General features: G+C 39.1%; 8 protein-coding genes across 8 annotated transcripts; 2 read left to right on the top strand and 6 right to left on the bottom strand.

Annotated features, from left to right (window-relative positions):
- Positions 1-10,773: 10,773 nt before the first annotated feature.
- Positions 10,774-14,320, bottom strand: LOC127500310 (extracellular calcium-sensing receptor-like). Its single transcript, XM_051871410.1, has 6 exons — positions 14,024-14,320; positions 13,621-13,909; positions 12,764-13,519; positions 12,430-12,657; positions 11,854-11,977; positions 10,774-11,693 (listed from the first exon to the last, which is right to left on the bottom strand). The coding sequence occupies exons 1-6, from the start codon at positions 14,230-14,232 to the stop codon at positions 10,774-10,776; spliced, it is 2,526 nt and encodes an 841-aa protein (XP_051727370.1). The 5' UTR covers positions 14,233-14,320.
- A 7,469-nt stretch (positions 14,321-21,789) lies between these two features.
- LOC127500301 (extracellular calcium-sensing receptor-like) lies at positions 21,790-26,483 on the bottom strand. The gene is made up of 6 exons (XM_051871393.1): positions 26,275-26,483; positions 25,827-26,115; positions 24,973-25,728; positions 24,625-24,852; positions 23,422-23,545; positions 21,790-23,263 (listed from the first exon to the last, which is right to left on the bottom strand). The coding sequence occupies exons 1-6, from the start codon at positions 26,481-26,483 to the stop codon at positions 22,350-22,352; spliced, it is 2,520 nt and encodes an 839-aa protein (XP_051727353.1). The 3' UTR covers positions 21,790-22,349.
- Positions 26,484-30,346: 3,863 nt separating this feature from the next.
- Positions 30,347-34,036, bottom strand: LOC127500303 (extracellular calcium-sensing receptor-like). The gene is made up of 6 exons (XM_051871395.1): positions 33,828-34,036; positions 33,299-33,587; positions 32,462-33,217; positions 32,078-32,305; positions 31,431-31,554; positions 30,347-31,245 (listed from the first exon to the last, which is right to left on the bottom strand). The coding sequence occupies exons 1-6, from the start codon at positions 34,034-34,036 to the stop codon at positions 30,347-30,349; spliced, it is 2,505 nt and encodes an 834-aa protein (XP_051727355.1).
- Positions 34,037-40,118: 6,082 nt separating this feature from the next.
- Positions 40,119-45,291, bottom strand: LOC127500317 (extracellular calcium-sensing receptor-like). The gene is made up of 7 exons (XM_051871418.1): positions 45,276-45,291; positions 43,747-43,963; positions 43,270-43,558; positions 42,440-43,177; positions 42,093-42,320; positions 41,183-41,306; positions 40,119-41,029 (listed from the first exon to the last, which is right to left on the bottom strand). Exons 2-7 carry the CDS (start codon positions 43,953-43,955, stop codon positions 40,119-40,121), a joined length of 2,499 nt encoding a protein of 832 aa, XP_051727378.1. The 5' UTR covers positions 43,956-43,963; positions 45,276-45,291.
- A 13,001-nt stretch (positions 45,292-58,292) lies between these two features.
- LOC127500312 (extracellular calcium-sensing receptor-like) lies at positions 58,293-62,228 on the bottom strand. The gene is made up of 6 exons (XM_051871412.1): positions 61,935-62,228; positions 61,463-61,751; positions 60,629-61,384; positions 60,305-60,532; positions 59,338-59,461; positions 58,293-59,197 (listed from the first exon to the last, which is right to left on the bottom strand). The coding sequence occupies exons 1-6, from the start codon at positions 62,210-62,212 to the stop codon at positions 58,293-58,295; spliced, it is 2,580 nt and encodes an 859-aa protein (XP_051727372.1). The 5' UTR covers positions 62,213-62,228.
- Positions 62,229-75,718: 13,490 nt separating this feature from the next.
- Positions 75,719-79,628, bottom strand: LOC127500311 (extracellular calcium-sensing receptor-like). Its single transcript, XM_051871411.1, has 6 exons — positions 79,405-79,628; positions 78,938-79,226; positions 78,093-78,848; positions 77,749-77,976; positions 76,763-76,886; positions 75,719-76,632 (listed from the first exon to the last, which is right to left on the bottom strand). The coding sequence occupies exons 1-6, from the start codon at positions 79,611-79,613 to the stop codon at positions 75,719-75,721; spliced, it is 2,520 nt and encodes an 839-aa protein (XP_051727371.1). The 5' UTR covers positions 79,614-79,628.
- Positions 79,629-110,985: 31,357 nt separating this feature from the next.
- Positions 110,986-114,922, top strand: LOC127500313 (extracellular calcium-sensing receptor-like). Its single transcript, XM_051871413.1, has 6 exons — positions 110,986-111,209; positions 111,316-111,604; positions 111,691-112,446; positions 112,552-112,779; positions 113,732-113,855; positions 114,018-114,922. The coding sequence occupies exons 1-6, from the start codon at positions 111,001-111,003 to the stop codon at positions 114,920-114,922; spliced, it is 2,511 nt and encodes an 836-aa protein (XP_051727373.1). The 5' UTR covers positions 110,986-111,000.
- Positions 114,923-136,037: 21,115 nt separating this feature from the next.
- LOC127500309 (extracellular calcium-sensing receptor-like) lies at positions 136,038-139,910 on the top strand. The gene is made up of 6 exons (XM_051871408.1): positions 136,038-136,261; positions 136,508-136,796; positions 136,880-137,635; positions 137,717-137,944; positions 138,736-138,859; positions 138,997-139,910. The coding sequence occupies exons 1-6, from the start codon at positions 136,053-136,055 to the stop codon at positions 139,908-139,910; spliced, it is 2,520 nt and encodes an 839-aa protein (XP_051727368.1). The 5' UTR covers positions 136,038-136,052.
- Positions 139,911-144,179: the final 4,269 nt, after the last annotated feature.

Consider the following 144,179-nt stretch of genomic DNA (forward strand, 5'->3'; position numbering starts at 1 on the left):
TGTGCTGAGATCGAGCTTCTATGAACGGAGCCACTCTGAGAAGGAAGAAACTCGTAACCTGCATGCATGTAAATATTAAAGCTATTGACAAAAAGCTAAAGTTATTGACAACAGTGTATTGTATATTTATAATATATAATGATCTAAACGCCTAACATTAGTCATTGTATTGAAAATATATTTGGAAGTACACAGCAATTTTAAAATGCTATCACAGAGGACTTCAACCTGCTCCTGGAGGCCCACTGTCCTGCAGAGTTTCGCTCCAACCCTAATCAAACACACCTGAAACAGCTCTTCAGGATTGCTTGAAAATCAGAAGCTGAAGCAGATTGGATATACATTTTGCAGGGCAGTGGGCCTCCAGGAGCAGGGTTGAAGACTTCTGTGCTATCATATCATCTGTGGTCAATTATTCAAGTCTGCTTAATATTTTTGCTTAAGACTTGCTTTACAGTGCCCTCTGCTGTTGCTTTTTCTGCTTTATTTGTTTGTGCTCATGTGTATGTCAATATAGCTTACTTTCAAGCCACCAGGGAGGCATATCATTTACTAATTTAAATGGTTTTTAAATTACTCTACTTGGTGGAACCACATTTTCTGTCTTGAACTTTGAAAATAAGAAGCAGTGAAGGGCACTGTTCCATTTTTCCTCTAGTAAATCTTCTCTTATAATGTAATATCCTCATGTCCTAGATATCAGTGCTAACATTTTAGATTAACATTTAACATTTGCCTGTTTTTAGATGACATTATGTTAACCCAGTTTAAACTTGAGCAACAAATTATTAACGTTTACATTCAGCTTCCCTCCTGCCCAAATTTTGTTTTCATAGTTCACTGATCACCTTCTTGTTGTCTGCCCTGAATGTGCATGGGCAATCATTGAGACACCAAACTTGTCAGGATGTGCCAAATGTGCAGATCAACACAGGGCCGCAGACACGCATCTCTCCAACATCAGGTGGCACTGTGTTATGCAGATTTGCATTTTGGATCATAACTCTGGAAAAAAAATTATTATGCCATTTTTTTTTTTATGGCAGTTATTAACAGCCTGGCATTGCATGTTTTTCATAATTTGACCTACATCTACTGAATGCAATGTCCAAACTTAACAAAGCTTGATACAAATAGACCAAAGGGCATTCTAAACACACATACCACATCATCAAAAAATAAAAATAAATAAAATAAAAATAATAATAATAATAGAAATAATATGTTTGTGTCACGATCACTGTCTGTTCCTGTCAGTTCCTGGACTCCATTTCCCATAATCCTCCTTGCCAATCACATGCACACTCCACACCAATCACCAGCTGCCACATACAGCTTAGCACACTACCTGGACTATAAAGGACTCACACACACACCACCTCATGGCGAAGTCTTGATTTGCCCCGGTGATCACTACTGAGCGTTTTCTTGTGGATTATATTTCTGTTGCCGTTGGACTGTTTATTGGACTGTGTTTGTTTGCCGCCTGCCCTGACCATTGCCTGTGACTTTACTCTGCTTGTCTGCCGCCTGCCTCGACCATTGCCTGTCCCTGTTTGTGTCTCTGCCTTTGCCCCTGTCTGCTTTGGTGTTTATCGTAATAAAGCTGCAAATGGATCCTCACGCTTTCGACCCTTCATTACAGTTTGTTTGTTTATTTAACAGGGAGAAAACACTAGGCATCGTTACACACAGATGCCCTGTACATAGCATAAAGCTAGTCACTGGTTAGGCTTTTACGTAACATAAAAAAAAAACACACTCATCACAAGAAACAAAACTTTTACAAAGACACAAACATAAAATGTAAGTTATCCTACACAGAGAAAAAAAATGTAAACTTAACCAACATGAAAAAGCCTAAGTTACTCAATGTTCACATCGCTGTAAAGATTCCAGCCATTGTTTTAGCTTTGTAGAAAAAACTGTGAGTTCTGATTACAACTTTAAATCTACAGGCATGGTGTTCCATAGATGTGAACCTTTTACTGAAAAGGATGACTGACCCACAGTAGTTCTGCATCTCCGAACTCTACAATTCCCACTTACTGGCCCTCTGGTCTTTGCCCCATCACTACTATATTTTTTATCAGCTGACAGATTACATCAGGGGCAAGGCCATATGCAGACTTAAATACTTTTTTATATTAATGAAAACTTAAAAAAAAAAAATATCAAAACTAAACAAATCGTACTTTTAAATAATTTGACAATGATGCCATTTCATTGGTTTCTGATCCATTACTTTTAAAGTTTGTTTGTATAATGACATTAAAGGCTTAACAACTGATTGAGAAGCCTGACCCCACATTATCACACAATAGGTCATATGTGATAATATCATAGTATGCATAAACATTTGAGCTGCTTTAAGAGATATGCATGATCTTATATGAAAACAATTCAAATTTGTCTTAATAGTTTATGACAGTTTCTTAATATGGGCATCTACAATGACACCTAAATATTTAAATTCACTCACTTCATTGATTTCCTTTTGGTCGATTTTGATTTTAAATGCATCCGGCACTTTGTTCTTTAATGAAAAACACATTGATACTGTTTTGTTGTAATTTAAAGTTAAACAGTTACATTGCAGCCACTGGGAAACACTGACCAGTTGCCTGTTAACATTTCTGCAGCCAAATGAGAAGTTTCTGCTGTTACATAAATAATTGTGTCATCTGCATACATTTGACAACCGACCTCCTTGCAACTTTCAGGTAAATCATTTATATATAAACAGAAAAGCAAAGGACCCAATATTGATCCTTGTGGTACACCTAATTTGCATTTTTGAAATGATGACTTCACACCACTAATTTTAACACATTGCTGTCTACAACCCAGGTATGATTTAAACCAGTTTAGAGCTTGTGGAGAAAAGTTAATTTGTTTGTTTATTTATGAGTACTTCATGGTTCACAGTATTAAAAGCCTTTCTAAAGTCTAAAAATACTGCTCCCACTACTTTTCCTTGATCCATACTACTTTGTATGGCATCTATAAAATGACATACAGCCATTTCTGTTGAATACTTTGGCCAGAATCCAAATTGCTCAGAATTTAAAAGATGATTTTTTTCAATTACTGAAATTAATTGAGATGGGTCTATAATTATACACCTCATCAGTCTCTCCAGAGTTAAAGACTGGGGTCACCACAGCTGTTTTAAGATTTTGTGGAAACTCACCAGTTTTAATAGATAAATGTACCAAATGTGCCATTGGCCTTACCAGTATCTATTTGGGTCAATTTCAAACCCTGCTTCATGAAGCTTCCAAGTTTCATGAATCTTTTGATTCGAATTATGATTTGGATCTCCTATCAAACGGCTAAACTGCTGAAATCACGTGACTTTGGCGCTCCGATTCACTGATTCGATTCGTAAAGCTCTGAAGCAGTGTTTTTAAATCGGCCCATATAGATATTGTTAAAAAGTCTTTATTTTGTTTTTTTTTTGGCGCACAAAAAGTATTCTTGTTGCTTTATAACATGATGATAGAACCACTGAACTCACATGAATTGTTTCAAATATGTTTTTAGTACCTTTATGGACCTTGAGAGTTTGAATGGCTTTGCTCTCAATAGAGGCCTCACTAAGCCATCAGATTTCATCAACAATATCTTAATTTGTGTTCCGAAGATGAATGAAGGTCTTACGGCTGTAGAACGACATGAGGGTGAGTAAAAAATTGCATTATTTTCATTTTTGGGTGAACTAACCCTTTAAGGTAATCCTAGACTAAAATGCAGGTTTGAGCTGTTTTAACATAAAGCAACTTGTACTGACATTTGAAAATAATGTCAGTGCCATTGTTTTGTCTCAAGATGCACACCAGTTATGTTTTTTTACTAGGGTACGTTTATAAAAGCTACTTAAATGTCCTAATTGAACAAAGGCCTAATCCTGGCTTAGTCTAAGTCCTGTCTGTGAAACTGGGCCTAAGAGTTAGTTGACAAGTAGGTGCAATGTTACTTATAGTCAACATAATGTTTGAAAGGGACCATCATGGTTTTATAACATTGCAAACCCTTCAATATTGCTATTTGTTTTTGTTTGTTTGTTTGTTTGTTTTGAGTGATAAATCTTTATAGTTATCCATCCCACCACACTGATCATTTGGAGGCCTAAATACTTAACTAACTGCTCAATAAGTAAGCCCATCTTTTTTCTCTCTGTCAGGCTCTGTTTGATATAATTTCACAGAGTACTCAATACAAATCCCATCCTTCTCTCCTGTATTCAGAAATATGGCCGACAGGTTGTCAAGTGCCCCGTGGTAGTTACCAAATGCCCAAAAAAATAAATAAATAAATGCTACACAGTTAAGAATATATCGTAGGTGTCAGGCGGAAACCTTGTATCTCTATATTTCCTCATTTTTGTTATATTTTATTTAAAAAAAAAAAAGCTATTGGTCACCCTTTACGCCTGTATATGGGTTTTACAAATATTTAACGAATGAAAAGGATTTTAAAAAGCTTTTTTGTGACAAAACCTCATAACTCCATTGGATCCTTAAACTGTCAGTCAAACCTCATAAGTCCGCCCTACCTCTATCGTGAATGAAGTGCTGCACGCAGTTTTGAGATCTCTGTTCCTTTGCGGTCACCGTGATTTTGCCAAGTAAGACATGTTCCTGGATCAACATCTTTTGTTGATCCTGTAACAACATTCCAGTCTGAAAATTTAGTCTTAACCCTATTCCTACCCCTAAACCTAATCCTACCCATAACTTATCTCTAAAATCAGAGGGGAAAGATAGGTGAATAACATTGATGTAGAAACACCTAACCCTGGTTGCAAGCCTGAACTTGACATAAACGGTAAACTTGTCCCTCAAATCTGGTTGGTTGATTGGAATGTTGTTCCAGGATCAACAAAGATGTTGATCCAGGAACATGTCTTACTTGGCAAAATCATGGTGACCCTTCTTTGCAATGCAAAGGTAAATAAAAATCTGATGTTTGAAAGAAAAAAAAAAAAAAAAAAAAGTAAAGCGTTTTCTTTGCTCAAGAAACACTGTCTATAAAGGCTAATGTCTTATGTATTTGAAGAGCGAAGAAAAGTCTTCATCTGATATTTCCCATCTAGTTGTAGCCAATATGGTATGCTATAGAGGATGTAATTAAATATAGCCTTAATATTAAATGATCAAATTTAACATAGCACAATTTGACTTGCTCTGGAACAAGTAGGAGATTAATAAGACCAAAGATTGCCTGTTTTATGTACTCAAAATGAATTATGTCTCATGTTTAACCACTATAAGAGCCAGCGGCAATTCCCCGAAGCACTGGCTGAGATGATGCTGTTCTTGGCGCGTACATGACCCCTGAATGGCCGCCTGGAGCTTGTATCTCCGAAAACTTCAAAACAGATTGTAAAATAGGCGCTATGATTAAATATAAGTCACATATTTCAGGTCTAAACAACTACATTCTTGCCTAAAAAACTCTTAAAACTACAGTTTGTGGTACAACAAGTGTAGTATTCACAAAAATTACGGTGGATTTGCTCGGCCGCCATGACAGTCACTTCAAGCCGAGTGATACAAATGGTGAAAAGGTAAGAGTGCTGTTATCACTAGGATATCGCACGGCTATCAGCCAATCAGATTCGAGAACCAGAAAGAACTGTTGTATAAATATAATTTTTATATAATTTTAAGTTCATCATATTTGAACTATGAAGGCAATAGATATACATTTAAAACCATAGACATGACAGTCTTCTCAAGTAATTGTAAAAACTTCGGGTTAAAGCTCCTTCACTTCCAGTTTTATCTGAATACAAAAAGAAATAATTTTGAGATTGTTACAGATACAGGCTCTGCTGCACTCCCCTAATATAAATGCTGTTAATTCATGATACCTAAAATAATAACAAAAGGTAATTAATAGAAACTTATTGTGAAGTGCTATTCCCCGCTAGAAATTTTACATTCCCAGAACATTCTCAGGTGTGTGTAATAAGCAGAGTGTATGCGTGCCTATAGGTGCATATTACTAACGTGCTCTTTAAATAACAAACATATATATATATATATATATATATGTATATGTATATATATATATTGCGCCATTGACTTTAGACCAGGTTTCAGTTGGTCAATGGCGGTCTATTTCAGTTGCCTCAAAATGGCAACACGCCAACAATGTGCCTGAACACACCTCGTTTTCAGAATTTCGTTTTCGTTTTCAAATGCATTTGCTATTTAAACAACGTGGCGCAGGATGTGAAAATGATATCTGTGTCAGGCTGAAACTAGAAAAAAACACTTGCATTGCGCTAGGTTTATGATAGGACCCATAATTTTGACTGTCATAATTTCATCTTTTTGTTATAATTTTGACCATAATATTTTTGTTATAATAATGTGCCAATGGAGCACATTAATATTTTTCTTCTAAATGTATTAATTATCTGTGTCATCAATTAAGCCCCAGCAACACAAGCTGGGAATCCTTTAAAACAATCTGTTAAGATAATTGGGTTACATATTGACTTCAAATACATTTTGAATTACTTTCAATTTCATTTCAAATTGTCACATTGTAAATTAAAATATTTTACATTAAATTATGAATAGTTAATAGTCCATATTATCACAAACATACCAATACACTGTAAAAAAAAATCTAAACTCTATTTAAGTGCTGATCAAATCAGCCCAAAAGTTGTGCAGCGTTATCTAGCCTTATTAGCTAGATTTGCTAGACCATAGCACAATACTCACCCTAAAGTTGTCGATGTAAATTGAAACGTTTAACCTTCTCCATTTAGGTGTGACAGCTGACAGACGCGCAATGTAATGAACATCATTTATAGTAATCCAGGGAAGTTCTTGGAAGCTGAATAGTCATCTTCTCCTCTGTCATTTTGAAAGCTCTGTGTAAGAATCAATGGCTTCCTTCTTCTTCTTTTTTAGTTTTTTTTGACAGACTGCAATCATGACTTATCAGGTGCATAGCACCACCTACTGTACAGGAGTATGTAGCATGGATTATGGTTCGATAAAACTACTTTACATTTAAAAAAAAAAAAAAAAAAACAATGACTTCCGGTGCCGCACCAGATGTAAATAGGCTGCCTTGGGAAAAATGTGGGAGTGACCATGTCCATTGGGGTGTATACGCTGCCCAGGACCTTTGTGACTGGTTTAAAGAAACGCCAGGTGTCCAATGGTCCACAAATATAGGGAAATGACAGATATTAAAAAATTACTATTTGACTGCAATTAAATTTTTATTATTACTGTTATGAGAGCTTTGCATTTCACCTGTAGGTGAAATGGGAGCTTCTTAAACAACGTTTCCAAATGGGTAAGGTGGAGTGCAGTTCCGAATGAAATGTCCCCATCTGACTAACAGGGAACCATATGGGAACATTCTGTTAACATCCCAAATGTCCTTTGTATCGTTTTAATGTGACCATAGAATAACCAATATGGAACGTCCTGCTAAAGTCATCATTGGGAATGTTATTATATGACCAACAGAAGACCATGCGGAAACATTCTGTTAATGTCCCAAATGTCCTGTTTGTAACATTCTTATGTGACCATAGATCAACCAATATGGATGAACCTTGTACTACAGCACTTTCATAACCAAAAGAGGACATTTTAGGAACGTCCCTAATGTTCTTTAAATGTTCGGGATTTCGTCACCATTAGAGAACTTTTAGAGAACGTTGTGCAAGGTCGCGAGAACATCTCCTCCTATGTGAGATTATTATTCTTTTTCTGAGCTACAAAAGATTTACAGCAGACATTAAGATTATAGTATCAAATAAGGTTGGGCCAATCGTGTGATGTGATAAACTTCTGATCAGTTATCCACTGCTCAGTTTTTCCTTTTTTTTCCTTCTTTTTTTTGCCTTTCACAATTGGAGAGATGCAGAAGTGTTACTGAAAACAGAAAGCTGGGGGTCTGAGTTCTTATGAAGTTGTGGTGTGAACAAGAAAGGGTCTGAGATCACTTTAATGCTGGGTTCTCTTTCGAGTCCACTAGATTGTGAACACCAAAAGGACAGAGATCAATTTCGGCTGGTTCCTTTTCTGGTTCACTTTAAGTGAACTGGGATTGGTTATTTTAAAATGAACTAAATGTGAAAAAAGTTTTCCCTGAATACTTGAGTTAGAAGAGTTTGCAAGAGCGTGATTATTAACACAACGAAGCTGTAAAAGCAAACTAGGGAGTAGAAGATTTTTCTGTTCAGCGTGATGACGTTTAATGTCCCTCACAACCTCTGTAGTCCCATTTAGCCACTTGTTAGCAACCTGCTTCTTCAAGACAAGTAAAAGCTTTTAAAATTCACAAGGGGGTATTACTGATCTATGTGGAATAAAATGTGAAAATATTGTGTTAACCACAGACATTTTTTTTCAGGCATTTAACCAAAAACCCATTCTAAAAACCCACTGACTAAAGCCCGGGATACACTGCACGATTTTTGGCTGTCCCAGACGAAAGATTGCTATCATGAAACAATTGTGGCGATTTCTGTGATCGTGGCTCTTTATTGGTGGTCCTATGTCGTACAGTGAAAAAGGTTTAAAGACAGCCGTTTTCCCGGTCTTGTGACCAAAGATAGCCTACGATAATTCTCTGACAGTGTCAGAAATTCAGCATGATCATCGCACAGTTTGTTTGCTGCTACGATCTACATCTACTGACCAGCCAATACAAATGTGATATGAAATCAACACGACATGGCACTAAAACTTAAAACTGCTTACCTCAAGCTCTTTTCCCTTCTTCTTTCACCGCTTCCTTTTTTTTCAAAAACTACAACTGCCAAAGTGTGATTCAACATGGGGTGAATCCCAAATGGCACACTTCTATGCACTTTCGGTCTTGTGGACTTGCAATGGCTGCCACGTGCGCATGTCCGTTCAGAATCAACATCCACGAGACCACAGGGTGTTCCATTCATCATTTTCGGTTTCAGAAGGGTGCTCACAAGCGCCCCCTTTGCGGCCGCTATGCGCCCTCGATGTGCACTTCAGCTGAGCCCGCAAGTTTGCGAGCTACGCAGAGGACTTTACCCAGCAGTCAAAGTGGCATTACGTCACGAAAGTGCGGACTCAGAGGAAGACCGTGCCATTTGGGATTCAGCCGAAGTCTTTTTGTTTACCAATAGCGCATTCTGATGACGTTTTATTCTTCTATAGAAACTTGCATCGTAGCCTACGAGTCAATAGGTGTCATCATCGTACAGTCTACATGCATGTTGTACCCAAGTTTAATAGATCCATGTCGCACAGTGTGATTTGTAATGATCTTATAGGATTGCTAAAATCGTGCAGTGTATCCCGGGCTTTAGACACAGTGGAACCCGTAAGTGCTAAAATGCACTTCTGGGTTTTGGCCTACAAAAATGTGTCATCCCTGCAGCACTCTATATAGGTCTTTCTACACTCTCAAACAACATATACTGTATTTGTATATATTTTAATATTTTGTATTAAACTTCACATGTATTGTGTACAATATAAAATACCTCAATATAACAATTTAGAAATGTCCTACACTTATTTATTAATTATTTTCAGTGAATTTGGCAAAAATATCTCTTTCTAAAAACTAAATTTTACGAAGCCTGATCAGGGCCACACACCTTCCACCAACAATCAGCCCTGATGTTGTCTGCCATCACTCATGCTATGTCATCATTGCCACACATGGCCCAGTTTTGGCCAACAGGATGCATGCCGCTGCCAACAGGAGACCAGCAGCGCCAGCTTTAGGCCACATTCAGGCCAAGATTGTCTATTATGTGGACAGATTTGATAGCCAATAGAAATTAGTTAATTTCCTCAATGCAAAGATGATTCGAGCCAACCAAAACTCACGTATATTTAAACAGTGAAAACATTAAACCAGAAGGATAAATAGCAACTAAGTAACTAAACCAATTAATAAGGTGGATAAATAAAGAATACTATACCTGTTTGCATTAAAATTATGCAAATTTACATGCTGTACAGTCCTACAGTTTGATAAATACATTTTTAAATAATGTACAGTACTATCTTGGTAATATGAGTTATTAAAACTGCATGTATAGTAATTACAAAAGAAAACGTTGTTCAAAATAGTTTTATATTAATTTTATTATTTTATTATAATATTATATTACTTTATTATTGCAGCCCAAATCACAGCAGAGAAATTCTGTCATTGCTTGACATGTCGTGTCAACACATATCTGAAGGTAGAAACTTTGGAAGATATATGTGATTTAAAATCTCACTTATATATTTCTCTCTATTCTCATCTTTCATAATATAACTGAATAGAATCTTTTACATTTTCATACTTTATTTTTTATATCGTTTTACACCTCATTCAGAATTTGTATTTGACATTTCAAAAACCCACCATAAACAATTAGATAATTACACCTCATTTAACAGTCAGTTGCATCATGTTTTTTTCATTGTCTTTGTTGTTGAAAACAATTTCGCTCCCTTGATGTTTGTGACAACAATATGGTGCATTTTCCAGCTGGGCTTTAAGGGTATATTTGCATCATTCTGTGTTTGTAGAGACATCTATGAACTTTTCTCTCAGAGGAGTAGAAATGATAGGAGCCTTTGCATCAGCCTGTTTTTCAGGTTGCATCACATCACAGTTCAATGTTACAGACCTGAGACCCCCCCCCATTACATTCTTACAAACAATAAAAACAATATATATATACATATATATATATATATATATATATATATATATCTTGCAAAATAATATAAATATGTTGTTCTATTTGTCAATTGAACTTAGATGTTGTTTTCCCATCATATGTTGCTTTGTATTTTGTTCAGGCTTAAGCAAGATGATATAACATTTAGGGGCAAAAATGCAGAATAGTAAACCAACACTTGAGAATAAAATAGCAAATATCTCCACAGCTACTGTGAATTTTCCAGGAGAACTGACATAAGCTGGAATAAATGTGATCCATACGGCACAGAATATTAGCATACTGAATGTGATGAATTTTGCTTCATTGAAGTTATCAGGCAGCGTGCGAGCCAGAAAAGCTAGAATGAAACACAAAACAGCCAGTAGGCCAATATAACCCAGAACAGCCCAGAAACCTAGAGTAGAACCTAGACTGCACTCGAGAATGATCTTTTCCTTATAATATTTCGTATTTTTCTGGGGAAACGGAGGAGAAATTGTCAGCCATAGCACACAGATTAGAAGTTGTATAAGTGTAAAGGCAAGAACACTGAGTCGTTGTTGTGAAGGCCCAAACCATTTCATGATATTACTTCCTGGAACTGTGGCCTTGAAGGCCATTAACACCACTATTGTTTTCCCCAGAACACAGGAGATACAGAGGACAAAAGTGATCCCAAATGCTGTGTGACGCAACATACAGGACCACTCAGTGGGCTGACCAATGAAAGTAATAGAACAGAGGAAACACAGAGTCAATGAAAAGAGCAGCAGGAAACTCAGCTCTGAGTTGTTGGCTTTGACTATGGGGGTGTCCTTCTTGCTGTAAAACAGGATGGCCACCAGCACAGTTAATCCTACTCCAAACAGTGAGAAAAAGACTAGCACTACACCCATAACTTCTGTGAATGACAGAAACTCTACAGCCTTTAACACACATTTATTTTTCTCAGCATTAGACCAGTATTCCCCTGGACACTGCTTGCAGTTATTTGAATCTGGAAAGGAAGTTGTGTTTACTATAGTTAGAGTTACAATGAAAATTATTTTATTTATGAACTCCTTTCATAAAAAACTGCACCCTGAACAGTAAAAGAAAAACACAAAAAGAGCAGCTAACCAGTTTTCTTTGGACCTTTGAGATTGGCTGAAGATTACCTGTCTCATTGCTGATTTCTCCTTCTGCACATGGAATACAGTCATAACAGCAGACAGGTCTTCCTTTCAGCGCAGCCTTTCTAGTGCCTGGAGGACAGCTCTCACTGCACACAGAACTTGGCTTCTACTTAGAAACATACAATAAGTTGTACAAAGTTATTTATATGTTGATTCTGAAGAATAGAGATACAAATACAAATGCTAAAAAGTTCTTCAATGCCCTCTGCAGTTGTGTTTCTGCTTTATCAAAGGTTATTATCACTTGCACATTCAAATCACATTAATTTGTTTTAAAACACCAATTAGGCATATAGTTTGCTAAGGCAAATGGTTTAAATTATTATTTTAATTAATAATTGTTGTTTTGTTTTGTTTCTTTTTCTACATTTTCTGTCCTGAACTCTGAATAGAATGTAGAGCTTTAAAAAGCATTTGGCGATTAATAAATCTGCCATTATAATGTCCTCCTTTACTGAATTATAAAGTCCTTGTGTCTTAGATGTCAGTGCTAGCAGTTGCCTTTTTTAGATTTTGACATTATGGTAACCATTTAAAACTTTAAAAAGGGCTGCTTGCCTTCAGCTTTCCTCCAGCCCAGATTATGTTTTCAGTGTTAACCACAAAGTGCTGGTCAGGGGGTAGTGAGGCATCATAGTATCCCACTGGTTTAAACTGAATTGATCCACCAGAGTCCTGCTGCCAGTTCACAACTTCATATTGGGCTATTGTGGCACCAGTGCTGTCAAACCACACACGATCTCCCATCTTTACGGTGAAGTTCACCTTTTTCAGAGCCTCAACCACCTAGTAAAAAGACAAATTAGCTTTTATTGAGAAATTGTGAGTCATTGTCACCCTGAAATAAATATCTCTTTGATATCAGTTTTTGTTTAGATCTATTCCATTTTACCTGTTGTGGTTGTATTATCAGGTCTTTCTCACAACCTTCTGGTTCTTTGCACTTCAGTAGACTGTGTAGTGAATTAGCCACAGCATAAACTGCTTTATAGACATTGCTTGAAAATCTATGTTCAGGCACATCTTCATTGTAATTTTTCAATGAAAGTAGATCTTGATATTTGCTGCATTTTAATTTAACCTGAGAATCATTCCCCTGACTCTGTGAGCATGGAAAAGCTGTGTCCCAGAATGCTTTTAGAACATAATCTGCAAAACCTTCAATATAGATTTTTCTCACTGCAAATCCCAGTGACCCTCCCAGCACACGAAAAGTTTTTGGAGTGATTAAACTCTTTGAAGTTATCCACCCCTCCACACCGACCATTTGGAGGCCAGTAATGTTCTGAATACTTAGCTGATCGATAAGTAAGCCCATCTCAAGAAATGAAATAAATGCAACAATCACTTTTGCAGTGCTTTTTTTAATTGTGTCTACGACTTTTTTGAGTTTTTCTGCCTCTGTTCGATAGAATTTCACAGAGTACTCCACACAAATCCCCTCCTTCTGTGCTGTATTCAGAAATATTGCCATTCCATTGTTTCCATAGTCATTGTCACTGTTCACAGCTCCCACCCAGGTCCAGCCAAAGTGTTTGACAATGTAAGCAAGTGCTCTGCCTTGATGGTAATCACTAGCAATAGTCCTGAAGAATGAGGGGTAATCTTTCCTATTACTAAGACATTCACAAGAGGCTGCATGACTTATCTGAAAGAAAGAAAGAAAGAAAGAAAGAAAGAAAGAAAAAAGACAATGGAATGAGTTCACTGTATGGTGATCTTGTCAGACCTTTTTTAATTTCCACTTACCACTGGAATTTTAAAAGGTCCTGTAGTTCTGGACAGAATCACTGTGGCAGAAGACTCTGTTTCTCCAATAATGGCATGTATAGGAGACTGTCCATTGCATACGTCCCCTGCTACAAACTCTGGACCATTCATCAGTCCCATAGTTGCACTCATAGATGACATTCTTGAACTACAGGTATCATAAATTTTGTAGCCAATAGAAACATTTGGGAGTAAACTTTTACTTCTGTTAATCTCCTCAATGGCAAAGATCATGATTTGAGCCAGACGAAAATCTCTCAGATTCACACTGTGAAAACATTAAACCAGTAAGTATCAACTAAATTAACAAACAGATAAAGACAGTGGTAAAGTAATGGACATACATGTGTACACTGTCTAAATTTCACATGATATAACAAACCTGGAGCATGATAGAAGCTGAGGTTTTTGTGTAAACTCAAATGAAGGTAATGTCTCTATGCTGTGGATTGGAAAAAGTGCCCCAATATTAACATCTCCATTCCTGAAAAGTAGTGGGTACTTCGGGTCTCCAAACATTCGGCAAGGAACGTTGCCTGCCTTTGCATGAAGCAGACTGAAAAGCAAGAGTGTGTAAAGAAAGAGAAGCATCCCAAAGATTGAGCTCAACTACAGCTGCCAAATGTATTTGACCTGATACAGTATTTGCACTTTTAAAGACATTATTATGGATGAATGATTGTGAACATGGCCAATTACCTCATAGGTCACATGAGGCAGGTCAATCACAGGTCAAAATGGTCATACTAATTTTACAGTGTCTAATTTTCTTACACTGTTAAAATGCAGTAGATTTAAAACTGGATATTGGATTGTTAGTTTATGCTGTGCACTCAGTTTTACCTAGTTTTAAAAACAAACTCTAAATGCCTTCCACATGTAAAAGCTCTAACATATTCTCTGTTATTTATTTATTTATTTTTTTGGTCTTGTTATATATATATATATATATATATATATATTTATTTATTTATTAGGGGTGTGACGGTACACAATACCTCGGTATTGAAGACACGGTTCAGTACGAATTCAATACAGGAGGAGGGAGAAAACTAAACATAAAATTGCTATGTTTTTATTATTAAACAGTGGTTTACTGAACAAACTGTGTCTCTGTCTGTAAATAAATTCAATTATAGTTAACATTTTCTTAAGGATAAAAAAAAATCTATCTCTGCTAATGCTGTAAACTATATACGAGGAGCCCTTTCTTGCACATTACTATAATATTAAAGGTTACAATTAACAACAGAGCCCAATTTATTAAATTATCGCTATTTATTTTTAGATAATAATCAACACTCACATAAAAATTATGCAAACATTTAAATTGCATATAAGGCAGTTTTTGCATTAATTTCTAAATCTGTTTCTACTCCAATTGGATGTTAAAATAGGCTATATTCATTTACACAGTGGCTGTCATAACTTGTTTTAATTACAGATTTATTTAAACATACATCAAACATATACATTAAATAATTAAGACTGGTTAAGTAAAATATAATAAATATATAGGCTAATATAGTGCATATATGCAGCGAAAGAGTTTCTCTAGCAAACTAACAAGCTATGGACACTGAATGGCATTTCTGAGGTAAATGCTACATGACACATTGTTTACAAGCTGTTTCATTGATGTCTTTCAGATGTTGAAGCACCGACTGAGCGATTACACAAGATACATTTCAGTAAGTTGCACTGTATCTTTCAACAGAGCTGTTATCTTAGGAAAAGCACGTTGCAAAAATTGGGTGTCAATAATTGTGGCCAACGCGAACTAGAGAAAAACATTTATTTAGTCCTCAAACCATTTCTGAACCATTTTTGCTTTGTGGCAGGACACATTATCCTGCTGAAAGAGGCCACATCCACCAGGGAATTCCTTTTCCATGAAAGTGTACATTGTCTGCAACAAATCTTAGGTAGGTGGTACATGTCAAAGTGACATCCACATGGATGGCAGAACCCAAAGTTTTCCAGCAGAACACTGTCTAAAGCATCACAATGCCTCCACTGGCTTGCCTTCTGCCCATCCTGGTGCCATGTGTTCCCCAGGTAAGTGAAGACATGAAGAAAACATGATTCATCAGACCAGGCCACCTTCTTCCATTTCTCTGTGGTCTAGTTCTGATGCTCACGTGCCCACTGTTGGTGCTTTCGGCGGTGGACAGAGGTCAGCATGGGCACCCTGACTGGTCTGCGGCTATGCAGCCCCATACACAACAAACTGTGATGCACTGTGTATTCTGACATCTTTTTATCAGAACCAGCATTAACATTTTGAGCAATTTGAGCTACAGTAGCTCGTCTGTTGGATTGGGCAAGCCTTCGCTCCCCACATGCAACAATGAGCCTTAGCCGCCCATGACCCTGTCGCCGGTTTACCACTGTTTATACTTTGGACCACTTTTGATAGATTCTGACCACTGCAGGCCGGGAACACCCCACAAGAGCTACAGTTTTGGAGATGCTCTGACCCATCTAGCCATCAATTTGGCCCTTGTCAAACTCGCTCAAATCCTTACGCTTTCCCATTTTTCCTGCTTCTAACACATCAACTTTGAGAACAAAATGTTCACTTGCTGCCTAATATATCCCACCCACTAACAGGTGCCGTGATGAAGAGATAATCAGTGTTATTCACTGTCATTGGTCATAATGTTATGCCTGATCAGCGTATATAAATAAGGTACGAGTACAGTGCACATTTTAGGACTTCTTCACACCTCAGTCATACAATGAAGAGGCGTCATGCCTCAGACTAAAAGGCTTCAGTCACTGGACAAAACGGCATCGCGCCTCAGACTGAAAGGCTTCAGGTCTCAGGAAAAACAACGTCAGGTGTCAGGTCTCGTACAATTAGGCATCGGACAAAACAGCCTCAGACCAAAAGGCTTCAGACCAAAAGGCATTGGATGAAACAGACTCAGACAAAAAGGCATCAGACTAAAAGGCATCGTTAAAATAGGGCCCCTTGTCTGGAGACCCTTAGCCCGAAACATATTGACCCGAGGCAGGAATTTGGGTCTTGCTGAGCCTTTGATTTTGATGGACCTGAGCACTCAGAAACTGTATAATCTCCCTAAGTTTTACCATGGACTGTTCACTGTGTGGGGGATGTTCCATAAAAAGAGAATGACAAGCTTTAAGTCCCCTGTCATGGCTGTTGAAAGAGCCAGTAGTGCATGGAACTCGCTTCAATGTAGAACATATAGCAGGACCATTCATGATGCAGTTGTTCTGTTCAGCTGGGATTGTCATACTGAGACATGTGGTTGATCTATGTGGACCTAATTTGATCGATGCTGCAGGTCTAACCTCTCATGTGGGAGTTAGACCTATCAGGTTCATTAATCAAGTGCTCAGCACTTGGAAGTGTGAACTTACAAAAACTTAACTATATTTACTAAACAACTAATGGATGGTTAACTACTGTCAACCAGTTGTTGATGATTCTTTTCCTGCATTGACTCTTTTTCCTGATTTTAAAGACTGCACTGGTCAACTGTTTAATGTCATGTGTGGAAACTGGTCAACTGTTTAATGTCACAAATGAGTTTAATGTCATGGGTGGAAAAATCATGAATAAATGTTTGTTAAAGTTTTAAATAAAGGCAGACTAAATGGTCAGGCTGACACTCCTTGGAGAGCTCATCTAGGGCTTGACAATGAGGTCAGACCTGTGTGGAGAGCAATATACAAACCACCGTTGACAAAAAGTGTAGGAGATTTACAGTGGAGAATCCAACATGTCATTGTGGCTGTCAGTGCTTTAATTTCTGTTATTAATCCCAATGTAAGTGAAAATTGTCCTTTTTGTTTGCAGATGGAAATGGTTTATCATTGCTTTTTGGATTGTAGCAGAATGTTTTTTTTTTTTTTGTTTGTTTTTTTTCCAGTTGCTACAACAAATGTTTATCATGTTTGGAGAAAGGTTTTTAAACATTTGTTTATTCTTGGTTCCCATTCAGTCAGTCACGTTCGATGTTACGTTGATACTGACGTAATGGGCTCTGGCTTCGGAGACCAATCACCTCCAAGTGGTACAAAACAAGTCAATGGGAATTGGCCAGTGAGATTTACATGTTGGCCCACAATGGGACTGGCCTACTCACTTCCACTCATACTTTTGCTTCGGAGCCGAACGGTTGTGTTGATCGTTTCTCTCTCGCCTCAAGTGCAAATTTCCAAAGGAAACTACTAGAGCAAAACACCAATTTTAATCGCTTGGAGTCATCTCCATCAACAGCAATTTTCATTGCTTATTTGTTTTGTTCAAATGGCTCACGGACCTCTCTCTGGCTGGTGGGAAGGCGCATTCAGCGGTGTGTGTGTGTGACAGCGTGCTAGCACAGGATGGTGCGGCACTCAATCCTGCGCACTTCAGCTGAAAGAGCAGTTCCTACAAGAGCAAGCACGGGCATTCAGTGTCTTTTTCAAGATGTTATTTCGCCTGTGTGTTTCTGGATGTGGTCGTTTCCTGACCTCATCTGATGGCCACGATTGCTTTCTCACATGCCTGGACAAACAGCATGGCCTCCACCGTGTCCCGAAATTGGTTTCTGGGTGCGGGCCGTGCCGCCCCAATGCCATTCTATCCGGAGGTGCATGAGGAGGTTTAAAAGGCGTGGAAGGCACCTTTTACTGTCAGAAACTGTTCTACTGCCTCCTGCACTCTCACTACCCTCGAGGGTTATGTAGACATTCCACAGGTGGAGCGTGCAATTGCTGTGCACTTGTGCCCCCAATCTGCTGCCACCTGGCGGAATCGTGCACGCCTCCCTTCCAATGCGAGTAAGACAACGGCAGCCCTGGCTGCTAAGGCTTACTCTGCTGCACGAGGGTAGTTCTGAGCCAGGGATACTGCAAGAGCAGCGCACGGCAACTGACCTCACCCTCCGGGCAGTACAGAAGCAGATGGAGACAATTAATCACATCTTGCCCCGGCGTGATGTTGCCACCGTTCCGCCGTGGGCTGGCCCCCAACCTGCTCATCGCAGAGGCAACAGCCGACACCCCTACACAAAACATTAACTGGAGGAGGACAGATGCACTCCCATTCACCAGCCGAGCAGAGCAGTCGCGGCAAAACTCCAAACACGGAAGCGACTGTACACACAGCCGCTATCCTTTATTGACCCACAGTCATGTTCAGTCGAAACAACGGAAGCCAAACCACATCCGGGAAATGACGCCTGCCCAGGTACGTAAGCAAATAGCTTTTATAGACAGATACCAATCAGTGACGCAAAAATACCTGCCGTAACCACTCAACTCTGGAAATCATACCTATCTTACCTGTTATGCCACATATAGTAACCTTGTTTAAGTCTTTACGGAGTCACGAGTTGTGATTGAATATACATATTATCAACATACTAATAATGTCCCTTATTTTGAATGGAGATGGGATGTTGGAGGCGCATTGGTGACTGTATGTGATTCAGGGAATTTGGTGTTTAATTGATAATAAAAAATTTAAAAATCCTGTTTTTTGGTGTGTTTTTTTATGTTTATAACTTAAAGTGTTTTGAAAAAAAGTCTATCTCTTTCAATAGTTAATTCAAATAAATGCTATATTTCATTAATTCATTCAAATAAATGTAATCTTGCGCACTACTTTATCTCTGTGTCTGATTCAAAGTGGGCAGAATGCAAGATCTAACAAGCCTTAACCAGTCAAATATTGCACTGCAAACATCAGTATGCTGGCAAATGCCCATGGTATAAGCGGGATAATCCATGTCTAGCTGTGCATTAAACTTAATTTTTCATTCTCACTTAATTTGATGACATTTCTTCCCAGAATAGATTTACAGCTCAAATTGGCTTGCAGCATTATAGCTTTATTAACATTTCAACAGTGGTGGATAAAGTACTTGAAAGCCATACTTGAGTAAAGTATAGATATCTTACCAGAAAATTACTCTGGTAGAAGTTAAAGTCACTGTTTAGAATATTACTTGAGTAAAAGTTTTAAAGTATGTGATATTTTTTGTATGAAAAGTATTTTATTGATATTAAACGTACTTATGTATTGAAAGTAAAAGGGCAAGTAAATGTAAAATACAAAAGGCGCAAAAAATTATTATTAAAAATTGTTCTATACACAGTTTGAGCAGCAAGATTGTGTTCAGTTTTAATTCTTTCTTGCATTTTGTTTTCTTTGAATTAAAAAAAAATGGCAAAATGTAAGTTTTAAATATAAAAAATACTAATATATATTAATTATACATTGATCATTCATGTTAATTCATAGTGCATTATAACTAATGTAAGAGACAAATATAAAATGTTAAAATGTAAATGTTGAAATTAACAATGAACAATACTTTTATTAACCTTATTTAATGTTACAAATGGACTCTTATTGTAAAGTGTTACCATTTTATATAAATCCAAACAGTCGTGTTTAAAAAATTTTCATCTTTACACACAAAGGCATAGCATAGGCAGTGGTGTATAAAGTACTCGAAAACCATACTTGAGTAAAAGTATAGATATCTTACCAGAAAATGACTTTGGTAGAAGTTAAAGTCACTGTTTAGAATATTACTTGAGTAAAAGTTTTAAAGTATGTGATATTTTTTTGTACTTAACTACGAAAAGTATTTTTTTTATATATTAAACGTACTTAAGTATTGAAAGTAAAAGTACAAGTAAATGTAAAATACTAAAGGAGCAAAAAATATTATTAAAAATTGTTCTATACACAATTTGAGCAGCAAGATTGTGTTCAGTTTTAACTCTCTTACATTTTGTTTCTTTGAATTAAAAAAAAAATGGCTAAATGTTTATTGTAATTTTTAAATATAAAAAAATTCTAATATATTAATTATACATTCATCGTTCATGTTAATTAATTGTGCATTATAATGTAAGAGACAACTTTAAAATGTAAATATTGAAATTAACAATGAACAATACTTTTATTTAATGTTACAAATGGACATTATTGTAAAGTGTTACCATTTCATATAAATCCAAACAGTCATGCTTAAAAATAACCATCTTTACACACAAAGGCATAGCATGGGTCTATTATATGTATACTTTCACACATTATTTGCCTCTATTTTAGAAAACTTGATGATTATCTAGTCAAAATGTGTTACAGTGGCGATAAAAAAAAGAAAGAACTGAAATCGAATACATTTCTGATTTGATATGTTTCTGTCGCTGCATGATGAGGACACAGTTTAAATATGCAACTTCGCTGGATAACGAATGCATAACAGCGAACAAATGGATATAAACTAATGCAAATAGATGGTAACAATCGTGACATTAAACAGTTGGTGTTTCTGTCACATTGTTTTAACTGCTTGAGGTACTACTAATGTTAGCATCCTCTCAGCCTCGACGGCAAACATACTACTGTTCTCCACTAATGCAGCATCTAGTCAACAAACTAATTACTTTATAATTATTTGAAAACATGTACTGTAGTGTAAACTGTATAACATACCGTTTTGTTGTCTATGATTTAAATCCGTTTTTGAAGTGTCCCGCTCTGTGCAGCGCGCAGCCTCACGTCACGTGTCAAAACAAACTCTACGAAGCATCAGTGATAGTTTTTATTTCGCCTCTAGAGGCCGCTCTCGTACTGTTTAATGACCGCGCACTCTTCTCAGCCGCTCCAGCAACGGACGCAACCCGGAAAATGAAATCAACCGCGGTTGTGCAGCACTTGTTTGCAAATGCTTGCTTGCAGTCTGTGTTATTCCGACTTTATTTTGTAGTAAGTAACGAAAATGCTTTGGGAAAATGTATCGGAGTAAAAGTATACATTTTATTTTTGGAAATGTAGTGGAGTCAAAGTAAAAGTTGACAGAAATATTAAAACTTAAGTAAATTATAGATTCTCCCAAAAAATACTTAAGTACTGTAATTAAGTATTATTTCTTCGTTACATTACACCACTGCATTTCAACAAAGATGTATAACCTCTAAATGTATAATTATTAAATTTGATGTGAAAGAGAATGTTGTCTCCATTGTTTGACAGCAGAATTTGTACTGTACTGGGAAAATATCCTCTTTTTTTTTTTACACAGGATTGTCATACTACAGGTGTCTGTTTCATGTTTTCTTTAAAGTCACCATGAAATCAAAATAGACATTTTTTTTTTTTTTTTTTTTTTTACAATGTTTATTATAAATGATTTATCCATGCACATCATTATAAGAAGAAAAAACAAAACAAAAACTAAACAACAACAAAAAAAAAAACCACATGTGTGCCCTAACATTAACTTCCCCTTCCCCTATGATGTGTGCACCAGTTTTAAAGCTGGACAATAATCCATCCCCTCCAGCAATTAGCAAACAACAATCCTATCAATTTCCGATGGACAAAATCTTGTCTTGTCACATTTTTTTTCTTTCTTTTTTTTTCTAGATCAAGAATATGTTTCATTTCATAAAAGGGAAATAAAGATGCTGACTTTAAATGGTGTAAATAGAAAAACAGCAATTACCCAAAAAATAAAAATCACAGACCCTTACTCTTCTGATGCAATTGAGTTTATTCATAATGTATGTCTGGGTCAAACTGGGGACATCATGTACAAATTAAATTATGTATTAAATTATGCTTTTTCTCTTCTGTCTATGGATATCACTTTATAGCTGCAGGATACTTAAGTGTTTAGTTTAACTGTTATTTTATTTTTTTTTATTTTTTTAAATAGCTATTTTATTTCTTAATATGACTTAGATGGTACTTTCCCCATCATATGTTGTTTTGTGTTTTTTTCAGGCTTAAACAAGATTATATGACATTTAGGTGCAAATATGCATAACAGTAAACCAAAACTTGATGCTAAAATGGCAAATATCTCAACAGCTACAGTAAACTTTCCAGGTGAACTGACATAAGCTGGGATAAATGTGATCCATACAGCACAGAATATTAGAATGCTAAATGTGATGAATTTAGCTTCATTGAAATTATCAGGCAGCGTGCGAGCCAGAAAAGCCAAAATGAAGCACAAGAAAGCCAGTAGGCCAATATAACCAAGAACAGTAGAGAAACCTATAATCGAACCAAGACTGCACTCGAGAATGATCTTTTCCTTATAATATTTCATATTTTTATAGGGAAATGGGGGAGATATTGTTAGCCAAAGCACACAGATAATAACCTGTACAAGTGTAAAGGCAAGAACACTGAGTCGTTGTTGTGAAGGCCCAAACCATTTCATGACATTACTTCCTGGAAGTGTAGCCTTGAAGGCCATTAACACCACTATTGTTTTCCCCAGAACACAGGAGATACAGAGGACAAAAGTAATCCCAAACGCTGTGTGACGCAACATACAGGACCACTCAGTGGGCTGACCAATGAAAGTAAGTGAACAGAGGAAACACAGAGTCAATGAGAAGAGCAGCAGGAAGCTCAGCTCTGAGTTGTTGGCTTTTACTATAGGGGTGTCCTTCTTGCTGTAAAACAGGATGGCCACCAGCACAGTTAATCCTACTCCAAACAGTGAGAAAAAGACTAACACAATACCCATAACTTCTGTAAATGACAGAAACTCTACATCCTTTAACACACATTTATTTTTCTCAGCATTAGACCAGTATTCACCTGGACACTGCTTGCAGTTATTTGAATCTGGAAAGGAAATTGTGATCACTAGTTAGAAACAAAAGGTAAATGGTTTTATTTATGACCTCCTTTGATAAGAAACTGCACCCTGATCAGTAGAATAAGAATACAAAAAGAGCAACTAACCAATTTTCTTTGAAACTGTGAGATGGGCTGAAGATTACCTGTCTTATTACTGATTTCTCCGTCTGCACATGGAATACAGTCATAACAGCAGACAGGTCTTCCTTTCTGTGCAGCCTTCCTAGTGCCTGGAGGACAGCTCTCACTGCACACAGACCTTGGCTTCTACAGTACATGGAAAATACATACATATAGTTTTTTTATACTGACTCTGAAGAATCAAAATACATAAGTCAGTATTATTCAGAAAAGAGTACTGCATATTTCAAGCATAAGATTTACAACTGAGCTATTGTAAACTGATTGTGAATATGTCTTGGGAATATAACAATATTTTTAAAGTTACAGAAAATTAGCAACATTACTCAACATCAAGACTCTTGCTCTCTTACTCAGACTCTTAAACCAACTGATTCACTTTTTTCACTAAATTGCTCTGAAATTCTGTTTTGTTTTTTTGTTTTTTAAGAATATATGAATTATATATAATACGTAAGAATTAATGAAAGGGTTAATTCACCCAAAAATTGAAATTCTGTCATCATTTACTCATCCTTATGGTTTTCCAAACATGTATGACTTCCGTTCATCTGCGGAACACAAATGAAGATATTTTTAATGAAATCTGAGAGATTTCTGTCCCTCATTGACAGGTATGCAACTACCGCTTTATTTGATGAAAAGACTGAATTTAGGCTTTTATTCACATATAAACATTCATCAATGCACACATCAGTTATGGTAAGTGGACGCTCAAGCATGCTTGCTTGACATGCGAGAACCAATGAGGTTCATTCTCGTGTGTTACGTTGCACATTTGAGCTTACCGCAAGAACCAATGAGGTTTGTTCTCGTGCATCAAGCCAGTATGGTTAAGCTTCTGTTTATGTTCACTGATGACTGTTTATATGTATATTCATGAACATTTTGAAACGTCAAAGTGGTAGTTGAGTAGACTGTCAATAGAGGGACAGAAATCTCTCTGATTTCATTAAAAATATCTTAATTTGTGTTCAGAAGATGAATGAAAGTCTTATGGGTTTGGAAAGACATAGTAAATGAGTAAATGATGACAGAATTTTCATTTTTGGGTGAACTAACCCTTAGAGAATTTGTTTTCCAGTTCAAAGAGTTCACTTTCAGGAATGTATCACATATGCACTCATACAGTATGCAAAGGTAAATGTTTTTTGCTGCACCAGTTTAAATAATCCCTGTAGGATAAACAGGTATTTGTCATTTACCTCCAGCTGTCCTCCAGCCCAGATTATGTTTTCAGTGTTAAGAACAATGCGTTGGTCAGGAGGTAGCGAGGCATCATAGTATCCCACTGGTTTAAATTGGACTGATCCATCAGACTTCTGCTGCCAGTTCACAATTTCATACTGGGCTACTACGCTACCAGTGTTGTCAAACCACACATGATCTCCAAATTTTACGGTGAAATTTACACTTTTCAGAGCCTCAACCACCTAGGCAAAGACAAATTTGTATTACCTTTACATTGTCTGACGTATAGGGTTATTCTCTTGCTCTTCCTGTCTATTCCCCCAGAACTGTTTTTTTCTTTTTTCTTTCCCCCTTGTATATACCTCCTGTGGTTGTATTCTCAGGCCTTTTTCACAACCTTTTTGTTCTCTACATTTGAGTATATGGTGTAGTGAATGAGCCACAGCATAAACTGCTTTGTAGACATTGCTTGCATATCTTTGTTCAGGCACATCTTCATTATAGGTTTTCAGCTCGAGTAGATCCTGATATATGCTGCAATTTAATGCAGATTGAGAAGAATTCCCCTCAATCTGTGAGCATGGAAAAGCTGTGTCCCAGAATGCATTTATAACATAATCTGAAAACCCTTCGACATTGATTTTTCTGACTGCAAACCCCAATGACCCTCCCAGAAAATTAAAACTTTTTGTAATGATCAAACTCTTTGCAGTTATCCATGCTTCCACACCAATCATTTGGAGGCCTGTAATGTTCTGAATACTTAGCTGCTCAAGTAGATTGCTCATCTCAAAACTGGTAAGAAATGCAACAATCACTTTTGCAGTGCCTTGTTTTATTATGTCTACCACTTTTTTGAGTTTTTCAGTCTCTGTTCGGTAGAATTTCACAGAGTACTCCACACAAATCCCCTCCTCCTGGGCTATTTTCAGAAATATGGCCATTCCATAGTTTCCATAGTCATTGTCGGTGTTCACAGCTCCCACCCAAGACCAGCCAAAGTGTTTGACTATGTATGCGAGTGCTCTGCTCTGGTGGTAATCACTAGCAATAGTCCTGAAGAAAGAAGGGTAATCTTTCCTACTACTGAGACATTCACATGTGGCTGACTGACTTATCTTAAAAAAAGAAGAAAGAAAGAAAGAAAGAACAGGACACAATAAAATAGTCATCAGTATAGTAATTGTGTCAAACATTTAGTGTTATTGCTACCTACCACTGGAATTTTAAAAGGTCCTGTAGTTCTGGACAGAATTACTGTGGCAGAAGATTCTGATTCTCCTATGATAGCATGAATAATTGATTGTCCATTGCATCTGCCTTCTGCTGCAAACTCATGACCATTCAGCAATGCCATGGTTGAATTCATAGAAAACAGTCTTGAACCACAGTTATCATAAATTTGGTAGCCAACAGAAACATTTGGGAGCAAACTCTCACTTCTGTTAATTTCCTCAATGGCAAAAATCATAATTTGAGCCATCCGGAAATCTCTTATATTTACACTGTGAAAATGTTAAACAAATATGATAAAGAACAACAACAAATAGATAAATATGATGGAAAGTAGAGGATATATGTAAAATACATTGATACATGTTATTGCATAATAGTTTTCTACATAATCTTCTCTAATGTTTCTTAATATTTCCAATGTAACAAACCTGGAACATGATAGAGGCTGAGGTTTTTGTGTAAACTCGAATGAAGATGATGTTAGTTTACTGTGAAGTGCAAAAATTCCTCCAATAGTTACTTCTCCATCCCTGGAAAGCAGTGGGTACATAGTTTCTCCCATTATTCTGCAAAGTGTGTTTTCCACCATTGTTTGAAGGTGGTGGAAAAGCAGGAGTGTGTAAAGAAAGAGAAGCATCCCAAAGACTCCTCTGCACCTACCAATGCAAATGACCTGATACAGTATTTGCATTTTTATAGACATAATTAATATGGATGAATGATTTTGAATGTAGCCGGCAGGCAGGGTCATCGCTACAGGGGAGAAAGGTGGTGATGATTCTTTAGGCCCCCGGCTTTCGGGGGGCCCCCATGATCTCAGCTATCAGAAGAATATGAATGTTTAACTAATGTGGGCTAATGTGAAGTAACTCTTTTGGACCACACTATCTGCCACACTGAAGAACTTCCAGTTATGTGAATTATCACTTCTACCTCTAATCAGCAATCATAGGTAGGGTGACCACCTGGAAAGTTCTGAAAATTGGGAGAAATGTCTGTACTGTAAATTCTACATTTTAAAAAAAAAGTGTTTTAAATTAAAGCTGTTATGTTTGAATTCCTCGTTTTGGCTTTTTCCTTATTCCTTTATTCCTTGGATTATCTTGGTTATTTTTGTAAATAAAGACTGGCTGCATTTAGATCCACTGCTTCTCTCTCCTTGCCTCGACCAAGCCATAACAATGACGGCTTAAATAGATCAAAGGAACCAGTGTGGACCTCATCAAAAGGCGTTAAATATGCCTACACCAGTCAGGACTTCTTCTAGACACATAATGTCTTTCTCAAAGCCGCTAGATCCACAAGATACACTGAAACTGGTAAATTGCATTTAATGTTTGTATAGTCTAATAAAGGAACATAAACTAGTCGCTAATAATATAAAATGTGATTTTTAACTACTAGCCTGTTATTCAGTTCATTATGTTTAGTATTGAATGTGTACCTGAATGTGTCCTGTGGACCAAATTACATTGTATCACTCAAACCTGGGCAAACTGAATGGCAGTCACAGAGCCAGTCATAATTAACAAGATAATTTAAAGCATGTTATCATTCAACATCACAGCAAGTAGGCCTTCCAACTAATGTAAAGGCCAATTCACACTAAGAATGATAACTATAAAGATAACCATAATGATAACTATATTACCTTCCACGTCAACAAACAATATTGTTCTGTAAATTCTAAGTGTGTGCTGCATGTTTGTTGCCTTCTGCTTTAAATGCTCAAGCTCTTTAAGTCAGGACGGATTCTGATGTTTTTATCATTTTTATCATTCATCAGCTGTAAAAAAAAAAAAAAAATAGTTCTGAAAATGATTACAATTATATTGTTTCTCTGTACTATTATCATTATAGCTGTGGTGTGGACTATTCATCAACGCACACATGCTATTCTTTTATATTTAGTATGATTTTTAGAACTATATCTTTATTGTTATAGTTATCATCCTTGGTGTGAACAGGCCTTAAATCCATGTTTAGTCTAATGGTAATAAATGTATCTCTCTGTGTCCCGCATTGTCCCGCAAAATGTCAACAACATAGCAATATATTGTCACGAGTGGGTAGTGTAGTATTCAATGCACGACGAAGGACATATCTTCATAATAATAAAAAAAAAAATCAATGTCATGACCCCTTTAAATATGTAAACGTATTCTAGTAGACTCCACTAACAAAACTACGAACCTGTAAATAAGCATAAAAGGACTCAAAGATGTTTAAAATTTTTCGGGAGCTCAGGAAGTGCTCGTAAGGTACTCCTCTTGTAATTCCTCTCACATGATACAAGCCAAGACCAAACGAACATCAATCCTGCTTTTCGGCCCAACGATGGAAAAGCGGCTATAGATCGACACACAATTTCTCTCGAAAAATTGCTTGTGAACTCAATTGCTTGTGAACGCCTACGCCAGCAAAAATCGCACCATATAGGCCCAGATGTTTAAACTCAACTGGTGTCATCTTGCGTCTCAGGTATATGTTGTATTAAAAATGAAACAAAGGCTATCAATATTAATACTAGTGTGTAACGCTGTTGTAGTGTTCGCCAGAATGGTTGTTTTAGATTAGGGTTAGCAACCCAGCAAATATTTGGACGTTTAATGACCGTTGAGAAGACGTCATTCCGACACGTCCAGTCATGGTTGAAAAATAGTTCCAAAATTAAATTTGAACGGACGTTTTATGTTATCTAATTAATTAATTTATTAATTATTAAACTAGGCCTACATATAGCTAAAAGTCAAAGTAACAATTATACATGCAACCCCAGAGAATAGTAGACATGTACAAACATATCTGAATACATTTTTAGGAAATGTTTTCTATTACATATTTTTACCGATTTATGCCATTCTACCGCGACAATTTTTGGCCTGGGACAAGACGTTGCCGTCGGACCAATGTTTTCAGGGAAACTGCTCAGCAAACTGGTCAGATTAATACATGGTTCAACTAAAATCAATATTTCATGTCCATACTCATGTTGGAGTCCTGATCACCTGGCTAGATGTGCATTATACCATATATATATATATATATATATATATATATATATATATAGTATATTATTATTATTTTTTATTATTATTATATTATTAAGGATACTTTTTAAATGCTCCTCTGGTTTGCTGTAATCTGCTCTGGTTTGTAACTAATTAAACAGTAAGTTGCATCAGGTGTTTGTGCATTACCTTTGTTATTGAGATCAGTTAAACATGTTTTTGACACTAACAGCTGTGCTTTAATTTAAGTGTTTCTTGTGTTTTGTATGTTTGTGGAGACTCCTATCAACCTAGCTTCCAGGCAAGCGCAAGTCACTGGAGCTTTGCATCAGTCTGTTTTGCAGGTTGCAACATGTCACAGCTGAAGTTCTCACACTTTGAGTTTCTTCTTTCTGTCACTTCAGTTTGACCCCACTCACTGACTGATTGCAAACAAAGGATAAAAAGTTAACAAGTACAGGGACAACCAAAATAGTAAAAGTCCACTAAGTTCTTTATTTCAGTCCTTCTCAAAAGCTTTGAAATTGTATAAAAAAAAATAAATAAAAAAAATAAAAAATTGTGTAACATTAAGTGTTGCAAATGGTTGAGTTAACAAGAAACACACATAAGCTGTGGCCCATTTCGAATGCTGCATCCTCCAGATGTCACATTTGTCAGCTGCATACATCAAGGTCTCATTAAAAAAAAAAGTAACCATTATAAAACCCACTGTTATTTATTGTGAAGCGTAAATTATTGTAATTTCTTTATGACTTTGTAATGGTTACTTTACTGAAATGAGGCAGCCTCAATGACGTATGCGGCTGACAAGTGCGACCTCTGCAGTTCACAGCATTCGAAATAAGACACAGCTTCAGTCTTTATTAGACTTCGTCAACATATTCTGCTACCTAAAATAAATTCTTAATTATTATGGTAGGTGATGTGTTATAAACTCCTGTGTTATCACAATGTTTGTTAATTGGGGGGCAATTAGTACACTTTTAAACACTTTTATAGCTTTCTTCACACATATTAACATCAATGCAGGACTTATATAGAATTGTTATTTGTTGAGCTAAAGGCTAGGTAACAGATATGTACTGTTCATTATATTATTTCCCTAAATGGATCAATTCTGCTAACTTTGCATTCATGTGCATTATGCATAAAAGGACCTAACATTTCCATGTTTTGACAACAGTGTTTGTACTATATAGAGCAATCATCATTTTGTACTTTGCATTCCATATTACATTAAGTTATTTTCCTTCTTTGTCTTAAGGTTTAAGAGAAAAATATAAACAAATGAAATAGCAGACTCTTTGCCCACCTTTGCTCCTCTGAAACTGGTTAATCATACTTTTGTTTTCAATTTATAAATTCAACAATAAAAAAAATAATAATAATAATAATAATTTCACTGTCAATTTTTTTCTCTCTTTGTTTCTTTGTATAATTTAGCCAGGTTATAGCCATGTTTCTATAGTTTATTTCTCAATTGGACTTAAATCTTTCCCATCACATGTTTCTTTGTATTTTCTTCAGGCTTAAGGAGGATGATATATAATTTTGGTGCAAATATACAAAGTAATAAACCAAAACTTGAGGCTAAAATGGCAAATATCTCCACAGCCACAATAAATTTTCCAGGAGAACTGATATAAGCTGGAATAAATGTGGTCCATACAGCACAGAATATGAGCATACTGAATGTGATAAATTTGGCTTCATTGAAGTTATCTGGCAAGGTGCGAGCCAGAAAAGCCAATATGAAGCATAAGACAGCCAGTAGACCAATATAACCCAGAACAGCAGAGAAACCTATAGTAGAACCCAGACTGCACTCAAGAATAACCTTGTCCTTATAATATTTCATATTTTTATAGGGAAATGGAGGAGATATTGTTAGCCAAAGCACACAGATAAAAACCTGTATAAGTGTAAAGGCAAGAACGCTGAGTCGTTGTTGTGAAGGCCCAAACCATTTCATGGCATTGCTTCCTGGAAGTTTAGCCTTGAAGGCCATTAACACCACTATTGTTTTCCCAAGAACACAGGAGATACAGAGGACAAAAGTGATCCCAAACGCTGTGTGACGCAACATACAGGACCACTCAGTGGGCCGACCAATGAAAGTAAGTGAACAAAGAAAACACAGAGTCAGTGAAAAGAGCAGCAGGAAACTCAGCTCTGAGTTGTTTGCCTTTACTATGGGGGTGTCCTTCTTGCTGTAAAACAGGATGGACACCATTGCAGTTAATCCTACTCCAAACAGTGAGAAAAAGACTAGCACTATACCCATAAGTTCTGTGAATGACAGAAACTCTATAACCTTTAACACACATTTATTTTTCTCAGCATTAGACCAGTATTCCCCTGGACACTGCTTGCAGTTATTTGAATCTGGAAAGGAATTTGTTTTCAATATAGTTAGACACAAAAGGAAAGTTATTATAATAATAATAATAATAATTATTATTATTATTAACTCATTTGATAGAAAAACTGCACCCTGAAAATTAGAAGAAGAACACAAAAAGAACAACTAACTAATTTTCTTTGAAACTGTGAAATAGGCTGAATATTACCTGTCTCAATACTGATTTCTCCTTCTGCACATGGAATACAGTCATAACAGCAGACAGGTCTTCCTTTCTGTGTAGCCTTCCTAGTGCCTGGAGGACAGCTCTCACTGCACACAGACCTTGGCTTCTGCATAGAAACATTATCCTTACAGACTATTGCAGTTTTGAAACATAAAATGATGGGAGCTATAGCAAGCTGCTGTATTGTGATTATTGAAAACAAACTGATTTGAAATGCCTGTCGCTTGGTTTCATTGCTCTGAATTTCCAATGCCACATTATATCATGAAGTTATTCTCTCTTTTTTTTTTTTTAAAGAATAGTTATACCTTTCCACCAGTACTGCAGTTTGTTTTCTGATTTATTCACAAATTTGACCTGAAGAGATATGTTGCAGGTGGTGTCATGCATTATATAAATGTAAATTAATTTGTATGCAAGATCCTCAGTTGCTGTTCTGAACTTTAAAGTGGTGAGCTTCAGAGCTTGAAGTAGTAGTGAGCACTTCTTTAGCACTTTATTAAATAAATATAATAAATATGCTTTATCTGTTATGTTCATAAAAGCATTGGTAAAAGCATTTACTTGTTTTAGAAATTTTGCACCCTTTAAACAAACCCTGTAGGACAAACAGGGGTATGCTTATTTACCTCCAGCTGTCCTCCAACCCAAATTATGTTATCAGTGTTAAGCACGAATCGTTGGTCAGGGGGCAGTGAGGCATCATAGTATCCCACTGGTGTAAACTTGATTGCTCCATCTGAGTCCTGCTGCCAGTTCACAAGTTCATATTGGGCTATTGTGGCACCAGTGCTGTCAAACCACACACGATCTCCAAACTTTACAGTGAAATTTACGTTTTTCAGAGCCTCAACCACCTAGAAAAAAACTCTTTTAGAATGCTATCAGTGAGGCATTAACACAATTATCAAAAATATATAGCTATAACATAAACCTATTAGGATTGTGCTCTCTCTATATATCCATCTAGTCCTCTCTTAACCTTTATATATAATTTGTATTTATTTATTTACCTGCTGTGGTTGTATTGTTAAGTTTTTCTCGCAGCCTCCATGTTCTTTGCACTTGAGTAGACTGTGTAGTGAATGAGCCACAGCATAAACTGCTTTGTAGACATTGCTTGAATATCTTTGTTCAGGCACATCTTCATTGTAGTTTTTCATCACAAGCAGATCTTGATATTTGCGGCAACTTAATTCAGCTTGAGTAGAATTTCCCTCAGTCTGGGAGCATGGAAAAGCTGTGTCCCAGAATGCATTTAGAACATAATCTGCAAATCCTTCAATATTGATTTGTTTCACTGCAAACCCCAGTGACCCTCCCAGCACACGAAAACTGTTAGGAGTGATCATACTGCTTGCTGTTATCCATGCTTCCACACCAATCACTTGGAGGCCTGTAATGTTTTGAATACTTAACTCATCAAGTAGATTGTTCATCTCAAAACTGGTAAGAAATGCAACAATCACTTTTGTAGTGCCTTTTTTAATTGTGTCGACTACGATTTTGAGTTTTTCAGTTTCTGTTCTCTGAAATTTCACAGAGTACTCCACACAGATCCCCTCCTCCAGGGCTGTATTCAGAAATATTGCCATTCCATAGTTTCCATAGTCATTGTCACTGTTCACAGCTCCCACCCAAGTCCAGCCAAAGTATTTAACCATGTATGCAAGTGCTCTGCTCTGGTGATAATCACTAGCAATAGTCCTGAAGACAGAGGGGTAATATTTTCTATTACTGAGACATTCACACGTGGCCGAGTGACTTATCTGATAAAAAAAAAAAAGGAAACAGTGATACAGTAATGTACATAGAGACAGCATCAAATATTTACTGTTATGGCTCCTTACAATTGGAATGTTAAAAGATCCTGTAGTTCTGGACAGAATCACTGTGGCAGAAGATTGTGGTTCTCCTATGATAGCATGTATAGAAGACTGTCCATTGCATCTCTCTCCTGCTGCAAACTCAGGTCCATTCATCAATGCCATTGTTGCACTCATAGAAGACAGTCTTGAACCACAGGTATCATAAATTCTGTATCCAACAGAAACATTTGGGAGCAACATTTTGTTTCTGTTAATTTCATCTATGGCAAAGATCATCATTTGAACCATCCGAAAATCTTGTAGATTCACACTGTTAAAACATTACACCAGTAGACTAAATTTCAACTGATTTTAGATATTTAGATAAAGATAAACAGATATAAAGTAGAAGGTATTTGTTTTTCTTTTTGTTGTTTGTTGTGATTGTCATATTGTTTAAACCAGAAACACCATAGCATTCCAGATGTCTGCATTAAATATATTAGAAAAAATATAAAATATATATATATATTACAAAAATATAAAAAATAGAGCAGACAATGTAACAAACCTGGAGCATGATAGAAGCTGAGGTTTTTGTGTAAAATCAAATGAAGATAATGTTAATTTACTGTGTATTGCCAAAAGTGCTCCAATAGTTATGTCTCCATCCTTGGAAAGCAGCGGGTACTTAGGGTCTCCCATCATTTGACAAAAAGTTTTTTCTGCTTTAACATTAAGGTAATAGAAAATCAGGAGTTTGTAAAGGAAGAGGAACATCCCAACGTTTGAGATCAACTGAGACTGCCTAATGCAAATGACATGATACAGTATCTTCACTTTTATAGACATAATTAATATGGATAATTACTTGTAGACTTTGCCAGTGACCTCATAGGGCAGGACATGAGTCAGGTCGAGCAGGAGTAGATGGGTAGATCTTATTTGAGAGTCTTTTTCTACACAAAAAGCTTTTGTGCGATTTAGATTACTTAATATCTAATAAAGCCTTTGAAAAGCCTACTCAGTTCAATACATATTTAAATATACTTTTTTGTATTTCTCCTACTGTATGGCACTACCCTAATTGATTTATGTATTCTCTCTGTCTTTATGTATGTGTTCAGTGAATTATAACCAACGCCCTGTAGTATAGACAACCATGTCTAAAACACAAAACTGAGCAGAAAATAAGCACCTTCTAATTTCCTTTAGCTTGTTTGTCAGTGAATATTCACCAAAACAATTTCTTCTCAGGGCGATTGTTTGTTTGTTTATGTTTATAGCACTGACAATTGTCTAAGTATGGATATCTGAGCTGCTTTAGGACTCATTCCAGATAAGGCCCCTGTGATAGATCGGGCACACATGACCTTGAAATCGAGACCAGGAGAAGATCAACCAGCAAGAGCAATTGTAGTGAAATGACCAGAAAGGGGAGATCATCACATTGGATGGAGACAAAATACATATTCAGCCTGACTATACCCAAAAGGTCATGAGACAGCGATCAGCCTTCAACAAGATAAGAGGTCTACTCAGACACTGTGAGCAGGTGCGGATTAACGTACAGGCTTGCCTAGGCTGTAGCCTAGGGGCCCCACGTGTGCAGGGGCCCCGGATTGGCCAGACTATTTTTTTTTTAATCATTTTAAATTTACTTCAGCTCGAACAAAAAAAGACCCTCATTGGCCCATAAGAGACAAAAAAAAAAAAAAAAAAAGAAAAAAGCAGGTGATTGGATAGACTGTTACATTTGGGTCAAATCTGTCCAATCAGCTGCTGATCAAATCATGTCAATCATTTTCATTTACATCACTACTATTGCTAGACGGCATTGCGGCAAAATGTCCAAAAGAAATTACGATAGTGGAGCACAAAAAAACGGAAAATGCAAAGGTTAAAAGAACAACGTAAACAATATATACTGAAAAAAATCCCGAAATTGGCTTGATACTTCAAGGCATTGGATACATCAAGACCGAAGTCACGCAGTTCGTTAGGGAGAGAGCGTTAACGGCAGGAAATCCAAACATTCGTCTATCATTCATCGACCTCAAATATGGCTTATCACTTGAAACATGTAAGAAGTAGCAACTTTACAAGTCCGGTGCAATCACTTAAAATACTCCGTCATTTTGGTCATACAGATAAGAAAACTGTAAAGGGTCTACTTTTATTTCTGTAAACTCACAATAACAGAAAACGTTGTGCTTTTGTAAAATGACAACAACCAGGATGCGCGTTCTGTCGTCTCTGTGAACTTGAGCATGTAACAAACATGAACCGTACTTCCCTCACAAACATGAGAAATATATCTATAGAAAGCTTGAAATGTCTACTTTTAATCGAACCAATTCAAATGGAAAATACATAATCTCAGATTATGTAATCCGTATGAAACCTGCATATAGGCACGTCCACTACTGCAGATATGTGACGAATCAGTATCGTAGTCTTCATCTTTGCAGCTGAAAACAGAAAACATCAATAAATTATTAAAATGTTTAGAAAGTCTCCTTGCTGTTTTTTCATTACACATTCATAATAATTACGTTTGCCGGTGCGCTGTGGTAAGTTTTATGCATGCGCTTGAGCACTGAGTAGACTATGTATTATATATTGGTTTATTATATATGATTTATTATGATTTTCAATTTCCCATTTTACCTATGTGGTGTGGTGGTAATTTTCTTACTGTGGTGGTCCACCAGTTGAAGGAATGTAGAAGAAAAACTGTAGTATTGGCTGTCTCAATGTGTGTGTATACCAGTTAACCTTAATATTTGCGTGTGGACAAGGTATGGCACTAAATACATACATTGGGGGGGGGGCTGACACAAAGAGCAGCCTAGTGGCCCCTGGCCACCTTAATCCGCCCCTGACTGTGAGGGTGTACGCTACGGCCTGTTCTACCCTGCTGAGCTGAGAATCGCCATGAAATAGTGAGTGAGGTGGAGCTTTAAAGATCCAAAGCAGGGTATGGACTATGTGAGGGACACTCTGAAGCCATAATGCAAATGATATAACCTATGGCAAATTGCTAATTAATATATGAGTCAGACCTATACTGTGTATTGGTCAGACCTGCTGTATATTGCTCGGACTTTGAATGATTGCTTCTTATTGGTTATGACACAACATCTGAAGACAATTAAGCCTGTTGAATGTAGCATATTCCAAAGATTTCATTATTTTCATGTAAATTTAATTCAATACTGTTACTATTTTATTAATGACAGTGCAGATTGGAGGTGAAGTCAAATATATATTTCACCTTGTTAGAAAGCACATAGAAAAATGGCACACATGGAAAGATCACAGAATGCATGAAAATAGAACTAAAACTATCAAAATACCCATAAATATGAACAGAAAACACATTCTAAAGATCAATCAGTGTCTATTGTGTGCAATTCATTTCATACATCCTCTAACATTTGATATGAAACTCATGTTTTTAACTTTTACTGTGGAGCTACAACAGAAACCCACAGCAGTTCCCTTTCAAAAACTACACTTAAAGGGTTAGTTCACCCCAAAATTAAAATTCTGTCATTTATTACTCACGCTCATGCCGTTCCAGACCTGTAAGACCTTCGTTAATCTTCAGAACGCAAATTGAGATATTTTTGTTTAAATCGATGGCTCCGTGAGGCCTACATAGGGAGCAATGACATTTCCTCTCTCAAGATCCATAAAGGTAGTAAAAAAATATGTAAATCAGTTCATGTGAGTACAGTGGTTCAATATTAATATAATAAAGTGACGAGAATATTTTTGGTGCACCAAAAAAAAAAAAAAAAAAAAAACAAATTATTTAGTGATAGCCTATTTCAAAACACTGCTTCAGGAAGTTTCGGAGCATAATGAATCAGCGTGTCGAATCCGCAGTTCGGAGCGTCAAAGTCATGTGATTTCAGCAGTTTGCCGGTTTGACACGCAATTCGAATCATGATTCGACACGCTGATTCATTACGCTCCGAATCTTCCGAAATATGACCAAAGAAGGCTATGAAAATAAATCTGCATCGTTAATCCTTTTGATCTTTTATTTAAAAAATATTCAAAAATCCAACCTTTCATTGGAGAATAAGAATTTTAAATGGGGGGGAAAATCTCATTATGAAAGCAATGTTTTTCTCTAATACACATTGCTCACAATTAATCATACCCTTTTATTCAATACTTTTTGTAACCTCCTTTTGCCAAGATAACAGCTCTGAGTCTTCTCCTATAATGCCTGATGAGTTTGGAGAACACCTGACAAAAGAGCAGAGACCATTCCTTCATGCAGATCAGATTCCTTCAGATTCCCAGCTCCATGTTGGTGCTTCTTCTCTTCAGTTCACTCCACTCATTTTCTTTAGGGATCAGGTCAGGGAACTGGGACGACCATGGCAGAAGCTTCATTTTGTGCTCAGTGACAAATTTTTGTGTTGGTTTTGATGTTTGTTTTGGATCATTGTCCTGATGGAAGATCCAACCACGGCCCATTATATGACTTCTAGCAGGGACAGTCAGGTTTTGATTTTTTATCTGCTGGTATTTGATAGAATCCATGATGCCATGTATCTGAACAAGATGTCCAGGACCTCCGGCAGAAAAATAGGCCCACAACTTTAAAGATACAGCAGTATATTTCATTGTACACATGGGGTACTTTTTACCCCTGTGTGCACCAAACCCATCTTGAGTGCTGCTAAAAAGCTCATTTTTTTAGTTTCATCTGACCATAGAACCCATCTCGTTTGAAGTTCCAGTAGTGTCAGTTACTTTTCAAATGTTCTATGGTCAGATGAAACAAAAACAAAAAAAGAGCTTTTTAACAGCAAACACTCAAGATAGGTTTGGTGCACACAGGGGTAAAAAGTACCCCATGTGTACAATGAAATATACTGCTGTATCTTTAAAGTTGGGGGCTTATTTTTCTGCCGGAGGTCCTGGACATCTTGTTCAGATACATGGCATCATGGATTCTATCAAATACCAACAGATTTTTAAAATAAAAGATCAAAAGGATTAATGATGCAGATTTATTTTCATAGCCTTCTTTGGTCATATTTACCAAGGGTATGAATAATTTTGAGCACAACTGTATATGAAACACAAACAAGGTAATGAGCTGCACAGCTGAACAGAATGAACTACTGATGACGGTTACCATAGAGACAGATGAGTGGCGGGAAACTGAACAAAGGAACATGTGACAAATAAAAACAAACTGACAGTCCATGAAAACTGAAAGTCCATACAAACAGAAACTAACAGACTGTGACAATTTCACCCAATGCTTCCTTTCTTTTCTTATTTTGAGGAGAGATTTGTTCCAAACACTAATTGTAGACCCCCTTTGTCAGAAACCAATAATGGCTCGTTTCCACCGAGCGGTACAGTTCAGTTCAGTACAGTACGATTCAGGACGGAAAACCTTGATCCAGCTTGCTTTTCTGATCGACGTCATTCTCGCGTGAAGAAGAAAGTGACCATAAACAACAATGGAGGACATACAGTAGCTTTGTTTGAGCAAAGGCTGCAAGGAAAAACAGCCAAAAAATACGTCCCAAAAAAGTGGTAGAGTATGGTTCGTATTTTGGTACCATTTACAGCTTCTGTAATAATAATTGCATACTGTACTGTACTGAACTGTACTGCTCGGTGGAAACGAGCCAAAAGTTAACAGTAAGTTACATCATGTGTTTGTTCAATGTCTTTGTTATTGAGATCAGTTAAACATGTTTTTGACACTAATAGGGTGTAGTTTCTGCCATGCATCAATTAAAATGTTTTTCATTTGTGTATTTTTATGAAGACTCCGATCAGCCTAGCTTCCGGGCAAGTACAAGTCACTTGAGCCTTTGCCGTCAGCCTGTTTTGCAAGTTGCAACATGTCACTAATCCTCATACTTTGCCTGTCTTCTTTCTGTAACTACAGTTTGCCCCCCAACCCCTGATTGCAAACAAAGGACAAAAAGTAAGTGAACAAATACAAGGACAACCAAAAGAGTAGCAGGCCACTAAGTTCTTTATTCCAGTCATTTACAAGAACCATTAAGTTGTAAAACACTTATGCAACTTAAATTGTTATAAATGGTTCCCAGTTTATGAGAATACAGTGAAAAGTATTCTTTTGTTTACCTCAAATAAAAATAACATACAATTAGTACACTTTTACATGGGTAAAATAGACATAGGCAAATGACAAGCATGACATATATTTTTTCAGTAAATAAGGCCTTTTTTCTATATCTATTTTGCTGCACTGGAAAAGCTCCTCCAATGATAATAGCTGTAAAAATTGTCAGGCTTGTTGTTGACCTAGGCTAGGTGACAGATTTGCTGGCATTTCAATAATGGATTATATTCATGTCTAACCTGTAAATTGGTAAATTCTGTTAAATATACATGAAAGGAAAAAAAATAAAAAATCATTACCCATCTTTTGACCACAAAGTTTGTATTGTATTTAGAGCAGGGGTGTCCAAACCTACTCCCGGAGGGCCACTGTCCTGCAGAGTTTAGCTCCAACCCCAATTAAACACGCCTGAACCAGCAAATCAATACTAGGCATACTAGAAACTTCCAGGTAGGTGTGTTGAGCAAAATTGGAGCTGAACTCTGCAGGACAGTGGCCGTCCAGGAGCAGGTTTGGACACCTCTGATATAGAGCACTCTGCATTTTCTATCACATCTAGTTATTCTCTTTTCCTTTTTGACTTAATGCTGTGAGAATCAATCACCCAAAAACAAAAATCAGACTTCAAAAAACAAGATTCATTTTTTGGCCACTTTAATTTAGAAAAAAAAAAAAGAAAAAGAAATTGCCCTCCTCTGATAAAAATTAGCAGTACTATTTTATTTCTCAAAATTTAGATGTTGTTTTTCCCATCATATGTTGTTTTGTATTTTGCTCAGGCTTAAGAAGAATGATATAACATTTAGGTGCAAATATGCAGAATAGTAAACCAAAGCTGGAGGCTAAAATGGCAAATATCTCCACAGCTACAGTAAATTTTCCAGGAGAACTGACATAAGCTGGAATAAATGTGATCCACACAGCACAGAATATGAGCATACTGAATGTGATGAATTTTGCTTCATTGAAGTTATCAGGCAGCATGCGAGCCAGAAAAGCCAAAATGAAGCACAAGACAGCCAGCAGGCCAATATAACCCAGAACAGCAGAGAAACCAATAGTAGATCCCAGACTGCACTCAAGAATGATTTTTTCCTTATAATATTTAATATTTTTGTAGGGAAATGGAGGAGAAATCAATACCCAAAGCACACAGATAAGAACCTGTATAAGTGTAAATGCAAGAACGCTGAGTCTTTGTTGTGAAGGCCCAAACCATTTCATGACATTACTTCCTGGAAGTGTAGCCCTGAAGGCCATTAACACCACTACTGTTTTCCCAAGAACACAGGAGATACAGAGGACAAAAGTGATCCCAAATGCTGTATGACGCAACATACAGGACCATTCAGTGGGTTGACCAATGAAAGTAAGTGAACAGAGAAAACAAAGAGTCAATGAGAAGAGCAGCAGGAAGCTCAGTTCTGAGTTGTTGGCTTTTACTATGGGGGTGTCCTTCTTGCTGTAAAACAGGATGGCCACCAGTGCAGTTAATCCTACTCCAAACAGCGAGAAAAAGCCTAGCATTATACCCATAACTTCTGTGAATGAAAGAAACTCTACAGCCTTTAACACACATTCATTTTTCTCAGCATTAGACCAGTATTCCCCTGGACACTGCTTGCAGTTAATTGAATCTGGAAAGGAATGTGTTTATTATAGTTAGCCATTAAAAAGAAAATAGTTTTATTTATGAACTCCTTTGATAAGAAACTGCATCCTGAACAGTAGAAGAAGAACACAAAATGAGACACTAACCAATTTTCTTTGGAATATTGACTGAATATTACCTGTCTCATTACTGATTTCTCCGTCAGCACATGGAATACAGTCATAACAGCAGACAGGTCTTCCTCTCTGTGCAGCCTTCCTAGTGCCCGGAGAACAGCTCTCACTGCATACGGACCTTGGCTTCTACATGGAATATTACATTATACATAGTTATTTATACTGACTCTGAAGTCAATTGCCAATTTCATGTCATGAAACTGTAGATGGCACAGGCTGATAGGTCTTTAACTCAATTTGGTAGTGATCACATCGTTATCTACATAGCGCAGCTTATTGTTTGCTGTTGCATCAGCGGCCAATGAGCTGCGACTCAACATTCAAATATTGGTAGTGTTTGCTGTTAGCAGTCTGCAGCACACTTTCAGAAACCCTCCACCTTCCCCAGCTCCACCTGTATAGATCTGCTACGGTTTTATTTCATGTATGTTATACATGGTGCAGCAGCATGTCTTACATGCATTGGCAGTAGCAAATCTCAGTACTTGCTCTGCAGCAGCGTAACAGATCTATTCTGCCAAGACATTAACATTGCCATATCCATTACCATGCCAGTCTCTCAGACAGTTGTCATGACAGAAATGAATTAATGAAAACAAATGCCAGTATCTTTAAGAAAAGCGACTCTTTGAGGCATAAAATGACAATTGTTAAATGGTAACTTACGAATGCCAGTGTATTATGAATGTATCTCCAGAACAAAACAACTGTTTGAAACGTCAGTTTTCGAAAATCTCTCTGCAACTTCTTTTATCAGTTTGATCAAATTTGATCGTAGTTATTCCTTTCCACCAGGTTCAGAGAATTAAATCGTAAAGATGAATGCCACATTATTTAATACCAGTCAAGTATACAAATGTTAACCTTTTGTATAGAAAAACCCTATTGCACAAACAGGTTATTGCCATTTACCTCCAGTTTTTCTCTGGCCCAGATTATGTTTTTAGTGTTAATCACAAAGCGCTGGTCAGGAGGTAGGGAGGCATCATAGTATCCCACTGGTTTAAACTGGAGTGATCCATCTGATTTCTGCTGCCAATTCACAATTTCATACTGGGCTATTGCACCACCAGTGCTGTCAAACCACACATGGTCTCCTGTCTTTACAGTGAAATTAACCTTTTTCAGAGACTCAACCACCTAAAGAAATAGGACCGTTTTGATATATCGTTTTAACAAAATGTCAGACAAAAATGGAGCCTCTTTCACTCTTTCTCTTCATTTATTTATTTATTATTATTATTACTACTACTCTTTACCTGCTGTGGTTGTATTGTCAGGCCTTTCTCACAACCTGCTTGTTCTTTGCACTTGAGTAGACTGTGTAGTGAATGTGCCACAGCATAAACTGCTTTGTAGACATGGCTTAGAAATCTTTGTTCAGGCACATCTTCATTGTAGTTTTTCACCACAAATAGATCCTGATATTGACTGCAATTTACTTCATCATTAGAAGAGCATGGAAAAGCTGTCTCCCAGAATGCTTTCATAGCATAATCTGCAAACCCTTCAATTTGGATTTTTTTCACTGCAAACCCCAGTGACCCTCCCAGCACACGGAAGCTGTTTGGAGTCATCAAACTTTTTGCAGTTATCCATGCCTCCACACCTATCATTTGGAGGCCTGTAATGTTCTGAATAGTTAGCTGCTCAAGTAGACTTTTCATCTCAAAACCAGTAAGAAATGCAACAATTACTTTAGCGGTGCCTTGTTTTATCATGTGTACCACTTTTTTGATTTTTTCAGTCTCTGTTCTCAGGAATTTCACAGAGTACTCTACACAAATCCCCACTTCTTGGGCTGTTTTCAGAAATATGGCCATTCCATAGTTTCCATAGTCATTGTCACTGCTCACAGCTCCCACCCAAGACCAGCCAAAGTATTTGACTATGTATGCAATTGCTCTACTCTGGTGGTAATCACTAGCAATAGTCCTAAAGAAAGATGGATACTCTTTCCTGTTACTGAGACACTCACATGTGGCTGTGGGACTTATCTGAAAGAAAAGAAGAAAAAAAAAGAAGAAAACACAGAAGCACATCAGTATAATCATTATAGTCTAAGAATTATTTTAACTGTACTCCTTACCACTGGAATTTTAAAAGGTCCTGTAGTTCTGGACAGAATCACTGTGTTGGAAGACTCTGTTTCTCCTATGATAGCATGTATAAGAGACTGTCCACTGCATCTGTCTCCTGTTGCAAACTCTGGGCCATTCATCAATGCCATAGTTGCACTCATAGAAGACAGTCTTGAACCACAGGTATCATAAATTTGATAGCCAACAGAAACATTTGGGAGCAAACTTTTACTTTTGTTAATCTCTTCAATGGCAAAGATCATGGTTTGAGCTAGCCGAAAATCTTTTATATTCACACTGCGAAGATATTAAACCATCATGGTAAATAGCAACTAATAAAGAATCAGATAAACACATTTTACTTTTATATTAACTTGGCTTATACTTAAATGTTATTTGCTGTTATAAATTTAATTTTGTGGATTACCTGCAATGCATTTTTATAAAAAAACTAAAAAACTAAAAACATTTCTAAAGAAGCAAACCTGGAGCATGACAGTAGCTGTGGCTTTTGTGTAAACTCAAATGAAGGTAATGATACTTCAGTGTGGATAACAAAAAGTGCTCCAATAATTATGTCTCCATCCTGGAAAAGCAATGGATACTTAGGGTCTCCCATCATTCGGCAAAGAGTGTTTTCCACCTTTGTGTTTAGATGATAGAAAAGCAGGAGTGTAAAAGGAAAGATAAGCATCCCAAAGACTGAGCTCTACTGCGACTACCAAATATAAGTGATCTGATATATTATTTTGAACTTTTATAGACATAATTAGTACAGATGAATGGTTGTGATTGTTGCCAGTTACCTCATAGGGCAGGACATGAATTAAGTCAAGCAGGAGTGGCGTAGAGTCAAGCCAATTTGATTTTTCAGTTTTGGTACACTTTGATTCAGATGATAGTATCTATTTATTCTTTAAAAGAATAAATAGATACAAATGTATTCTTTTCTATAGTGTTTTCAGCAAAATATGATCAAGGCTCTATAGTTAAGCATCTTGTAAAAGGCAAAGAATCATATTGTAATTCCCTTTTTCCCACTGATACTGACTTGCCGACTACTTTCTGACTTTCCTCTTGATTGGTTTCTATATCTGTATTCCATATACATATACATATACATATATATATATATATATATATATTCACAAAATTAACCGTGATGAATGTCAGATGAATGCAATATTAGCTTATTCAAGCAGTATTCAAATGTAAACCTTGTTTGTGGGAAAACCCTGTTGCACAAACTTGATTTAGTAATATTGTTATGCATGCTCGCTTGGTTACCTTTTAGTAAAAGTATATTCTGGCATTATCTCACTTATATGGAAGCAAATGGGTAGCAATATTCAATTTGAAATGTAATATGAAAAATGGCAATACAATATGTAAATTGGCAATGCATTTCTGTATTTAAATTTACATTTTTCATCTGCTATATCCTACACTAGTTTTAACATATAATTTAGACATATATTTAAAAAAAAAAAAAAAAAAATCAATTCACATCACATTTTTATCTTATACCGATTCTCAAATTTCAGAAATCAATTTTTTAAAGTGTTGTCTTAAACGTCACAGTACTACTTAAGTTTTTGACACGTTAGTGTTATTAATCACAATAAGCCTTGAAAAAGGACTCAATGCAGTGCTCGTGCTGATGGGCACACAGCCACACAGATGCCGCCTCTTAGATGCATGCAGTCCCGAATTCAGTTCTCTTTCACAGTTTATTGCGCTTGCATGGTCATATACTTACACAATTATGTCAAAATGCACATCATGTGGAGTATTCACGTAAATACACGCTGTGTCCCAATGTCCATACTATCCATCCTAAATATTATGTGAGATTAAATGTGTCCCAAAGCATAGTATGTTGAAAAGTGCACGCCAAAAGTCCCTGGGTGGTATACTATTTCCAGTAGATTTTCGAAGTGTGGATCTGTGCACACTATAATGGCTAATATTGCCCACAATCCATTGCGCTTTGGAGGAGGATTCAGTTCAGAACTACTAACTACGAATAAAGTGTTTAAAAAACTACAAACACAGTGGATGTGCATGACCGATGGTTTAGATAAAGGGGTTTGAGTAACCTGATAAAAAATATTTAATGTTATCCGTGTTATATTTTGTGAACTTTTATGAAGATCCGTTTAGCCATTAACTTTTAAATGCATCATTATGCATTAATATGAGGAGAGTTCTCCGCATGAAAGACCCACATCTGGCAGATGAATGTGGATGATTTTAACTGTGACAAGATGATTGACAAGGCAGTTTACACGGACAGGATAATTAAGTTATTATTATTGTGTAATTAAGAGCGTCCATTAAAAGACACAATTTAATGACATGATATTATGTCCCAATGCGTGTCTACTCTTTTGCTACAAACTCATAAGTATGTACTTTTTCTTCACAAAAAGGGTACATACTTTTAGGGCGTAGCATAAGTAGACAAATTAGCATGCAGTAACAGTCTGTGAATGTAACCTGTTTGGAGAAAATCAGATGTGTAACATTATATTAGATCCATGCATTCATTGTTAAAGGGACAGCAGCCTCATAAACTGTTGGAGTCTGTTTCATTAATGTTAATTAAAAAAAAAAAAAAAAAAAAAAATACTCACTGCTTTTGACTGAATCACTTTTGTATCTTTACAGTTTTTTTTCAACTGCTTACACACAAAATCCTTACTTGTCACACAATTTCTGAAACCTGACACTCAAACAACAGAACCACACACCAAATCTGCAAAACCATACACTAATTCTTGGCCTTTGAGTCAGTTTTCAATTTCATAAAACACTTTTTGCAAAACACAACACACAATTCTCTATGTAACACACAAAGAAAAAAGTTTCTTAATTTCCTTCAAACACAACCATTGTTTCTGTCCAACTACACATGGTTAACGTTAAGACAAATGTTTGCTTTTGAGATGTGTTTGTGATATTTTGAATGCAGTGCTTCATTTTGCAAGAGATATGAGGCATTTTGCATTTTGTGTGTGCAATTCTTGGATTTGTGCGTAAAGTTTTGAAAAAAAAGAGGTCAAGTTTTGAAAATGTGTGTACGTGTCATGGAGTCACAGCCAGCACCCACCAACACATCGTCACCAGATCTACACACTGCACCCACTCGTTCACAATCTCCCAAGTTCTAATCATCTACACCTGCACCTCATCATCAGAGACACTATAAAGACTCTCATTCCCTGCACTTCAGTGTCTGGTCTCGTCACACGTACCTGGACTCCTTATCTGCTATTTACCTGAGCCATCTCGATCTTCTTCCTCCCGTCGTCCTTTGTCAGTCCTCCATTCCATTGTTGATTCCTTCGGTCATCCCATTCCTGCAAAGAGACATTCCTCCATTACCTATTCAGCTAAGTGACTGTTCTAAAGTGCTTGTGCCATTACTCACCTGCATTCTCTGTCTGCCAGTGTCCGTGCCTCTGTTATAAAAAAACATCCTGTTTTACACTTACCTGTCTGCCTCCGTCTGTGTACTGACAGTAAGCAGTTGAAAAAAAAAAAAAAAAAGAATCCATTTATATTAAATTCATACAGTGAAGACTATACAGTGTTTTATTTTTACATTTGATTATTCAATTTCTGTAGTATTTCTTACTACATGTTAAACAAACCTACACTGTAAAAAAAAAAAAAAAAAAAAAAAAAAAATCCTGTAAAAAAGCAGTGAAAATTCTGGCAGCAGAGTTTCTGACAAATTCCGTTAAATTACAGCAAATAACCATTTCACAAAATTACATGCAAAAACTGTAAAAATACAGAGTAGACTTTACAGTCAAAATGAATTAAATTACAGTATATTACTGTTGATAATCACTTATTAAACCGTGGAAAAACTGATCAATTATGTCAAATTACATAGAAAACAACTAACTTCCAGGTTAATCTCTGCAAATTTAAGTACACAAATCACTTAAAAGTGTTTTTTTGAGACAAATGAGATTTTAAGTCCAGACACCATTTTAGAGCATGCTAAATGCCATTTATATACAAAATGTCCTAAATTTTCAAGGTGGTCCTCAGTTTACTGGTGTGTATCCAGGTGAATGTACCCAAAAGTGACATAAGCACACACACACACACATACACACACGGCCTTAGAACATGGGGATCGGTTATTAACATGTTAATAACATGCTAAGAAGTCTATAAAAACTACATAGTAACCATCTGTGACAACTACCAAACACCTAGCAACACCATAGCAACCACCCAGAACACCTTAGGAACCACCTAGCAACCACCCAGAATACCTTAGCAACTGCCTAACAATGCCCTAGAATCAACCTAGAACACCCTAGTAACCACCTAGCAACTCCCTAGCAACCATCCAGGAAATCCTAGCAACTGCCTAGCAACACCATAGAAACCACCCAGAACGTCCTAGCAACCACCCAGCAACGGCCTAGCAACCACCCAGGATACCCTATCAACCACCTAGCAACTGCCTAGCAACTCCATAGTAACCACTCAGAACACCCTAGCAACCACCTAGACCAGGGGTCCCCAAACTTTTTTCTGTGAGGGCCACATTATTGTTCCTTTCTTTAATGGGGGACCGGGTCGGTCACAGAAAATTACATGGGCCGGAGTGACTATTTTTGTGGAGCTTTTATTATGATTTAAATATGTTTATTATGCCTCCTAATGCTTAGTTTATTATTTTGTTATGCACCATACAGACAAATGAGTATTACTTTACAAGAGATATATAGCCTTTTATAAAAGCATAATTATTATCTTAACAAAAATGTTTCATATTCATTGCTATTGAAATCAAAACATTTACTTATGCATATTATTAATCAGTGTGAACTGTGGGCTTGCTTCTGGCTGGTGAGAAGTTCAATGTCAGGTTCCATTCCTGTCCTGTCCATCCAAAGTCTGATGCAAATGTTCATCAGTGAGTCTTGATCTCATCTGAGTTTTCATCAGTTTAATACGAGAAAAGGTTTGCTCACAGATATACATGCTGCCAAAAAGTGTGCACATCTTCATTGCATGCCTTTTGATGTTTGGGTGTGTCTTGTTGGGAGGGAAGTATAGAATTAATTGAGACTGTTAGGCTTAAATGCGTCTTTCAGAACTTCACAGTTCTGTAACTCAGCCAACTCAAACTGATAAGAAGGCAGGGCTTTGTCAATGTCGGCAGCAAAGGGGTTCTGGAAAAGGTAGATTTCTTTAGCGTGGATGTGTAGCTCATGGAATCGCATATCAAACTCCGCCTTCAGCATTTCCAGCGCTTCTGTGGACTTTTCAGTTCGGAATGGGGCCACTGGTTTCTCAGCTGAGAGGCTTTGGGTAACAGGGAGATGGGTGAAGTCTTGCTTCTGCACTTGTCCCACAAGCAGTGCTAGTTTCACCTCAAATGCTTTTATGTGGGAAAACATGTCACATATTAGTTTCCCCTTGCCTTGGAGCTGCAAGTTAAGGCCGTTCAACATTTCTGTCACATCAGTTAAAAAGGCGAGGTCCCATTTCCATTCTGTGTCGATCAGTTCTGGGACAGTTTTGCCCTTTGTCAGAAGAAAGGCGTTGATTTCGGGTAGCAGCTCGTAAAAACGCCTCAAAACTCTGCCCTGGCTTAACCATCGGACTTCGGTGTGATAAAGCACATCTCCGTGAGCAGACTCTAGCTCGGAGAGAAAGGCTTGAAACTACCTGTGTTTAAGTCCGTTTGCTCTGATGAAGTTTATACATGACACCACCACCTTTATGACCGATTCCCACTTCAGAACTTTGCAGCACAGTGCTTGCTGGTGAATCAAGCAGTGGACTTGTAAACGAGGGGGTGAAACCTCTTTCCTCCATTTCTCTATTCATGCGTCCTATAAGCCCCCTCAATGCGCCAACCATACTAGGAGCCCCGTCAGTCGTGATGCTGGCCAGCTTAGACCAGTCTACAGTGGGTACAGAAAGTATTCAGACCCCCTTAAATTTTTCACTCTTTGTTATATTGCAGCCATTTGCTAAAATCATTTAAGTTCATTTTTTTTCCTCATTAATGTACACACAGCACCCCATATTGACAGAAAAACAGAGAATTGTTGACATTTTTGCAGATTTATTAAAAAAGAAAAACTGAAATATCACATGGTCCTAAGTATTCAGACCCTTTGCTGTGACACTCATATATTTAACTCAGGTGCTGTCCATTTCTTCTGATCATCCTTGAGATGGTTCTACACCTTCATTTGAGTCCAGCTGTGTTTGATTATATTGATTGGACTTGATTAGGAAAGCCACACACCTGTCTATATAAGACCTTACAGCTCACAGTGCATGTCAGAGCAAATGAGAATCATGAGGTCAAAGGAACTGCCTGAAGAGCTCAGAGACAGAATTGTGGCAAGGCACAGATCTGGCCAAGGTTACAAAAAAATTTCTGCTGCACTTAAGGTTCCTAAGAGCACAGTGGCCTCCATAATCCTTAAATGGAAGACGTTTGGGATGACCAGAACCCTTCCTAGAGCTGGCCGTCCGGCCAAACTGAGCTATCGGGGGAGAAGAGCCTTGGTGAGAGAGGTAAAGAAGAACCCAAAGATCACTGTGGCTGAGCTCCAGAGATGCAGTCGGGAGATGGGAGAAAGTTGTAGAAAGTCAACCATCACTGCAGCCCTCCACCAGTCGGGGCAGAGTGGCCCGACGGAAGCCTCTCCTCAGTGCAAGACACATGAAAGGCCACATGGAGTTTGCTAAAAAACACCTGAAGGACTCCAAGATGGTGAGAAATAAGATTCTCTGGTCTGATGAGACCAAGATAGAACTTATTGGCCTTAATTCTAAGCGGTATGTGTGGAGAAAACCAGGCACTGCTCATCACCTGTCCAATACAGTCCCAACAGTGAAGCATGTGGGGGTGTTTTTCAGCTGCAGGGACAGGACGACTGGTTGCAATCGAGGGAAAGATGAATGCGGCCAAGTACAGGGATATCCTGGACGAAAACCTTCTCCAGAGTGCTCAGGACCTTAGACTGGGCCGAAGGTTTACCTTCCAACAAGACAATGACCCTAAGCACACAGATAAAATAACGAAGGAGTGGCTTCACAACAACTCTGTGACTGTTCTTGAATGGCCCAGCCAGAGCCCTGACTTAAACCCAATTGAGCATCTCTGGAGAGACCTAAAAATGGCTGCCCACCAACGTTTACCATCCAACCTGACAGAACTGGAGAGGATCTGCAAGGAGGAATGGCAGAGGATCCCCAAATTCAGGTGTGAAAAACTTGTTGCATCTTTCCCCAAAAGACTCATGGCTGTATTAGATCAAAAGGGTGCTTCTACTAAATACTGAGCAAATGGTCTGAATACTTAGGACCATGTGATATTTCAGTTTTTCTTTTTTAATAAATCTGCAAAAATGTCAACAATTCTGTGTTTTTCTGTCAATATGGGGGGCTGTGTGTACATTAATGAGGGAAAAAAAATGAACTTAAATGATTTTAGCAAATGGCTGCAATATAACAAAGAGTGAAAAATTTAAGGGGGTCTGAATACTTTCCGTACCCACTGTAGATCCAACTCTCCCATCGTTTTGGCACACTTTACCAAAAATATCCTTCCCTGTCGTTGTGCCTTTGAGACTTTGTAGGACTGCTAGCTCCTCGGACACTTCAAAGTTTGTGCTAACTCCACGAAGAAAAATTAGCAGCTGTGCTGTGTCCTGCATGTCATTGCTCTCATACAGTGCTAATGCAAAAAATTCAAATTCTTTCACTTTCTCCTTAAACTGGGCATATACATAATCCCCCATTTCTTCAATTCGTCTGGTGATTGTACTTGCAGACAGACTCACCGCATTTAAGACGTGTTTCCTATCGGGGCACACCTCCTCCGCAACAGCATTCATACATTTCTTGACGAACTCACCATCACTGAATGGCCTACCACTAGTTGCAATCAGTTTAGCTACCTGAAAGCTAGCTCGAACGGATGACTGGTTCAACTGGGTTTGGCGTACAAATGTATTCTGCTGAGCTGATAGTCCACTTTTTAGCTTTGACACTTTGTCAGCTCTCATTTGGCCTTGCAAGCTCGCATACTTGTCTCTGTGGCAGGTTTCACAGTGTCGGCGCAGATTGTATTCTTTGAACACAGACACTGTTTCTTGACAGATGAGACAAACAGGCGTTTCTTTGCATTAAACAAAAAAATAATCACTCGTCCACTTTTGGTTAAATAACCTGCATTCTGAATCAACTTTTCTCTTTCCCAGTCGTTTGGCCATTTTGTTGTCTCTTTGAGTTTTCTTACTGGCTTGCGCGCACTTGCTCGATCACAATAACATTTATTGAATGTGCGATTCTATTGGTGGGTGAATCTAACAAATAATTAGGCTACGCTATGTTAATATTTAGTTAATAACTAAGGGAAATTGTAATAGTTAACAACTAAGGGAAATTTTAGTTTGAAAGCCAACCTTTATAATCAAATACAGATATGATTAAAATTTTAAAATGTAATTTTTCAAAATATGTCTCTGGCATTGTTCAGAGGGCCGGTCCAAATGTGGGGACGGGCCGTAGTTTGGGGACCCCTGACCTAGACAGTCCCTATCAACCCAGTGCTGAGTTTTGCCACTGCAAGCACCAATCACATTTTCTTCAGGAAATTTACATTCTGGTTAAGTTGGCTTGAGAAAGCCAACTTACTGAAATGCTAATAAACTTATTAAGTTGGCTTGAGAAATCCAACTTACTGAAATGCTATAAACTGTTTATCATTAGAGGTGTTTGCCAAAGGCAAAGCATCACTATTGTTCTCTTGCATAATTATTAAGTTGAAAAAGCCAACTTACTGAAATGCTATTTAAACTTATTAAGTTGGCTTGAGAAAGCCAACTTACTGAAATGCTAATAAATGTATTATTATTAGTGGTGCTTGCCTCTGGCAAAGCATCACTACTGTTCTCTTGCATACTTATTATTTTTCTTCCACACAAAACTTCGGTGCGTAACTCATCCCGCACAGTTTGTCACAGACCCATGAATGAGGTGTCAAATCGTGCAGCCTTTTGAGGAGAGGTGTACTTTGACTTTTATAAGCAATCGGGTGTATGATGTTCACCCGGCGGGCAAAAAAGTGGACAAAAAAGTCCAAACTAAGTCCAAACTAAGTTTGATACTTGCATGTCTTGCCCATTTGAATTAAACTGTTCTGATGCAATTTGTGGAGGCTCCCGTTGATCTTTACTGATATTGACATGATGAGAGAGAACCTGTTGGATTCAGAGGATCTTTGGTGAATGGAAAGACAAGGCCGCAGCCTGGCACAAGCTTGGAGTTCCTTAGAAGCATCTAGCTCAGCATCATCTTCACATCAGAGTTTATCAGAAAAGGAATCGCTGTAATCTTGTGATCAGTGATTGTTAAAGTGCGAAGATGTCACACCCTCTGGAGGTGACTGAGCCAATAAGGAGTTGTTCCTTTGGAGGGAACTTTTACTACTCTTTGTCCTCTAGCAGGATATTAGAATAAGACATTGGATTGGGTGTTTGAGAGAAGAACCTTCTAGAGTCTTATAATACTAATGTGTCACAGAGATAGCAAAATGTAATGTAAATTAACAAATCGAGAATGAAGAGTCCATAGAGACCAAACATGCTACCCATGTGATTTTAGTTAGCCATAGTATGCAACTCTGAAACATTAATACAAAAGAGTTCAAAAGAGAGAATTAATACATAGGCCAAACCCCATAAAAGATAAATAATGAGAGGGGAAAATTGGATACATGTTTACACACTTCTCAAGTGGTTATATATAGAATATATAGGATTAAAAGGGTTTATTTGTCCTTCTCAACAAGAATTAAGTGAGAGTCACAACTTCTCTGCAAATTCCTTACGGTCATAAAACGTATCAGTCCTCATGTGTGTCACAAACTGCACAGGGACACGAAGGCTGAGGATCTAAATGTAGGATTTATTAAGATAATCGAAGTCGTACAGGCAAGGGTCAAACACCAGCAATAACAATGTCCAAGGTAGAGATGAATCGTAAACGGGGACAGGCAATGGGTCAGGGCAGGCAGCAGACAAGGCAGAGTAATCCAGTAAACAGGCAGAGAATCAACAGGGCAGGCAGCAAACAAACACGATGAAGAAAAGCAGTCCAAGGTAATACACAAGAATACGGGAAACAAGGAAACAGGAAAACACGCTCAGAATTGCAGCTGTAACACTAGACAAAACTTCGCAGGGAATGAGTGAAACACAGGGACTATATATACACAGGCACAAACAAGCTTAACAAGATAACGAGTGTCCATGGTAACAAACAAGGGGAGCAGCAGGGGAAGATGAGGTGCACACACAGAGGAGGTACAGGAACAAAATAACAAGTTAACAAGGGGGCGTGGTCCAATGAGTGTCCATGGTAACAAACAAGGGGAGCAGCAGGGGAACATGAGGTGCACAAACAGAGGAGATATAGGGAACACAGACAAGGATCGTGACAATGTGTCTGGTTCTGCCTGTGTGTTAGTTCCAGATTGGTGGTGGTTCACAGACCTTTGTTAGGAGTAGGCATGTGACGGTATCAAATTTTCATGTTGTGATAATTGCTGAAGCTTTTATCACGGTATACAGTATTATCACGATATTGAAATAAGTTGCAAAAAAAGTGTTGTCATAGTATAAGAGGTTTAAGAACTCTTTTTCTTCTAACAAAAAGAACTGAACATTTAAATACAGTTTCGCAATACACAATAAAAGTAAAATGTTTCAAACAGATTACATTGCAAAAGAATTATAAAGAACAACAGGTAACACTTTACAATAAGGTCTCATTATTTAATGTTAGTTAATGCATTAAGGTTAAGAATGAGCAATATAGCTACATCTGTTACAGAAGTTATTATTTTTTTGTTAATGTTAGTTTAAAAAAATACAACTAATCATTGTAAGTTTTAGCTCACATCCATTAAATAGTTAAAACTTTTGATTCTAGTAATGTTATTAAACATTAACTAAGAAATTAACATTAACTAGATTAATAAATGCTTTATAAGTATTTTTCATTGTCAGTTTTGGTAATAATGAATTAACATGTTAGCTAATGAAGTCTTATGCCACCTAAGTGTTATTGAACAATATCAAATAATCAGAACATTTTCAATGAGTCCAGCTTAAATTATAAAAATGTTTAAGTCTGAAAATATGTAGCCTTTTAAGTCTTTAAGTACTAACTATTCAGTGCTGTGATGAACAACATTGCGAATACAAAAAAAACTTAATGTCAGTTTGAAGCATTTTAAATACTGTTCAGTAGTGCAGCTGCTTTGTTTACAGGTTTTCCGGGGTAGCCGCTGCATTTCTATTGCCAGCAGCCATATCACCCTGTAGCCCAAGACTGGTTGCCCACTGAAGCTAAGCAGGGCTGAGCCTGGTTAGTACCTGGATGGGAGTTAGTACCTGGACACCCCAGTATAGTGATGGGGCCTGTCCTTTGGATGAGATGTTAAACCGAGGTCCTGACTCTCTGTGGTCGTTAAAAATCCCAGGATGTCCTTCGAAAAGAGTAGGGGTGTAACCCTGGCATCCTGGCCACATTTGCCCATTGGCCTCTGTCCATCATACTGATTGGCTTCATCACTCTGTCTCCTCTTCACCAATAAGCTGGTGTGTGGTGGGCATTCTGGCGCAATATGGCTGCCGTCGCATCATCCAGGTGGATGCTGCACATTGGTGGTGGTTGAGGAGATTCCCCCTTCCATATGTAAAGCACTTTGAGTACCCAGAAAAGCGCTATATAAATGTAAGGAATTATTATTATTATTATTATTATTATTGTTGTTCCATCTGCTCTTCTTAACTCGTCCCCTTTACTCATTCCGCCATGTGCTTCTCGTGCACATTGGGCTTGTTCTTTTGACTCCTTTTTAAACTCAACAATCAGGTGCAAGTACTATAAAAAGGCAAAAGGTGAGTTTATGTGTCTTTAACAAAATGGAAGGCAATGTTGCAGTAAGAGGCAGAGGGAGAAACATCATTGGCCACAGAGCTATTTTGAATGTCCCGGGACAACGTGGTGGTAACATCACAATGTATGTTGCAATCACGCAGAACGGGGTCCTCCACCAGCATGCCAACTTAGGCCCTTAAAACATGGCCCACATATTCACAATTTAGAAAGACTACACAAAATCGTCACAGCAGAAGACCAAATGGATGCAAAGCAGATGAGATACATTGTCATATGGGACAATGTAAATTTCCACCCATCTGCTCTGGTCCAAAAGTGGTTTCATTAGTGTCCACAATTTTCACTCCAATACCTCCCACCATACTGTCCCTTCCTTGAACCCATTGAGGAGGGTTTTTTTTTTTGTTTGTTTGTTTTGTTTTTTTGGCATGGAAGGTTTACAATCTCCATCCCTATGTCAGGATATGCCTCATTCAAGAGAAGGCCTGACCTGATTGATGCAGGGTCTGTGCAAGGATGGATTCACCATTCAAGAAGATTCTTTCCTCGCTGTCTTGTGTGAGAGGACATGTGTGTGATGTGGATGAAGTGCTATGGCCAGATCCAGCTAGGCCAAGAGATGATGCTTAGGTGTGTGTGTTTTTTTGTTTGTTTGTTTTTTTTTTTCATTTAAAATCATGCTTTTGTTTTGTCTCCACAAATGTTTTTGTTTGTGTAATATATTGTATTTAGAATATGTTCTGATTTTTAATGCAAAATGTAACCTTTGGAAAGGCATGGATGTATTGAATGGTTTTACAATGTGGTGAGAAATAAATATTTTTATCAATGTGCAGTACTGATCTTGTGTTTTTTTTTTGTTGTTTGTTTGTTTGTTTGTTTTGTCAATATATTCATGTACTTTACTCTAACAATATCTCTGAAAAAATCACACCCAGACTATATCATTAGAAAAGTATAAAAGTTGCAAGTGTTTAAGATTGAGCACAGCAGTGTGTAAATGAATCAAACAGAATCAGAATGTATGAACCATGTGTGTTCCATACGGTGCCAAAGTTGGGTTTTGTTAAAGTAATGTAAAGTTTTGAATGAAGTGTTTCATTTTGCAAAATAACTGAGGTGTTCTGCTACTTGTGTGTGTGTGGATCTGTGAATTGAAATGAGCTTTGTTTTTAAAATTGTGCTTAAGCAATCGTAAAAAACTGTAAGCCACACACACTAGCAACTATTTAGAGCACCCTAGCAACTGATTCTATAGACTGCCATTATAAAAGGCCTAGAAGGATATCTTTGCAACACAGTGTCATAGGAACATGGGGGTGGGCTCATTTTACTCAGGCAACCAATTAGTCTCTCAGAATCATCATGAAGCTATCTAACCGCACTCTAGCTACCATTTAGAGTGCCATAGCAATCCAAAGACAGTGGGATATCTTCAAATCCGAAGTACCATCATTCACAGCTGCCAAGCCACTCCCTAGCAACCAAAAAGAGTACCCTATCAACCATTAAGCAAGACCTATATCTCTGTGTCAGAACAACAAATAGACATGGCGGTTGACTCCTTTGACTCATGCAAGCAAACAAGATTTCCAACATGCTACACATGCTAGCAGTGAATAGCTACATGCTAATAATGATTAGCTAAGTGCTAAAACATGCTAGCAACATGCAAAATCATGACTGTAGCATTTTTTTTTTTTTTTTTTTTTACTTTATCTGAGTAAAACCTTCAAACATCAAACTGTTCAAAATTATTTTAAACTTTCAGACCTGGCTTTGCCAAGCCAACATCAAAGTTTGTCTACAAACTTTAAAATCAAGTTATTATTTAATTTCATTTAAATATTATGCTAAGATTTTATATTTCAATATAATTCTTCCAGAAATGCACAGTTTGCCATCATTCTTGTTTGAATGTGCTTTTATTAGTTTTGAAAGCAGTGTGTTAGCATTCGAAAAATGTGCTGCAAATATATAGTGTTTTGCAGATGGTGAAGTATGAATGACAAAAGTGTTCATGGATTTTGAAAAACGTGGTCACTGAATGCATTTTGCATGAAAGCGATGAAAAATTAATCATAGTTTGGTCCGCATACACTTTTGTTTCACTGAACGTGTGAAGAGTTTGGAAAATGTGGCTTCAGTATTGAACAATGCTTGTTAGCATTAAAAAAAAAAAAAAAAAAAACTGTAACGATGATTTTATGGTGCGTTTGTGGTGTATTTTTATTTTCCACAGCACATGTGTTTCCCAGCAAACAAAATAAATATTGAATGATGTAATGGTTATGATTACTGAACTTGTATTAATTTTAAGATTATAGTGTAGTCCTGTTTATATTTAATCTTGGTAACACTTTAGTTACTTTTCCCTCAATAAACTCCTAATTTTGCTTATTAATAGTTAGTAAGTTAGTTGTTAAGTTTAGGTATTGGGTAGGATTAAGAATGTAGAATAAGGTCATGCAGAATAAGGCATTAATATGTGCTTAATAATCACTAATAAACAGCCAATATTCTAGTAATATGCATGCTAATAAGCAACTAGTTAAAAGACCCAAAAAGTGTTACCATAATCGTTTGAAATGATCTGACACAAGCAGATAAACAGAACAGAATGAAATGTTCTGTTCAAATGAATTAAATGAGCCAACTGCATTTAATAAAAGTGAATGAAAACAATCTCATTGATAATAAATACAAAATAATCAATTGATTAATTCCATTAATTAAAAATTCAGAGAATAAATAAGGATGTATAATAGGAAAACATTTGTACATCTGTAAAGTTCATACATAAAATACTTTTTTTAGATGCATGTAATACATTAATGTTGTATGTTTTAGTGTCTATGTAAAAATACACTCAAATACCCATGAGATCACATTGATTTGTCGTTTTGTTATTTAATAACTTATATAAATAAGTGATATTTAATGTAAAAGTTTGAGGGTTGATTGTTAATCAGTTTATTTGTACATGCTTTAACATTGTTTATGTTACTAAATAAACACCAAAATATGCAATGTTAATATATGTCAGTTTATTTCCTAATACAATCTATATGGAACCTTTTCCCATCAGATGTTGCTTTGTATTTTGTTCAGGCTTACACAGAATTATATAACATTTAGGTGCAAATATGCAGAATAGTAAACCAAAGCTTGAAGCTAAAATTGCAAATATCTCCACAGCTACAGTAAATTTCCCAGGAGGACTGACATAAGATGGGATAAATGTGATCCATACTGTACAGAATATAAGCATACTGAATGTGATGAATTTAGCTTCATTAAAGTTATCAGGCAGCTTGCGAGCCAGAAAAGCCAGAATGAAGCACAAGAAAGCCAGCAGGCCAATATAACCTAGAACAGCCCAGAAACCTATAGTAGAACCCAGACTGCACTCAAGAACAATCTTTTCATTATAATATTTCAAATTTTTGTAGGGAAATGGAGGTGATTTTGATAGCCAAAGCACACAGATAAGAACTTGTATAAGTGTAAAGGCAAGAACACTTAGTCTTTGTTGAGGTGGCCCAAACCATTTCATGACATTACTTCCTGGAAGTGTGGCCTTGAATGCCATTAACACCACTATTGTTTTACCCAGAACACAGGAGATACAGAGGACAAAAGTGATCCCAAATGCTGTGTGACGCAACATACAGGACCACTCAGTGGGTCGACCAATGAAAGTAAGTGAACAGAGGAAACAAAGAGTCAATGAGAAGAGCAGCAGGAAGCTCAGCTCTGAGTTGTTGGCTTTTACTATAGGGGTGTCCTTCTTGCTGTAAAAAAGGATGGCCATAAGCACAGTTAATCCTACTCCAAACAGTGAGAAAATGACTAGCACTATACCCATAACTTCAGTGAATGACAGAAACTCTACAGCCTTTAACACACATTTATTTTTCTCAGCATTAGACCAGTATTCCCCTGGACACTGCTTGCAGTTATTTGAATCTGAAAACAAAGTATGATACTTGTAGTTAGAAACAAAATTTAATTAAACTCCTTTAACTGCACCCAGAAACTGCAATGCAAGAGGTGAAACACAAAAAGGAATGACTTTCTTTAAAATTGTTAAATGGACTGACTATTACCTGTCTCATTACTGATTTCTCCTTCTGCACATGGAATGCAGTCATAACAGCAGACAGGTCTTCCTTTCTGTGCAGCCTTCCTAGTGCCTGGAGGACAGCTCTCACTGCACACAGACCTTGGCTTCTACATAGAAAAATACATTATTCTTAGTTATTTATACTCACTCCTAATGTGTATGCAGTAACTTCAATCGGTTAAATACATATTCCAAGTTTGGGTTACCGTACTTGGCATTCACATGTCACTTTCACTTACAACAAAAACATCTGAAAGTGTTTTTACTAAGAATTTATCACCATTACTTTTATTTACAGTTTTTTAACTGCTTACACATATTTTCAAAACGTTGGCTCCTTTTTTTCAAAACTTTACACACAAATCCAAGAATTGCACACACAAAATGCAATCTCTTGCAAAATGAAGCACTGCATTTAAAATATCACAAACTGTAAGCATTTGTGGTTGTGAATACAGTATTGCACAGTATGAAAGAAAAGAAATACATCAACCATGTGTAGTTGGACAGAAGCAATGGTTGTGTTTGAAAAAGGAAATCAAGATACTTCCTGTTAGATTTTTGTGTTACATAGAGAAATGTGTGTTGTGTTTTGCAAAAAGTGTTTTATGAAATTGAAAACTGAGTCGAAGGCCAAGAATTAGTGTTAGGTTTTGCAGATTTGGTGTGTGGTTCTGGTGTTTGAGTGTCAGGTTTCAGAAATTGTGTGACAAGTAAGGATTTTGTGTGTAAGCAGTTGAAAAAAACTGTAATACTGGCTCTGCACTGCCCTCTGCTGTTAGGGGGAACCAAATGTTCTATCTTGTGAATAAAACAGGTGCAGATTTGTTTATTTTTTTATTTATTTTTCTTACCTTTATGTCATTTGTATAGGACAGTGCAAGCATTTTAACATTTTGTTCTTCAAGTTTCAAGAAACCCTTTAGGTCAAACATGTTATTGCCCTTTACCTCTAGCCGTCCTCCAGCCCAGATTATGTTTTCAGTGTTAAGCACAAAGCGCTGGTGAGGAGGAAGTGAGGCATCATAGTATCCCACTGGTTTAAATTCAATTGATCCATTTGAGTCCTTCTGCCAGTTCACAACTTCATATTGCGCTACTGCGGCACCAGAGCTATCAAACCACAAACGATCTCCCATCTTTACAGTGAAATTGACATTTTTCAGAGCCTCAACAACCTGTTGAGAAAAAGGCATTTTAAGACATTTTCAAACAGAAATAGGGCTATCCTTTTACACTTCCTTCCATTACCCTACTGCTTATGCTTATTTTACCTGCTGTGGTTGTATTTTCAGGCCTTTCTCACAACCTGGTTGTTCTTTACACTTGAGTAGACTGTGTAGTGAATGAGCCACAGCATAAACTGCTTTGTAGACATTGCTTGAATATCTTTGTTCAGGCACATCTTCATTGTAGTTTTTCAGTGCAAGTAGATCCTGATATTTGTTACAACTTAATGCATATTGAGAAAAATTCCCCTCAGTCTGTGAGCATGGAAAAGCTGTTTCCCAGAATGCTTTTATAACATAATCTGCAAAACCTCCGATATCAATTTTTCGCACTGCAAACCCCAGTGACCCTCCTAGCACACGAAAACTGTTTGGAATGATCAAACTCTTTGCAGTTATCCATCCCTCCACTCCAATCATTTGGAGGTCTGTAATGTTCTGAATACTTAGCTGCTCGAGTAGATTGTACATTTCAGAACTGGTAAGAAATGCAACAATCACTTTTGCAGTGCCTTTTTTTATTATGTCTACCACTTTTTGGAGTTTTTCTGGCTCTGTTCGATAGAATTTCACAGAGTACTCCACACAAATTCCCTCTTCCTGGGCTGTATTCAAAAATATTGCCATTCCGTTGTTTCCATAGTCATTGTCAGTGTTCACAGCTCCCACCCAAGACCAGCCAAAGTGCTTGACTATGTATGCTAGTGCTCTGCTCTGGTGGTAATCACTAGCAATAGTCCTGAAGAAGGAAGGATATTCTTTCCTATTACTGAGACATTCACATGTGGCTGAGGGACTTATCTGAAAAAAAAAGGGGGGGAAATGTTAAAAAGGGATTAGTATAATGATTGTCCAACTTTTGATGTAGTTGCTTCTTACCACTGGAATTTTAAAAGGTCCTGTAGTTCTGGACAGAATCACTGTGGCAGAAGACTCTGTTTCTCCTATGATAGCATGTATAGGAGACTGTCCATTGCATCTGTTTTCTGCTGTAAATTCTGGACCATTCATCAATGCCATAGTTGCACTCATAGAAGACAGTCTTGAACCACAGGTATCATAAATTTGGTAGCCAATAGAAACATTTGGTAACAGACTTTCACTTCTGTTAATCTCCTCAATGGCGAAGATCATGGTCTGAGCCATTCGAAAATCTCTTAGACTCACACTGTGAAAACATTAAACCAGTTTGTTAAATACAGACCAAAACACACTTTATTTTTTTTATCTTTTTAAATTTCACTTGTAGTTCACACCTGAAACACATTAATATTCCAGATGATATATTACATTACTGATATTACATATTTGCTGTAATGATTATATAAAAATGGATTCCAAAGTAACAAACCTTGAGCATGATAGAAGCAGAGGTTTTTGTGTAAACTCAAATGAAGGTAATGACTCTATGCTGTGGACTGAAAAAAGTGCTCCAATAGTTACTTCTCCATCCTTGGATAGCAGCGGATATTTGGGGTCTCCCATCATTCGGCAAATAGGTTTTTCTGCCTTTGCATGATGTTGAAAGGTAAGCAAGAGTGTGTAAAGAAAGACAGACATTGCAAAGATTGAGCTCAACTGTGGACACATGCAACTGACTTGATAAAACGTTTGCACTTTTATAGGCATAATTAATATGGATGATTGATTGTTTATTTTGCAAATGACCTCATAGGGCAGGACATGATTCAAGCAATGGTGGAATAGAGCCATACTAATATGATAGAGTTAGATTTTATCACAAGGTAGTAAATACTAATATCCAAATATGAGTGTGTAATTTGTAGGTGGATATTAGACAAATAGCACAAATATGAACTTTGATTTTCAACATGTTGTTCCAAACCCATAAGACTTTTGTTCTTCTTTAAAACACAAATGAAGATATTTTCAACCCTCTGGTGCTCTTCTGTCTTCTGACTAAAAAAAAAAAAATAAATAAATAACATTTTGGTTATATAGAATTTTTTTTTTTACTTCATCTGAATGATATGAAACTTGGTAAAGGTTTTACCACTTGTTATGTGAATAAAAAAAAAATAAAAAAATAAAAAAGCCATTCTCCTTGCGGTCAAAATGACTGCTTTGGAAATGAATAGAAAATGGATTTCATTTAGTGGAAACATTTGGTACTGCGTCCAAACAAAATCTGTAAGCTTTCTGTAAGCTCATGTTTTTGAGATATCAACCTCAAATTTGGAACACAACTTACTCTTTTTGAGCATAGACCTGAAAATGAAATTTCCCACTCAAACTGTCATTGTCATGATCCCAGCTCTGTGTCTTTTGTTTTGTGTGGACTCTTGCACCACACTAACTGTTGCCTGGACTACATTTCCCATCATCCATTGCACTGATTACACATATACAGCTGTAGCCAATCACACACCCTACATAAGCCAAGGACTTTCCTCTCTGTCACTGCTGAGTATTGTTTAGCATTTATGCTGTGTTAGCGTAGCTACTTTACGGAGCCAGTTCCCAGTCCTTGTTTTGAGTTTGTAGTTCTAGTCGAAGTCTAGTTGCATCTTGTTTTCTTATTGCCTGTTTCCTGATTACCTGCCTGTCTTGGACTCCTCTCTTGCCCTGCCGTTTGGACTCTGTTTGCACCTCTCTTGTACCATTGCCTGTTTACTCTGGATTATTCTTTAGCCTAGCCCTCCTGGATATTGTTTGCCACTGATCGACCATGCTTGTCCCTGGTATACTCTTTGTCTTGCCTGCTTTATGCTTTATTCCTGTTTGCTGTTGCCAACCCATGCCTGTTATCGACTATGTCTCTGTCTAATAAAAGCCTGCACATGGAGCCGCAAGTATCATTTGTTCACTCCATAACAGTCATAAATCTTAAGTTTGGCCTATTTTTAAAGAAAACACTTGGCAGATTATTGTGGAGGTGAAAAAAAAAAAAAAAAAGGTTTATTGCTATGAAAAATGCACAAAACACTAATTTCAATATTTATATGAAATGCATATTTTCTAAAACATGTTTTACTTTAAAACAAATCAAAGCTGATTTTCTCACAGTTTTACAGTAAAACATTAATTCATTAGTTATATTTAATTCATAATTAACTACTTTAATCCTAATTATTATAAACACCTTACTGAAATAAACTTCATTTGAAATTATAGAAGTGGCTGTTTATAATAAGCCTATGCAATTAATTAGCAATATTTAGCCAAGTATCTTATTTGACACTGATATTAAAATGAGAGAGTCATAGCAGTTTCTACAATTTGGCACTCATTTTATTATTCTATTTTTCATCATATTGTTGTATTATATTTGTCAAATTGAAAAGTGAAGCATGCAGAATTTTCCCTTAAACCAGTTAATTGTAAACCCTACCTCACAGCCTAACTGATTTCATTGGTCAAGTCAATTATGCAGTCACATGTCAAGAAAAGTTGAAAGACTTCATGGATTCAGTTCACAGTTCAGAAAAATCATGGATGAAACCGACAAAGAGTATTTCTCTCTATCAGGACGTGCTACCAAAACTATACTCGTAACATGGATGAGGCAAGACATTTTAATTTGAATCATCGGCTGGTAATGCAAAATGGGCATGCCATCAATGCAAGATTTTTTGTGTGTGTGTGTGTGTGTGTTTAGTGGGGATCTAATCTCTAGTTCTATCACACTGCAAAGAAAATGTCTCGGTTACGACTGTAACCTTAGTTCCCTGAAGAGGGAACGAGACACTGCATCGAGAATGTGGAAACACTCTGCTGAAAACCAAGACGTTCTCTTTCAAGGGAACTCGCGCTGCATCGAGAATGACGCTGTGGGAATGTTTATACCCACGCTGCCATAATGACCAGTGTCTGTCTAGTGTGAATCATACAAGCACTAGGACGAAAGTACCCAAGCCCCAGGAGTAGAGCTCAGGTCCAGGTCGTAGAACCTCACGAATGTGTGCGGCGAGGAGCAGCCTGCTGCATCACAAACATCTTGAAGAGACACTCAGGAGAGGGGAGCCTTAGAAGCAGCCATACTTCGAGTAGAGTGGGCTCGAACTGAAATAGGAGAAGGTCGTCCGGCACAGCAGATTGTTTCTTTCCTGGTCTGCATCCCTGAAGGGTGGAGGACAGAAGACTTGCAGCACAATAGATCTAGTGGGGACCTTAGGGATGTAACCTGGTCTGGGGTGGAGAAAAGCTTTCACCTTACCAGCGCAAATTACAAGCACGAAGGGGCAACCGACAAAGCTTGCAGATCTCCTATCCTTTTAAGAGAAGTGATAGCTAGGAGGAACAACGTTTCTTCAATAGGCTCAAAGGGAGCCAGGGAAAGGCCTTGGAGCACCACGGCCAAATCCCATGTACCCTAGTGCGCACTGCAGGCCTCAGCCTCAGAGTGCCATGGAGGAAGCGTGTTACCAAAGGTTCTCTCCCTAATGACATACCACCCAAAGGAATGTGGTAAGCAGCTATGGCCACCAAATAGACTTTTAAAGTGGATGGGGATAACCCTGCAGTGAATCACTCTTGCAGGAACTCCAGCACTGTACCAACAGGACAGTTAACTGGGTCCAGCTGATGACCACTACACCAAGAAGTGAAAACTCTCCTTTTCAGGGCATACAATTTTCCTCATGGAGAGAGCTCTAGAGTGAAGGATGGTGGAGCCTCCATTCCCTGGGCCTCAGCCCCTGCCTCGACAGGATGTCTGCACCTAGATTCTGGCACCCTAGGATATAAGCTGCCCTGAGTGAAAGCAGCTTCCCCTGGGACCACAAGATGATTTGGTGCACCAGTTTGCAAAGTGGACGTGAGCGCAAACCCCCCTGGTGATTTATATAGGCGACCACCGATGTGTTGCCTGACCGGACCAGCACATGATGCCCCATGAGGTCTGGGAGGAAATTCTTGAGAGAAAGAAACACAGCCAGCATCTCCAGGTGATTGATATGCCAGGACAGGTGGTGTCCCCTCCACAGACCTTGGGTTGAGTGTCTAGGATCACTCCCCATCCCATGAGGGAAGCATCTGTCGTTAGCATCTTGCAATGACAAGGAGCTCCCAGCACGGGACCTTGGGAAAGGAACCATGGTTTCTTCCACATAACCAAGGCACATAAGCATCGCTGCATGACCTTGATCATGCAAAAAGGATTTTTTTTTATATCAGCACTGGAGTAAACAGTGATGTCATCATCCAGCTCAGTTCAGTTCGCATACAATGGTGTCAATGCAGGCAGATCAAAACACTGCTGAATATCAAATGTCAAGTGTGCCCAACTAAGCAAGCCAAAGGCGACAGCGGCAAGGAACCCAAACTCCAACAGGTGACATCAGGTGGCAAGCAGGTGTTAAAATGGAGAAAAAAAACCTTGGGAGAAACCAGGCTTAGTCGGGGGGCCAGTTCTTCTCTGGCGAACAGTGCTTTATTATGATTCAGGCAGCTATCATAAGTCCGATGGGATCGCAACAGTCAAAGTATTTATTCCAGTTCCATCCAGTTGAGGATCGTATTCATCATGCCAGGTCGTGTCGATGAGGCCTTCACAGTGGATGATCTAGTTGACTCAATCTCTGCTGACACTTCAGGGCTGCGTTGTGGTCGTGAAAAGGCACAGGTCCTCGATCTCACCTGGATACGGCCCGGATACGGCTGACTACGGTAAACCTCGGGATAAACAGAGAGACTAATATTAGCGTAGATGCCATTCTTCTTCTGATGTAACGAGTACATCTGGTGTTATAGGAAGTGTTCCCGGTTCCGGCTGACCTAATTTATGCAGCCTAACAATCCTTTAATGGATTTGAAAACATAAATTGATAATGTGTTATGTGTATGCCAGGTTAAAGAGATGCGTTTTTAGTCTAGATTTAAACTGACAGAGTGTGTCTGCTTCCTGAACAATGCTAGGAAAATTGTTCCAGAGTTTAGGTGCCAAATAGGAGAAGGATCTACCGCCTGCGGTTAATTTTGATATTCTAGGTATTATCAAATGGCCTGAATTCTGAGATCGCAATAGATGTGAATCTATTGCATTAAGAGCTCTCTCAGGTATTGGGGAGCTAAACCATTTAGTGCTTTGTATGTAATTAGCAAGATTTTAAAATCTATACGATGTTTAACAGGAAGCCAATGCAGTGTTGACAGAACTGGGTTAATATGTTCATACTTCCTAGTTCTAGTAAGAACTCTAGCTGCTGCATTTTGTACAAGCTGTAGTTTATTTATCAAGCGAGCGGAACAACCACCCAGTAGAGCGTTACAGTAATCTAGCCTTGAGGTCATGAACACATGAACTAACTGTTCTGCATTTGTCATTGAGAGCATATGTCGTAGTTTAAATATATTTTTAAGATGGAAGAATGCGGTTTTACAGATGCTAGAAACATGGCTTTCAAATGAAAGATTGGCATCAAAAAGCACACCCAGGTTCCTAGCTGACGACGAAGACCATCAAGTGTTAGACAGTATTCTAGGTTATTACGTGAAGAAGTTTTTGGTCCAAAAATTAGAATCTCTGTTTTTTCTGAATTTAGTAGTAGGAGATTACTGGTCAACCAATTTTTTATACCAGCTATGCATTCCGTTAATTTTGTGAATTGGTAAGTTTCATCAAGGCGCGAAGAAATATAGAGCTGAGTATCATCAGCGTAACAGCGAAAACTAACGCCATGCTTCCTAATGATATCTCCCATGTGTAGCATGTACAGAGTGAAAAGCAACGGTCCTAGTACTGAGCCTTGCGGTACTCCATATTGAACTTGTGATCGATATGACATCTCTTCGTTTACTACTACAAACTGATAACAGTCAGATACAGTGGGTACGGAAAGTATTCAGACCCCTTAAATTTTTCACTCTTTGTTATATTGCAGCCATTTGCTAAAATCATTTAAGTTCATTTTTTTTCCTCATTAATGTACACACAGCACCCCATATTGACAGAAAAACACAGAATTGTTGACATTTTTGCAGATTTATTAAAAAAGAAAAACTGAAATATCACATGGTCCTAAGTATTCAGACCCTTTGCTGTGACACTCATATATTTAACTCAGGTGCTGTCCATTTCTTCTGATCATCCTTGAGATGGTTCTACACCTTCATTTGAGTCCAGCTGTGTTTGATTATACTGATTGGACTTGATTAGGAAAGCCACACACCTGTCTATGTGCATGTCAGAGCAAATGAGAATCATGAGGTCAAAGGAACTGCCTGAAGAGCTCAGAGACAGAATTGTGGCAAGGCACAGATCTGGCCAAGGTTACAAAAAAAATTCTGCTGCACTTAAGATTCCTAAGAGCACAGTGGCCTCCATAATCCTTAAATGGAAGACATTTGGGACGACCAGAACCCTTCCTAGAGCTGGCCGTCCGGCCAAACTGAGCTATCGGGGGAGAAGAGCCTTGGTGAGAGAGGTAAGGAAGAACCCAAAGATCACTGTGGCTGAGCTCCAGAGATGCAGTCGGGAGATGGGAGAAAGTTGTAGAAAGTCAACCATCACTGCAGCCCTCCACCAGTCGGGGCTTTATGGCAGAGTGGCCCGACAGAAGCCTCTCCTCAGTGCAAGACACATGAAAGCCCGCATGGAGTTTGCTAAGATGGTGAGAAATAAGATTCTCTGGTCTGATGAGACCAAGATAGAACTTTTTTGCCTTAATTCTAAGCGGTATGTGTGGAGAAAACCAGGCACTGCTCATCACCTGTCCAATACAGTCCCAACAGTGAAGCATGGTGGTGGCAGCATCATGCTGTGGGAGTGTTTTCAGCTGCAGGGACAGGACGACTGGTTGCAATCGAGGGAAAGATGAATGCGGCCAAGTACAGGGATATCCTGGACGAAAACCTTCTCCAGAGTGCTCAGGACCTCAGACTGGGCCGAAGGTTTACCTTCCAACAAGACAATGACCCTAAGCACACAGCTAAAATAACGAAGGAGTGGCTTCACAACAACTCCGTGACTGTTCTTGAATGGCCTAGCCAGAGCCCTAACTTAAACCCAATTGAGCATCTCTGGAGAGACCTAAAAATGGCTGTCCACCAACGTTTACCATCCAGCCTGACAGAACTGGAGAGGATCTGCAAGGAGGAATGGCAGAGGATCCCCAAATCCAGGTGTGAAAAACTTGTTGCATCTTTCCCAAAAAGACTCATGGCTGTATTAGATCAAAAGGGTGCTTCTACTAAATACTGAGCAAAGGGTCTGAATACTTAGGACCATGTGATATTTCAGTTTTTCTTTTTTAATAAATCTGCAAAAATGTCAACAATTCTGTGTTTTTCTGTCAATATGGGGGGCTGTGTGTACATTAATGAGGAAAAAAAATGAACTTAAATGATTTTAGCAAATGGCTGCAATATAACAAAGAGTGAAAAATTTAAGGGGGTCTGAATACTTTCCGTACCCACTGTAAGTATGATTTGAACCATGACAATGCAATTCCACTAATGCCAACATAATTTTCGAGTCTATTTAAAAGAATGTTGTGATCGATAGTGTCTAATGCAGCACTAAGATCCAGTAACACTAAGAGAGAGATACAACCACGATCTGATGATACGAGCAAATCATTAGTAACTCTAATGAAAGCAGTCTCAGTACTATGGTACGGTTTAAATCCTGACTGGAAATCCTCACAGATACTATTTCTTTCTAAAAAGGAACATGGTTGTGATGATACTGCCTTTTCTAGTATTTTTGACAGAAAAGGAAGATTTGAGATCGGCCTGTAATTGACTAATTCTCTAGGATCAAGTTGTGTTTTTTTAATAAGAGGTTTAATAATAGCCAGCTTAAAAGTTTTTGGTACGTATCCTAGTGATAAAGATAAATTAACGATATTAAGAAGAGGATCTATGACCTCTGGAAACATCTTTCAATAGCTTAGTTGGTGTAGGGTCTAACATACATGTTGTTGGTTTTGATGATTTAACAAGTTTAGACAATTCTTCCTCTCCTAAAGCAGCGAATGAATTATATTTTTCCTCAGGGACACTACAATGCACTGTCTGATGCGATACTGTAGTAGACAGTTGCATGGTTAAAATTTTCTCTCTAATATTGTCAATCTTGCAAGTAAAGAAGTTCATAAAGTCATTACTGCTGTGCTGTTTGGAAACATCAGAAGTTGAAGCTTTATTTCTTGTTAATTTAGCCACTGTATCAAATAAATACCTAGGGTTGTGTTTATTTTCTTCTAAAAGATTTGAAAAATAAGCAGATCTAGCAGTTTTTAAGGCCTTTCTGTACTCAATCATTCTCTCTCTCCACGAAATGCGAAAAACTTCTAGTTTTGTTTTCTTCCAGCTGCGCTCTATATTTCTGGCTGCTCCCTTAAGGGCCCGAGTGTGCTCGTTGTACCACGCCGTTGGATTCATTTCCTTAATCTTTTTTAAGCGCAAAGGAGCAACTGAGTCTAATGTGCTGGAAAAGACAGAGACAAAAGTTTCTGTTGCAACATCGAGGTCTTCTAAGCTGTCTGGTATGCTAAGGTAGTGAAACTGATGAAACAGGAAGATTATTTATAAAGCAATCTTTAGTGGTAGAAGTGATGGTTCTACCATATTTGTGGCAGGGAGGCAGTTTAGCAGCCTTGACTAAATGTAGTATACACGAGACTAGATAATGATCTGAGATGTCGTCACTCTGCTGCAGAATTTCAACGGTATCAATATTGTAATGACCCAGCATTCAACACCAGCAGCTGGTTGCATTATGGGCATTTGTTTGTTTTGAGTTGATTTGTGCATTATTTAAGCAAGATGGTTGGGTTTTTGCTTTAGCAAAGTTGTGTGTGTTTATGTTCAAGTTAGTTTGGGTGGGTTTGGTTCATTCACCACCTGGTTATAAAAAGTGTGGCTCTCACCGTCATGGAGAGAGATGTGTACAGGAGGGACTTGGCGATCTGGCCTTGCTTGTGTAGTTCTTATTCTGTGTTCAGAATAAAGAGGAGAAAAGACAGTACTGCCTCCTGCTGTTTTATTCTGCCTATAGAGACACTCATGGTCGTGCAGGTGTATGGGACACGAGTGCTCGTACTAGTATTTGGCATAGTACAAGTATACTAGCGTAGTATAGCTCCGGTTAGCCCCACGCTTTACTAAATAACTGCCAGTTATTACAATATCGACTCCATGTGACAATATTAGATCTAAAGTATGATTACGAAAATGAGTGGGTCCTGACACGTGTTGTCTAACTCCAATAGAGTTTAGAATGTCTGTAAATGCCAATTCGTCTTTTTCATTATCTACATGGATATTAAAATCACCAACAACAAGGACTTTATCCACAGCTAGTACTAACTCTGATAGAAAATCAGCAAATTCTTTGATAAAGTCTGTATGGTGTTCTGGTGGCCTGTATACAGTAGCCAGCACAAATGTCAACTTACATAACGTTACATAAAGCACCATCACTTCGAAGGAATTATATTTGAAAGTCTTTTGAGTAATACTGTAAATATTACTATAAATTACAGCAACACCTCCCCCTTTGTCTTTCTGACGAGGATTGTGTCGATAATCGTAACCATGAGGGGTAGACTCATTTAAAGTAATGTAATGGTCGGGTTTTAACCAGGTTTCTGTCAAACACAGCACATCTGGATTATTGTCTGTGATAATATCATTTACAATAAGTGCTTTTGAAGAAAGGGATCTAATATTCAACAAACCAAGCTTTATCATTTGTTTATCAGTATTATCTCTGTTTTTTATTTGTTAAACATCAATTAAATTTTTACCCTTAAATGGGTTTGGAAGTTTTTTGTTTTTACTAATTCGGGGTACAGACACAGTCTCTATGTGATAATATCTAGATGAAAGAGTTTCTATGTGTTGGGATTTCTCTGACATGAGACAGCTAGCAGATGGTCATTTTAGCCGGTCTGTCTGCTTCCTGACCTGGGCCCCAGTTTGTCATGTTTCAGCTCTAAGACTATGTGCCATATTACTAGAGAGAAGAGCAGCACCATCCCAGGAGGGATGAATACCATCTCTTTTCATCAGGTCAGGTCTGCCCCAAAAACTTTTCTAATTGTCTATGAAACCTATATTATTCTTCATGTACAGCAGGCCAAAAGGTATCGTGTGGCACTGCTGCCATCAATCTCTGGAATTGTTTTACAGTGAGTGACTGGCCTAGCTTTATTCAGCTTAGGGTAGAAAGGATTAACGCGCCTGCATCGCAACAGAGTCCCATACCACGCCCAGAAAAGTGGTTCTCTGAGCTGGAGAAAGCACGCTCTTTTTGGTGTTTAACCTCAACCCCAACATTCTCATGTGCAATCAACCAATCGTCGATGTAGTTCAGAATGCAGATGCCCTGTAGACGCAGTGGTGCCAGTGCTGCATCCACGCATTTGGTGAAAGTGTGGGGTGATAGAGCTAGGCCAAACGGAAGAGCCCGATATTGGTACGCTTCGCCCTCAAAAGCAAACCTCAGTAACTTCCTGTGTTGTGGAAGGATGAATATATGGAAGCAAGCATCCTTGAGATCTATCGTGACAAACCAGTCCACGGACCTGATCTGTGACACAATTTGTCTCAAGGTTAACATTTTGAATTTGAGCTTCATAACTGACTGGTTCAGATGATGCAGATCCAAAATGGGATACAACCCCCCATCCTTCTTTGAAACAATAACATATCAGCTGTAGAAACTGGTTTCTCTGTAGGGAGGAAGTACACTTCTATGGCTTCCTTCTCCAACAAAGTTTCTACCTCCTGTTCCATAACCAGTGCCTGCTTGGGGCCCACCACTGTGGGTAGGACCCCCAAAAACATGGGCGGGTGAGATATCCTACTAAGGAAACCAGTCTCTCGAGACCTCTCTGGTGTTTTTCAAGCAACCAATCCGGTGCCCTAAAGCGGCGAACCGGCAGAGAACAACCGAACTGGTCGCTCTGAGGCCCTCCTCAGAGGAGGCAAGCATCCTAGTGCCGCTACATTTCCGGGCGGACACTGGGATGTATGCTCCCTGGGAACCGCTGGGCCCTGAAGCACACGAGGTGGCAGGGTTGGTAGAATGGGACCGAAGGAAACTGGGCAACATAAAATGAGGTGTTAACAACTTCCCTTTGGGGGGTGGGGGGTGGAGTGGTTAACATTTTACATTGCGTTTACATTGCCCCTAACCCTAACTACCCTCAAAGGCCTGGCACCAGTGGCGTCAGGACCTCTTCCCTGCAATCTTCTTGGCGATAATGACGGTCCTCAGATCCGTCTTACCTCTTGAAGGCTGCAGTTGAGAGCGCCTCCCCAATCCCCCTTCTTTCTGGGGGGGGACGCTCTGTTTTTGGGTGGAGCTGGCTTTTGAAGTTTGGGGCTGCTCCTGCTCAGCAGCCCCTGAGACCTGAGAGCGGTGGGGAGGAGCTTTTGGAACGCAGCCGTTTGCTTACTGGCCTCCTGAAACCTTTTGACGACAGTGTTGACTGCGTTGCTGAAGAGGTCAGGAGGTAAAAGCGGTGCATCCATAAGGAAGTTCTTGTCTTTATCTTTCATAGCACTCAAATTTAACCACAGATGTCTCACCGTGGCCACCAGGGCTGACATTGCATGGCCGATGGATCTGGCCGTCTCTTTGGTGGCATGGAGAGAAAGGTCTGTGGCCCAACGCAACTTGTTCACAGCATCCAGGCCAATACCCCGCCCTCATCCAGGTTTCCTAACAAATCAGCCTGGTAGGTTTGCAGCAGTGCCCATTGTGTAAACATGCTGCAGCCTGACCAGAAGCTACATAAGCCTTGCCCACCAAAGCTGACATTGTTCTAACTGGCTTGGTGGGCAGTGTCGGGTGCTTTAGCGCTAATGCAGACTGAGGGGAGAGATAGCTAGCTAGCGTCTCTTCCACCTTAGGCATCGCCCCATAACCATGCTCTGTTAGGCCAACTATCGAGGAATAGTGAAATGTTTGAGCACTATGCACTTGATAGGAGACCGGTTTCGTCCACAATCTTGACACCTCAGTGAGGAGATAGAGAAAAAACAGAAGGCCCTGACGTGGAGGTTGTGCTCGTGAAGGCAGGAAGCATTCATCTAGCTTTGTTTTAAGATGAACATCCTGCCTCTTCGCTGGCCATTCAGTATTCAACTTGGCAACAGCACAAGTCACAACCTCCACCAGCTCCTTATATGCAGGAAAGTGGGATAGCGAGTCCTCAATCTCTCCCATATTGATGCTTTCGACATCCAGCTCCTCAAAGCTGGATACGTGAAGCACCGGCGCCTCAACCAGAGCAGAAGGAACCGCAAAGCATGCTTCCAAACACTGAGAATAGTTGCTGTATCTAGCAGGTGAGGGCAGAGATAAGGCTGGGCCCATCTCTAACCCCTCTGCTAAATCCATTTGCGATCCCCATGATCTAGATCGCTGCTGTGCCTCAGCAGCAGCGGGACCAGAACCAAGAGGAACGTGAGCCTGAGCACCCTCCTTGAAGAGTGCCAGGCGGGAGCCGAGCGTCCGTAGTGGAAGCTGTTCACAGTGTACACAGCCAGCACCCTCGAGCACTGACTGTGCATGCTCTGCACCAAATAAAAAAAAATAAAAAAACACAGATTGTGTGTATCCCCACTCGTAATGTAACGTGGGCAGGGGGGAAGACACAATCTTAACTGCTGCTTCCTCACCATAATAATAGATAATGCTTGTGTAACTGAGACAAACAACACCAAATAAGACAATGATTCACAGAGAGCGCCACTGAAGACACAGAAGCTAGCATTTCACTGTTTGAGCGTACTTTATAATTTCCTGGTCATGACGCCACCCGCTTCTGACATCTCGTCATACCATTGGACTGATTTCACATGTGCTTCATGACGCAATCACACAGAGTGTTCCCACAGCATCATTCTCGACGCAGTGCGATTTCCCTTGAAAGGGAACTGGTAACCAGGGTATTTCTGCTATTCTATAAGCACCACTGTCACGATCACCGTCTGTTCCTGTCAGTTCCTGGACTCCATTTCCCATAATCCTCCCTGCCAATCACATGCACACTCCGCACCAATCACCAATTGCCACACACACCTGTAGATCATTACCTGGACTATAAAGGACTTACACACACACCACCTCATGGCGAAGTCTTGTTAACCTGTGTTGCAATTCTGAGCGTTTATCATCCTGTCTGCCTGTCTGTTCCCGTTACTGGCTGTTACCCGTTATCGACCCGTTGCTGCCTGCCTTTGATCCTTGCCTGGTATTCTGTTCTGTGAGTGATATCTGCCTGTCCTGACCATTGCCTGTATCCTGACTACGATTCTGCCTGTCCCTTGCTGTTCCTGTTTGTTCCCGTCTGACCCTGCCTGTACGACCACGCTCACTTACAATAAAGCTTTGCATATGGATCCCTGCCTGAGTCCAGCTTCGTTACAACCACCTACTGTCAGAGAGTAGTAAATTTAAAAATGTGTATTTTCATTCAGCCCATCTGCAATTTTTTTTCCCAATGATCTGGACAAATTGTACAGGGTATTTTTTTCAACATTTTAAAACTAATAAAATTTATTTAATAGGCACTTTCTGTAACAATTTAGTATAGGGAACACATATAAACTATTAGCTATGACTTTTCCCTCAATAAACTTCTAATTTACTGTTTATTAATAGTTAGTAAGGTAGTTGTTATGTTTAGATATTGGGTAGGATTAAGAATGTAGAATAAGGTCTTGCAGAATAAGGCATTAATATGTGCTTAATAAGTACTAATAAGTAGCCAATATTCTATTAATATGCATGCTAATAAGTAACTAGTTAAAAGACCCTAAAATAAAGTGTTACCGCACTTTCATTATTGTCTTTCCTTTGAGGGTTTGTACTATATTGAGAAAACATCCTTTGTATTCTGCTTTCTCTGCCATGTTACAAGTATACCGCTTTATTGGAGCAAAGAAATAAAAGAAGAAGAAGAAAGAAACAAGCATCATAGCGACTTTAGGACCTCCTTTATTCTTCTGTTGAAATTGTGTTTATAAAGTTTTTCAGGGTCAGTCTGAGCACATCATTTACAAATTAAATCATGTTATCCTGTGGCCAGTCATTTTACTGAATATGTTAAAACATGTCACTGATGTCACTGTCTGTTTTTATTCTATTAAATGACCTGTATTTAAATCCGTTTGCTGAATAATCAAATTACAATGTTAATATAGACATGTTTTCTATTAGTATGATTTGGATGAAACCTTTCCCATAATATGCTGTTTTGTATTTTGTTCAGGCTTAAGCAGGATAATATAACACTTAGGTGCAAATATGCAGAATAGCAAACCAAAGCTTGAGGCTAAAATGGCAAATATCTCCACAGCTACAGTAAATTTTCCAGGTGAACTAACATAAGAAGGGATAAACGTGATCCATACAGCACAGAATATGATCATACTGAATGTAATAAATTTAGCTTCATTGAAGTTATCAGGCAGTGTGCGAGCCAGAAAAGCTAAAATGAAGCACAAAACAGCCAGTAGGCCAATATAACCCAGAACAGCAGAGAAAGCGATAGTAGATCCCAGACTGCACTCAAGAATGATCTTTTCCTTATAATATTTCATATTTTTGTAGGGAAACGGAGGAGATATTGTTAGCCATAGCACACAAATTAGAACCTGTATAAGTGCAAAGGAAAGAACACTGAGTCGTTGTTGTGTAGGCCCAAACCATTTCATAACATTGCTTCCTGGAAGTGTAGCCTTAAAGGCCATTAACACCACTATTGTTTTCCCCAGAACACAGGAGATACAGAGGACAAAAGTGATCCCAAACACTGTGTGACGCAACATACAGGACCACTCAGTAGGCCGACCAATAAAAGTAAGTGAACAGAAAAAACAAAGAGTCAATGAGAAGAGCAGTAGGAAGCTCAGCTCTGAGTTGTTGGCTTTTACTATGGGGGTGTCCCTCTTGTTGTAAAACAGGATGGCCACCAGCACAGTTAATCCTACTCCAAACAGTGAGAAAATAACTAGCACTACACCCATAACTTCGGTAAATGACAGAAACTCTACAGCCTTTAACACACATTTATTTTTTTCAGAATTAGACCAGTATTCCCCTGGACACTGCTTGCAGTTGTTCGAATCTGGAAAGGAAGTTGTAATCACTGTAGTTAGAAACAAAAATAAAAGGTTATTTATGAAATCCGTTGCTAGGCCATTGCATGCATGCAGAAAGAAAAATGCTTTGAAACTGTTATATGGGCTGAAGACTACCTGTCTCATTACTGATTTCTCCTTCTGCACATGGAATACAGTCATAACAGCAGACAGGTCTTCCTTTCTGTCCAGCTTTTCTAGTGCCTGGACGACAGCTCTCACTGCACACAGACCTTGGTTTCTACATAGAAAGTTACATTATACATAATTATTTAAATTTAATGTGTCAATATAACTGAGCATTACATATTAGAAGCATTAAAAAAATGCAAATATATAATGGGAACTATTTTGGGCTGACGGACACTGAAAATGTTGCAAAACCAAAGTAATTTGAATAGTAATAGTAATTAAAAGTAAAAGTAAAAGTTATTAAAAGTAATAGTGTTGTTACAGAAATTCAGCACCAGCACTAGCATAGTACTGTCTCTTTGCTCAAAATATGTTCAGCAATGCTCTCTGCCTTTACTTTTGTCTGCTTGATCAAAACTTTTTGTGACTTTGCCTTTTTGCTGAAAATTTTGCTGATCAGAGGGAATGTTTAATCTGGTCCACCAAGAATTAATGTAATGTTTGTTTTCCAATATGTTCAGTTGATTCTTAGAGATTTCATATTAATTTATTTTGCATTAATTTGTAATCATATAATTTACATACTGAATGTGAAATGTGTTTTGTGGAAGACAAGAACTCAGGTCCTGGAGGGCAACTGTCCTGAAGAGTTTAGCTCCATCCTTAATCAAACACAACCAAAAGACATAACCCGTGTCTTCAGGAATTCTTAAAGACTTTAGCTACTGTAGGTTTGTATAATTAGAGATGGAGCTTAACTCTGCAGGACACTGGCCCTCCAGGACAGACGCTGCCCATTCCTGGTAGAAGGAAACCAGATTTTCAGAGCTGAATTTGAAAAGGTTGCACTGTTTATTTATTTTTTCCTGTCAGGTAACCTTTGTGTCAAGGACTTCTTCCCTCAGTTTCAATAAACCCAATATGTATACTAAACAATATGTATACTACATAAACATGTTTTTGCAATTTACCTCCAGCTGTCCTCCAGCCCAGATTATGTTTTCTGTGTTAAGCACAAAGCGCTGGTGAGGTGGCAGTGAGGCATCATAGTATCCCACTGGTTTAAACTGTATTGATCCATCTGAATCCTGCTGCCAGTTTACGACTTCATATTGAGCTACGGTAGCACCAGTGCTGTCAAACCACACACGATCTCCCATCTTTACAGTGAAATTTACCCTTTTTAGAGCCTCAACAACCTATTGAGCAAAGGGCATTTTAAATATTTTCAAACAGAAGCCCATCTTCCTTTCGGTCTATAACTAATGTATATATCTATCTATAAAGTTTTCTTTTCTTTTCTTTTTTTTTTTACCTGCTGTGGTTGTATTTTCAGGTCTTTTTCACAACCTTCCTTTTCTTTACACTTGAGTAGACTGTGTAGTGAATGAGCCACAGCATATACTGCTTTGTAGACATTGCTTGCATATCTTTGTTCAGGCACATCTTCATTGTCGTTTTTCAGCAAAAGCAGATCCTGATATATGTTGCAACTTAATGCATACTGAGAAGAATTTCTCTCAACCTGTGAGCATGGAAAATCTGTGTCCCAGAATGCTTTTATAACATAATCAGAAAAACCTCCAATATCAATTTTTCGCACTGCAAACCCCAGTGATCCTCCCAGCACACGAAAACTGTTTGGAATGATCAAACTCTTTGCAGTTACCCATCCCTCCACTCCAATCATTTGGAGGTCTGTAATGTTCTGAATAATTAGCTGCTTGAGTAGATTGTACATTTCAGAACTGTTAAGAAATGCAACAATCACTTTTGCAGTGCCTTTTTTTACTGTGTCTACCACTTTTTGGAGTTTTTCTGGCTCTGTTCGATAGAATTTCACAGAGTACTCCACACAAACTCCCTCCTCCTGGGCTGTATTCAAAAATATTGCCATTCCGTTGTTTCCATAGTCATTGTCACTGTTCACAGCTCCCACCCAAGACCAGCCAAAGTACTTGACTATGTATGCTAGTGCTCTGCTCTGGTGGTAATCACTAGCAATAGTCCTGAAGAAGGAAGGATATTCTTTCCTATTACTGAGACATTCACATGTGGCTGAGGGACTTATCTGGAGAAAAAAAAAAAAAAAAAAAGCAAACTGTTAGAAAGACATTAGCATGGTGATTATGTCCAACTTTTGATGCTGTTGCTCCTTACAACTGGAATTTTAAAAGGTCCTGTAGTTCTTGACAGAATCACTGTGGCAGAAGACTCTGTTTCTCCTATGATAGTATGTATAGGAGACTGTCCATTGCATCTGTTTTCTGCTGTAAATTCTGGACCATTCATCAATGCCATAGTTGCACTCATAGAAGACAGTCTTGAACCACAGGTATCATAAATTTGGTAGCCAATAGAAACATTTGGTAACAAACTTTCACTCCTGTTAATCTCCTCAATAGCGAAGATCATGGTCTGAGCCATTCGAAAATCTCTTAGTCTCACACTGTGAAAACATTAAACCAGTTTGTTAAATACAGACCAAAACACACTTTATTTGTTTAATCTTTTTAAATTTCACTTATAGTTCACACATGAAACACATATTCCAGATGATATATTACATTACTGATATTACATATTTGCTGTAATGATCATATAAAATAGATTCCAAAGTAACAAACCTTGAGCATGATAGAAGCAGAGGTTTTTGTGTAAACTCAAATGAAGGTAATGACTCTATGCTGTGGACTGAAAAAAGTGCTCCAATATTTACTTCTCCATCCTTGGATAACAGTGGATATTTGGGGTCTCCTATCATTTGGCAAAGAGGCTTTTCTGCCTTTGCATGACGTTGAAAGGTAAGCAAGAGTGTGTAAAGAAAGACAGACATCACAAAGATTGAGTTCAACTGTGGACACATGCAACTGACTTGATAAAACATTTGCACTTTTATAGACATAATTAACATGGATGATTGATTGTTTATTTTGCAAATGACCTCACAGGGCAGGCTATGATTAAAACAAAAACTAACTCTATCATGTTAGAGCCATACTAACCATAGAGCCATACTAACAAGATAGAGTTAGATTTTATCACAAGGTAATAAATTCTTATATCTAAATATGAGTGTGTATTTTGTAGGTGGGTATTAGACAAATAGCACAAATATGAACTTTGATTTTCAACGTTTTTTTTTTTTTTTTCTAGTTATTTTTACAGTTTATTAATTGTATACAGTATTTGTAAAGGAAAGTTTATATTTTAGGTGTTTATGGAAATGTTTTTATGACTTCTTACCATTCTTGTATGTTTTACAATTAGGTTTTTGCAGTTCTCTGTTTGTTCACCCAAAAATGAAAATAGTGTAATCAATTACTCACGCTCATGTTGTTCCAAACCCATAAGACTTTTGTTCAACTTAAAAACACAAATGAAGATATTTTCAACTCTCTGGTTGTTACGTGTGGTGCTGCAGGGATCAGGCAATACACGGAAATCCACAAAGTAAGGGTCTTTAATGAACGTAGGAGCAGGAAACAACACTAACACACAGAAGGCTAACAATATAACGGACAAGGAGTGCAGGGAGTGAGTCCAACTTAAAGGGAGTGCTGACGAGGACAACAGGTGCTGGGAATCCGGGGAGATGGCGGGAAGACTGATGAGGGAAGTGCAAACAGGAGTGCGGAACAGGAGGATTCTGGGAAACTGAGTCCGGGCAGGCGTGGATGTGACATTACCTCCCCCTCCCCGGAAGGCGTGTCCTCACACCTCAGATGAAACAGCGGGGAGGGGGGGTGGGCACCCTGGAGACCTACAGGCAGGTGCGGGGGGTGCAGGCGGGTGCGGAGGTCTCCAGGGCGGGTCAGGAGCCTTGGCAGGCCACGGAGGGTCAGGAGCCTTGGCAGGCCACGGAGGGTCAGGAGCCTTGGCAGGCCACGGAGGGTCAGGAGCCCTGGCAGGCCACGGCGGGTCAGGAGCCCTGGCAGGCCACGGCGGGTCAGGAGCCTTGGCAGGCCACGGCGGGTCAGGAGCCCTGGCAGGCCACGGAGGGACAGGGGCCGTGGGCGGCCCTGGCGGGACTCCTAGCCCACCCCCATCTTTCCCACCCACAGATACCCTTCCCCCCCCAAAAAAATATTTTGGGAGACTCAGGGGTTCAAAGGGCTCGTGGGCTACTGGAGTGGGTTCAGCGGCGGTTGGGGTGGGCTCGGCGGCGGTGGCGGCTGGAGCGGCTGGCTCGGCGGCGGCGGCGGCTGGAGCAGCTGGGGCGGCTGGCTCGGCGGCGGCTGGAGCGGCTGGCTCGGCGGCGGCGGCGGCTGGAGCGGCTGGCTCGGCGGCGGCTGGAGCGGCTGGCTCGGCGGCGGCGGCTGGAGCGGGCTCTGGGGCGGCTGGAGCGGGCTCTGGGGCTGCTGGAGCGGCAGAGTCGGCGAATACTGGAGCGGCCTCGGCGGCAGCCGGGGCGGGCTCGTCGGCAGCCGGGGCTGGCGTGGGGTCTGAAAGTGGGGTCCAGTCCATCCCCTCATACTCCACCAAAAGACCCACTGACACTGGAACGGGCTGCGCAAAGGCAGAAAACTCAGGAGACTTGGGCTGCTTGGAAGCAGAAAACTCAGGAGACTGGGGCTGCACGGAGGCAGAAAACTCAGGAGACTGGGGCTGCACGGAGGCAGAAAACTCAGGAGACTGGGGCTGCTTGGCGGCCTTCTTCCTTTTCCTTCTTGGCCGTTTAGGCCCCGCAGAGGATCTTTCATCGCCCATCCGGGGTTTTGGGTCCGGCAGGACACCAGGGGAATGCTCACTGGAGGGGCAGGCGGAGGAAAATGGAGATTGGCGAACTGGCCAGGCCGCCTGTGTTTCTGGGGTGACTGGACGAGGATTGTATGATCTATCACGAACCTCCTCAATTACAAACTCTGAACAATTTAGAAACAAAATCAGATGGACTGCATCGACTAGGGAAAAATAACAGGCAGGTTCCTTAAAACGAATCATGTCCTCATCCAGCCCCGCCAGAAAACAGGCGTTCAAACATGCATCTGGCCAATTCGCCAAATAAGCAAGCTCGACAAATTCCTCCACATACCTCTCCAGCGAACGACCGTCCTGCCGGAACCCAACGAGGCGATCCGAGGCTGTAACCAGCTTGGGAGGCATGGGAGACGCAGGGATCTCAGAGACGGTGAACAAGCCCATCTTTGTCGCAGATTTCCGGTGGTTTTTGGTCCGTTATTCTGTTACGTGTGGTGCTGCAGGGATCAGGCAATACACGGAAATCCACAAAGTAAGGGTCTTTAATGAACGTAGGAGCAGGAAACAACACTAACACACAGAAGGAAGTGCAAACAGGAGTGCGGAACAGGAGGATTCTGGGAAACGGAGTCCGGGCAGGCGTGGATGTGACACTGGTCCTCTTCTGTCATTTTTGACTGAAAAAATTAACATTTTGGTTATATAGAATTTTTTACTTCATCTGAGGCCCTGTCCACATGAACACGGGTATTTTCAAAACTGCAGCTTTTTCTATGCGTTTTGGCCATTCATCCACACGCAAACGCAGTATCCGGTTACTGAAACTGAACTTTTTTTGAAAACTCCTGCCAGGGTGAAGATTTTTAGAGACATCAGAGTGCGCACTGTTATCTCCTTTGTTTGATGTCAGATTGTGTGCCGCTATCTGTCGAGTCTGTGCAATGATAGACATAGCCAAAATATTGCAATGCTATGCAGGTCACTGCTTATGACAATGGTTTTTTTTATTTTTTATTTATTTTTTATTTTTTTTACTTTGAATGAATATGTCTCATTGTATTGTTCTGGTTTATGGCATTAATAATAATAATAATAATAATAAAATGCTTATGAAAATGTTGCTAGCCTACCGGAACCGGTAATAAACTTTTTTCAGGCTTCTGATTGGCCAACGTGGCTTTTGACAGCGCTTCATAGTGTGTCTTTGTGTTTTCATGTGGACGGAGATTATTTTTAAACCGTGTTTGTGTAGAGCGATTATTTTTTTTAAACGAAGGAGGAGAAACTCCGTTTATAAAAATACCCATGTGTCACGTTTCAGTTTATGTTTGGACTCTCTGTTTGTTCATTTAGTCACCTGTTCTCCTTGTTCTCAGTTTCCCGCCACTTATTTGTATCCTAGGTTACAGATTAATTAGTGTCTTCAGTTCAGGTGTGTTTGTTTAATTAACCTCGTTAGCTCCCCTGTTTCCTTTGTATTTAAGCCCTTAGTTTCAGTCCAGTCTTAGTCTAGCTTTGATTATGTTATACTGCGTTTGTAAGTTACTTTCCTGGTGATTTTCCCTGTTCCTTGTTCCTAGTGCTTATTAAATGTTCTTGAAGATATCTCCTTTGTTGTGCTTTTGAAAACTGCAACCCAATTGTGACAGAAAGCTAGACCAAAACAGAAACAGGACCAGGCCTAAAGAAAATGATCCTGGCTGAGGACCGCCTGTGGGGACTGCGGCAGAATGGTCGTCCTTTGGAGAGGTATGTGGAGGAGTTTCTTGAGCACTCCCATCAGGTGAACTGGCCTGACGCCTCTCTTAATGTATGTTTTTGGATGGGACTGAATGAGGAGACAATTCGTTATAACGAACCTGCTTGTTATTTCTCTCTAGTCGAGTCGATTAATCTCATTCTCTATTTGAATGGTTCAAATTTTGAAGTAGAAGAAGTTAAAAAAGGGAGTGTTATCCTCATCCAGCCCCATCGGAAACACATGTGGCCTCACCAGCTCACCCCACACCGGTTCCCTCTACATACCCCTCCAATGGATCCATCCATTTCTGCCCTCCTGTGTTTCCCGGGCACGTAAATAGGTCTCCAACAGTGCTGAAGTCTGCCTGCCTTCCTCCATCTGCAGGACCCAAGACCATCCCAGTTCTCAGCCCAGGGATCAAGATGGCCGCCACGCCTGAGCCCTCAGTCATAATGGCCACCACCCTTGTGCCTCTTGGAGTTTTGGTTGAGTATGAGGGGATGTCTTGGAACCCAGATATGGCTCCAGCCCCTGACCAGAGTCCATTGAAGGCTCCAGCCCCTGAGTACACTCCAGTGTCTTCTCCAGCCCCTGAGTCCACTCCAGTGTCTTCTCCAGCCCCTGAGTCTGCTCCAGTGTCTTCTTTAGCCCTTGAATCTTCTCCAGTGTCTTTTCCAGCCCCTGACCAGAGGCCAGTGATGGCTTCAGCCCCTGAGTCTGCACCCGAGTCCTCTGCAGCCCCTGAGTCTACACCAGAGTCCTCTCCAGCCCCTGAGTCTGCATCAGAGTCCTCTCCAGCCCCTGGGTCTGCTCCAGAGTCCACTCCAGTCCCTGAGTCTGCTCAATCAGCTATTGTATTAACGTTAATATAATGTCCACTCTTAACAGAAAACATGATGCATGCACGTATTTCACATCATGTGAAGAAAATTTTGTATAGACCTATTATATTTTAAATTACAGTACGGGTCAAAAGATTTGACACATTACTATTTTTAAATACTATTTTAAACTTTTCTCCTCTGATTCCTTGGCTTGCACCCTATGACTTCATTTTTCATGGGCTATCATGATAATTTGTCCGCCATGTTGAATTATGAAAAAACGTCTCAGGTTACATATGTAACCATGGTTCCCTGAGAACCAGGGAACGAGACTCTGCGTTTGAAACGCTATGGGGGACGTCACACGTGACCCAGTGTCTGAAAGCAAACTATCCAACAACTCCAATCCCTATTGGCCGACGACAGCCTATGACGTAATATGGCGCAACCCAGACGTATAAAAAGAGCGCCTGGAGAAATAGTCAGTATCTATCGTCTTGAGGGACTGTTCTGCAGGCAGGCAGCCCGAAGCATGACAAGGAAACGCAGAGTCTCGTTCCCTGGTTCTCAGGGAACCATGGTTACATACGTAACCTGAGACGTTCCCTTTCGAAAGAGAACTCCCTCTGCATTTGAAACGCTATGGGGAACGATATACCCATGCTGCCATGCTTAAGGAGAGTGCATGCCAAATAATATGGCTGACAAATGTCGAGCAGTTTCAAAGGAAACGCTTAGCAACTCACCCTCGGGGTCACACCAGGCTGTCAGTGACAGCATTCCCTATGGCCAACAGCCCAGCCTGAGCCTAAAAAAAGGCCTTCCATAGAAAGCCTACTAAGGCCGCTTAAGGCATCTGGGACCAACGTTTCCAAGAAAAAGTGGTCCCTTAAAGGGAATGTGGCCAGGGAACCGAAAGGAGCCCCGGCCAGTCTCTAGAGGGGAACGAAGTCACTCCCCAATGCCACCAGGGAGGCCGACCTGGTCTGATGTAGGACAAACTTAGTCTTGGCCAACCCTGTCTGAATACAGAATCTCCAAAATGCATTCTTCAGAAGAGACCAGGTAAGAGCGACTGCAAGAAGGGCAGTAAGCAACTCAAACCCACGCATAGAGACAGGCATCCTGGAGAGCAGAACTCAGCTGAGTGCTATGAACCCTCGTATTGAGGGGAGTATAATCCGCTCATCCTAGGATCTACTCAGCGCTTGATAATTTGCACTGAGGAGGCTGTGCGCTAGAGAACCCTGATAGAGGGGAGCACAAACCAGCCTGGGGCTGATCCTCAATAGGAGGCCTCATGGAAGCCTTCACCTAATGATCAGCTTAGGGAGCTAAGCACTATTACACAGACAACCCTAGCAGGGAAGTACAAAGCTCGACCTAACAGGTAGACGATACTGTGGGCTCATAACCATGGAGGCCAAAAAGGGCCTACATCATGATAGTAATTCTTGGTGGAGTCAGACTCACATAAGCCATAGTACTTTGTCACAACAGTAGGACATTCAATGGTGGCCTGCGAAGGCCACCTTGAACACCTATCTTGCTGTAAGCAAGAAACATGACTTCAGTATACAGCAATGAGACTGTGAAGTGCCAACATAACAGTAAACCTAACACAATCCAACAAGCAGTGTACTCGGTAAAAGGAGCCCTTTTTACTCTTTAAAACAAGAGGAGTACAACATACGCCATCACACACTAAGGAAGGCCCCAAAAGAAGGGCCTATGACCTCAGCAGACACGTGGCATCAGCTCGTGGCAGTGTTTTAAGCACCAGGAAGGACAAATAACCGAACCATAAGGAGGTTAAATTATCACCTGGGGCCCTGGCCAAACAGAAATGTACTCAATAAAACACTTGTAACTCTCTCAGCGAGAGGAGTACACTATTACATACACCAGTATGTTCAAAGGTGGCCCAGAGGGCCTAATACCTGTAAAACATACGGCGTTAGTCTAGTGGCCACGTAGAGACGGGTATCCTGGAGAGCAGAACTCAGCTGAGGGCTATAAACCCTCGTATTGAGGGGAGTATAATCTGCTCATCCTAGGATCTACTCAGCGCTTGATTATTTCCACTGAGGAGGCTGTGCGCTAGAAACCCTGATACTGGGGAGCACAAACCAGCCTAGGGCTGAACCTAAGGAGGAGGCCTCATGGAGGCCAACAACCCATGATCAGCTTAGGGAGCTAAGCACTATTACAAGGACAACCCTAGCAGGGATGTACAAAGCTCGACCTAACAGGTAGACCATACTGTGGGCATATAACCATGGAGGCCAGAAAGGGCCTACTCATGATAGTAGTACTATGTGGAGTAAGACTCACATAAGCTATAGTACTTTGTCATGACAGTAGGACATTCAATGGTGGCCTGCGAAAGTCACCTTGAACACCCATTTTGCTGGAAGCAAGAAACATGACTTCAGTATACAGCAAAATGAGACTGTGAAGTGCCCACATAACAGTCCACCTAACACAATCCAACAAGCAGTGCACTCGGTAAAAGGAACCCTTTTTACTCTTTAAAGCAAGAGGAGTACAACATACGCCATCACGCACTAAGGAAGGCCCCAAAGATGGGCCTATGACCTCAGCAGACACGTGGCGTCAGCTTGTGGCAGTGTTTCAAGTACCAGGAAGGACAACTAACCGTACCATAAGGAGGTTAAATTATCACCTGGGGCCCTGGCCAACCAGAAATGTACTCAGTAAAATACTTGTAACTCTCACAGCGAGAGGAGTACACTATTACATACACCAGTATGTTCAAAAGGTGGCCCAGAGGGCCTAATACCTGTAAAACATACGGCGTTAGTCTAGTGGCCACGTAGAGACTAGCATCCTGGAGAGCAGAACTCAGCTGAGTGCTATAAATCCTTGTATTGAGGGGAGTATAATCCGCTCATCCTAGGATCTACTCAGCGCTTGATTTATTTGCACTGAGGAGGCTGTGCGCTAGAAACCCTGATACAGGGGAGTACAAACCAGCCTAGGGCTGAACCTCAGGAGGAGGCCTCATGGAGGCCTACAACCCATGATCAGCTTAGGGAGCTAAGCCGTATTACACAAACAACCCTAGCAGGGAAGTACAAAGCTTATCCTAACAGGTAGACCATACTGTGGGCACATAATTATGGAGGCCAGAAAGGGGCCTATATCATGATAATAGCTTTATATGAAGCATGATTCACAAACAAAAAGCATTTCACCATATTAGAAGGACATTCAATGGTGGCCTGTGAGGGCCACCTTGAACACCTGTATTGCTGGGAGCAGGACATATGACTTAGTAACAGTAGTTAAACTGTAAAATGCCCACATGACAATCTACCTAACACAGTCCAACGAGCAGTGTACTTGGTAAAAGAACCTTTTTACTCTTTAAAGCAAGAGGAGTACAACGTATGCCAACACGCACTAATGAAGGCCTTTGACTGGCCTATGACCTCAGCAGACACGTGGCATCAGCTCGTGGCAGTGTTTAACCATTAGGGTTCTAGGAGCAAAAATAGAACCAACCTAGATACTAGGTAGCTATTTAGCTCGACTAGAGTAGAATCCCAGACTCAAGGAGGCTGATGTAGTTAAAACCAAACCTCAGTAAGGTTTTACCACAAAAACTCACCCTTGAGAGGTCAGCCACCCAGAAGAGTACTCGGTAAAAGCACCTTTTTACTCTCAAGTGAGAGGAGTACGTAACTGAACTCCAACATTCTGCACGGGAGGCCCATAGGGCCTACCCTAGTAAACACGTGGCATCAGCTAGTGGCGACCATAACCATACCAACTATCAGGCCATGCATTCAAGATTTAGTTTCTAAAAGGAAATGCATATTACGCCACATACTCCACGAGAGGCCTGCTTAAGGCCTACTCAACAGAGGTGGGGCGTGGCCGATGATGTTATTGGATTCCCAGATATCCTGCCAACAAGTCAGCTAAAAAAGGAGGCCTTGTGGGGCCTACAATCTCAGCAACAAGTGGCGTTCAGCCTGTTTGCAGAATAAAACCCAGACTGTGCCAACATGTGAACTAGAAAGGAGGCCTGTAGGGGCCTACCGTTCCAATGACACTTGACTTCAACCCGTGAAATAAACTATGTGAGCAAACTATGATCACCTAACAACAGCACTTGCAAAACACAAGCTGCTAACTAGAAAGAGGCTAAAGACATAAGAGCCTACATTCCAAGTTATATGCAATATAGCTGTTATCAAGATCACCAGAGGGAGCTAATAGAAACCAGACTGCGAAAGCGGTTCTAACACTACCCTGAGTATGCAATCCAGCAGGTGATGCACTCAGTGACACAAATAAACCCTAACTGGGGAATATTAAAATAGTCACCAATATCTCTAAATAGAGGCTAATATCAAAAAGGCCTGCTATTATGAGAACAGGTGCTAACCTGTGGCAGCATAAGTAAGCTCACATACAAATGTAAGGCAAAAGGCTAGAACTCAAAGCAAAACACAATGCTTTGAAATACATGCTATCCTAATTTTTTAGGATAAACATTTTCTCCAAACAGATTCGCAAATCTGTACTAAGCCCTAAAGGACGGAGGCTAAAAAGCTAGTCGCTGTCAAATCAAACTTGAATGGAAAATCAAGTGGCTCAGAGGAAAAACATTTTTCATAGCATGAAAGGTTCTAGAAAGTGGGGCCTAGCATACACTGATAACTTATCTACGCAAAGATAAGGGCCTACCACCTGAGAGAAACAGCACCAGGGAGTCTAAAAACAGTCTACAACCTTAGCTGTTAACTCACCAATTGCACCTACATAAACAAGGGGACAATGGGCATACAGCCTAACAACTCCCTCGGGAGGAGGCCAGAACTAGGAACTATACCACCTGACAGGGGATAGCATAACATATAACATTCACCTAACCTAGCTCTAGCCTAGCCGCTAAGCTACGGGCCTTCTTACAGGGCCACAAGCCTAGTGAAGCCTGGGCTTCACTTCCAAATCTCATGGATAAGAGAAAGAAAGCGAAGCTCACAAGCAAACAATGTCAGGCGGCCGATTAAGGCCAACCTAAACATACTAACTGAAGTGACGAGTGCTAACTCAAACTACTCTAGAAAACAGCAGATGAGAAGCTACTCTAAACAGCAGGTGGCTAAGAGGCAGCCATTTTATGGCCTGCACAATATATCATTCTAGCCAGCTTATCAACTTCAGTTTGCCCAAAAACCCCTTACTTTTTGACTACATGCTCAGAAAAACTATACAGGAAAAACAAGGAAAATATAGACCCTCCTGTGGCTCAAAGACCGAAGACTCCTTAATTTCACATGAAAGGATGGAATCTAGGGTTCTTTTAAGCCTAAAAGATCCTCTCATCATCAAACCGAAAAAGTGGGCCGACAGAAATAATCACTATGGGCCCAGCCATCAGTCTGACAATAAGAAACATCTGAGCATGATATATGTCTATAAAATATATACATGCATATGTAAATATATATACATACATATACACATATATACATATTTACATACATATATATAGGATATGGAAGAAGAAGAGGAGAGGGTAGATATAAAATTGCCCTATATAGCTGGGGAATCGATTACAAACGCAACTGTGTTTACAATCGATCACCCATCTCACTCTCGCTTCTTCCTCCTCCTGTCTGTCTGGGCTCAGACACAAATCTGAATGGCTAGGGGTTTTTCCTTGCCTTCCCGATCTCAAACGCGGAGATCAGGAATGAATGGAAAGTTTATGGAAGCTGCAGCATTCACGGACAGAAAGGAACCGCTCGTCGAGCCGTCCGCGCGCAGCCCCTTTCTTAACGTGCTCTCACGGCAGCTGCAGCCCGCCGAAAACCGCGTCCCACAAACACAGCAGCTCCGCATACACAGCAGCCAGATGAGCGCGCAGTGCCAGACGTGATGACGTCAAAACACGGACGTCATCGTCATCTAACAACTCATGCTCGTCAGCCCCGAGGAAGCCGAGAGAGAATACACTTCTCTCAAACTTTCCAACGAGCTCATCTGCGAGCCCTATGATTGCAGCCACCGCTTTGCCTCAGCACAAACAGCGCCAGAATCACAGGCACAGATGCGGACACCTCTTCCCTCGGGAAGAGTGGCGAACGAGAACGGAGCATCCTGATAGGGAGACGCTTACAGTAAACAACAGACAAACACACAGACGGCTCCCTCAAGCACCGTCTATGCGCGCTCCTCTCCAAACAGAAAAACACCCAGAAATGTGTATATCAAGTGTCAAAAGCTGGGACATGGATGAACACACTCTCTTGAACGTTTGTAAGGCATATTAAAGAATCCCTTACCGGAGTCAACATAGTCGCGATCAGACAGAACAGACCCGAAAGACGAAGAGATACTGACTATTTCTCCAGGCGCTCCTTTTATACGTCTGGGTCACGCCATATTACGTCATAGGCTGTCGCTGGCCAATAGGGATTAGAGTTGTTGGATAGTTTGCTTTCAGACACCGGGTCACGTGTGACGTCCCTCATAGCGTTTCAAACGCAGAGTGAGTTCCCTTTCGAAAGGGAAACCTACTTTTTCGAACTAGTCCTAGACACTTAGCTCGATTTTCATGAAAATCAAATCAGATCATCTTCAGACCATGCTGGCAAAAAGTCATTAAAAGATTTTTGATTAACCCAACCGTTCTTGAATAACACACAAATTAATTTAACGTAGAGCACCCCAAATTGGACTCAAGGCTATATCTCCGCAACGCTTAATCATATTCAGACCAAACTTGGTACATGTCATCCCAAGCATGACCAGAGACTACATGCTGACTTTTGGCGCAACATCATCTACTGGTCCGGAGAAATTAAAAATGGCTCTTTTTGCTTAAAACTTCTGAACGGTTTGTCCAGAAATCATGAAAGTGGTCTCGTCAGATTCGGGGCATCATGCTGAGTTGAATAATATCCAATTTTCCCATATCATTTTGGGTGTCAGCCATTTTGAATTTTGTGGTAAAATGCTGTTTTATGAATGCATTAGTGTATCGTTACGAAACTCGGTATGGGTCATCAGCATGATGAAGGAGCCTGAGAAGTTTCAAGCCAGCGCCACTTAGTGGTAAATATCAAATATTCACATGCTCATAACTATTTATGTGGTTGACTTATTTTCACAAGAGTCATCTGTTTGGACTCCTGAATCCTTGCCGAGTCCAACGATATCAAACATGCTAGGTTTTGCCTTATGGTTTGTGCAAAGTGGTGATTTAGCGCTTAAAAAACTTTTGCGAATATCTTCAAAACCATTTCTCCGATCGAGACGAAACCACTGTAGGAAACACGGAACCTTAGCTGATTAACTAAATACTAATGCCCAAATGTCAAAATTTTGATAGAAAGGGGCAAAAAAATCAAAACAAAGTCATCCATTGGTCATTTTTTTATGTTCTCATACATATAAATTTGACACACACATGTATGGGCTCACTCTGAGGACACATAAAAAAAGTGGTGGGATTGTGCCTCTTGGAGGTGCTATAATTGAACAAAACACGAAATTGCCATTAATTGCAATACAGTATTATGATATAAAATGCTCTATTATATGAATGCATTGGTGTACCATTACGAAACTCTGTATGTGTCATCGGCACCATGCTCTGAAGGTTCTCAAATGATTTGGAGACAATGTCACCTTGTGGTCAAACGTTATAATGATTTTTTTTTTTTTTTTTAAATGCTAATAGCTTTATATAAATGGGGCCTATTATAATGAGACTGGTCTTATTAGATTCCATGGGTCATGCTGAGAACATTGATGCCAATTTTGCCATAGTCAGCCAAACTTCCTGTCCGCCAGTTTGATTTTCTTTAAAAGCATACTTTTTCAAACTACTCCTAGACTGTTGGTTGAATTTTCACCAAAATTGAATCGTATCATCTTTAGACCATGTCGGTAAAAAGTTATGGATTTCGTGTTGATAGACGAAACTGTATTCATGTACCACAGCAACGAATTAGAGGCTTGATACCAAAATGACTCTTGAGGCTGAATCTCTGCAATGCTTTGACATATTGACACCAAACTTTAAGACTGTCATTGTCACCTCACTCTGACCATACCGCATTAATTTTGTCACAGTGCCACCTATTGGTCAAAAGTGATAAACCAGTAAATCTTTATTTTTTACTGTATTTGTGATTTTTCTGCTCTTTTCCCTAAAATGATCTTAATAAGTCTTTAATTGCTCACTGTTGCAGTTGGTCTGATGCTCACAGCCATGTTGGCTGGCTTGTTGTGCCTTCTTTGTGCTTGGCCCCGTAAATGCTGCTTGCAGCTTTAATTACATATTATTTTATTATTAATTATTATTATTATTATTATTATTCAGTCGATTTCACTCATCTCAGTATAGCAATATTTTTTGGGAAAAGCCAAGTCATGTTTACTAATGTAAGTTATGTGTAGTAGCTAAATGAAACCATGCGTCTGCCCGAATCATTCACACAAAGACACAGAACATGCAGGATTCATATTTAAAGTCTTTTTGCGGCTTAATATTGACAGACACTAGTCTATATCGCGATTAGAATAAAGAATTTATGAATAAAAAACTTACCATTCACAGTCCTCGGCTTGATCAAGTTGATCCTCAAAATGGAATTGAAACCAGTCATGCTCTTCCTCTGAGGTAAATCCTTTTAGAATTATTCCTCACCGCATCTAAAATTGATGAAAAGTACATGAATCTGACTAAGCTTGATGCATTTTTTCGAGCTGATGCAGGCGTTCACTTTGTTGCATTGATCGCCTCAGAATTTGCGTTTGAAAGCTGCACGATCTCTGTGGGCGTGGCCGCATTAGTTGATAATGAGCTGACTTGCAAACGACTGACATCTCTCTCTTTTCAAACAGACTGTATAAAGAGAGAATATTTGTTTTCAGTTTGACTTACATGATTTAAAACCTGACATTTCAACATTTCATGGTCCTCCCGGTACCTGCTGACGACTGTGTTAATCGAGTCGCCAAACAGGCCGACAAAACTGGGTCTGTCTTTTTAATGATGATGATGAACCAGGCGAGAGATAGCTCGTGAGCGTCTCTTCAACCTGTGGCATCGTCGTATACCCCCGTGCCTTAACACCCATGATAGTTGAATATGTCAACGTCGAAGGCACAAAGACACGGGAAGTATACGGTTTCCTCCACAAACAAGTTAACTCGTCATGGAGGTCTACAAAGTAGGGGAGAGACTGATTTTGTGGTCCCTCCCCCTTGCCACCAGACAGAAACCTGTCCTCTAGTTTTGAGTGCTTGGGGGTCTCTTGTTCACGTGGCCAGTCTAGCTGTAATCTGGCCACAGTGCGAGTCGCCACCTCGAGTAATTCCTCAGCCACTTTGTCATCGCGTGAGAAATGCTCAGAGGTAGGTAACTCGAAGTCCACAGACCCAAGAGATTCATTGTCCCCCGCATGAACCGAAGAGGCGCCAAGACGTGCTTCGAGATCACGCGAAGGGACAAATGGATCTGGAGAGAGAGCGAGCGATAGGGACGAACCTGTCTCTCGCTCCTCAGCCAGAATCAATCACGAGCCCCATGATGGAATTGTGGGTGCTGGCCCTTGGAAGTAATAGAGACGAGCGTCGTAATTATAGCCTCTGATGCAGGCGCATACTGGTGATGTCACTGCCAGAAGATATAAAGCTGAGTCAATTCTATTGACGTGTTACACACACATATTCATAGCTGGTCACATCTAAAGATGTTCCCATAGAGCTGAATCAAGCGCAGCATTAAGTGTAGCTTTTGAAAGGGAACTTTATTTGTTGTCTATAACTCATGTGAACATTTCAATTAAAATCAGTAAGGAACATACTTCACAATGTCAAAAAAATTACAATGTATTAAAAGAATTGGTAACACTTTACAATAAGGTTCATTAGTTAAAGATTAGTTAATGTATTAACTAACATTAACCATGAGCAATACATTTGTTACTGTATTTACTAATCTTGTGAACGTTATTTAATGAAAATACAGTTGTTCATTGTTTGTTCATGTTAGTTCACAGTGCATTAACTAATGTTAACAAGATTTTAATAATGTATTAGTAAATGTTGAAATTAACATTAACAAAGATTAATAAATGCTGTATAAGTGCAGTTCATTATTAGTTCATGTTAACTAATGAACCTTATTGTAAAGTGTTTTACTTCTTTTTTTTTTTTTCAATCAGTCTCAGTTCCCTCAGTTTAGAACTGACTGCAATCCTCAAACCTCTTTTGACACATTTGGAAATCTTTTGACTGCCACACCACAGCTATATTTTAATATAGCTGAATTTTTCTAGTAAATTTTCCTTTCACCAAGTATTGACTTACCGTATATGGCTGCCATGATTGCTTTGTCAAGGGCACTTCTTCTCTCTGCACCGCTGTCAGTTTTGCTCTACCCTCCTACAAAAGACAATACATAAACATTTGCACAGGCACATTGTCTTCTGACTAGTCCTAGATTTTCTGATATTTATGTTCAAAGTGGAACTAAAATAGTTATAGGTACGTTTGATTTTAAATATATTTAATGGGCATATTTTTTGGACAGAACTGCAAAAAAACTATAATGCAGGAGACATAGAATTACCCTTTTTTACACTTCTGTGCTGCATTTTCACTTTTACAAATAAAGGGATAGTGGAATCTCACAAAAGCAGATTCACTTAACTTAAACGGATACTCCACCCAAAAATGAAAATTCATCATTTACTTACCCTCATGCCATCCCAGATGAATATGACATTATTTTTTTCTGTGAAACACAGCGATTTTATGTGACTGAGTGAACTAAGAAAGAATGCAATAACAAAAGAAATATGTCATTTTATGTTTGTAGTTTATTTAAAATATAGTTATAAATGAGAGTCAAAGACACATTTTGAGTACACAGTTATGCCTGTAAATAAATACAGGTTAAAAAAACAAACAAACTTTCCATCATATTTAAAATAATGGTTTTCTATTTTAATATACTTTAAAATATAATGTATTTCTGTGATGCAAAGCTGAATTTTCATTATTCATTGTGAACAAAAGCTTCATATGGCACTAGACTATTTCACAGTAAACACTTCATAATCTGTTCAAAACAGGCCAAAGAAATCGTCTAAACATTCATATTACCTCTATGACATTTTATGTATTATATTAGTTATATTATAGAGCCTAAATATCTGTATTATAATATTCTTAGACACTATATCAGTGTAATAAAGAACTTAATAAAATAAACGTACCATTCACAATTATCAGCTTGATCAAGTTGATCCTCGATCGAAATGAAATTGAAAGCGCTCTTCCTCTGAGTTAAATTCTTCCAGAATTATTCCTCACTGCATCTCAAAACGAAGTACATGAATCTGACTAAGCTTGAATAGTGCGCGTGCTCCGTAGGCGTGGCCGCATTAGTGGATAATGAGATGACTTGCGAATGACTGACATCTCTCTATTTTCAAACAGATTACATGAACAGAGAATACAGTTGAAACCAGATATTTACATACACTTCAGAAAAAAAAACACAAAAACTTTTTTTCTTTACTGTCATACATTAAATCAGAGTAAACTTTTTCTGTTTTAGATCAATAAATATGAACATATTTTTTGCATTTGTTAAATGTCAGAATCGAGTGAGGGAGAATTTTTATGTATTTTTTTTATCACTTTCATCAAAGTCAGAAGTATACATACAGTTCCTTAGTATTTGGTAGAATTGCCCCGAAACTGTTTCACTTGGGCCAAACGTTTTGGGTATCCTTCCACAAGCTTTCTACAATAGTTTGCTGGAATTTGGCCCACTCCTCTTTACAGAACTGGTGTAACTGGGTCAGGTTTGTAGACCTTCTTGCTCACACTTGCCTTTTCAGTGCCGCCCACAAAATTTCTATGGGATTGAGATCAGGGCTTTGTGATGGCCACTCCAATACCTTGACTTTGTTGTCCTTAAGCCACTTTGTAACTAATTTGGAGGTATGCTTGGGGTCATTGTCCATTTGGAAGACCCATTTACACCCAAGCTTTAACTTCCTGGCTGATGTCTTCAGATGTTGCTTCAATATATCCACATAATTTTCTTTTCTCATGATGCCATCTATTTTGTGAAGTGCACCAGTCCCTTCTACAGCAAAGCAGCCCCACAACATTATACTACCACCCCCATACTTCACAGTTGGGATGGTGTTCTGAGGCTTCAAAGCTTCCCCCCTTTTTTCCTCCAAATATATCGTTTATCATTATGGCCGAACAGTTCAATTTTTGTTTCGTCAGACCACAGGACATGTCTCCAGAAATTAAGATTTTTGTCCCCATGTGCAGTTGCAAACTGTAGTCTGGCTTTTTTATGGTGGTTTTGAAGTAATGGCTTTCTCATCCCAGAGTAACCTTTCAGCTCATGGTGGTACAGGACTTGTTTTACTGTGGATAATGACACTGTCTTACCAGTTTCAGCCAGCATCTTCACAAGGTCTTTTGCTGTTGTCCTGGGGTTGATTCGCACATTTCGCCCCAAAAAACGTTCCTCTCTGGGACTCAGAATCCGTCTCCTTCCTGAGCGGTATGATGGTTGTACATTCCCTTGTTTTTTATACTTGCGTATTATTGTCTGAACGGATGAACGTGGGACCTTCAGGCATCTGGAAATTGCACCTAAGGATGAGCCACACTTGTGGAGGTCCACAATTTTTTCCTGATGTCTTGGTTGATTTCTCTTGATTTTTCCATGATGTCAAAGAAAGAGGCTCTGTGTTTGAGGTGTGCCTTTATATGCATCCACAGGTGTGCCACCAATTAACTCAAATGGAATCAATTAGCCTATCAGAAGCTTCTTATGTCAGAATTGAATTATCTGGAGTTTTCTTTTTGTTTAAAGACACAATAAAATTAGTGTATGTATACTTCTGACTTTGATGAAAGTGATAAGAAAAATACATAAAAATTCTCCCTCGCTCGATTCTGACATTTAACAAATGCAAAAAATATGTTAATATTTATTGATCTAAAACAGAAAAAGTTTACTCTGATTTAATGTATGACAGTGAAGAAAAAAAAGTTTTTGTGTTTTTTTCTGAAGTGTATGTAAATATCTGGTTTCAACTGCATTTGTTTTCGATTTGACTTACATGATTTAAAACAGGACATTTCAATGTTTCTTTGGACATATGTCTCATGTTTCTGTAATTAGTATTCTCTAAGTTACAGTTCATTTTCTGAATACTATCAGAATGGACTTCAGTCATATAGAGATGGCAGATCGCGCATCATGTTAGTTTTCTTTATTTTGCAAAATTTCATAACAATCTTTTGACCGGTACTGTATATAATAGGCCTATACAAAATTTTCTTCACATGATGTGCAATAATACGTGCATGCATGAGATCACAAAAATCATGTTTTCTGTTAAGAGTGGACATTATATTTACATTAATACAATAGTTGATATGATTAGTTATCTGCATGCTCACAGAGAGTTTTTTTCTTTTATCTCACAGATTTGAGAATCATAGTGACCAGATATTGGGCCCACATCAGACATTCTGAATGCTGAATGAATATGATGGTGAGATCACTGACTGGAAGCAGGAAAGTTTTTTTTTTTTTTTCTCTCCCTTTCTCCAGTGCATATAGAAACATCAAACACCTTGGAATGCCAGGTAAGTGATGTTCACTTATATCTTTGAAAAGGATTTATTTCCAGGTAAAACTGTATACTAAAAATGTGCTCTCATTTATTTAAAATGTGTCTCATTTATATCATTAACTATATTCTAAATAAACTACAAAATAAACTATTTTGTCCTCCTCACATTCTTATTACATACCTGACTGAAAGAGGCTCATTATGCGGCTCATTATGTGGGTCATTGTCTCCTCAGGTGTGAATCACAGCATTATTCAGGATTATTCATGCCTCCACGCATACTGTCTTTATAAACAAAAATGTGTCTTACAAAATTGAAATCAATATATTGGTTTATGTGAATGAGTAGACAGGATGGTTTTCACATCATTTTGAAGCAAAAATTCTAGGCTTCTACATTCAGTCCCCATATGTGGACACATTTAGTATTTGTTTTGTGGCCTTATTTTTAGTGATTTAATTTTCTTTTTTCAATAACCATGCATAAACATTATTCTCTCAAAAATATAAACATGAACATACACTATGTTGCCAGTTTTGGGACACCTACCTTTACCTGCACATATACTTTTGTGACATCCCATTCTTAATCCATAGGGTCTAATATGGAGTTGGCCCACCCTTTGCAGCTATAACAGCCTCAACCCTTCTAGGAAGGCTTTCCAAAAGGTTTAGCAGTGTTTAGGAATTTTTGACCATTCTTCTAAGCGCATTTGTGAGGTCAGGCACTGATGTTGGCAAGAAGGTCTGGCTCGCAGTCTCCACTCTAAATCATCCCAAAGGTGTTCTATCGGGTTGAGGTCAGGACTCTGTGCAGGCCAGTCAATCTCCTCCACACCAAACTCGCTCATCCATGTCTTTATGGACCTTGCTTTGTGCACTGGTGCGCAGTCATGTTGGAACAGGAAAGGGACCATCTTCAAACTGTTCCCACAAAGTAGGGAGCATGAAATTGTCCAAAATGTCTTGGTATGCTGAAGCATTAAGAGTTCCTTTCATTGGGACTGTTCGTGTCTTTTTTTCTTCAGTCGAAAAGAAATTAAGGTTTTTGAGCAAAACATTCCAGGATTTTTCTCCATACAGTGGGGTACAATGGGTGGAAGGTCCAAATTGCAGTTTCAGTGCAGCTTCAAAGGGCTCTACATGATCCCAGACGAGAAATAAGGGTCTTGTCTAGCGAAACAGTTGTTCATTTTCTTAAAAAAAAAAAAAAAAAAGAAGTACATACTATGTAACCCTTTAAGATCTGAAGGCTTTTTTAGAGGTTTTTTTTTTTTTTTTTTTTTTTTTCTGGGCGACACAAAAGTAAAGACTTTTTTTAGTAAAGAAATCTTTAGAAAATATAAATTACATTACATTTGGATATTTTCATGCTGGGAAACTGCTGATAAATGACAAAATATATATAGAATTTTTATTATAATTTTTCTTTTTTTTTTTTTTTGACATGGAATAACTCAGGAAGGAAATATTTTTGGTGATGCTCTCCTACATGTGAGCTGCATCTGGTTCAAATTTCGTAGTGATAGCACATAGTTGAATGAAGTATTATTGCTTTTTTCGCAGCTAGATGGTGCCCACGGGCGGTAAAATCCGGTTTAGAGGCACTTCTCAGCGATCGTTAGGAGTTATCAAAATGGTAAAAATGGCAAAATAGATGCATTAAAAAGCTGAGTTTATAATCTTTAAAATTATATCTATTTTGTGTTATTCCACGTTGGAAAACGAACATGGATGGTTCCGGGAACATTGGATACACATGCATCCCGGAAAGATGAAAGACATGTTTTTGGCCAAGTATGTTACATCATTCCGTGAGTAATATCTTGTGATCAACGCAATATATTATGTTGATTTTGGGTTCATTTGAGAATTAACATTTAAATCGTGCTTTAAATGATGCTGTGCCATGATGCTGTGCCATTTTCTATGATCTGTGCATTTTTCATGAAGTTATGAGCACGTGAAATCTACGTATTTGTATTCAGTTAGCGGCTGTACTGTTTTTGTTGTAAACGCATATTACTCAGACTCATTAGAGGGTGAAAACAACGCAACAGGAGCAGTGGGAGGCTTAATCTGAACGTGTAAAGTCTCTGATTTTGTATGCAAAAAGAATTATTGTGCTACCTATATGGGTTCAAGTTTTATTGGCTCTTAAACAGAGACATGCAAACGGGAGCGCCGACGCTCCTTCTGGTCTTAAAGGGTTAACCACAAATGCTCATCTTGCACTGCTCTACGATCCGCCACACATTACGTAATCATGTTAGAAAGGTCAAGTGTGACGTAGGCAGAAGTACCGCGGTAGGGTAAAAAACTCCATCTCATCTCTTCAAAATCGTCCGACATCATTGTTTTACCTTTGTTTTTTGTTTTTTAACCTTTTTTTTTGAAGGGCATTTAGCTTAGTCTTTGCACGTTTGCTTTGTAGACACTGGATCTATACTTTCACCTACGTCACGTGTGACCTTTCTAATGTGATTATGTCATGCGTGGTGGATCGCAGAGCAGTGCAAGATGAGCATTTGTGGTTAAAAAGTATATAAAATGTTATTTTTTTTAGAAAATGACCGATCGTTTCGCTAGATAAGGTGGGATTTTGACTGTGTATCTATGATTGTGTAGAGCACTTTGAAGCTGCACTTAAACTGCAGTTTTTTTTTTAAAACTTATGTCACATAAGCACAGAGACAAGAAGGTAAGATCCAAGTGCAGCTTTAATGGGGTAATCCAATAAACATAATCCAGGCAGGCGAGGGTCAAAGTCCACAGAACAGTCCATACAAAATAAAGCAAAACACAAACGGAAGCAGGTCACATGAAATGAAACCGCGATAACAAAAGCAAAAACAAACCAAGTATAAAAAGACAGACACTGATGAGCAAACACAAAACAGTTGGTTGCAATGACAGGATAATGAGTCCGTGTTATGGGAAATGAAGTCCAAGGGGTGAAACAAGAGTCCGGGTTGGAGTGTCCTCTAGTGGCCGATTAGGGCACTCTCACTAGTAATCATGACAGTACCCCCCCTCAAAGGAGCGGCTACCAGACGCTCCACCAGACAAAACAAAAAACAAAATTCTCAGGAGGGAGGTGGACTGGAGGAGGACCAGGGGGAGGGATGGTGGGCCAGGTCCAGAGTCCCCGACCAAAGGCCAGGGGGGAGCCGGAGGAACAGACCACGGGGGCTCCATGAAGGTCGGAGTCCTGGCTGAGTGCCAGGGCGACGCCGGAGGAACTGACCAGGTGGGTTCCAGCAGGTCTGGAGTCCTGGCTGAATGCCAGGGCGGTGCAGGAGGAACTGACCAGGCGAGTTCCAGCAGGTCTGGAGTCCTGGCTGATTGCCAGGGTGGTACTGGAGGAACTGATCAGGCAGGTTCCAGCAGGACTGACAGCCTGGGCAGCGGCGGCGGAAGGGCAGACGGCCTGGGCGGCGGCGGCGGCAGGGCAGACGGCCTGGGCGGCGGCGGCGGCGGCAGGGCAGGCGGCCTGGGCGGAGGCGGCAGGGCAGACGGCCTGGGCGGAGGCGGCAGGGCAGACCAAGGGAGCTCAGAGACCACATCAGGAAGAACGGGCTGCTCATTGACAGGCTCCGAGGCCGTATCATGGAGAGCTGGCTGCTTGGTGACGGCCTCAGTGACCGTATCAGGAAGAGCGGGCAGCTCTGAGACGACAGCAGGCCGTTCTGGAACGACAGCGGCCTGCTCTGGAACGACAGTGGGCTGCTCTGGGACGACAGCGGGCTTGGGCTGGCAGACTGTTCCAAAGTCAATAAAGTTCAAGTGCATCCTCCACGCACGCAGGACAGCCAGAACATAAAAAGTGAAGATAGCCCTCTTGGCCATAACAGGACTGACAAGGAGAGCGAGCTGCTCTGGGGCGACAGCGGGCTCGGGCTGCTCCGGGACGGCAGCGGGCTCAGGCTGGCAGACTGGTCCACGATCAATGGAACTGGAATGTATCCTCCAGGCCCGCAAGACAGCCAGAACATAGAACGTAAGAACAGTCCTTCTGGCCATGACGGGGCTGACAGGAAGCGCATGCGGCGCTGGAGCAGACTCTGAAAAGGCCTCCGGGCCTTGAAGGATGAAGGAAGCCTTCCTCCTCCTCTTCCTCCTTTTACGTGAGTGAGGCGGTGACTCTGTATCCACCTCCTCTGTGGGCTCTGGAGCGAACTCACGGACTGGAACGGTCTCTGGAGCGGACTTACTGGCTGGAGCGGACTCACTGGCTGGAGCGGTCTCTGGAGCGGACTCACTGGCTGGAGCGGGCTCACTGGCTGGAGCGGGCTCACTTCCTCTTCCTTCTTTTACGTGAGTGAGGCGGTGACTCTGTACCCACCTCCTCTGTGGGCTCTGGAGCGAACTCACGGACTGGAGCGGGCTGACGAGTGGACTGATGGGCTGGAGCAGGTGCTGGAGGTAACCGAATCTGTCAATTCTTACGCAGATGCAGGTAATTAGAGAAATTCCAGAAATTCAACCCCTTCACCAGCTCCATCTCCCACTGCGGCAGAGGGTCATCTAAGCAGTTATTAAATGTGTCCTTGAGGACCGCATCAGGGAGACTAAACCTCTCCGCCCGTGACCAGAACTTCTGGGTGAATGCCCGCACCTCCATACCTCTCTGGAGAAGTTTAGTCAGATCCTGGGGACCGCTCTGACTTCCCCGGGTGCTAGCCGCTGGCCGGAGTCTCCTGCTGCTGGATCTTTGCATGATCGCGGTTTCTGTCACATAAGCACAGAGACAAGAAGGTAAGATCCAAGTGCAGCTTTAATGGGGTAATCCAATAAACATAATCCAGGCAGGCGAGGGTCAAAGTCCACAGAACAGTCCATACAAAATAAAGCAAAACACAAACGGAAGCAGGTCACATGAAATGAAACCGCGATAACAAAAGCAAAAACAAACCAAGTATAAATAGACAGACACTGATGAGCAAACACAGAACAGCTGGTTGCAATGACAGGATAATGAGTCCGGGAAGTGTGTTATGGGAAATGAAGTCCAAGGGGTGAAACAAGAGTCCGGGTTGGAGTGCCCTCTAGTGGCCGATTAGGGCACTCTCACTAGTAATCATGACAACTTAGTAATGTTTACATTTTTGCTGTATTTTGTCTATATTGCCTCCACACTATGTATATAGTACATATATATTTTAATTTAATATTATTTTAATTGTATTGTTTTGTAATATACGATTAAGATGGCGCCGCGGATGGCAGCCACTGTGCTGAGCTCCTCAGTTGTTTTAGTGTTTTTGTTAGTTTTTCCTGTTTCGGAAACACGATTAGTTTTACCAGGGATGAACTACTGAACATTCGGCTGAGCGCACCTCAAAATCTCCTACCGGTTTTTAATTATTCAGACGTTTTGCTGAACGTTGTAGTTGGTGGAGCGGCTGCGCTGTTCAAACACTTCAGGACGCGCAGACGGGGAAAGCGAGCCGGCGCACTTGTGAAGCTTCGACAGCGTGGATTTCAGAGGGCGATGCCTAGTATACATCTGGCGAACCTCTGCTCTCTTCCCAACAAAACGGACGAACTTCTTCTGCTCTCCCGGACAAATAAGGATTTTTCAAACTCTGTGTTTCACAGAAACCTGGCTGAACAACGCGATACCGGACAGCGCGCTTCATCTGCCGGGTTATCAGCTGTTTAGAGCGGATCGCGACGCAGAATCAACGGGGAAATCGCGTGGCGGCGGGACGTGCTTGTAGAGATGTAACAGTATTAACGAAGATGTGCGGTTCTGATCTAGAAGCGCTTTTCATTAACTGCAAGCCGCTCTATTAGCCACGAGAGTTTTGCTCGTTCATTCTCGTAAGCATCTACATCCCACTGTAGTGATTTTGGATTAGCCTCACATGAGGGCACCACAAATGTAGTTATTTATGGTCTTAAATATTAATATTAATATTTTGTATTAATATTGAGTCAGATGATTCCTTCCAATATTTCGGGGCACCAGTGAGGAATCTCACCTTGACAATAAAGAACAATCATGAAAGATTGTTGACTGAATTAGAATTTTATAAATTGGAGGAAGTTTATCATCTGACCAATCTGAAGGATTTAGTGAGATTCGGGTGAGCTTGTAGAGCCTCTGATTATCAACACAAGAATGACACAGTTTGCAATAAAATGAATGTATTAACAAAAAGATATACAAGAGTAAAATATCACACTCACTAAATACCTCGAAGGAAAATGACTAAACTATTAAGGAAAAATGACTAAACTACTAAGAAAATTGAATCAATAATCAAACAGAAACTACAAACTACAACACAAATGGATGTTAACAAAACTGAATGCCAAGTAGATGAGCAACGGATTGGACGAAGCAATGAATGGGTAATTAGCAGTTTATGAGGGAGTCAATTGTGGATTCTGGATGCTGGTATTAAAAATAGTAAATAAGCATTAACTATGAATATAGATAACGTGTCTAATGTATCTATCTGTGTACGCTGACCCTAGATAAACAGTCTCTACACAAATAGCAATCTCATTTAGCAACAACCTAATGCCAAGGCCTTTGGGCAAAGGTTTGGTTAGCTTATATTTACGTTTCACATGGTCGGGTGATCAGTCCAGGAATGGGAAACGTTGTCCACTGGTATCCTTCCGTGTGCAGTGGGAGACTGGATTGCTTTCCAACAGCTGCAGAGCTGCACTGAGTGCTGGAGGTCTTTGTGTAATCCAGAGAACTGTAGGTCAGATGGTGGTCGGTCCGTAGGATCCTCTGTAGGTTGGAGGTACTTGAGTTATGCAGGTCGGGAGTCAAAGTCCTCTGCAGAAGCACTTGGGTTGCTTGAAGATCCGTGCGGTGAAAGGTTTACTTGCAACAGTCTCACCTTAGTCGTGCTGTTGTTCTTTCCCCGTCAGGTCAGAAACTCAGAACGAGGGTTTGTTCAATTGGGGAAGCTTTTATTCCTTCCTGTTAGGGAGGGGATTACAAATCCCCACCTTTCCTGATGTGGTGATGTGATTGGGTCACAGCATTCCAGGTGTCCGTCCCTTAACACGCCCACCTTTCATCCTGTGAAACTTGTTGTATTGTCCCAAAATACACAGTTAAATAAAACAATGTCTTTAGGACCTTGGAAATGCTTTATTTCTTTTTCAAACCTTTCTCAAAGTCTTTGTGGCAGTGTTCTGAACTCGTAGAGTCCAAACTTGATGTGAATTGGTTGAGGTATCACACTTCTGTCTCAGTGGGTGCAGTTGCATTGGCTTTTATTCCAGGTGTGGTTTCCACTGTGTGTGCACAGTTTCCTGATTGAGTAAAAGGACGTATAGGACATGTTCAAAAACTTAAATCTGCTAAACCTGTAGCAAAGATTATAAAGAGATGAACCACCGAAACAGAGCGAGCTTTACAAGCCTGTTTCGAATGGACTGATTGGAGTGTTTTCGAAGCTGCTGCCACCGACCTGGACGAGCTCACAGAGACTGTAACTTCATATATCAGTTTCTGTGAAGATATGTGCATTCCTACCAGGACTCATCTAACTTACAACAATGACAAACCGTGGTTCACTGCAAAACTCAGACAGCTCCATCAGGCCAAAGAAGATTCTTACAGGAATGGGGACAGAGTCTTGTATAAACAAGCCAAATACACACTAGAAAAGGAGATCAAAGTGGCAAAGAGGAATTATTCCGAAAAATTAAGGAACCAATTCTATTCCAGTGACTCTTCATCAGTGTGGAAAGGTCTGAAAGACATCACCAACTACAAGACACCATCCCCCAGCACTGTGGTGAATCAACAACTGGCAGACGAACTGAATGAGTTCTATTGCAGGTTTGAAAAAACACCATTAACACCTCCAACAACCCCCCTCTCCCCCACTCCTCCACTTCAGATCAGTGAAGATGACGTGTGCCAGGTCTTCAAAAAGAACAAAAGAAAAAAAGCACCAGGCCCAGATGATGTGACACCAGCCTGTCTGAAAACCTGTGCTGATCAGCTGGCCTCCATCTTTTCACAGATCTTCAACAGATCATTGGAGTTGTGTGAGGTCCCTTCCTGCTTCAAACGCTCCACCATCATCCCCGTTCCAAAGAAACCCAAGATTACAGGACTTAACGACTACAGACCTGTGATGCTAATGTCTGTTGTCATGAAATCGTTTGAAAAACTGGTTCTGGCTTATCTGAAGGACATCACCGGACCCTTACTGGACCCCTTGCAGTTTGCTTACCGAGCAAACAGGTCTTTGGATGATGCAGTAAACATGGGTCTGCACTTCATCCTACAGCATCTGGATAAATCAGGGATTTATGTAAGGATCCTGTTTGTGGACTTCAGCTCGGCTTTTAACACCATCATCCCAAACCTCCTCCTGCCCAAACTAACTCAGCTCTCAGTGCCCACCTCTGTCTGTCAGTGGATCACCAGCTTCCTGACAGACAGGCAGCAGCTAGTGAGGCTGGGAAAATACTCATCCAACATTTGCACCATCAGCACTGGCGCCCCTCAAGGTTGTGTCCTCTCCCCACTGCTCTTCTCCCTCTACACCAACGACTGCACCTCTAAAGACCCCTCTATCAAGCTCCTGAAGTTTGCTGACGACACCACAGTCATCGGCCTCATCCGGGATGGAGATGAGTCTGCTTATAGACAGGAAGGTTAGAGAGCTGGCTGTCTGGTGCAGTCACAATAACCTGGAGCTGAACACGCTCAAAACAATGGAGATGATCGTGGACTTCAGAAGAAACCCCCCTGCTCTCCCCCCACTCACCATCATGAACAGCACTGTAAAAACAGTGGAGTCATTCAGGTTCCTCGGCAACACCATATCTCAGGACCTGAAGTGGGACATTCACATTGACTCCATTGTGAAAAAGGCCCAACAGAGGCTGTACTTCCTCCGCGAACTGAGGAAGTTCAACCTGCCACAGGAACTGCTGAAACAGTTCTACTCTGCCATCATTGAATCCGTCCTATGCACTTCAATTACCGTCTGGTTCAGCTCAGCTACCAATTCTGACCTCAGAAGACTATGTCGGTTAGTCTGGACTGCTGAACGAATCATTGGTACAACCCTCCCCACTCTCCAAGATCTGTACTTATCCAGAGTGCGCAAAAGGGCTGGCAAAATCACTCTGGGCCCCTCACATCCAGCACACTCTCTCTTTGAACTGTTGCCATCTGGTCGAAGCTACAAAGCCCTGAGCACCAGAACGACCAGACACAGGAACAGTTTCTTCCCTCAGGCAATCCATCTCATGAACACTTGACAATAAACGAGGAACACACAACACACACACACACACACTATTACACATTCATTTATTTATTTAACACACATACTTATTTACATTTCTAATTTACACCTAACATACCTGTACATAGTAAATTGCTTATTTTAATTTATTTCAATTTGTATATTGTGTCTTTGCTATTTTGCACATTTTCTGTATATTTGTATATTATTCTTTTTATTATCTGTGTCTTGTCTTGTCACTGTCACTCTGTTGCACTGTGGAGCTTCTGTCACTACAACAAATTCCTAGTATGTGTAAACATACCTGGCAATAAAGCTCATTCTGATTCTCTGATTCGGATATACTTGTATGTTTCTGAGCAAGCATTTATAATCCTTTTCTCTCTCTCTTTGTTGTAATTGACTCAGAGAGTAAGAAATGCTTTTGTTTATTCTCATCTGGATTTTTTTTTTTTTTTTTGGTCAATATGTCGAAACAAACACTATATTGTCTTTCTTTTAGTAACTCTCTGATTGAAAAAAAAAAAAAAAAAAAAACATCAATAAAAAGATTTAAACTAAAAATACAAACATGTACATACTTGTTGCTCACATATTATTGTAGCCTAGTTTGTGTTGAATACAGTGTAATGACACTTTTGTTATTAATATGTTTATAAGCAACTGAAAAAAGCACAAATATCAGGGCATGTCAAAACTACTCCAGGACCCCAAATCAGCCTCAGACCTCATGGAATTTATACAATGTAAAAAAAAAAACAATCACAGAATAAAGCAGAAAAAACAGTACCTATCAAAAGTTTGGAAACATTGCAATTATAATTTCTCTTCTGCTCACCAAGGCTGGAAAATGAATCATTTTATTCATCAAGGAAGCATTAAATTTATCAAGTGACAGTGACATGTTAAATGCATGATGGTTTCCACAACAATTTAGAGCAACTGTTTTCAACACATAATAATCAGAAATGTTTCTTCACCAGCAAATCAGCATATTAGAATGATTTCTGAAGGATCATGTGACATTAGGGGAGGGGTCATTGTCTTCCTAGTTGTGAAAGACATCAATATTCATGATCATTTACACCTCCTTGCATATGGCCTTTCTAACATGAAACGCATTTTACAAATTTTAAAGCAGTATATTGTTTTATGTAAATGAGTGGGCAATATGATTTTCACATAATTTTTAAGCAAAAATTCTAGGCTTCAAGTTCCAGTTCTCAAAAGTCTTGTGAACAAATAATCAGTATGGGTTTTATGGCTGTCAGGAAATACGTACTGGACAGTTAGTAAGTGAATCCAGACAGACACTTTATTGGGGGCACACAGCAAAACAGGTGAACAGGTGGGTAGTAGTAAATAGACGATGATAGGGAGTAGAATGATGATAATAACAGTCTCTTTATCTTACAGGTTTCGTGGGAAGCAGATGAAGAAGCTGGCTGACGGAGCACACACCTCAGTGACGTGACGTTGGAGCAGATAAGTATCAAGGGTAGTAATCAACATTTTTATGGGGTCCTGATGATGGGAATGATTGGTGATAGGTGGTCATTGTTAGTACTCCGGTGAGAGGGATCGCTGGGTGGTGGAGGTGAGAGAGCCTGGCAAACCCATGACAGTACCCCCCTTCCATGGTCCGCTCCAGCTGACTCAGGACCATGATGAGGTACAGGACGATGAGGATGCTGTTGGTGGACTTCAGTTAACAAAGCAGGATCCAGGATGCCATCACAAGGTACCCAGGACCTCTCCTCAGGGACGTAACCCTCCCAGTCCTCCAGATACTCTAGGTGGTCACCACGGCATCTGGAGTCCAAGATCTCCTTCATGGCATAGATGGGTTCCTCGTCAATGATCAGTGGTACTGGGGACTCGTCACTGGGACTAGGCTGTGTTGAGAGCCATACTAGTTGTCCTGGTTGGTAAGTGGGGGTGTTGCTTTGCCGAGCGTCAGCATAGCTCTTGTGTCTGCAAACTGCCCACTGAAGATGGTGATGAGCTTTGTCCCACACCCTCTCGCTCTCCTGGAACCACTGGTTGATGGATGCGTTGTCAGAAGGTTCAACTGACCAGGGAAATAACGGAAGTTGGAAACCGAGCATGTATTGAAATGGGATGAGACCTGTTGTTAGTTGTTGGAGGGAGTTCTGGGTATACTCAACCCAGGTGAGTAACTGGTTTCAGGAGTCTTGGTGGCTCTGGCAGAAGGTCCTCAGGAAGCGGCTGACCTCCTGCACCTTCCTCTCCATCCGCCCATTAGACTGTGGGTAGGTTCCTGATGTGGGGCACACCTAGGAGGGAGAAGAAGGCTGTTATGGCCCAGGGTGTTTTTGTATTTGTTGACCAGGTGGCATTGTGCTGTGGTTTGGTCTCTTCCAGAGCGAGTGGTGTGGAGTGTTACCTGTGATGGAGTTGGAGATAAAAACAAAGAAGTTGGGGCAAGGAGTGTCTGAGTTGGACCGTGTGGCTGTTCACCTTTTCCTCTCCAGTCCTGGATTGTTTCTTTTCTTTTTCTATAATTAATTTTTGTATTATTAGTTTGATTTATTTATAACTAAATGTTCATTTGTTAACCCTTTAAGACCGGATGTAGCACCCACGCTCCCACTTGCGTGTCTCTCTTTAAGAGCCAATAAAAACTGAACCCATATAAGTAGCACAAAAATTATTTTTGCATACAAAACCAGAGACTTTACTCATTCAGATGAAGCCTCCCACTGCTCCATCGTGATGAATTCGGAAAATCTCAGAATCGATCCAGAATAATTTCTCGTTACACGATTCAACGATTTATTGTCCCGGCCCTAGTATGAACATGTGTAAGGCCGGTTTCACACCGCAAGCATCAGCGGCGCGTGAGCGGCGCATTAGCAGCGCGTGAGCGTGAACTGCAGCTGCAGAGACGCGCGAGTATTCACACTGGAAGCGTTTGTACAGTGTCACAGCAGCGGATCCAAGCTGCATATAAAGTGAGCATTTCTTTACAAAGACAGCTATAAATTAGTTTTTACAACTTGGTCATTTATAGTCTTGAAAGTTTGTTAACATGGGGAGGTGTACAACACTCGCATATAAACGTAAAAAATAAATAAAAATAAAGAAATAAAAGCCTTGTGTTATCCATTGCTGGACACGAATGAGGTAAGCTTTGTGTTTTACATCATCTGCCACGTGCACCTGTTTACAACACAGCAAACTCGGCGAAAAAAGCCAGCAAACTCAGGGTTTGATTTGGGTATGCTAGAGCCTATAGCTGTCTGTGTAATAACTAAAATAATGTTTATGTATCATATTTTCTGGCCAGTTTACTTTAGTTTTTTTTTTTTTTTTTTTATAATACACCATACTTTAACCAAAACTGAATAATTAAAAACAAGTTTAAATGAGTAAATCTTCTTTCCTGACATACTCCAATTCTTGTTAAAACACACTAGACATGTTTATTCTGTGCATTTTGAGCACTTTTTGCATGAAATCATATGTGTTTTGTCCATCAAAGGTGCTTTTTCAATTTAATTGAGCGTTAGCAGTGCAGCAAAAATAGACCCAGCGCCGAAACGATCGCGGCACTGCTGCTTCTGCTCTGCTCCTGCTACGCGCTGCCGCGCAGCCTCTGCGTGCGGTGTGAACCCGGCCTAAGGCAGCTCTGATGCAGGAAGGCTGCTGTCCATGAGTTTGAGTCAATCCCATAAAATGCTTTTAAGAAATTCATTATTGTTTGATTTATTTATTTATTTATTTACCTAGTTAGTTGAAGGTCATCTTTGACAAATGTCAGTCTGGACCAAAAAGACACATCGTTTATTATATATCACAGTATATTTTCACGGTAATAACTGATTATTTAAATATTCATAGTTTTATAATTTAATACCTTTTAATGTCTTAAATCAGACTCTATCATAATAGCCTGATTCTATTCTGCCATGTCCATTGGCTGCATTCATAGTCAATCATCCATATTGTTTGTATAAAAGCAATGCAAATGTTGAATTAAGCTATTTGCATTTGGCCACTGTTGAACTCAGTCTTTCGGATGTCTGTCTTTCTTTGCACACTGCTGTTTATCTTTCAACTTCATGCAAAGGCAGAAAAGCCTCTTTGCCGAATGATGGGGGACCCGAAGTACCCGTTGCTATCCAAGGATGGAGACGTAAATATTGGAGCACTTTTTCCAATCCACAACATAGAGACATTACCTTCATTTCAGTTTAAACAAAAACCTCAGCTTTTTTCATGCTCAAGGTTTTTTACTTCAAAATCTATTTTTGAGTCATAATAGCAGATAATGCAAATAATGCATATTGTTTAACCCTCTGGTTTTTATTTATTTATCTATTTATTATTACAGTGTGAGTCTGAGAGATTTTCGAATGGCTCAAATCATGATCTTTGCCATTGAGGAGATTAACAGAAGTGAACGATTGCTCCCAAATGTTTCTATTGGCTACCGAATTTATGATACCTGTGGTTCAAGGCTAACTTCTATGGGTGCAAATATAGCTTTAATGAATGGTCAAGAATTTGCATCAGGGGACAGATGCAATGGACAGTCTCCTATTCATGCTATCATAGGAGAAACAGAGTCATCTAACACAGTCATTCTGTCCAGAACCACAGGACCTTTTAAAATTCCAGTGGTAAGGAGCAAAAAGACTTTTTTTTTTTTTTTTTTTTTTACATAAATACTGATATCTGTTTCACTGTTTGCTATGCCTTTTTTCAGATAAGTCCCTCAGCCTCATGTGAATGTCTCAGTAATAGAAAAGATTACCCCTATTTCTTCAGGACTATCGCTAGTGATTACCACCAGAGCAGAGCACTAGCATACATAATCAAATACTTTGACTGGTCTTGGGTGGGAGCTGTGAACAGTGACAACGATTATGGAAACTATGGAATGGCAATATTTCTGAATACAGCCGAGAAGGAGGGGATTTGTGTGGAGTACTCTGTAAAATTCCAAAGAACAGAGCCTGAAAAACTCAAAAATGTGGTAGACACAATAAAAAAAGGCACTGCAAAAGTAATTGTCGCATTTCTAACCAATTTTGAAATGAACAATCTACTTGATCATTTAATTATTCAGAATATTACAGGCCTTCAAGTAATTGGTGTGGAGGCATGGATAACAGAAAACAGTATGGTCACTCCAAACAGTTTTGATGTGCTGGGAGGATCATTGGGGTTTGCAGTGAAAAAAATCAATATTGAAGGTTTTGCAGATTATGTCATAAAAGCATTCTGGGACACAGCTTTTCCATGCTCACAGACTGAGGGGAATTATTCTCAATATGAATTAATTTGCAACGCATATCAAGATCTCCTTGTGTTGAAAAGTGACAATGAAGATGTGCCTGAACAAAGATATGCAAGCAATGTTTACAAATCAGTTTATGCTGTGGCTCATTCACTACACAATCTACTAAAGTGCAAAGAAAAAGAGGGTTGTGAAACAGACCTGAAAATACAACCAGAGCAGGTAATAACACTGAAAAATAATAATAAATACACCGAGTTATAGACATAAAGGGAGAAAACAAGAGGATTCACCAATTTGTACCTGAAAATGACTTTTTCTCAATAGGTGGTTGAGGCTCTAAAAAAGGTAAATTTCACCATAAAGATGGGAGATTATGTGTGGTTTGACAGCACTGGTGCAGTTGTAGCCCAATATGAAATTGTTAACTGGCAGCAGGACTCTAATGGATCAATCATGTTTAAACCAGTGGGATACTATGATGCCTCACTGGCCCCTGGCCAGCAAATCATGCTCAACACTGACAACATAATCTGGGCTGGAGGACAACTGGAGGTAAATGACAGTAACATGTTAATCCTAGCACATCTTTTCGAATTGACTAACAGCCTTGTCACCTGACCTGAATACTGTGCGCTGGTTCGCTAAAACTGACTTATCGGGTTGTGTTCACAAACAGCAAGGGTGCTTGTCGGTTTCTATTGTAAAACGTGAACTCGCGATGCCTTGACAGTGGACAATACTGCTTTTGTGTCAAAATGGATTTAGGATTCAGAACATGCTATATGTGGAGAATAACGCACGGCAGTCTGTTCCTTTTTTTTTTTTTTTTTTTACTTGCTGTTTATCGGTTTTTGCAAATGAACTCTTCAAATATAGCATACAAATGAAGCTTGAAGGATACCACATTAGAAAGGTATTTTCACAGTGCCCATTGCTCAAAGCTTTGCACCTGCTCAAATCCAGGACAGAACATTTGGTTTCCCCCACACAAAACCGTTTACAGATGTATGCTCTATGATTCCACTTTTGAAAGAAACTAAAATGACTTACATCAACAAGAATCAACTGAATATCAGAAATGAAAAATTGCATTATTCTTGGTGTAAAAAGGAAAATAGTTCTTTCTTTTGGTCTAAATTGTATACAGTGCATTTATATTGTTTACTGGCACTGGAAATTCAGAGCTAAAAGGCCAAGTAATAATAAGGTTTGACCAAATGTACAAAAGCAACAGCAGAGGGCATTACTTAGCAAGTTGTGAACAAAAGGACATTACTACGGTAGTAATGGTATTGAATTTCTGTAATAGCACTTAGAAATGAATTTCAATCTAAAAATATTTTCACTGTCCATGAGCATGTCTCCCATTGCACATTAGCATCAATTAACATTGCAGTTATGAAATACTGTTCTCAAATATTGACATATTAACAAAAAATAGACAAATATTTTTATTTTGCAAATTAAGTTTAGATAATTGTGGACAGTGTATTTTTCAATGTAGAAGCCAAGGTCTGTGTGCAGTGAGAGTTGTCCTCCAGGCACTAGGAAGGCTGCACAGAAAGGAAGACCTGTCTGCTGTTATGACTGTATTCCATGTGCAGAAGGCGAAATCAGTAACGAGACAGGTAATTTTCAGACTATCTCTTAGTTTCAAATAAAAATTTGTTATTTCCCTTTTGTCTTTCCCTTCTCTTGCAGTTTTGGCATGCAATGTCTTAGCAAAGAGTTCATAAATAAAATAATTTTCCTTTTGTTTGTAACTATATTCATTGCAATTTTCTTTCCAGATTCAAATAACTGCAAGCAGTGTCCAATGGAATATTGGTCTAATGCTGAGAAAAATAAATGTGTGTTAAAGGCTGTCGAATTTCTGTCATTCACAGAAGTTATGGGTATAGTTTTAGTCTTTTTCTCACTGTTTGGAGTAGGATTAACTGTACTGGTGGCCATCCTGTTTTACAGCAAGAAGAACACCCCAATAGTTAAAGCCAACAACTCAGAGCTGAGCTTCTTGCTGCTCTTCTCATTGATTCTTTGTTTTCTCTGTTCACTTACTTTCATTGGTCAGCCCACTGAGTGGTCCTGTATGTTGCGTCACACAGCATTTGGGATTACTTTTGTCCTCTGTATCTCCTGTGTTCTGGGTAAAACAATAGTGGTGTTAATGGCCTTCAGAGCTACAATTCCAGGAAGTAATATCATGAAATGGTTTGGGCCTGCACAACAACGACTCAGTGTTCTTGTATTTACTCTTGTACAGGTCTTTATCTCTGTGCTATGGCTAACAATATCTCCTCCATTTCCCTACAAAAATATGAAATATTACAAAGAAAAGATCATTCTTGAGTGCAGTCTGGGTTCTACTATAGGTTTCTCTGCTGTTTTGGGTTATATTGGCCTACTGGCTGTCTTGTGCTTCATGATGGCTTTTCTGGCTCGCACACTGCCTGATAAATTCAATGAAGCCAAATTCATCACATTCAGTATGCTCATATTCTGTGCTGTATGGATTACATTTATCCCATCTTATGTCAGTTCTCCTGGAAAATTTACTGTAGCTGTAGAGATATTTGCCATTTTAGCTTCAAGCTTTGGTTTACTATTCTGCATATTTGCACCAAAATGTTATATAATCATGTGTAAGCCTGAACAAAATACAAAGCAGCATATGATGGGAAAGTTTAACAAATAAAGTTTTAAATGAACTTTTTCAATGCTATATATGTGGACAAAGTCATAACAATTTGAACATGTACAAAGTAGCTCTGTAGGAAGTATGTGGTCCATGAGCTTGCATCAGTCACCATGTTCTGTTGCCGGTTTTCATGTTGCTAGTTAGACTAAATAATAATTTAGGATAATTTCTGACATTTCATACTGATGGCTGTTGTAATGGCATTTTTATGGTGGTATCTGAATTGTTGTAATATGTGTAAAACAGAGCTGTTCCTGGCAGTTTAACAGATTTAGTGTTAAAACTGGTTCTTTTCATTGGAAGAGATTGCAGCAGATAGTAGCTTAAGGAATCTTTTATTTAAATGAAAAACTTTACTGACAAATGTGTTTATTGCTTGTGTGTATCTCTTTTACCCATCTAAAAGTGCACTAGATATTTGGATTTGTAGTGCAATCCTATACGGGGAAAAATATCTGGCCAAAATATATTTTAAATATATGGTAAATGTATGTTGTAAACAATGAAGTTAGATTAAATATATTTTTGAAAATTATAATATATTTTATTTCAACCTTCACATACCAAAATATTTCTAAATGTACTTCAGGGGCAAGAAAATACATTTCAAATCTAGTAGCCTACATTTAGACAAAATGCAAATATGGATGGAACATATCCTAGTAGCGATCAAAAATAGATTTTGTATCCATCATTTAAAATGTGTTAGAAGAATTTTAAACCCTTACAGAAAATCCACATGAATTTCCTATGTTTTCAGCATGTTATCCATTTTTGTTGACATATGATCTTCCATTTAATCACTCATCACATATGATGAGTGATGATCACAGCAGTCAGAAGAGAGAGAGAGAGAGAGAGAGAGAGAGAAATGCAGAATTCTAAAAAAACATTACAAACACCTCATTAGATTATCCCATAATCTCAGTATAAGACAATACATCATTATCAACCCAACACAGTAAGTTTTCTACACTCCAAATGTCTTCAAACTTTTCCGCCTTTTTCATAGATAGATAAAAAAATAAAATCATGCCTTGCTCTTGCTTTTATAAGCCATTTAAAACACAATTCAACTACACATTTTGAGTCATAAAGAATCTTGTATCATCTGCTAATATATAGCCATTTTTGCTTGTCCTAAAATGACAACCGTCCTTTCCTCTTTTCGTTTTTACAGTATTTAAAACCAAAAATGTACACAGTCATTGTAAACATCTCATTGACAAAAGAAAATAAAGTTGCCAATAAAACAAAAAAAGATCTCAGTCTCTCACAATGCAGAAAACAGTGAAAAATTGTTTCTGTCATTACAAAAAGGGCATTTATCTTGCACAGTTGGATTCAAGATTGAAATAAAAGCACTGACTGCAATAACGCCATGTAATACTCGCCACTGAAGATCTAACCAACTTTTTTAGTCAATGGTGGCTTGTAAATTGAACCCTAAAAAGACTTAATATTATCCTCAATATTTAAATGGTCTCTCCATGGCGTATCCACACATTGTAGTTTGTCCTTATTTATCACTTTTACACACACTTGATATAAATTCATGCCCCCCATTGAATCAAAGACAATGTCTCTTAAAATCTTTGAGGTGGCTGAAGAATTCTCCATTTCTAAAACAGTCTTAGATATCACCATACTTGGAAAGGGATCCATTATATTTGGGACAGTTCATAACAATAAAAAAGTCAAATACTCAGTGTCTCTCAAAATCTTTTTTAACAGAAGATGAATTGTCCTTGTTGATCTTATTCCCAGTTTCTGAATTAACACTGCAAACACAGTAGTATTGTCAAGTAGTATTTGTTTTAACAAAGGTGTTGTATCGTCACATAAATCCAAATGCACACCGTTAATTTGAGGTTCTTCTAAAAATCATTGTAAAGACTTATAGGGCAAGGATCTTCTGGTTTGCACCAAACACCAAGATCTCACACTTTCATAAAAAGGAGAAATAAACCTCAAATCAAAATGAGTGCAGTCAGTCCAAAAAAGATTTTCCCCAAAACCTCAACCACCAACCTTACTTAGAAGGCAAAAAGTTAATCCAGTCCACAATACATTTGATTTATATAAACATTTCTGAACAAATTGTAGCTTACAGGCTGCTTTTCTACTCTTGAGGTCTACAATGCCTTGACCACCTTCTTCCTTCGGAAGATACAACACAGCCCTAGGTACCCAGTGCAATTTATCCCCAAAAAAGTTTGTCATTTTGATTTGTATTTTTTCAAGAATCCCAACAGGAGGCTCTAAAACAGTTAATCTGTGCCATAACGAGTAGGCTACCAGATTTTTAATAATCAAAGTCTTTCCCCTAAAAGACATTTTAGGCAATAGCAATTTCCACCTTTCTAATCTTCCCTCAACATTTTCACACGCATTCTCCCAATTTTTCTGATTAGTTGATTCATCGCCTAGGAAGATGTCCAACTAAGTATGCTGCACTTTTGGTTCAATTTACTTTTGTAGAAGAAAATTTTCCATAACTATTAACAATATCAACTAGCTTATTAATATCATTCTGCCCACTAATCAAAACCATTATATCATCAGCATATGCTGACAGTTTTATCGGTGGAAAGAAATTTTCACATTTAAAACCATCTAACTCTACTCTGATTTTATTTAAAATTGGTTCTAAAGTTATTGAATACAGCATGCCTGATAAGGCACAACCTTGTCTTATACCTCTTTTTATTTTAAAAGGACTACATAAGCCACTATTAACTTTCAGTATACTTTCAATGTCACAATAGAACACTTTAATCATAGCAACAAACTCAAGAGTATGCAATAAAAACTGATGTTCCACCCGGTCAAAGACCTTTTCCTGGCCCAGAGAAATCAGACCAACCTTTTGATCAAAGAGTCTAGAGACTTCAAAGATATGTTGTCCTCTATTGATCTATTGGGTACACAATAGGACTGATCTATATGGATGACCTGTCCCAATACCTCCTTCAGTCTGTTTGCCAAAGTTCTTGACAGAATCTTGTAGTCTGTGCATAACAAAGACAATGGTCTCCAGTTCTTAACCTCTTTGAGGTCACCTTTCTTTGGGAGCAGAGTTAAAATTGCTATCCTACAACTTATTGGCAGTCGCCCTTCAGACAAACTGCTACTTAGCACTGCAAGCAAGTCTTCTCCCAGAAAGTACCAGTATGCCTTATAAAATTCCACAGGCAGCCCATCTAAATCTGGTGCTTTGCCATTTTTCATGCTTTGCAGTGCCTTAAAAAGTTCATCTACCGTCAGAGGATGCACCACACCAGCACACGCCTCCTCAGTCACCTGTGGAAGATCTGAAAGGAACTGATTTGTTGACTGGTCCTCCACACAGGAAACGAAGACTTCAGTGAAACAGAGGAAGAGTGCTAGAAGAAGACAACAGCGTAAGCGAAGAGGAAGGACATCCAGCTTAGTAAGCAAGAGGTACAGAGACTGATATGCCTACAACAGGAAGATTGGATCATACAAGGCGTTGATCAATTGATGAGTAAAATGAAGTTGGAATTCCCCAAAAAGTAGTATAAAAGTGTGAGGAGTAAAAGGCCTCCTCAGATGCTGCCTGCATTAAGTGTAGAAGGACACACCTGATACCCTAATGAGGGATGCTTAACAGCATCTCGAGTATTGCTGGATAAAACTAGTTTATAGAGCTTTTTAGCTTAAGCTGATTTAAGTTTTATTTTATTATTCAGTTTGCATTAACTACTTTGTATTGTAACCAATAAAAGAGATATTTTATTGTTACAATTGCCTTCAGTGCGACTTTACTTATAACTACAAACTGAGCCTCAATAAAGAACAACCACAAGGTAGTCTTCTACATCATCCCTGAAGGACTTCAACTTGTCGGCTGGTGTGTACTTTATGGTTTAGGGTAGATTTGACTTACCTTACCCTACCTGAATAATCTTAGGGTTAAAAGGTGTACTATAAAAGATCACACCGACTAACAGTTTCTAATATTTTGAATAGTGTCCCCAGTGACATTAGAAGTATACTGATTGCATAGTTTTTGTATCTTTAGTTTCCAATATCCCACCATTGCTGTATTGAGGTAAAATTAGGCTTTTGGATTCTCCATCCTGTCCAAAAGAAAAGTAAACATTGTCCAAAAGCAGCATCCTCAAGTAAAGCATTATTAAAATGCCAATTTGCACTCTTATGCTTAACAGATTTAATGAACACACAAGCTTCCACCATTGAGTGGTCAGAAAACCCAACAGGACAAATACAACAAGACTTAAAACACTGTACTTGATGTTTAAAACAATAAAAAATTATCCAATCATGCTATCAAAACACAATTGTCATTCACATGAGCCCAAGTTGATAATCTTTAAAATGAAAATTCCTCCAAACATCACAAAGTTCGTAGGTTTTAATGATGTTTAACAATTTACGTCTTGAAGCCACATGAGGTTCAATATGATTTCTATTAATATCATATCATGTACGATTAAAGTCACCAGCAAGTATTAAAATGTTTTCCATATCACACTGTTTAAGATTTTCACACGTTTTCAAAAACATTCTTTCAGTAGTTTTAACAGGGGCATAGACATTAATTAATTCCATTGTGACATTTTCAAACCTTACTGTTAACTTAAGATCTCTACCATCTATTATTTCAAACTCATCACAAGACTTTGGCAGGAAATATTTTGAAAACAAAACCGCTACCCCCAGAACTAAGAGCAGTCTTATGACTGAAAAAGATATTTCCCTCCCAATCTTTCAATCATTCAACTAAATTTTCTTTTGTGCTATGAGTCTCTTGTAAAAACGTCTATATTTTTAAGTTTGATTAAATCATAGAGCTGCATCCATTTTTTGTTTGTTTGTTTGTTTTTGGCATCCCTCATCCCATTAACATTCAGGGAGGCAATTTTAACCCTTTGGAGTCTGAGGCTGATTTGGGGCCCTGGAGAAGTTTTGACATGGCCTGTCATTTGTGCTTTTTTCAGTTGTTCATAAACATATTAATGGAAAAGGTATCATTACACTGTATTCAGCACAAACTAGGCTACCATAATATGTGAGCAACATGTATGTACATGTTTGTATTTTTGAAGGAATAACGTTTATGCGTAGTTATTGAAAAAACAAAAAACTTAAGTCACTGAAATAAGGCCTAAAAGCAAATATTACATATGTGTTCACAAGACTTCTGGGTATTGGAGGTTGTAGACTAGAATTTTTGTTTCAAAATGATGTAAAAATTATCCTGCCTACTAAACAATAGAGAGATTTAAATTTTCTAAGACACTTTTTGTCAAGAAACACAGTATGCATGGAGGCGTGAATCTTCATGAATAATGCTGTGATTCACACCTGAGAAGACAATGACCCGCATAATGAGCCCGTTCAGTCAGGTAGGCTATAACAGGATCACATCAGCTATTGTATTAAAGTTAATATAATGTCCACTCTTGACAAAAAAAAACAAACAAAAAAAAAAAAAAACATGATTTTTGTGATCTCATGCATGCACGTATTATTGCACATCATGTGAAGAAAATTTTGTATAGGCCTATTATAGTTTAAATTACAGTACCAGTCAAAAGTTTCTTTATTTTGAAAAAAGCACAACATTTTGTTTTTACTCTGAATGTACACAAATAAAAGAAGGCATTCTATAGTTTCAATTGATATATTACTTATGTATTTTAAATCTGTTTTGCTGCAATGTGAAAAAAATCCTGCAAAACGCGCCAGCGCGTTACCCGACTCCAGAGTGTTAAATGTGCTCATTATTTGAGAGAGGAGAGCAGCAATATAGACGAACAACATATCATTGCATTATGCTTGTGACTCATTCTGTGTTGTCTGGGTGCACACTTTTTGCACCATCTTCTTTAATCTATACACCTCTGGATTCAACAAACACTTATCATCCTTTTTGTTTCATTAGAATTTTTGCTGAGTCAATAAACAGAGAGGGATCTGGAAAAAAAGAAATCTGACACCTCAACATTTCTCATTTCTTTTTGTACATTGTAAAAAAATCTTTATTCGTTCTAAACTATAGCCACTGCAGTCTTGTCTCACATTATCTTCCACAGAAACCTCAGACACCTCTTGCTCACTTCCTGAATCAGATACATCAGAAATTTGCATATTGTTCTCATCTTGCATCTTTTTCTTAGACTTATCAGCTACTTCACAGGAATTTTCTTTTCACTGCTGGCACTTTAAAAATATTCTCTTCTTCATTAAATATTTCATTCTCTACCTCATCAAACCTAATATCCATCATCTCATTACTTCTCAGGTTTCCCTTTTTACACCCCTTACTTCCACTGTCCTCTTTCTCCACATTTACATTCATTTCTGGCATTTCACCAGCTTGCCTGTCTTTTTCCACATCAGTTCCTTGATTTAAATTTTGACTTTGAGGGCTATTTTCATCTGCAGAGTTTGCTAAATTGCCTTTTTCAGGGCATACTAAATGCCCTTCCTTTCCACATCCAAAGCACTTCATGTTTTCAGTTGAAGCAAAAATAACAATCAAAGCCATCGACTTTAAACTTGAAAGCAACATTTCCTCAATATATGGGAAAAAATGTATGTTATCTAGCCAAAATATATTTTAAATATATGGTAAATATATGTTGTAAACAGTAAAGTTCAATGAAATATATTTTTGAAACTGAAAATATACACTGCTTAAAAAAAATTGAAGGAACACTTTGAAAACACATCAGTTCTCAATGGGGAAAAATATCATGCTGGATAATCTATACTGATATGGACTGGGTAATGTGTTATAGAAACAAAAGGCCACATTGTTTGATGGAAATGAAAATTATCAACCTACAGAGGACAGAATTCAAAGACACCCCAAAAATCAAAGTGAAAAAATGCAACTCAAAATAGTACTCAGTAGTATGTATGGCCCCCTCGTGCTTGCATGCATGCATGCCTGACAACGTCAGGGGATGCTCCTAATGAGACGACGGATGGTGTCCTGGGGTATTTCCTCCCAGATCTAGACCATGGCATCACTGAGCTCTGTCCAGCTCTCCTAGAGTAACTGCCTGTCTCCTGGAATCTCCTCCATGCTCTTGAGACTGTGCTGGGAGATACAGCAAACCTTCTGGCAATGGCACGTATTGATGTGCCATCCTGGAGGAGTTGGACTCTGTAGGGTCCAGGTATCGCCTCATGCTACCAGTAGTGACACTGACCCTAGCCAAATGCAAAACAAGTGAAAAACAGTCAGAAAAGATGAGTAGGGAAAAAAATGTCAGTGGCCTCCACCTGTAAAACCATTCCTGTTTTGGGGGTCGTCTCATTGTTTCCCATCTAGTGCACCTCTTGTTAATTTCATTAACACCAAAGCAGCTGAAACTGATTAACAACCCCCTCTGCTACTTAACTGACCAGATCAATATCCCAGGAGTTTAACTGACTTGATGCTATTCTCTGATTAAAAAGTGTTCCTTTAATTTTTTTGAGCAGTGTAGAATTCGAATGCAGAGGAAGACCATTTGCCCAGGAGCTTGATAGCTGATGTTGAAACCCCAATCCTAAAAGAATGTCTGGTATATAGCAGGGGAGATAGATCGCAGCTTTCTAAGACAGTAGCTAAGTGAGTCCTGAACCAGGCCTTAGTAAGAGGTACTGAAGGGACAGAAACTATTATTAATTTTAAAAAGAGTTAAAGTGACACCAGATCCGTGAGAGTCATTTATAGAGTGCTTAAGGAAAAGAGTAAAGAAATTAGGTGAGAAGCGTAAATCAGAAAAAGAAAGGCCACAGGCAGTATCAAAATGTTTAGATTCTGAAATAAATTCCCCTGGACGCATGAAGTCATAAAAAGCTGATAAACACATAGCTTGTAGGAAAAGAGACCATTGCGGACGGAGATTATTAATCTTTGCAATATAGACAAGGTGATTAGCAGGCGTTAATCTGGAGGTTTACTAGAGGATTTAGCTATGCCTTTGAGTAGCAAGCGAACAGATGGTACAGTGAAAAGTCTTGGATAATTAGGATTAAAATACCTTCCGTAAAACTGAATATCTGCGAATACCTGTAATTGAAGACGAGGAAGGAGCAAACAGTCGTGATCAAGATGGGCAGACTTATTATTCTATGTCTCACATTCTATAATGATGTAATGTATATTCTAATTGGACAGTTGTTACAGTTGCTACACCATCCCCTGAACATGTATAAAAGCCAAGTACAGAAGTAAAAGTTGAAAAGGTTTTGTGAACGGATTGGCTTCATGTTCATGACTCTTTTCCCATAGGCCTATGTCATTCACTGAGTGAAAAAGACAAACTAAGAATGAGGCACAGGAAAAATAAACAGAGGTTAAAATAATCGTACATATAATGTCTAGCCGAATTAAGAAAATCATCTAATTTAACATTATGTCTGCCAGGGGAGGACAGGGTGTTGGATCCGGGTTAACTGAAGGGCAAAGCCATCTGAAAGCCTGAAAACGAAAACGAGAAAGCGCATCAGCTATAACATTGCAGTGGCTGGGAATATGAGCGGCCTTAATTATAAAATTATGAATGACTGATTGCCAAATTAAACGTCTCAAAAATGGCATAACCATCTAACAAGAAGATCTACCTTTGTTGATAATAGCAACCGTGGCTTCGTTATCACAAAACATCATAATACGTTTCCGCAACCATGTCGAACCCCAAAGGACGCTTGCTACCGCCAAAGGATAAATTTTGTGAAGAGCGGACAAAAAGCTGGCTTGGGAAATTCATTTGGCAATTTTGTGTTAAACCATTGCCCTTGAAAGAATCCCCCAAAGCCAATAGAAGGGGCGGCATCAGTGAATAGTTGTAATTCTACAGATGATTCAGAAACATCATTGTAGAAAAAAGAAATGCCGTTCCAATTATTTAACAAGTGAGTCCAAAATCTGAGAATGGACAAACACCATTCATCTAGCTGAATTGGGTCACTTAAATTTGGCACGGAGTGAGCCAGCGTTAATAGGCGATAAATAAATGCCCTGCCTTGAGGAATAACACTCATAGCGAAATTTAGGTGACCGAGCAGAGAAAGCATATCACTCTTAGATACGACACGTAATGAGAAAAAGGACTCCATAAAAGACCTGATTCTTAGAAGCTTTTCATTTGGAAGAGAAGCTTGCATGTTAACCATATCGAGTAAAATGCCTAGCAATTCTAGCGAAGTAGAGGGACCCAGGATTGTCTCTTCCAAGAGGGGAACGCCGACATCATTAAAAATCTGTTTAAGCGTGTTGAGAGTTAAAGTTTGAAAAGAAGGAAAATCGACCAGAAAAAAGTCATAGAGCAAATGTAAAATGAAAGGGAGCTTACAGACAGGATCCAACACAAGGCTTTGGAAAGCCAATTGAAAATATGAGGACTGATTCTACACCCGAACGTTAGCCTCACTGCGAAATAAAATTTAGAATTTATTTTAATGCTGAAAAGTGGCCAATCTGAAGCGTGAATTGGCATGGTCTTGAAAGCATCTGTGATGTCGGCTTTCGCTAGCCAAGCACCTTTACCAGCTAACTTAATTAACTGGATGCCGTTATCGACCGAGGCATAATGCAGAGAAAAAGGCGCTAAGGGAATACATTTGTTAAAACTTGCTATATTGTTTAAATGTGGAGAAGACAATGTCAAAAATAAGACGTTTTTTACCAGAATATTTCCGGGTTGCAACACTAATAGAATTGATGCGAAAAAGAGAAAAAAGGAGGAGAAGCGAAGGGGCCAATGACATATCCTTTATTTACTTCTTATAGCAGAGTTGAAACCACGTCAGGCTCTGATAAGGATGATTGCGAGTTTTTAGCTACATAGGAAGTAGTGAGATGAGAAAGGATGCCCACCCGAAACCCTTGAGATGGGTGTCTACTCAGAATTTTTTTCAGAGATGGGGCCTTCCCTCTGGTTGAAGGTCTGTACCGGCCTGATCCTTGCAAAAGCTACAAACATGAGCAAATTTACATCGAGGATAAGAACAAACGGATTCATTGAAATTTGATTTCAACCCAGATTCATTCCCCTTTGTTTAATGGTTGTAATGCTCTCACCTGTGTTGAATCACTCCTAATGAGAAACCCTATTTAAGGCCTCACTGCCTTTTGTTCTTGTTCGGTCCTGATGTTGGCCTATGCATTGTCATTTCTAAGGATTTTTGGGTTTGAGTTTTTCCTGCCTTCAGTTTTGCTCTTGGATTGCATGTTTTTTGTCTTTTTTTTTTTTTTTTTTTTTTTTGTAGATTGTGGTCTCCTGATGTTTAAGGAGATCTTTTCTGTTTGGATAATCCTTTTTGCATAGCCTCTCAAGGAGAGTTGTTTGTGTTACTCAGATTCATCTAAAATGCTGCCTAAGACTGTGCTAATGTTCTGTTTTCCTCTTTGAAGTAAAGATCCAAAGACAAGACAAAACTCAGATTCTTGGGGTCTTGTTGTCTCTTATACCTCTGCATTTGGGTTCACTGTCCTTCAGTGGTGGAGTGGTCAGCATCAAGGACACACACACACCAGAGACCAGAGTTCGATCCCCAGTTGGATCATAACAGTAGGACTGAACCATGGATGCAAGCCCAGCAGAGGAAGCTCAACCATTGTCCAATGCCAAACGAATCCTAGCTGCTGTTTCAAGCCAGGCAGCCACCATGGAACAACATGAACAAGTCCTTGCACAACAGGAAGTTGCTGTATCAAAACTGGTTCAAGCTATCACAGAAATCTTACAACACCTTCAAGCTCTTTTGAACCCACAGGGGAATGCTGACTCTCAACCCCAGGCTCTGCCAGCACCTCCCAGCACTTCTACCAGCAACTCTGAGATTCATCTGCCTTACCCTGGAAGGTATGATGGAAGCCCTGGCAGATGCAAAGGCTTCCTAACCCAGTGCTCATTAAACTTTAAGTTACAAGTAAATTTCCAACATCACGTAGCAAGGTGGCCTATGTAATTACCCTTTTATCTGGCAATGCCCTAGACTGGGCCACTGCACTGTGGCAACAGTCTCCACAACCAGCAGCCTGCTCTGATTACAGTCGCTTTATTGACGAGATGAGGCGGGTGTTTGAACACTCAGTAAGGGGTCGTGAGGCAGCTAGCCGCGTCCTTCAGCTAACCCAAGGTACTCAAAGTGTCGCAGAATTAGCCGAGGAATTTCGAACTGGAATCAGGAAGCATTGACTGTTTCTTTCAATAGAGCACTTTCTGATGAACTCAAGGACGAACTGGCAGCCCGAGACCCTGCAAAAGACCTAGTATCCCTGATTGATTTGGCCATTCGACTAGATAATCGTCTTCAAGAGAGGCGTAGGGAGCACATAGAGTCTTCTAGATATGTTCCCAGTCATCATTCCTTGGTACTGCCACTGCCTCAGGAGCATCCTGCCTCTTCTGTAACTAACACTAAGTAGCCCATGCAGCTGGGTCGATCACGGCTCTCCCAATCTGAGCGAAACCACAGAATCAAGGATAGATGCTGTCTGTACTGTGGCGAACCTGGCCACTTTCGAGCTCTCTGCCTGATCCTTTCGGGAAAAGCCAACTCTCATCCAGTAAAGAGAGGACTGTGATGAGAGAGACTACCCCTCCCAACACAGCATCTTCTGGGGTTCTCTTGTCTACCAATTTTTTATGGAATGATCAGTCACATCCCTTAAAGGCCTTTGTGGATTCTGGGGCTGCTGGAAACTTTATGGATGTGGAAATTGCCAGACATCTTCAGGTGCCACTTACCAACCTGGATGACACCCCTGACCATCACGGCATTGGATGGAAGGCTCCTGGGTTCCGGTAGGGTGGGTCTGAGCACTATTCCTGTACATCTCCGGGTTGGGGGTCACCAAGAAATTATACAGTTTTATGTAATTAAGTCACCAGAATTTCCTTTAATCCTTGGTTTTCCTTGGCTAGCCATTCATAACCCCCGGATTGACTGGTTCTCTTTTAACATTGTCAAATGGGGGCCTAATTGTGATAAAATGTGTCTCTCTACTTCACCTCTTCAAATTCTTGTTTCTCCCGAGTTAAGTCAGGCTACCCCTGGGCTGTTAAGGACTACTCTGCAGTCAACTGGGACACCTCCAGAGTTATCTCATGTTCCCCCTGACTATGCAGACCTCTTAGAGGTGTTCAGCAAAAAGATGGCCTCATTTTTGCCCCCACTCAGACCTAACGATTGTGCAACTGACTTGTTGCCTGGAATGTGCCCTCCAAGGGGGAGACTATTTTCCCTTTTGTCACTAGAGAGGAGGGCCATGGAGGACTATATCCAAGAGGCCCTGAAATCCGGCCTCATACGTCCCTCGACTTCACCAGCAGGAGCTGGATTCTTTTTTGTTGCTAAAAAGGATGGGGAGCTCTGACCCTGTATTGATTACAGGGCTCTCAATAAGATTACCATAAAGAATCGTTATCCTCTTCCATTAATGTCTACTGCATTTGAGTTGCTTCAGGGGGCTATTATATTCACTAAACTTGATCCGCACTGGTGATGAATGGAAGACCGCTTTTAACACACCCACGGTCCACTATGAGTATAAAGACATGCCTTTTGGGTTGGTAAAAGCCCCTGCAGTATTTCAAGCTCTGATTAATGATGTGTTAAGAGAGATGCTGAATCAATTTGTGTTTGTATATTTGGATGACATTCTTATCTTTTCCAAGGACCTCCAGGAGCATGTGCAGCATGTTCGCCTAGTCCTCCAGCAACTCCTGAGAAATCATCTGTTCATCAAACTTGAGAAGAGTGAGTTCCGTGTTCAAGAGGTATCATTTTTGGGATTCATTGAATCTAATGGCCATATCCAGATGGACCCTGCCAAAACCAAGGCGGTGAAGAAAGGGCCTCAACTCACCTCCATCAAGCAAGTACAACATTTTCTCGGCTTTGCCAATTTTTATCGAAAGTTCCTACAAAATTTCAGTGCCATTGCTGCTTCACTTACAACTCTCACTAGGAAGAATATTAAGGGCTTCCAGTGGACAGAGGAGGCTTTCTGCAAACTAAAGGGCAGATTTACTTCAGCACCCATCCTCACTATCCCAGATCCTGAGCTGCCTTTCATAGTCGAGGTGGATGCTTCTGAGGTAGGGGTCAGAGCTATACTTTCCCAGCGGGACAGAAGAGATGACAGATTGCATCCTTGTGCCTTCTTTTCACACAAGCTTTCTCTTACTGAAATTAACTATGATATTGGCAACAGGGAGTTATTAGCAGTCAAGCTAGCATTGGAGGAATGGAGGCACTGGTTGGAGGGGGACAAAACATCCATTTGTTGTATGGACTGACCATACGAATCTAGCTTATATACAAGAAGCCAAGAGACTGAACTCTCGCCAGGCCCGGAAGCTGGAAGCTGACCCAGGTAATAGGCCACCTGGCCGTCTTTTTGTACCTAAAAGAGTACGCACTGATGTTTTGTAGTGGGGACATTCCTCACCAATCACATGCCACCCAGGAGTCAGTAGGATGCTAGAGTTCATTTGCAGACGCTTCTGGTGGCCCAAGATCGCTGATGACGTCAAATCCTTTGTTGCTGCATGTCCTATTTGTGCTCAACATAAGGATTCCAGGTCTCGTCCACAAGGTCACCTGCTACCCCTCCCTGTCCCTGCTCGGCCTTGATCATATATCTCTATGGACTTTGTAACAGGCCTACCACTCTTCAAGGTTTTAAGGAAAGTAAACCCTGTTTCCTACCATCTCCTACTTCCCAAGTCTTCCCCTCCTACTTCCCAAGTGCGCACACATCCCACCTTTAATGTTTACATAGTTAATTTCTTAATTACTTAATTTCCCTTTGTTTAATGGTTGTAATGCTCTCACCTGTGTTGAATCACTCCTAATGAGAAACCAATACAAAACAATAAATTTTCCCCCGGTTTCACAGACAAGGCTTAAGCTAGTCCTAGACTAAAATGCATGTTTGAGCTGTTGTAACTGAAAGTAACTTGTACTGACAGATCTTAAAATATGTCAGTGCCAGTATTTTGTCTTAAAATGCACACCAGTAATGTATTTTTTTATTTATTTATTTTTTTTCCTCTAGTGAACGTTTATAAAAGCTACTTAAATGCCCTAACTGAACTAAGGCGTAATCCAGGCTTAGGCTAAGCCCTGTCTGTGAAACCGGGCCTTAGAATTTGTAAAATACACACTGATTTCTATAGAAGCATAATAATCCTTTTCATAATAATTAGACGACACGCATTACTCATATCAGATAGATATTGTGTAAGTAACTTTAAAGTTTACTTTATTCTTCTCCCAGTTCACTGGCTCACTTACTTTCACGTATTTCAGGAGAAGTGGATTAATTCACGTGTTGTAAATCCAACAGATATCAGATTCTCTGTACTACAACGCAAACTAACATGGCGGCGCCCATCGCGCATATCAGCTCAACTAACGCGATCATTATAAAGGTGTTTAAACAGCAAAACAACCACTTGCACATATTTGACAATCGATCGGAATATCAGATATGTCATGCTATAGTTAACAAATTTGTGAATATTTTGAATAAAAAATGAAGCATAAGCAAATCATCAGTCATACAGTGCTATTGTGGCTGCAGTGTGTCACGTAACAAGCAATGACGCGTCACCATGGAAACAATAAAGTGATACATTCTAAATAACAGTCACATTGAAAAACTCATGCTGGGGGCTCAGCCAGAATTTTTTAAACTTATGTGTGAAAGGGTTAAACACCTACAGGAAAAAAAGCATGAATTTACCCATATTTTCCATGTTGACGACTTTTGTTTACATATGATTTTCCCAGAAAATACAGAGTGATCATGGCAGAAAAAAAATGACAAATTTACAGTCACTTGATCTCCAGCAGAGCCATTTTTCAATGGCTCTGATCTCCAGCCTTTGTATTGGAAACACCCTCACAAATGTGTATTTTAATCTATTATTAATTAATTAATTAATTAATTAATTTGGAATTTAATGTCAGTGTAATATAGCGTTTAAATGCACATCAAATAAAAATAAATAAATGAATAATGAATAATGAATAAATTGCTAGATGTACAATGTTAATAACTGTGACATAATTTGGATTGGAAACCACTAGCAGCGCACAGCACTCACGGACTTTTGGAGTACTGCGCATGCACGTCATTTTGATTTGACAATGTCTTGTACAGGGCTGCCGGAGCAACGGGGGCAAGCTGGCTTTTGACCCAGGACTTTTTAAACTACTAAGGCGATGCCCCAGCACATGCGATAAAGGGTTGAACCACACCGACCACGCTTTGCCGCTCACTGCAGCTTAATTGTGTGTTGAATCAGTATGGCTAACGTGTCGATATTTTCATTGAATGCAAGTAAGCTATGCTTCTGACTGTAATTTTGGAGCAGGTAGAAAACTGTTATGTCCTGTGCAGGTAGAAAACGCCCACTTATTCAAAGACTTGCATTTACTGCATGGACGGAGCAAGAGCATTTCTAAAATGGATGTGCACAGTTCAGTTGAATGATAAAGTTTTCCCTCTTTATCTAAATGCTGTTAAACTGAATGTACAAACAACTGTTAGCTGAAATAACCACAGCACTGTAATAAGAGCGTACAGTTTATATGAAAGTTGTTCGTTACTATAGCAACAGTAGCGTATTAAGGGCTTGCTAGCATGTCAGCTTAGCATAGCGTCAAAACACAACAATTGTATGAGATCAAAGCCATGTTTTTGACCCAAACTCACATAACATCAGTCCAGTGTTTGAAATAACTTCTTTCTGTGGTCTAATGTGGCGTCTTCTCATAGAATGAGAGCATTTTTTTTTTTTTTTTTTATAGTATTCTATACTGTGGTAGGTTATATCGATTAGCATTGCATTGTAAATATACTAGGAGTGTCAATAGTTTTTTTTTTTTATTGCGCACCCTTAATCGTGATTAATCGCGATTAATTGCACACTTATCGTGAAATTAAGCATACACCATTTATCTTGTTTAACACGTCCATTTTGCCATCATTGCCTATATCCAGCAAAGTAAACCATCAGATCGAGGTGTGATCTCATGCATGCACGTATTATTGCACATCATTTGAAGAAAATTTGGTCAAAAGATTGGACACGTTACTATTTTTAATGTTTTTGAAAGAAGTCTCATGCTCATCAAGTCTGCGTTTATTTGATCAAAAATACAGAAAAAAAAAACAGAACACAGAACACACAGAACATGCTAGATTCATATTTAAACAGTCTTTTTGCAGTTTAACTTCACAGGCACTAGTCTATATTGCAATTAGAATAAAGGATTTAAGAATACAGAATTTACCATTCACAATATTCGGTTTGATCCTCAGAATGGAACTGAAACCAGTCACACTGTTCCTCTGAGGTAAATTCTTCCAGCATTATTCCTCACCGCGTCTCAAAGCGATGAAAAGTACATAAATCTGACTAAACTTAATGCGTCTTTTTTTTTTTTTTTTTTTTTCAAATTGATTGACTGTTTACAAAGGATCGCCTCAGAATTTGCCTTTGAATAGTGCATGCTCTCCGTGGGCATGGCCACCTTAGTGGATAATGAGGTGACTCGCGAACGACTGACATCTCTCTCTTTTCAAACAGATTACACAAACAGAGACTATTTGTTTTCGATTTGACTTACATTATTTAAAACCTGACATTTCATTGATGTTGCACTTCACGTAGTGGCTAATTAATTTGCAATTTAATACATTTCTAACACATTGAATTTCAGTATTTATTACATATTTCAGTCGATTTCACTCATCTCAGTATAACAATATAGTTTGGGGAAAGCCAATCTTACATGTTTACTGATGCAAGTTATGTGTAGTAAACAAAACTAGACATCTGCGCCATTCATACAGAGACACACAGAACATGCAGGATACATATTTAAACTGTCTTTTTGCAGTTTAACTTCACAGGCACTAGTCTATATCACAGTTAGAATAAAGGACTCAAGAATACAGAACTTACCATTCACAATCCTTGGCTTGATCCTCAAAATGGAACTAAAACCAGTCACACTCTTCTTCTGAGGTAAATTCTTCCAGCATTATTCCTCATCACATCTCAAAGTGATGAAAAGTACATAAATCTGACTAAACTTGTTTTTTTTTTTGTTTTTTTTCAAATTGATTGACTGTTTACAAGAATTGCCTCAGAATTTGCCTTTGAATAGTGTGCGCTCTCTTTGTCCGTGGCCACATTAGTGGATAATGAGGTGACTCGCAAACGACTGACATCTCTCTCTTTTCAAACATTACACAAACAGAGACTATTTGTTTTTGAATTTGAATTATATTATTTAAAACCTGACATTTCAAGGTTTCTTTGGACATATGCCTCATGTTTGTGTAAGTATTCTCTAATTTACAGTTCATTTTCTGAGGGAGTATCAGAATGGACTTCATTCAGATAGAGATGCCAGATCGTGCATCATGTAAGTTTTCTTTATTTTGCAAAAAGCACAACATTTTGTTGCCGGAAGCACTCAGTACTGATCATCTATCAATTCTTCAGAAAGTTTATTTTCCGAGGCCACAGAAGAATAACACTTTCTTAGCATGTAGCTGGTTTATAAGCAGATCAGAATGTGCGAAGATGAACTTGCCTTGTTAAAGGGATAGTTCACCCAAAAATGAAAATTTGATGTTTATCTGCCTACCACCAGGGCATCCAAGATGTAGGTGACTTTGTTTCTTCAGTAGAACACAAATGATGATTTTTAACTCCAACCGTTGCGGTCTGTCAGTCGTATAATGCTTGTCAATGGGAACTCCATCCATAAGTGTCAGAAAAACAAGCACAGTCAAATCCAAATTAAACCCTGCAGCTCGTGACGAAACATTGATGTCCTAAGACATGAAACGATCGGTTTGTGCTAGAAACCGAACAGTATTTATATCATTTTTCACCTCTAAAACACCACTATGTCCAACTGCCTTGGGCATCCGGTTGGTGAGTTCTGAACGCGCGCTCTGATGACGGAAGTGAGGTCTCGCGCTTATACTTCAATGAGTGCGAGACATCACTTCCGTTGTCAGAGCGCGTTCAGACACGGAAAAAAGGAAAAAAGATATGTCGCATATACATCGCATTTTATTATTACATTCAGAAATAATGTAAATTACCGGTAAATAAAGTAAAATGTTTACAAATAGCCTAGCCTATATAGCTTTGTTTATAATGTTTGTAAACATAAATTATGAAGAAAACTGCCCTATTTTATTTTACCACAAAACCTCTAAAGTTAACAGCCTATTCAGGCTATATATGTCAAGCCAAAACGAATTTTAAAAAAGTATCTTTTCTTTTTTAACACCATTCCAGCTTCTATTGCTATATTCAAGGCGAGGAAAAGGTTTATTTATTATAATTAAAACTAAATAAGATGCTAAACGAATTAATTTAAAGTGAATCTGAAGCCTACCTTACTCATTCGGCACTGTTTCCATTTTCGAGACGAATGCTAGACTATTTATTTATTATGTAGGTAAGCTTTGTACTACACTCGCATTATCGACATCATCCTTCACATAACAGCACAGTCAGGTGGTGGTCACAGGTGGTAAATGGCAGATTGCATTACAGAACTGAATTGAGCAGGGTAACGTTTTATATGTGTGACCGGGGATTTAAATTCACCACCAGGAACACATTGAGGGGTTCTACTTTGTTGTTTATTCATTTACTGTTTTCGAGAAAATGATTCACTATCAAAAATGACCTCTCAATTTAATTGAGAAGAAAGTTCACAAAAAGATCAGTAAAAGCGAAACAAAATTTAGATAAACAAAATGAGCGCTTTCACAGAGCTGATGACACAAATTAAACCTTCATAGCTCTACAGTGTAATTTCCAAAATGCAAGAGAATAGGAAAATTACAAAAATCTCAGTGCAAAATAATAGAAAATAAAACCCTTACGAGTAATGCAACACAATATCAAAATGTTACAACACAATACGGCAGTGGGAATACTGTACAAAGAGAACAAAACGACATAAGTACATTTTTATATTACCCACTTACACCATTTGAGTGATGAGAGAAAATAACACTCACATCACGATGCGCTCCTACATAACACCACGTACACTTTACAAAGGCCGAAATCCCCAACATATGTTGTACACTGTGTAAAGAATCACATTAAATACACATTACATGAAAAGCACAACAACATTGGAAAAATGAAGTGTATAACATTTTCTTAATGTTAAATGAACCGGGCTAAACCGCATGGTATGACGTCATATCATCACGGACATTATACACGACATAATGTTTCAAATATGACAGTTTTTCAAATCAACATAACAAAATATACATCCAAAATGGGTATTTAACCAAAATATAATCACAAAACCCGTGTATTTACCCGTGGGTGATCGCAAAAACTTCATTGCGCATGCGCACTGTCTCATACGCAACACACACAGTGCCACCTGCTGACCACTCCAGGAAAATACAGGTAACCACTGTTTATCATAACTTAATACACTGAACATAATGAGAATAATAAAATAATAGATTTTTAACATGCAAGGAGAGATATAGATTTCAAGGTTAATTACCACCCGGTTACATATGTTTGGTTGATTGTATTTTATTTTAATTATTTAACAGCTGCGATATCAAGTAAGCAATGCAAGAATTTGTGTGCGCGCGCGTGAAGCGCCGGCGCGACCACTGGAATTAAACTGTACTGCGTAATTTATGGTCATACAGGTAAAAGCAAGACATAATTCATACATTTACAAAAGACACTTAAATAATGAAAACAAGCAGAATGTCTGTTTCCTTTCCTAGATCTTTGGAGTACAATGAACCACTTTTGTTTTGTTAATCTGTAGACCTAATTATATAGTGAAATATTTCACGTAGTATAGGCCTAAATATTCCCTTTTATTGTATATGTGTTATGTAGGCCTATAGTTTTATTCTCTTTTCTCCGTTCACAGAAGCGCTGCAGGTGCGTGATGTGTGAACTTATGTTCTACATATCCTGCAATTTTCGCTGGTTTCAAAACGCACTAGCTGCATATTAGCCTGCTTGACATTCATTTTCACTTAGCCTAAATGTAGCCTAATGCTTGACGGTTGGTGACATATATCATCGGAAAAAATAATGCCAGGGCATTGCCATTGTGACTTACCTAACCTATGATGACTTGACAGCTGAGCATGAGCGCGTCAGCGCGGGCATTTCACTCACTGTAGAGCCTGAGCGCGGGCATTTCACACACTTTGGATGCGTCAGCGTCACATTTGCATAGGCTGTACTATTTGAATCCGTGATTGGTTGACTGCCAAATCAAAATATTAAATAGAACGAAAAAAATAACGTTATTAACCGGTTAATGGCCATTTCAAATTATTGTTTCTGTTCAGAATGATTACATTTTATTTCGTTTCCATTTCTGGTTAAGTTCCTGTCAAAATTTCGTTCATTTCCAGTTTTCGTTTTCGTTCCTTGAGCCGGTTCAGAGCCCTGGTGCTCACATACTATTTTTTTTTTTTAGAAACAACCTGGGATGAAAGAGAATTGTTTTGATTATTTATATGAGTCAGTATCTAATGTGTCAGATATAATTAGACTGTATTTCTGTTCTACTTTTTTATTTTATTTTATTTATTTATTTTTACAAAGTACCTAAACCTATATGAAAATAATGAAAAAAATAAGAGCAGGAGTACATCTAGAAACTACTTTTCTTGTAAGTTCCTTGCAATAGCAGAAGTAAATGCTAATACAATAGTATACTTTCTCATACAAACACCCAACAGATGAAATTTAAAAATTTGAAAAAAAGTGAGATGCATCAAACTGGCTAGGTAATTCAAAAACTTTATTAGATTCTCGTTAATGTAAACGTGATTACACATAAAAAAGTGAATATTTCACTATTGACAGTTTTACATTTTACTACATTTGCTTGCTTGAAATAATAAATCCATCATATTACTTAGACTCTGTTCCACCCCATTTGACCTGCCTCATGTCTTAACCTGTGAGGTCATTGGCTACCTTCACAATCAATCATCCATATTAATTATATTTATAAAAGTAAACTATTTTAGGTCAATTGCATTTGACATCTGCAGTTGAGCTCAGTACTTGGGATGCTTTTCTTTCTTTATACACTTCTGTTTTCCATTCAACTTCATGCAAACGCAGAAAAGCCTTTTTGCCGAATGATGGGAGACCCGAAGTACCCGCTACTTTCAAAGGATGGAGATGTAACTATTGGGGCACTTTTTCCAATCCGAAGCATAGAAACACTGCCTTCATTTGAGTTTACACTAAAACCTCAGCTTCTGTCATGCTCCAGGTTTGCTACATTTAAATTGTTGAAAAACAATGGAGAATATTGCATTTAAAATGATCATTTATACATTTGCTGCAATGAATGTTTATAAATGTATAATTTTATAGCAGCAACCTACCATGACATCTGGAATGTTAAGTTTCATGTCTGAAACAAATGGAAAATTTAAAAATGTACTTTACTTTTCCATGTATTTGTTTGATATTTTGTTTTGTTGGTATTTAGCCTACTTGTTAAATGTTTTCACAGTGTAAATCTAAGAGATTTCCGAATGGCTCAGACCATGACCTTTGCCATTCATGAGATTAACAAAAGTCAAAATTTGCTACCAAATGTTTCAATTGGTTATAAAATTTATGACACCTGTGGTTCAAGACTGTCTTCCATGAGTGCAACTATAGCATTAATGAATGGTCAGGAATTTGCATCAGAAGATGCATGCAATGGACAGTCTCCTATACATGCTATCATAGGAGAAACAGAGTCTTCTGCCACAGTGATTCTGTCAAGAACTACGGGACCTTTTAAAATTCCAGTGGTAAGGGTCTGCCTACATAGTAAGTCTAATGAAGGTCTATAAACTGGTGATGGTATCACGATTTCTTGTTCTTTCTTTTTCAGATTAGTCACTCAGCCACATGTGAATGTCTCAGCAACAGGGGAAATTATCCTTCTTTCTTCAGGACTATTGCTAGTGATTACCACCAGAGCAGAGCACTTGCATACATAATCAAGCACTTTGGCTGGTCTTGGGTGGGAGCTGTGAACAGTGATAATGACTATGGAAACAATGGAATGTCCATATTTCTGAATACAGCACAGGAAGAGGGGATTTGTGTGGAGTACTCTGTGAAATTCTACCGAACAGAGCCTGAAAAACTTTGGCAAGTGGTGGACACAATTAAAAATAGCACTGCAAAAGTGATTGTTGCTTTTCTTACTAGTTTTGAAATGGAAAATTTGCTTGAGCAGCTAAGTGCTAACAACATTACAGACCTCCAAATGATTGGTGTGGAGGCATGGATAACTGCAAATAGTTTGATCACTCCAAACAGCTTTCATGTTTTGGGAGGGTCACTTGGGTTTGCAGTGCGAAAAATTGATATTGAAGGTTTTTCTGATTATGTTATAAAATCATTCTGGGACACAGATTTTCCATGCTCACAGGTTGAGAGAAATTCTTCTCAATATGCATTAAGTTGCAACACATATCAGGATCTGCTTTTGCTGAAAAGCGACAATGAAGATGTGCCTGAACAAAGATATGCAAGCAATGTCTATAAAGCAGTATATGCTGTGGCTCATTCACTACACAGTCTACTCAAGTGTACAGAAAAGGAAGGTTGTGAAAAAGACCTGAAAATACAACCACAGCAGGTAAAAAAAAAAAAAAAATTATAGACCAAAAGGAAGATGGCCTTCTGTTTGAAAATATTTAAAATGCCCTTTTCTCAATAGGTTGTTGAGGCTCTAAAAAGGGTAAATTTCACTGTAAAGATGGGAGATCGTGTGTGGTTTGACAGCACTGGTGCTGCCGTAGCTCAATATGAAGTCGTAAACTGGCAGCAGGATTCAGATGGATCAGTCCAGTTTAAACCAGTGGGATACTATGATGCCTCACTGCCACCTCACCAGCGCTTTGTGCTTAACACTGAAAACATAATCTGGGCTGGAGGACAGCTGGAGGTAAATTGAAAAATCATGTTCTTACTACAGGGTGTATTGAAACTGAGGGAATAAGTCCTTGACACAAAGGTTACCTGACAGGAAAAAAATAAACAAACAGTGCAACCTTTTCAAATTCAGCTCTGAAAATCTGGTTTCCTTCTACCAGGAATGGGCAACGTCTGTCCTGGAGGGCCAGTGTTCTGCAGAGTTCTGCTCCATTCCTAATTAAACAAACCTACAGTAGCTGAAATATTTAAGAATTCTTGAAGATACAGTTTATGTCTTTTGGTTGTGTTTGATTAAGGATGGAGCTAAACTCTTCAGGACAATTGCCCTCCAGGACCAGAATTCTTGTCTTCCACAAAACATATTTCACACTCAGTATGTAAATTATATTATTACAAATTAATGCAAAAGAAATTATTTTGAAATCTCTAAGAATCAAATGAACACATTACATTAATTCTTGGTGCACTGGATTAAACATTCTCTCTGATCAGCAAAATTTTCAGCAAATAGACAAAGTCACAAAAAGTTTTGATCAAGCAGACAAAAGTAACAGCATAGAGCATTGCTGAGCATATTTTGAGCAAAGAGACAGTACTATGGTAGTGCTGGTGCGGAATTTCTGTAACAACACTTTCAAATTACTTTGGTTTTGCAACATTTTCAATGTCCATCAGCCCAAAATAGTTCCCTTTACATATTTGCATTTATGCTTAAAAAATGTAATTTTTTAAGCATAAATGCAAAGTTATTTTGACACATTTACATTTAAATAATTATGTACAATGTATCTTTCTATGTAGAAGCCAAGGTCTGTGTGCAGTGAGAGCTGTCGTCCAGGCACTAGGAAGGCTGCACAGAAAGGAAGACCTGTCTGCTGTTATGACTGTATTCCATGTGCAGAAGGAGAAATCAGTAATGAGACAGGTAATCTTCAGCCCATATAACAGTATCAAAGGAAATTGTTTTTTTTTTTTTTTCTGCATACAATGTCCTAGCAAAGGATTTCATAAATAGCCTTTTCTTTTTGTTTCTAACTACTGTGATCACAACTTTCTTTCCAGATTCAAACAACTGCAAGCAGTGTCCAGGCGAATACTGGTCTAATGCTGAGAAAAATAAATGTGTGTTAAAGGCTGTAGAGTTTCTGTCATTTACAGAAGTTATGGGTATAGTGCTAGTTATTTTCTCACTGTTTGGAGTAGGATTAACTGTGATGGTGGCCATTCTGTTTTACAACAAGAAAGACACCCCCATAGTAAAAGCCAACAACTCAGAGCTGAGCTTCCTGCTGCTCTTCTCATTGACACTTTGTTTTCTCTGTTCACTTACTTTTATTGGTCGGCCTACTGAGTGGTCCTGTATGTTGCGTCACACAGTGTTTGGGATCACTTTTGTCCTCTGTATCTCCTGTGTTCTGGGGAAAACAATAGTGGTGTTAATGGCCTTCAAGGCTACACTTCCAGGAAGTAATGTCATGAAATGGTTTGGGCTTACACAACAACGACTCAGTGTTCTTTCCTTTGCACTTATACAGGTTCTAATTTGTGTGCTTTGGCTAACAATATCTCCTCCATTTCCCTACAAAAATATGAAATATTATAAGGAAAAGATCATTCTTGAGTGCAGTCTGGGATCTACTATCGCTTTCTCTGCTGTTCTGGGTTATATTGGCCTACTGGCTGTTTTGTGCTTCATTTTAGCTTTTCTGGCTCGCACACTGCCTGATAACTTCAATGAAGCTAAATTTATCACATTCAGCATGATCATATTCTGTGCTGTATGGATCACGTTTATCCCTTCTTATCTTAGTTCACCTGGAAAATTTACTGTAGCTGTGGAGATTTTTGCCATTTTAGCCTCAAGCTTTGGTTTGCTATTCTGCATATTTGCACCTAAATGTTATATTATCCTGCTTAAGCCTGAACAAAATACAAAACAACATATGATGGGAAAGGTTTCATCCAAATCATACTAATAGAAAATTATATGTCTATATTAACATTGTAATTTTATTATTCAGCAAACGGATTTAAATACAAGTCACTGTCTGTTTTTATTCTATTAAATGACATCAGTGACATGCTTTAACATGTTCAGTAAAATGACTGGCCACAGGATGACATGATTTAATTTGTAAATGATGTGCTCAGATTGACCCTGAAAAACTTCATAAACGCAAATTTTACAGAAGAATAAAGGAGGTCCCAAAGTCGCTATGATGCTTGTTTCTTTTTTCTTCTTTTTTTCTTTGCTCCAATAAAGCAATATACTTGTAACATGGCAGAGAAAGCAGAATACAAAGGATGTTTTCTCAATATAGTACAAACCCTCAAAGGACAGACAATAATGAAAGTTCCTATTAAATAAATTTAATTGGTTTGAAATGTTGAAAAAATACCCTGTACAATTTGTTAAGATCATTAGGGGGAAAAAAAATGTCAGATGGGCTGAAAGAAAATACACGTTTTTAAATTAATTGCTTATAGAATAGCAGAAATACCCTGGTTACCAGGTTTCTTTGCAGTGTGATAGAACAAGAGATTAGATCCCCACTCCACAAACACACACACACACACACGTTTGTTTTTGTGAATTGTGGGGACATTCCATAGGCGTAATGGTTTTTATACTGTACAAACCGTATTTTCTATCGACCTACACCAACCCTACACCTAAACCTACCCATCACAGGAAACTGTGCACATTTTTACTTTCTCAAAAAAACTAATTCTGTATGATTTGTAAGCCTTTTGAAAAATGGGGACATGGGGTAATGTCCTCCTAAGTCACCCTCTCCTTGTAATACCTATGTCATACCCATGTCATTATACAAGTTTGTGTCCTGATATGTCACAAACACACACACACACACACACAAAAAAAAAAAAAAATCTTGCATTGATGGCATGCCTATTTTGCATTACCAGCCGATGAGGTCAGCATCACCCGTGTTTTGATTTCGCTTCCTGCCTCATCCATGTTACAAGTATAGTTTTGGTAGCACATCCTGATATAGAAAAATACCCTTTGTCGGTTTCATCCATGATTTTTCTGAACTCTGAACTGAATCCATGAAGTCTTTCAACTTTTCTTGACATGTGACTGCATAATTGACTTGACTTATGAAATCAGCAAGGATGTGATGTAAGGTTTACACTTAACTGATTTGGGGGGAAATTCTGCATGCTTCACCTTTCAATATGACAAATATAATACAACAATACGACGAAAAATAGAATAATAAAATGAGTGCCAAATTGTGGAACCTTCTATGACTGTCCATTTTAATATCAGTGTCAAATAAGATACTCTGCTAAATATTGCTGATTAATTACATAGGCTTAATTAAATATAACTATATAATTAAATACAATTAAATGATGTTTTACTGTAAAACTGTGAGAAAATCAAAGCCAATGAGTAGAGTAGACATGAGCAGAGTAAAACATGAGTAGAGTAAAACATGTTTTAGTAAATATGTATTTCATATAAATATTGAAAATAGTGTTTTGTGCATTTTTTATAACAATGAACTTCTATTACTTTTTTTTTTCACTTCCGCAATAATCTGCCAAGTGTTTTCTTTAAAAATAGACCAAATGTCTCGGGTTATTTGACTGTAACCCTGTTCCCTGATAAAGCAGGAACGATATGCTGCATTTTGCGCTTTGGGAAAAGCTTTGTGTGACCATTTATGAATACTGAGTATAACACATCAATGAAATTAACATTGAACTTGACAGCCTCAGGCGGTGACATCAGGTGCATCTTCAGGTATCACTTTGTCTGTAGAACGGTCCTGGGGCATCCTCAGTGCAGCAACGAAGCACAGCATCTCGTTCCTGCTTTATCAGTGTAGCGTCTGTTCAAAATCAGATCTGCCAGCCAACTTTAGAATCTTCAGAATGCTTTTAGCCTCCTGAACTGTGCGTGTAAATCACGAATCGGCTCCGGCAAGTCCGGGACCAATTGCCCCATTGGCACCTTTGTTGCCTCATTGAAGAAAAACAGAAGATATTCTCACCAGCTGCAGGGACTTCAAAGAGTCACCCTGGTGGGGCTAAGGGCCATGTGGTCACAGACACCGGCCACAACCCCAATACACACACACATACAGACACTCACAAACACGCATGGAGATTGTGAATGTACATTTATCCTCCAAATATGACTGTGCCAAAGTGTACCCGTCGTTGTGTTTCAAGGTGCATGTATGTATCCCTAGTATATAAGCTTAGCTATGACTGTAGTTGTATTAGTTTTATTCTAAACGATAAAATTCAAGTATAAACTGTATCTCCCCTTTTATGTCTTTGCCATCTGACAAGTTTGGTCTCATTGTAAAGCTTTCGTTATGCCCTAATTGAAAATGTATGTCACATGACCTGTAAAATGCATTCTTCTATTTTTAATGGTACTTTAAAGAAAAGGTACTCAGATCTGACACTTCATAAACCATGCAAATTAGGTCAGAAATGGAGACAAAGAAGAAGTTTGCCCGCCAAAATCGCACCCTCATCATTGGCTGATGTACCCAAGGAGGCGTCCTGGTCTGTTGTCCTTAAAACACAAAGACACGCGTCTCTCGATTGTCTCTCAATTGTCCCTCGCCATTTCACATGGCGAGGGACAATTGACTAATCATATATGTAATTGATTATAATCCGTTGTAATTAATTCACAATATATAATTCCCTCTTGGGTTGATCTATATCATTATTAATCATAAGGCGTTATGATTTTATATATATATATATATATATATATATATATATATATATATATTTCACCCATGATTTGAGCTAATTGATTAAATACCTGTGATTCGCTACATCAGGGAACAGGGTTACAGTCAAGGAACCCGAGACGTTCCCTTTCAAAAGCTACACACACTCAATGCTGCGCTTTGCACTTTGGGAAGGAGAATACCCATGCCGCACTGTGGGTGCCTGGACCCCTCAAGGTTGTGTAGTGTGTGCTCACGAGTACACGAAAAGTCTCAGACATTAGCTTGTGATGTTGACTCAAGGACGTGAGAGCCCGGAGTAACATGAACATCCAAACTATAAAATCTTATGTGTGCGGAGAGGTCCACCCTGCTGCATCACATACTTGTTGCAAGGGGGCACCCCTTGCCAAAGATTGGGAGGAAGCAACCCCCCTGGTGAAATGAGCCCTAATTCCTATAGGCAAAGACCGTGCGCCTCATAAGCTAGAGCAATGGTATCCCTCACCCAATTTGAGATTGTTTGCTTGGTGGCAGCTGCCCCCCTATTTTGACCTCCATAGCAGATTAAGAGTTGTTCTGACTGAAGAGCACGGTCTGGAGCAGTCTGTGAAGTCTCTCCTGATCTGGCATTGTGAACAGCAGAGGGCAGAAGGCTTCAAGAGAGACCGAGAAAGGACGAGAAAAGAGCCTTAAGCAGGTAGTCAGGATGAGGATGCAAGATCGCTTTCACCATTCCTGGGACAAAGTCTAAGCAGGATGGCGAGATGGACAGAGCCTGCAAATCCCCAATTCTTTTAAAAGAAGTGATAGCCATAAGAAAAAACATTTTCAGAGTAAGAAGCTTGTCAGAAGCTGACTCTAGTGGTTCAAAGAGGGTCTTAACCAGACCCTCAAGGACTATAGCTAAGTCCCATGAAGGGATCTTGGTTCTAACGGGAGGCCTCAGCCGCCTGGCCCTACAAATGAAGCGGGCAAGCTTCCCCAGTGGCACCCAGTCAATCAAGGCGTGGCAAGCCGATAAAGCGGCCACATAAACCCTGAGAGTGTCGAGGCATGTGCCTGCTGAAAATTTCTTCTGCAGGAAGTACAGAACTGTAGCAATCTGGCAGTTAACTGGATCTGTTAGAGGGTAGAGGGGTAGAGGGGACATTGCGCTGTCTGTTGGGAGGCAAAGAGATCCACCTCTGCTTGGTAAAATCTTTCACAGAAGGAAAAAAAAGAACTTGCTCATAAAGTTGATGAATTGGCTGACAGTCTAGGGAAAATTCATGAGTTTTTGGCAAAATTGCAACCCCAGCCAGCTTCTGAGATTTCAGAATCAGGCCTTCACCTTTATCTGAATCTTGCAGAGCCACCTTACATCACCTCCCTCTGGTTCCAGGTCAGATATTTGGACTGGCAGCTCAGGAGGCGTTGGACCGAAGACTTGTTGCATCAGAAGCGCGGTGTCAGTTGCAGAAGCTGGATTTTAGACACAATTTCACAAGGTTACAGTCTACAGTTTTGTCGCCGGCA

This window comes from Ctenopharyngodon idella, chromosome 18 (assembly GCF_019924925.1).
Source record: "Ctenopharyngodon idella isolate HZGC_01 chromosome 18, HZGC01, whole genome shotgun sequence".
NCBI lineage: Eukaryota > Metazoa > Chordata > Actinopteri > Cypriniformes > Xenocyprididae > Ctenopharyngodon > Ctenopharyngodon idella.

What these genes read in the sequence shown, in the direction of transcription:
- LOC127500317 (XM_051871418.1), bottom strand. Translation starts at nt 43,955, where the DNA reads ATGCTTATCTTTCCTTTTACACTCCTGCTTTTCTATCATCTAAACACA. An exon ending in GACCTTTTAAAATTCCAGTG is followed by an intron (nt 43,178 to 43,269) that starts GTAAGGAGTACA and finishes CTTTTCTTTCAG; the next exon opens with ATAAGTCCCACAGCCACATG. An exon ending in TGACAATACAACCACAGCAG is followed by an intron (nt 42,321 to 42,439) that starts GTAAAGAGTAGT and finishes CTATTTCTTTAG; the next exon opens with GTGGTTGAGTCTCTGAAAAA.
- LOC127500313 (XM_051871413.1), top strand. Translation starts at nt 111,001, where the DNA reads ATGTCTGTCTTTCTTTGCACACTGCTGTTTATCTTTCAACTTCATGCA. An exon ending in CAGCTTTTTTCATGCTCAAG is followed by an intron (nt 111,210 to 111,315) that starts GTTTTTTACTTC and finishes TTATTATTACAG; the next exon opens with TGTGAGTCTGAGAGATTTTC. An exon ending in TGAAAATACAACCAGAGCAG is followed by an intron (nt 112,447 to 112,551) that starts GTAATAACACTG and finishes TTTTCTCAATAG; the next exon opens with GTGGTTGAGGCTCTAAAAAA.
- LOC127500303 (XM_051871395.1), bottom strand. Translation starts at nt 34,036, where the DNA reads ATGTTCCTCTTCCTTTACAAACTCCTGATTTTCTATTACCTTAATGTT. An exon ending in CAGCTTCTATCATGCTCCAG is followed by an intron (nt 33,588 to 33,827) that starts GTTTGTTACATT and finishes ATGTTTTAACAG; the next exon opens with TGTGAATCTACAAGATTTTC. An exon ending in GATCTTTTAACATTCCAATT is followed by an intron (nt 33,218 to 33,298) that starts GTAAGGAGCCAT and finishes TTTTTTTATCAG; the next exon opens with ATAAGTCACTCGGCCACGTG.
- LOC127500312 (XM_051871412.1), bottom strand. Translation starts at nt 62,212, where the DNA reads ATGCCTATAAAAGTGCAAACGTTTTATCAAGTCAGTTGCATGTGTCCA. An exon ending in CTGCTTCTATCATGCTCAAG is followed by an intron (nt 61,752 to 61,934) that starts GTTTGTTACTTT and finishes ATGTTTTCACAG; the next exon opens with TGTGAGTCTAAGAGATTTTC. An exon ending in GGGCTGGAGGACGGCTAGAG is followed by an intron (nt 59,462 to 60,304) that starts GTAAAGGGCAAT and finishes TTTTCTATGTAG; the next exon opens with AAGCCAAGGTCTGTGTGCAG.
- LOC127500301 (XM_051871393.1), bottom strand. Translation starts at nt 26,483, where the DNA reads ATGCTTCTCTTTCTTTACACACTCCTGCTTTTCCACCACCTTCAAACA. An exon ending in GACCTTTTAAAATTCCAGTG is followed by an intron (nt 25,729 to 25,826) that starts GTAGGTAGCAAT and finishes TCTTTTTTTAAG; the next exon opens with ATAAGTCAGTCAGCCACATG. An exon ending in GGGCTGGAGGACAGCTGGAG is followed by an intron (nt 23,546 to 24,624) that starts GTAAATGACAAA and finishes CATGTACTGTAG; the next exon opens with AAGCCAAGGTCTGTGTGCAG.
- LOC127500310 (XM_051871410.1), bottom strand. Translation starts at nt 14,232, where the DNA reads ATGCTTCTCTTTCTTTACACACTCTTGCTTTTCAGTCTGCTTCATGCA. An exon ending in GACCTTTTAAAATTCCAGTG is followed by an intron (nt 13,520 to 13,620) that starts GTAAGTGGAAAT and finishes TCTTTCTTTCAG; the next exon opens with ATAAGTCATGCAGCCTCTTG. An exon ending in GGGCTGGAGGAAAGCTGAAG is followed by an intron (nt 11,978 to 12,429) that starts GCAAGCAGCCCT and finishes GTTTCTAAGTAG; the next exon opens with AAGCCAAGTTCTGTGTGCAG.
- LOC127500311 (XM_051871411.1), bottom strand. Translation starts at nt 79,613, where the DNA reads ATGTCTGTCTTTCTTTACACACTCTTGCTTACCTTTCAACGTCATGCA. An exon ending in CTGCTTCTATCATGCTCAAG is followed by an intron (nt 79,227 to 79,404) that starts GTTTGTTACTTT and finishes ATGTTTTCACAG; the next exon opens with TGTGAGACTAAGAGATTTTC. An exon ending in GACCTTTTAAAATTCCAGTT is followed by an intron (nt 78,849 to 78,937) that starts GTAAGGAGCAAC and finishes TTTTTTCTCCAG; the next exon opens with ATAAGTCCCTCAGCCACATG.
- LOC127500309 (XM_051871408.1), top strand. Translation starts at nt 136,053, where the DNA reads ATGCTTTTCTTTCTTTATACACTTCTGTTTTCCATTCAACTTCATGCA. An exon ending in CAGCTTCTGTCATGCTCCAG is followed by an intron (nt 136,262 to 136,507) that starts GTTTGCTACATT and finishes ATGTTTTCACAG; the next exon opens with TGTAAATCTAAGAGATTTCC. An exon ending in AGAAATCAGTAATGAGACAG is followed by an intron (nt 138,860 to 138,996) that starts GTAATCTTCAGC and finishes CTTTCTTTCCAG; the next exon opens with ATTCAAACAACTGCAAGCAG.